The sequence below is a fragment of the Numenius arquata genome, chromosome 31, assembly GCF_964106895.1.
Source record: "Numenius arquata chromosome 31, bNumArq3.hap1.1, whole genome shotgun sequence".
NCBI classification, from domain to species: Eukaryota; Metazoa; Chordata; class Aves; order Charadriiformes; family Scolopacidae; genus Numenius; species Numenius arquata.
The window spans coordinates 1150814-1291807 of NC_133606.1; the positions used below are offsets into that span (position 1 = coordinate 1150814).

The window sequence follows — 140994 nt, forward strand, 5'->3', positions numbered from 1 at the left end:
GTCCATACAGAACCCCACAGGGCCCTACGGAACTTTACCAGCCACTACGGAACTCTACGGGCCCCTACGGAACCCTGCAGAACCCTCCGGAACCTTAAAGGATCCCACAGACTCCTACGGGCACTTACTCAACCCTAGAGGACCCTACGGAACACTGCCAGCCCCTATGAAAGGAACCCTACGGGCCCCTACAGAACACTACTGGCTCCTGCGGTACTCTACAGCCCTCTAGGGATCTACGAAGCTCTACGGAACCCTATGGATCCTTACGGAACAGTACGGGTCCCTTCAGACCTCTGCGGGCGCTTATGGAAACCTACAGGACCCTACGGAACTGTACGAGACTCTACAGGCCCCTAGGGAACACCACAGGCCCCTACGGAACCCTACACAACCCTCCGGAAACATATGGCACCCTACAAGCTCCTACCAACCCCTGCGGGCACTAACACAACCCTACAGGCCCCTACGGAAATCTACGGGTCTCCACGGGCCCCTAGGGAAGCCTACAGATTTTGACGGAACCCTACGAGCCCCTCTGGAACCCTACAGAATACTCCAGGACCTGACAGCACTCTACAAGACCCTTAGCAACACAACGGAACCTCACGAAAACCCTATGGGCTCCTACAGAACACTGCAGGTGCCTACGGAACCCTGCAGACCCCTACGGAACCCTACAGACACCTGCGGGCACTTACAGAACCCTGCAGGCCCCTACAGAACCCTACAGGTCCATACAGAACCCCACAGGGCCCTACGGAACTTTACCAGCCACTACGGAACTCTACGGGCCCCTACGGAACCCTGCAGAACCCTCCGGAACCCTACAGAATCCCACAGACTCCTACAGACTCCTGCGGGCACTTACACAACCCTACAGGCCCCTACGGAACACTGCCAGCCCCTATGGAAGGAACCCTACGGGCCCCTACAGAACACTACTGGCTCCTGCGGTACTCTACAGGCCTCTAGGGAACCTACGAAGCTCTAGGGAGCCCTATGGATCCTTACGGAACAGTACGGGCCCCTTCAGACCTCTGCGGGCGCTTATGGAAACCTACAGGACCCTACGGAACTGTACGGGACTCTACAGGCCCAACGGAACGCTACACAACCCTCCGGAAACTTATGGAACCCTACAAGCTCCTACAAACCCCTGTGGGCACTTACACAACCCTACAGGCCCCTACGGAAATCTATGGGACTCCACGGGCCCCTAGGGAAGCCTACAGATTTCGACAGAACCCTACGAGCCCCTCTGGAACCCTACAGAATACTACAGGACCTGACAGCACTCTACAAGACCCTTAGCAACACAATGGAACCTTACTAAAACCCTATGGGTGCCTACAGAACACTGCAGGTGCCTACGGAACCCTACAGACCCCTACGGAATACTACCAGCCGCTACGGAAACCTATGGCCCCTACGGAACTCTACGGAACCTGACAGAAACACTGTGGGCCCCTACAGGCCCTTGCGGGCACTTACAGAACTCTGCAGGCACCCACGGAACTTTATGGAACCCTACCAGCCCCTACGGAACCCTACGGAACCCTAAAGACCCTTGAAGGCAGTTACGGAACCCTACAGGGCCCTAGGGAACTTTACCAGCCACTATGGAACTCTACGGGCCCTTACGGAACCCTGCAGAACCCTCCGGAACCTTACGGAATCCTACGGACTCCTACAGACTCCTGCGGGAACTTACGGAACCCTACAGGCCCCTACGTACGGCACACTACCAGCCACAAAGGAACACTACGGGACTCTACGGGCCCCTAGGGAAAACCACAGGCCACTATGGAACCCTACGGGCCCCTACAGATCCCTACAGACACCTGCGGGCTCTTACGGAACCCTAAGGGCCCCTACGAAGCACTACCAGCCGCAACGGAACACTATGGAATTCAACGGGCCCCTACACGGCCGTACGGAACACTACTGGCCTCTGTGCTACTCTGCTGGCCCCTACGGACCCTATGGAACACCACGGGCCCCTTCAGTCCTCAGCGGGCACTTATGGAAACACACAGACCCCTACAGAGCTGTACAGAACACTACGGAACCCTACAGGTCCCTACGGAACTGTACGGAATTCTGCAGACCCCTGTGGGCTCTTAGGGAACCCTACAGGCCCCTATGGAACACCAGCAGCCACTACAGAACTCTACGGGCTCCTAGGGAACCCCTACAGATTCCGACAGAACCCGACAGGCCCCTACGGTACTCTACAAGCCCCTTAGCAACACAATGGAACCTTACTAAAAACCCTACGGGCTCCTACAGAACACTGCAGGCTTACACTTACAGAACCCTACAGGTGCCTAAGGAACCCTACCAGCCCCTATGGAACCCTACGGGCCCCTATGGTACTCTACAGGCCCCTACGGAAACCTACAGGGCCCTACGGAATGCTACCAGCCACTACAGAAAGCTATGGGCCCCTACAGAACTCTACGGAACCTGACAGAAACACTACGGGCCCCTACAGGCCCTTGCAGGCACTTACAGAACTCTGCAGGCCCCTACGGAATTCTAAAGGTCCATACAGAACCCCACAGGGCCCTGTGGAACTTTACCAGCCACTACGGAACTCTACGGGCCCCTACGGAACCCTGCAGAACCCTCCAGAACCTTACAGAATCCTACAGACTCCTGCGGGCACTTACACAACCCTACAGGCCCCTACGGAACACTGCCAGCCCCTATGGAAGGAACCCTACGGGGCCCTACAGAACACTACTGGCTCCTGCGGTACTCTACAGGCCTCTAGGGAACCTACGAAGCTCTACGCAACCCTATGGATCCTTACAGAACCGTACGGGCCCCTTCAGACCTCTGCGGGCGCTTATGGAAACCTACAGGACCCTACGGAACTGTACGGGACTCTACAGGCCCAACGGAACGCTACACAACCCTCCGGAAACTTATGGAACCCTACAAGCTCCTACAAACCCCTGTGGGCACTTACACAACCCTACAGGCCCCTACGGAAATCTACGGGACTCCACGGGCCCCTAGGGAAGCCTACAGATTTTGACGGAACCCTACGAGCCCCTCTGGAACCCTACAGAATACTCCAGGACCCGACAGCACTCTACAAGACCCTTAGCAACACAACGGAACCTCACGAAAACCCTATGGGCTCCTACAGAACACTGCAGGTGCCTACGGAAACCTACAGACCCCTACGGAACCCTACAGACACCTGCGGGCACTTACAGAACCCTGCAGGCCCCTACGGAACCCTACAGGTCCATACAGAACCCCACAGGGCCCTACGGAACTTTACCAGCCACTACGGAACTCTACGGGCCCCTACGGAACCCGGCAGAACCCTCCAGAACCTTACAGGATCCCACAGACTCCTACGGGCACTTACTCAACCCTAGAGGAACCTACGGAACACTGCCAGCCCCTATGGAAGGAACCCTACGGGCCCCTACAGAACACTACTGGCTCCTGCGGTACTCTACAGCCCTCTAGGGAACCTACGAAGCTCTACGGAACCCTATGGATCCTTACGGAACAGTACGGGCCCCTTCAGACCTCTGCGGGCGCTTATGGAAACCTACAGGACCCTACGGAACTGTACGAGACTCTACAGGCCCCTAGGGAACACTACAGGCCCCTACGGAACTGTACGAGACTCTACAGGCCCCTAGGGAACACCACAGGCCCCTACGGAACCCTACACAACCCTCCGGAAACATATGGCACCCTACAAGCTCCTACCAACCCCTGCGGGCACTTACACAACCCTACAGGCCCCTACGGAAATCTACGGGTCTCCACGGGCCCCTAGGGAAGCCTACAGATTTCGACGGAACCCTACGAGCCCCTCTGGAACCCTACAGAATACTCCAGGACCCGACAGCACTCTACAAGACCCTTAGCAACACAACGGAACCTCACGAAAACCCTATGGGCTCCTACAGAACACTGCAGGTGCCTACGGAAACCTACAGACCCCTACGGAACCCTACAGACACCTGCGGGCACTTACAGAACCCTGCAGGCCCCTACGGAACCCTACAGGTCCATACAGAACCCCACAGGGCCCTACGGAACTTTACCAGCCACTACGGAACTCTACGGGCCCCTACGGAACCCTGCAGAACCCTCCAGAACCTTACAGGATCCCACAGACTCCTACGGGCACTTACTCAACCCTAGAGGACCCTACGGAACACTGCCAGCCCCTATGGAAGGAACCCTACGGGCCCCTACAGAACACTACTGGCTCCTGCGGTACTCTACAGCCCTCTAGGGAACCTACGAAGCTCTACGGAACCCTATGGATCCTTACGGAACAGTACGGGCCCCTTCAGACCTCTGCGGGCGCTTATGGAAACCTACAGGACCCTACAGAACTGTACGAGACTCTACAGGCCCCTAGGGAACGCTACAGGCCCCTACGGAACTGTACGAGACTCTACAGGCCCCTAGGGAACACCACAGGCCCCTACAGAACCCTACACAACCCCCCGGAAACATATGGCACCCTACAAGCTCCTACCAACCCCTGCGGGCACTTACACAACCCTACAGGCCCCTACGGAAATCTACGGGACTCCACGGGCCCCTAGGGAAGCCTACAGATTTTGACGGAACCCTACGAGCCCCTCTGGAACTCTACAGAATACTCCAGGACCCGACAGCACTCTACAAGACCCTTAGCAACACAACGGAACCTCACGAAAACCCTATGGGCTCCTACAGAACACTGCAGGTGCCTACGGAACCCTACAGACCCCTACAGAATACTACCAGCCGCTACGGAAACCTATGCCACCTACGCAACTCTACGGAACCTGACAGAAACACTGTGGGTCCCTACAGGCCCTTGCGGGCACTTGCAGAACTCTGCAGGAACCCACGGAACTTTATGGAACCCTACCAGCCCCTACGGAAGCCTAAAGACCCTTGCAGGCAGTTACGGAACGGTACAGGGCCCTAGGGAACTTTACCAGCCACTACGGAACTCTACAGGCCCCTACAGAACCCGGCAGAACCCTCCGGAACCTTACAGAATCCCACGGATTCCTACAGACTCCTGCGGGCACTTACTCAACCCCAGAGGACCCTACGAAATACTGCCAGCCCCTATGGAAGGAACCTTACGGGCCCCTACAGAACACTACTGGCTCCTGCGGTACTCTACAGGCCTCTAGGGAACCTACGAAGCTCTAGGGAGCCCTATGGATCCTTACGGAACAGTACGGGTCCCTTCAAACCTCTGCGGGCGCTTATGGAAACCTACAGGCCCCCACGGAACTGTACGAGACTCTACAGGCCCCTAGGGAACACCACAGGCCCCTACGGAACCCTACACAACCCTCTGGAAACATATGACACCCTACAAGCTCCTACCAACCCCTGCGGGCACTTACACAACCCTACAGGCCCCTACGGAAATCTACGGGTCTCCACGGGCCCCTAGGGAAGCCTACAGATTTCGACGGAACCCTACGAGCCCCTCTGGAACCCTACAGAATACTCCAGGACCCGACAGCACTCTACAAGACCCTTAGCAACACAACGGAACCTCACGAAAACCCTATGGGCTCCTACAGAACACTGCAGGTGCCTACGGAACCCTACAGACCCCTACGGAACCCTACAGACACCTGCGGGCACTTACAGAACCCTGCAGGCCCCTACGGAACCCTACAGGTCCATACAGAACCCCACAGGGCCCTACGGAACTTTACCAGCCACTACGGAACTCTACGGGCCCCTACAGAACCCTGCAGAACCCTCCGGAACCTTACAGAATCCCACAGACTCCTACGGGCACTTACTCAACCCTAGAGGACCCTACGGAACACTGCCAGCCCCTATGAAAGGAACCCTACGGGCCCCTACAGAACACTACTGGCTCCTGCGGTACTCTACAGCCCTCTAGGGATCTACGAAGCTCTACGGAACCCTATGGATCCTTACGGAACAGTACGGGTCCCTTCAGACCTCTGCGGGCGCTTATGGAAACCTACAGGACCCTACGGAACTGTACGAGACTCTACAGGCCCCTAGGGAACACCACAGGCCCCTACGGAACCCTACACAACCCTCCGGAAACATATGGCACCCTACAAGCTCCTACCAACCCCTGCGGGCACTTACACAACCCTACAGGCCCCTACGGAAATCTACGGGTCTCCATGGGCCCCTAGGGAAGCCTACAGATTTCGACGGAACCCTACGAGCCCCTCTGGAACCCTACAGAATACTCCAGGACCCGACAGCACTCTACAAGACCCTTAGCAACACAACGGAACCTCACGAAAACCCTATGGGCTCCTACAGAACACTGCAGGTGCCTACGGAAACCTACAGACCCCTACGGAACCCTACAGACACCTGCGGGCACTTACAGAACCCTGCAGGCCCCTACGGAACCCTACAGGTCCATACAGAACCCCACAGGGCCCTACGGAACTTTACCAGCCACTACAGAACTCTACGGGCCCCTACGGAACCCTGCAGAACCCTCCAGAACCTTACAGGATCCCACAGACTCCTACGGGCACTTACTCAACCCTAGAGGAACCTACGGAACACTGCCAGCCCCTATGGAAGGAACCCTACGGGCCCCTACAGAACACTACTGGCTCCTGCGGTACTCTACAGGCCTCTAGGGAACCTACGAAGCTCTACGGAACCCTATGGATCCTTACGGAACAGTACGGGCCCCTTCAGACCTCTGCGGGCGCTTATGGAAACCTACAGGACCCTACGGAACTGTACGAGACTCTACAGGCCCCTAGGGAACACTACAGGCCCCTACGGAACTGTACGAGACTCTACAGGCCCCTAGGGAACACCACAGGCCCCTACGGAACCCTACACAACCCCCCGGAAACATATGGCACCCTACAAGCTCCTACCAACCCCTGCGGGCACTTACACAACCCTACAGGCCCCTACGGAAATCTACGGGACTCCACGGGCCCCTAGGGAAGCCTACAGATTTTGACGGAACCCTACGAGCCCCTCTGGAACTCTACAGAATACTCCAGGACCCGACAGCACTCTACAAGACCCTTAGCAACACAACGGAACCTCACGAAAACCCTATGGGCTCCTACAGAACACTGCAGGTGCCTACGGAACCCTACAGACCCCTACAGAATACTACCAGCCGCTACGGAAACCTATGCCACCTACGCAACTCTACGGAACCTGACAGAAACACTGTGGGTCCCTACAGGCCCTTGCGGGCACTTGCAGAACTCTGCAGGAACCCACGGAACTTTATGGAACCCTACCAGCCCCTACAAAAGCCTAAAGACCCTTGCAGGCAGTTACGGAACGGTACAGGGCCCTAGGGAACTTTACCAGCCACTACGGAACTCTACAGGCCCCTACGGAACCCGGCAGAACCCTCCGGAACCTTACAGAATCCCACAGACTCCTACAGACTCCTGCGGGCACTTACTCAACCCCAGAGGACCCTACGAAATACTGCCAGCCCCTATGGAAGGAACCTTACGGGCCCCTACAGAACACTACTGGCTCCTGCGGTACTCTACAGCCCTCTAGGGAACCTACGAAGCTCTAGGGAGCCCTATGGATCCTTACGGAACAGTACGGGTCCCTTCAAACCTCTGCGGGCGCTTATGGAAACCTACAGGCCCCCACGGAACTGTACGACACTCTACAGGCCCCTAGGGAACACCACAGGCCCCTACGGAACCCTACACAACCCTCTGGAAACATATGACACCCTACAAGCTCCTACCAACCCCTGCGGGCACTTACACAACCCTACAGGCCCCTACGGAAATCTACGGGTCTCCACGGGCCCCTAGGGAAGCCTACAGATTTCGACGGAACCCTACGAGCCCCTCTGGAACCCTACAGAATACTCCAGGACCCGACAGCACTCTACAAGACCCTCAGCAACACAACGGAACCTCACGAAAACCCTATGGGCTCCTACAGAACACTGCAGGTGCCTACGGAACCCTACAGACCCCTACGGAACCCTACAGACACCTGCGGGCACTTACAGAACCCTGCAGGCCCCTACGGAACCCTACAGGTCCATACAGAACCCCACAGGGCCCTACGGAACTTTACCAGCCACTACGGAACTCTACGGGCCCCTACGGAACCCTGCAGAACCCTCCGGAACCTTAAAGGATCCCACAGACTCCTACGGGCACTTACTCAACCCTAGAGGACCCTACGGAACACTGCCAGCCCCTATGAAAGGAACCCTACGGGCCCCTACAGAACACTACTGGCTCCTGCGGTACTCTACAGCCCTCTAGGGATCTACGAAGCTCTACGGAACCCTATGGATCCTTACGGAACAGTACGGGTCCCTTCAGACCTCTGCGGGCGCTTATGGAAACCTACAGGACCCTACGGAACTGTACGAGACTCTACAGGCCCCTAGGGAACACCACAGGCCCCTACGGAACCCTACACAACCCTCCGGAAACATATGGCACCCTACAAGCTCCTACCAACCCCTGCGGGCACTAACACAACCCTACAGGCCCCTACGGAAATCTACGGGTCTCCACGGGCCCCTAGGGAAGCCTACAGATTTTGACGGAACCCTACGAGCCCCTCTGGAACCCTACAGAATACTCCAGGACCTGACAGCACTCTACAAGACCCTTAGCAACACAACGGAACCTCACGAAAACCCTATGGGCTCCTACAGAACACTGCAGGTGCCTACGGAACCCTGCAGACCCCTACGGAACCCTACAGACACCTGCGGGCACTTACAGAACCCTGCAGGCCCCTACAGAACCCTACAGGTCCATACAGAACCCCACAGGGCCCTACGGAACTTTACCAGCCACTACGGAACTCTACGGGCCCCTACGGAACCCTGCAGAACCCTCCGGAACCCTACAGAATCCCACAGACTCCTACAGACTCCTGCGGGCACTTACACAACCCTACAGGCCCCTACGGAACACTGCCAGCCCCTATGGAAGGAACCCTACGGGCCCCTACAGAACACTACTGGCTCCTGCGGTACTCTACAGCCCTCTAGGGAACCTACGAAGCTCTAGGGAGCCCTATGGATCCTTACGGAACAGTACGGGCCCCTTCAGACCTCTGCGGGCGCTTATGGAAACCTACAGGACCCTACGGAACTGTACGGGACTCTACAGGCCCAACGGAACGCTACACAACCCTCCGGAAACTTATGGAACCCTACAAGCTCCTACAAACCCCTGTGGGCACTTACACAACCCTACAGGCCCCTACGGAAATCTATGGGACTCCACGGGCCCCTAGGGAAGCCTACAGATTTCGACAGAACCCTACGAGCCCCTCTGGAACCCTACAGAATACTACAGGACCTGACAGCACTCTACAAGACCCTTAGCAACACAATGGAACCTTACTAAAACCCTATGGGTGCCTACAGAACACTGCAGGTGCCTACGGAACCCTACAGACCCCTACGGAATACTACCAGCCGCTACGGAAACCTATGGCCCCTACGGAACTCTACGGAACCTGACAGAAACACTGTGGGCCCCTACAGGCCCTTGCGGGCACTTACAGAACTCTGCAGGCACCCACGGAACTTTATGGAACCCTACCAGCCCCTACGGAACCCTACGGAATCCTAAAGACCCTTGAAGGCAGTTACGGAACCCTACAGGGCCCTAGGGAACTTTACCAGCCACTATGGAACTCTACGGGCCCTTACGGAACCCTGCAGAACCCTCCGGAACCTTACGGAATCCTACGGACTCCTACAGACTCCTGCGGGAACTTACGGAACCCTACAGGCCCCTACGTACGGCACACTACCAGCCACAAAGGAACACTACGGGACTCTACGGGCCCCTAGGGAAAACCACAGGCCACTATGGAACCCTACGGGCCCCTACAGATCCCTACAGACACCTGCGGGCTCTTACGGAACCCTAAGGGCCCCTACGAAGCACTACCAGCCGCAACGGAACACTATGGAATTCAACGGGCCCCTACACGGCCGTACGGAACACTACTGGCCTCTGTGCTACTCTGCTGGCCCCTACGGACCCTATGGAACACCACGGGCCCCTTCAGTCCTCAGCGGGCACTTATGGAAACACACAGACCCCTACAGAGCTGTACAGAACACTACGGAACCCTACAGGTCCCTACGGAACTGTACGGAATTCTGCAGACCCCTGTGGGCTCTTAGGGAACCCTACAGGCCCCTATGGAACACCAGCAGCCACTACAGAACTCTACGGGCTCCTAGGGAACCCCTACAGATTCCGACAGAACCCGACAGGCCCCTACGGTACTCTACAAGCCCCTTAGCAACACAATGGAACCTTACTAAAAACCCTACGGGCTCCTACAGAACACTGCAGGCTTACACTTACAGAACCCTACAGGTGCCTAAGGAACCCTACCAGCCCCTATGGAACCCTACGGGCCCCTATGGTACTCTACAGGCCCCTACGGAAACCTACAGGCCACTACGGAAAGCTACGGGCCCCTACGGAACGCTACCAGCCACTACGGAAAGCTATGGGCCCCTACGGAACTCTACGGAACCTGACAGAAACACTACGGGCCCCTACAGGCCCTTGCAGGCACTTACAGAACCCTGCAGGCCCCTACGGAATTCTACAGGTCCATACAGAACCCCACAGGGCCCTGTGGAACTTTACCAGCCACTACGGAACTCTACGGGCCCCTACGGAACCCTGCAGAACCCTCCGGAACCCTACAGAATCCCACAGACTCCTACAGACTCCTGCGGGCACTTACACAACCCTACAGGCCCCTACGGAACACTGCCAGCCCCTATGGAAGGAACCCTACGGGCCCCTACAGAACACTACTGGCTCCTGCGGTACTCTACAGGCCTCTAGGGAACCTACGAAGCTCTACGCAACCCTATGGATCCTTACGGAACAGTACGGGCCCCTTCAGACCTCTGCGGGCGCTTATGGAAACCTACAGGACCCTACGGAACTGTACGGGACTCTACAGGCCCAACGGAACGCTACACAACCCTCCGGAAACTTATGGAACCCTACAAGCTCCTACAAACCCCTGTGGGCACTTACACAACCCTACAGGCCCCTACGGAAATCTATGGGACTCCACGGGCCCCTAGGGAAGCCTACAGATTTCGACAGAACCCTACGAGCCCCTCTGGAACTCTACAGAATACTACAGGACCCGACAGCACTCTACAAGACCCTTAGCAACACAATGGAACCTTACTAAAACCCTATGGGTTCCTACAGAACACTGCAGGTGCCTACGGAACCCTACAGACCCCTACGGAATACTACCAGCCGCTACGGAAACCTATGGCCCCTACGGAACTCTACGGAACCTGACAGAAACACTGTGGGCCCCTACAGGCCCTTGCGGGCACTTACAGAACTCTGCAGGCACCCACGGAACTTTATGGAACCCTACCAGCCCCTACGGAACCCTACGGAACCCTAAAGACCCTTGAAGGCAGTTACGGAACCCTACAGGGCCCTAGGGAACTTTACCAGCCACTATGGAACTCTACGGGCCCTTACGGAACCCTGCAGAACCCTCCGGAACCTTACGGAATCCTACGGACTCCTACAGACTCCTGCGGGAACTTACGGAACCCTACAGGCCCCTACGTACGGCACACTACCAGCCACAAAGGAACACTACGGGACTCTACGGGCCCCTAGGGAAAACCACAGGCCACTATGGAACCCTACGGGCCCCTACAGATCCCTACAGACACCTGCGGGCTCTTACGGAACCCTAAGGGCCCCTACGAAGCACTACCAGCCGCAACGGAACACTATGGAATTCAACGGGCCCCTACACGGCCGTACGGAACACTACTGGCCTCTGTGCTACTCTGCTGGCCCCTACGGACCCTATGGAACACCACGGGCCCCTTCAGTCCTCAGCGGGCACTTATGGAAACACACAGACCCCTACAGAGCTGTACAGAACACTACGGAACCCTACAGGTCCCTACGGAACTGTACGGAATTCTGCAGACCCCTGTGGGCTCTTAGGGAACCCTACAGGCCCCTATGGAACACCAGCAGCCACTACAGAACTCTACGGGCTCCTAGGGAACCCCTACAGATTCCGACAGAACCCGACAGGCCCCTACGGTACTCTACAAGCCCCTTAGCAACACAATGGAACCTTACTAAAAACCCTACGGGCTCCTACAGAACACTGCAGGCTTACACTTACAGAACCCTACAGGTGCCTAAGGAACCCTACCAGCCCCTATGGAACCCTACGGGCCCCTATGGTACTCTACAGGCCCCTACGGAAACCTACAGGCCACTACGGAAAGCTACGGGCCCCTACGGAACGCTACCAGCCACTACGGAAAGCTATGGGCCCCTACGGAACTCTACGGAACCTGACAGAAACACTACGGGCCCCTACAGGCCCTTGCAGGCACTTACAGAACCCTGCAGGCCCCTACGGAATTCTACAGGTCCATACAGAACCCCACAGGGCCCTGTGGAACTTTACCAGCCACTACGGAACTCTACGGGCCCCTACGGAACCCTGCAGAACCCTCCGGAACCCTACAGAATCCCACAGACTCCTACAGACTCCTGCGGGCACTTACACAACCCTACAGGCCCCTACGGAACACTGCCAGCCCCTATGGAAGGAACCCTACGGGCCCCTACAGAACACTACTGGCTCCTGCGGTACTCTACAGGCCTCTAGGGAACCTACGAAGCTCTACGCAACCCTATGGATCCTTACGGAACAGTACGGGCCCCTTCAGACCTCTGCGGGCGCTTATGGAAACCTACAGGACCCTACGGAACTGTACGGGACTCTACAGGCCCCTAGGGAACACCACAGGCCCCTACGGAACCCTGCAGAACCCTTCGGAACCTTACAGAATCCCACAGTCTCTTACAGACTCCTGCGGGCACTTAGACAACCCTACAGGCCCCTACGGAACACTGCCAGCCCCTATGGAAGGAACCCTACGGGCCCCTACAGAACACTACTGGCTCCTGCGGTACTCCCAGCCCCAGGAGACAAGATTGCCTCCAGTAGTCTCAAGGCAGGACTTGAGTTCTCAGCAGGCTCCAGTAGGCAAGATGGCCACCAGGAGCACTGGGCCAGGTTTACGGCTCCCAGGAGGTCCCTGGATCTAAGATGGCCCCCAGGCGCTGCAAGCCAGAACTACCACTTCCAGAACACACAGGGAGGCACGTTGGCCACCATTTGCCCTTAGCCAGGACTACCACTCCCAGCAGGCTCCAAGAACTAGAATGGCCGCTAAGTTCTCTGGGCCTAAACTACAGCTCCCAGCAGGCCACAAGAGACAAAATGGATGCCAAAAGACCTGGCTGGAACTACCGCTTGCAGCAGGTCCCAGGAGCCAATATGGCTGCCGTGCACCCTGGGCCAGGACTAAAGCTCCCAGCAGTCCCCGGGCGCCAAGGTGGCTGCCGGGAGGTCCTAGGCTTGGGCTACCACTCCCAGCTGGCCCTGTGAGCCAACATGGCCCATGGAGGACATGGGCTGTGATTACCACTCACAGCAGGTCCCAGGAGCTCCAAAGGCCCCTGGGGGACACTGTCCAAGACTACTGCTCCCAGCAGGCCCTGAGAGTTAAGATGGCCGCCGGGCACCCCAGGCAGGGACTACCGCTCCCTGCAGGCCATGGGAGTCAACATGGCTGCCTGGTCCCCCTGGCTGGGACTAGAGCTTCCAGCAAGCCCCAGGAAACAAGATGGACACCAGAGACCCCAAGCCGGGACTACAGCTCCCAGCCGGCCCTATGAGCCAACATAGCCCACGGGAAACACGGGCTGTGATTACTGCTCCCAGCAGGCCCTATGAGCACCAATGGCTGCTGGGAGCCCCAGGTTGGGACTACTGCTCCCAGCATTACCCCAGAGTCAATATCGCCACCAGGGCTGCAATGGATAACTGAGGAAGATTTGTTGCTGATCAAATCTTAGGATTATCCATTTCTGTTGTACAGAACAACATGTAACAATGTTGTAAGAAAGTCCTGACTTACACAAACTGCAATGCTATCAAAATGTGTCCATGTAAGCGAATGTTTATCTTTGTATTAACCAAATGTATGTAAGAGATGGCACAAGCTAATTATGCCACCACCACCTGCAAAACTCCCCTGAAGCTGGATTGTAATTTATTGTGGCAGTCTTGAGAACTCCCTAACAAGAAGAGACGTCCACTATATTATATTACTAAACCGTATAGGAATGTCCTGTTTTTACAAGATAAGCTTGACCCCAATGTTATCCCTGTTTTAACTTTGTAACTAATCAATCGTGTAGAAGGGGAAGGGTGTAAACTAATTTACAACCAACATTGCCTTGAAACCGCTGTGAAGCAAGACAGACCAGAGGGAGTAAAGATAACGGAAGAAGCAGAGGGGCGTACTGAAGATGTCGAACCCGACCTCTGTGAGGATAAAAAGAGATGTTCAGTTTGCTTGAATTTGCGAGCCTTTGGTGGAGCTGTGACTCCCCGGCCGCCCAGCGCTGTTTTTGCTTTCCTACCTTAATAAATATTTAGTGAATCTATTTCGGACTTAGTCTTTTTTTATTTTAAACTATAACAAGGGCTCTGGGCCAGGATTACCGCTTGCAGCAGGCCCCAGGAGCCAAGATGGCCGCCATCTGCCCCTGGCCAGGATTACGGATCCCAGCTGGCCCCAGCAGCCAAGATGGCTGCTGGAGGCTTCGGGCCATGATTACCTCTCCCAGCAGGCCCCAGGAGCCAACATGGACGCTGGAGGTCCCAGGCTTGGGGCACACAGCGACCATCATGGCTCACGGGGTCTGCTGGTAGATGTAGTAACAGCCCTGGACCCCCCACAGCCATCTTGTCTACCAGAGCAGTAACTACGGCCCAGGGTGCCTGGCGGACATCTTGGCTCCTGGGGCCTGTTTGGAGCAGTAGTCCTGGCCCAGGGCCTATGGCAACCACCTTGGCTCTTGGGGCCTTCTAGGAGCGGTAGTCACTGCCAGAGGCTGCCGGCAGTAGTGGCACACAGGGGCACTAAGTAGCCATCTTGGCTGCTGGGGTCTACTGGGACTGCCACCATGCACCCGGTTCTAGACTATTGCTCCCAGCAGGCCCTGGCAGCAAAGGTGGCCATCATGCGCCCTGAGCCGGGATTACTGCTCCCAGCAGACCCCAGCAGCCAAGATGGCTGCCAGGCTCCCTGGGTCTTCACTACCACTACCAGCAGGCCCTGGGAGCCAAGATGGCCACCAAAGGCCCTGGGCAAGAACTACTACTCCCAGCATGCCCAGGGACCCAAACTGGCTGCTGGCTGCCACTGTCCATGACTACTGCTCCCAGAAGGCCATAGGAGCCAGGATGGCTGCCAAAAGCCCCAAACCGGGACTACAGATCCCAGAAAGCTGCAAGAGCCAAGATGGCTGCCAGGCACCCTGGGTCTGGACTACCTGCTCCCAGAAGGCCCCAGGAGCTAAGATGGCCTCCAGAGGCCCCAGGCAGGAACTACCACTCCCAGCAGGCTGCGAGAGCCAAGATGGCCGCAAGGCGCCCTGGGTCTAGACCCCTGCTCCCAGCAGAACCCAGAAACTAAGATGGCCACCTAGTGACTCGGGCCCCGAGTACCAGTCCCAGCAGGCTCTAGGAGACAAGATGGCCACCATGCATCCTGGTCCAGTACTACCGCTTCCAGCAGGCCAAGGACCCAAAATGGCCACCAACTGCCTCTGGCCATGACTACTGCTCCCAGAAGGCCCCAAGAGCCAACATGGCCACCAAAGGCCTCAGGCTGGGACTACAGATCCCAGGAGAGCTGCTAGAGCCAAGATGGCCACCAGGTGCCCCAGGTCTGGACTACCACTCCCAGCAGGCCCTGGGAACCAAGATGGCCACCAGGTGCCTGATTCAGAGAATGAATGGTTAAAGGTTGTTAGTGTGGATTTAGTACAGCCTGGCAAAGAACAGAGCTCCGAGCCCAGGAGCCCAGCATTCCAAGATAAAGAAATGGCCTTGTGTATAAGATAGCGGGAACAGCCTGCATGCTAAGGAGGAACCTAACTGTCTGGGTAAAGTGTCCATCTGGTCGGGACCAGTTTCGCGGTTTGGGGTCCAGCCAACCCAGCATTCTAGGACAAAGGTAAAGGTACACGGTGAAGAAGACTGCGAGCCTTCCTCCAGAAGACCCCGGCCCACAACCACCAGGCGACAGTACGCATGCGGCAAGGGGAGGAGACTTATGATAATGAGTTCCTAGAAATAATTAGAATAGTAACGCCTTTTCTTAGAATCAATTATAATAACCCAGCCCACATTAATGAATATGTATGCTTTTCATCATAAATAGATGCTTGTTTTACAAACCGGTGTGCAAGTTTGGAGGAGTGATCCCCCTTGCACCCGGCGCCACAATAAACATACCTGCTTTATAACTCTCTGCGAGTTGTAAGGTTTGTTTCCGCGCGTCATGCCCTGGATCTAGACTATTGCTCCCAGCAAACCCCAGCAACCAAGATGGCTGCCCCGCATCCCAATCCAGTATTACCGCTCCCAGCAGGCCCAGGGACCCAAAATGGCCACCAGCTGCCTTTTGCCATAGACTACCACTCCCAGAAGGCCCCGAGAGCCAAGATGGCCACCAACAGTTCTTGGCTAGAACTACTGCTCCCAGCAGGCTGCGAGAGCCAAGATGGCTTCTGTGCACTTGGGTCCAGTACAACCACTCCCAGCAGGCCCAGGGACTCAAAATGGATGCCAGCCATGAATACTGCTCCCAGAAGGCCTCAAGAGCAAAGATGGCCACCAAAGGCCCCAGGCCGGGGCTACGGGTCCCAGCAAGCTGTGAGAGCCAAGACGGCTGCTAGGCGCCCCAGGTCTAGACTACTGCTCCCAGCAGACCCTGGGAGCCAAGATGGCCGGCATGCACCCCTTGCTGGTAGCAAACCAGTACCTCGCTCGTGGACACTGTGACATCACTGGTGGCCATGGGTAGGATGGATGGCCACAGGGACCTCACTGGTAACCACAGGTACCCCCAGGTGGCAGGAGGGACCTCACTTGTGGCCCTTTGAACTTCACTGCTGGCAACATGGACATCACTTTTGGCTTCGTGGACCCACAGGTTGCGGGGGGACATTTGGAGGCCAAAGGGACCTTACTGGTGTCCACGGAGCCTTTGCTGGTGGCCACGGAGACATCACTGTTGGCCACAAGGACCTCACTGTTGGCCACAGGGACCTCGCTGGTGGCTACCAGGACTGACTGGTGGCAACGGGGACCTCACTGGCAGCAAAGGGGACGTTCAGGTGGCCACAGGCACCTCACTGCTTCTACCAGGACCTCACTGGTTGCCACGGGTACCTCACTGGTAGCTACTGGAACCTCGATGGTGCCCACTACGGCCGACTGGTGGCAACAGGACATCACTGGTAGCCACCCTGTCCTCTCAGGTGGCAAAGGGGTCCTCAGTGGTTACCACCAGGACCTCACTGGTGGCCACAGTGATTCACGGGGGGCCACATGGACCTCGCTGTTAGCAACGGGGACCTTGCAGTTGGCCATGGGGACACCACTTGTGGCCATGGGGAAGTCACTGGTGGCCACGGGGACCATGGGTGCCGAGAGGGACCTCGCTTGTGGCGACCAGGACCTCTCTTGTGGCCACGGGGAGATCACTGGTGGTAATGTGGGTGTCCAGGTGGCCACAGGGACCTCATTGGTTGCCACCAGTACTTCACTGCTGGCCACAGGGACCGTGGGTGACCACAGAGACTTCACTAGTGGCCACGGGGGTCTCTCTGGGTCGCAGCAGAGACCTCTCTGGTGGCCCTTGGGATATCACTGGTGTTCACAGGGACCCCCAGGTGGCCACGAGGACCTATAGGTGGCCACAGAGACCTCACTGGTTGCCACAGAGACCTCACTGGTTGCCACGGAAACCTCACTGGTTGCCACGGGGACATCATTGGTGGCCATGGGAACCTCACTGGTGGCCACAGAGACCTCACTGGTGGTCACGGAGGGCACCTCTCTTCTGGCCATTGGGATCGCAATGGATGACACGGGGACCTCGCTTGTGGGCACAGGAACCCACGGCAGGCAACAGGGACCCGCGGGTGGCCACAGGGACCTCACTGGTGGCCATTCGAACCTCACTGGCAGTCACTGGACCATCACTGGTGTTCACAGGGACCCACAGGTGGCCATGGGGACCTCGCTGGTAGATTCGAACACATCAATGGTGACCTTGGTAACTCTTGTGTTGCCACAGGGATCTTATAGGTGACCATGGTAACCTCAGTAGTGGCCACAGGAACTTCATTGGTGGCATCAGGGACATCAATACTTGCTTCAAGGACTCACGGGTTGCCACAGGGAGCTTGTTGGTTACCACAATGACGTCAGTGGTGGCCACGAGGACCTCGCTGGTGGCCACAGGAACCTCACTGGTGGCCATTCGAACCTCACTGGCAGCCACTGGACCTCGATTGTGGCCTCAGGGACATCACAGGTAGCATGGTGACCTCACTGGTAGCCACGGGGATCTCACTGGTGGCCATGAGGACCCCCAGGTAGCCATGGGGACATCACTGTTGCCCACGGGGACCTCGCTGGTGGCATCAGTTGTTACCTCGGGGACTCTCAGATTGCCATAGGGACCTCATTTGTGGCTACCAGGACCTCACTAATGGGCACAGGGGACCTCGCTGGTGGGCATGGGAACCTCACTGGTGGTGACAGGGAACTCACTGGCAGCCACAGGGCATAGAGGACATCAATGGTGGCCTTCAGGACCCCTGGGTTGCCGCAGGGACCTTGTAGTTGACCACGGTGACTTCAGTGGTAGCCACAGGGAATCTGCTGGTGGCATCGGGGACATCAATGGTGGCCTTGTGGACCAACGAGTTTCCACAGGGACCTCACTTGTGGCCACCAGGACCTCACTGGTGGCCACCGTGACTTCACTGGTGGCCACAGGGACCTTGCTGTTGGCCACAGTTGGCCACAGTTACCCACGGGCGGCCACTGAGACCTCACTGGTGGCCACGGGGACCTCGCAGATGCCCATGGTTGCCATAGGGACCCCCAGGTGGCCATGGGGGTCTCACTTGTGGCCCCTGGGATCTCAGCAGTAGCCACAGTGACCTTGCTGGTGGCCACAAGGATATCACTGGTGGCCACAGGGACCCACAGGTGGCCTCAGTGATCATGCTGAGGGAAACTGGGACTTCCGCAGGTGGTCAGGGGATCCTTGCTGGGGGCCATGGACAGATCACTGACGGCAACATGGACCTCACTGTTTGCCACAGGGACCTCACAAGAGGCCACAGGGATCTCATCAGTGGCCACAGGGAGCTCACTGGCAGCCACAGTACATGACTGGTGGCCACAAACCTTTCCAGGCTTTCCTAGTGACTTCATCCTCAGAATCACCTTTTCTTAAATTTCCCCAGGGCTGGGCTCAAAAATAGCAAATGTCTGGAGATTGCCAGCTTCACGTTGGCCCATGGGATTTAGCAGCAGCAGCACATCACACAGTACCCACTCCTCCACCGGTTTTTAACACAAAACCACCCCTGCAACACATTCAGGAAAAGCAGTGACAAAAGTCACAATCTTAGGAAAGAAACATTCCTTTTCCAAACAGCCCTAAAGCTTTCCATCTCCTTAGTTCCACTTCAAATGAAATATTGATAATAAAGTGAAAAGGAAATAGTGAAACAGATACAATATTTACACATATAGATACAAAACCATATCAGGCTCCTAAGGAAATGTATATCAGCCTGCCTGCCACACACACACCCCCCCCCAGCTGTTGGGGAGGCATGTCCCTTTGCGCAGGACTCAGAGTGCACCCCACTTGGGCCTGCCTTCCGCCCTCCACCAGACATCAGGTCACGCACCTCTCCCCCTCCCCCCAGGACTTGGGGGGTGCCTCACTCATGCCTGCCTGCTGCCCTCACTGGCTGTTGGCAAGTGCGTCCCCCCTTGCCGCCTGTGGGACTTTGGGGCCCCCTCCTTGTGCCCTCCTGCCACTCCACCCAGCAACTGGGGGGGACGTCCCTGCTGGCGGGACTCGGGGTGCACCCTGCTCGTGCGTGGGCGCTTCTTCCCCAGCACTGACTGTGTTTATTTTTAAATTTTTTCCAAATTGACAATGAATTTTAAACGTCCTTATTCACCTATTTTACTACCCACACCCCAACACACACCCCCAATACAATTTTTACCAACAGATCAAAGATTTGTGTCTCTCTGCATAATTTGGGCTGGGAAAAAAAAAAAAAAAAAGCAAAAGAAAAAGAAAATTATGTGTGGAGAGCCTTGTGCTGCAGAGCCAGAAGTTGCACTTTTCTGAGACTTTTCTTGGACCTGTGCCAAGGCCTTGCTGCTGACTCAGTAATTAGGGCTCTGAAATTTAAAGACGATTTTTTTAACTGCTCACTGCCCACCACGAAACACTAATTTTACTCATTTTGAAGAGTAACCCAGCAGGCTTTTAGGTGGGACCCGACCCCACTTGGGCTGCAAATCACTGCCCTGTCCCGGAGGGGGCCCAGGCAGTCGCCGTTTTGGGGGATTTCACCCCAAAATATGTCTCGGGGTCAAAATACATTTCCCTGTGGGGATGCCCTTTTTCCTTGTCCCCTCCTTCCCCTGGGACCTGCTGAAACTGAGCCCCTGTGTCCCCAAATCCTTCTGAAGCCTCTGTTCCCTCTGAGTGTTCCCTTTGGGCACCACCACCCCCACGCACACACACCCCCGCTCTTTTGGCTGCCTCCTGTGTGCCCGCCATGTGCCCCCACATCCCTTTGGGATACCCCTCAGGTCCCTTTGGGTATCCTCTGTCTCCTTGTTGGGTGTCCCCCAGCCCCCTTAGTGTTCCCCTTCATGTCCCTTTGGGTACCCCCAGTCCTCTTTGGATACCTCCTCCATGTCCCTCTGGGAGCTTCCAGTATCCCCTCAGCACCTTTTGGAGCCCCCTGGAGCCTTTCCCTTCCCTGACACCCCCCAGGGACAGAAGCCATGGGGTCCCTCACCCCTCATCCCCATCACCATGGGGACAGTGCCTCTGTGTCCCTGCTCCAGTCCCTGGGGTGTCTTCCTCCTTAAGGGCCTCCAGCCAGCACTGGCCCTGTGCCCCGGACCTGATGGGCATCCCCAGCTGTCACTGCAATGGAGGAGACGTGAGTGTCCCCAGGGGTCCCCAGCAACCCCCAACCCCCCACCCCCTCCATCGTGGGCACCACCTGAACCCCACTTTTCCTCCCAGGGTGCCCCCAGTGGAAGCCTACGAAGCGGCTATGGTGCTGAGTGGGGTGGGGGACGCGTTGGGGTACCGGGGGGGCCGCTGGGAATACTGCACCTCAGGATCCCAGATCCATGCCGAACTGGCCGAGCTGGGGGGCCTGGAGGCCATCTCCCTCGAGCCCCCTGAGTGGCCTGTCAGCGATGACACTGTCCTCCACCTCGCCACTGCTGAGGGCCTCGCCACAGGTTGGAGGGGGGGAGGGAGTGGAGTGCTCCATCGCACCCCGCCAGACACAGGGGAGGGTCCCCAGGGGATTGTGAGGGGGTGTTGAGGGTTCCCTTTATACCCATGGGCTGTATGGGGAGGTCCAAAGGGAAGTTTGGGTGTCCCCTTTATGCCTCTGAGCTGCTCGGGGCAGGGGGAAGGGGGTGTCTGAGAGGGTTTAGGGTGTTCCCATTGTACCCCAAACCCAAACTGGAGGGTCACTGGGATGGGCTTTTGGGGGTCCCTGACCAGCCCTGGAGGGACTTTGGGGACATCCTAACCCCTCCCTCCTTTTAGAGGCTCCCTGTTTCCCCAAAAAATAAATTGGAGGGGGTCCCCAGTTCCCCATGGGGGTGGGGGGTGTCCTGTTTTTCCCCACAGTTTGCAGTAATGTGTTCTCTTTCCTGCCATATTGGGTGTGGGGCGGGCACCATATCCCCCTCCCAATTTGTGGGGCCCAAGGGGGGTGGAAATTACCCCTTTCCCACCCAATTTGGGATGCTCAGGAGGAGGATTCCCCATTTCTCCTGAGTTTTGGGATGTTTGTGGATGTTGTCCCACTTCCCTTCCTGTTGGGGGTGGGGGGGGAATCACCCTTCACCTCGAGTTTTGTAGCTCATAGTGGCGGGGTTGTCCCCTTTTTCCTCCACTTTTGGGGTCTGTGGGGTAATGTCCTCTTTGGGTTTGTTTGGGTTGTCTGTGGGGCAGTGCTGGGGATGATTGGGGACAGTGCAATGCAGGAGGCGAGGGGGGGTGGGGGGGAAGGAAGGGGATCAGGTATTCCTCTTCGCCTTAAGTTTTTGGGGGTGCATTTTGGGGGAGGGGGAGGCCTCTCCCTCCCCTCCAATTTGGGTGATCCAGAGGGGTCCTCACTAATCGCCCCTCCCCAGGCCTGGAGGGGGAACCCCTCCTGCAGGAGCTGGCTCACCGCTACGTGGCCGCCATGGGTGACATGGAGGGTCGCAAGCCAGGGCCCACCAGCATCCTGGGTGAGTTGGAGGATCAGGGCATGTCATCCCCTGAGGGGCTGGGGTCGGCCAGGGGGTGTCAGGGGGTCTCACGCCCCCAACCTCCCCTCAGGCACCTCGCAGCTGCGGCCAGGGGAGCCCGAGGGCTATCGCATCCCCTTCAACCCCAGAGGCACCGGCTGTGGGGCCGCTATGCGCAGCCTGGCCATCGGCCTCAGGTGGGGACAGGGACAAGGGGAGGGACAGCGGCGGAAGGACAACATGGGGACACATGAGGAGGGGGGATGGGGACAGGATGGGATGGGGACATGGGGGTACACATGGAGAAGGGGATATGGAGGCATCAGAGCTAGGGGGGAAAGGACAGGGTGCGGATGGGGACATGGGGGGACAAGGAAGGGGATGCAAGGCTTCAGACGTGGGGGGGATGTGGACATGGGGGGACAGGGACAAGGTGAGATGGGGGGACACGGGGATGGGGACACAGGGGGGTCAGGACTTGGGACACTGAGACATGAGGGTGTGAGAACGAGAAGGAAGGGGACACGAGGTGATGGGGTGGTGACAGGGACATGAGGCACGAGGACACAGAGCATGAGGACACAGCAGGGGGAACAGGGATATGGAGGAGATGGGAACATGGGGGGCATGGGAACATGGGGGGGATGGTAGCAAAAGGGGGGAATGGGGACACGTGTGGGAATGGGGACACAGGGAAGGATGGGGACATGGCGGGGGGGATGGGTACACAGCAGGGTGGGGAATTGAAGGGTGATGGGGATATGGAGGGTGGTGGGGAGATGCAGGGGATGGGGACAAGGGGATGGGGAAATGGGGGAGGATGGGGACACTGGGAGATGTTGGAGCTGGAGAGGACAAGGACCAGGGACTGGGGATATGGTGGTGCTGGGGACAGTAGGGGTGGGGGCGTCTGTGGGCATCTGAGCTGAGGGAGTGGGTACAGGGAACAGGGAGCCCTGGGAGACAGAGCACACAAGGGAGCAGGGGACATAGGGGTCACCGGGCAGTTGTGAGGAGGATGGAGGTGGTGGGGCCAGCAGGGACAATGACAGCAGGGCCAAGGGTGGTGGGATGGGGATAGGGACAATACTGGCAACAGAGGGACAGGGGAGGACAAGGACAGAACTGGAACCACCACAGGTACCCACGGGCCTCAGAGTTGCCAGCGCTGATCCGAGTGAGCATCGAGAGCGGGCGCATGACCCACCACCACCCCACCGGTGGGTGCCAGGCAGGGGGGACAGGGGAGGAGGGGATGCTGGAGCCCTGCTGAGACCCCTGTCCCCGTAGGGTACCTCGGGGCGCTGGCCGTGGCCCTCTTTGGGGCGCTGGGGGCTCGGGGGGAGCCCCCGGAACGCTGGGGGGCCGAGCTGCTGCAGGTCCTGCCCCTCGCCTGGGACTACGTGGAAAGCACTGGGGTGGCCGTTGGGGACAACGCTGCTGCCTGGCCCTTCTTCGGGGATGCCTGGCACCGGTGAGGTTCTGGGGGGGGGGGGTGTCACTGGGAGCACTGGGAGGGGTTGGTGGTGTCACTGGTGCCCACAGAGGTCACTGGTGTCACTGGTGCCCACAAAGTTCTCCCCCAGTCCTGGTGGCGCCCCATACTGGTGTCACTGCTCTGCCCCAGTGCCTCAGTGTACCTGTGTCCCCTGCACCACTGTCCCTGGTGTCACTGCTGACCCTGGTGCCCAGTCTGTCTGCAGGGTCACCAGTGTCCCCATGTCCCCACCAATGCTGTCATCCTCAGCTGTCGGAATGCGGCCCGGGGCCACCCCCCACCCCCCTGACCTCAGTCCCTGGTGTCCCTTGGTTTCCCTGCTATTCCTGGTGACCCCACTGCAGCCACTGCCATGATGCTACCAGGTGTCCCAATTGTCCCCAGAGGTACCTGGTGTCACAGAGTCTGCTGGAGAGCCACAGCCCCATGCCCCCCAGTGTCACTGGTTACCCTGTTCTCACTGGTGACACCAGTGACCCCAACATCCTTGGTGAAACCAGCATTCCCATGACTCCAGTATCACCATGTCTCCAGTGTCCCTGCTGACCCCAGTACCCCCAGTGACCTCAATGTCCCCATGTCCTTGCAGGTACCTGGAATCCCGGGGGCTTCTGGAAGGTGGCGGCCCACCCAAGGTGCCACCCCTTCCATCACCGGCTGAGCGGGACGCGGCGTACCTGGGCTGGGCACTGGAGGGGTGGGCAGGGCGCAGTGGTCACGACGCACCCATGGTGGCCCTGGAGGCCCTGCTGGCAGCTGGTGGCTGCTGGGAGGACCTATGTGCCAGGGGGGTGCTGCATGGTGGGGACAGCGACTCCACGGGGACCATCGCCGCAGGGTGCTGGGGGCTGCAGAGGGGGCTGAAGCCTGTTTCCCCCGGGCTGCACCGTGGCCTCGAGTACCGCGGGCGGCTGCGTGACGCTGCCCACCGCCTCCATGCGCTGGCCTGGGGGACATGCTGAGCCTTCCATGCCTCCGGTGTCACCTGCTGTCCTCCTGCTGAGAAAGGCTCTGTGGGTCCTCAGGGTGCAGCAGGGACCTTCATGGGGTGCTGGGGGGCTCAGGAGCATCCTTGAGGGTCAGCAGGAGACCGCAGAACCTCCCCAAGGAGTCCCAGTTACCCTCCTAGTAAAAAAGTGCCCCCCCCAAGTAACTCTGTGTCCAGGTTTGTACCCTGGGTGGGACCCCTTACAGACAAGTCTTCTCCAGGCTGACCAGTTCTGTACCCTCCAAAAAGGTCCCAGCCATGGGGCATCTCAGGGGCCCTTCACTGGACTCTCTCCCAGTCACTCCAGCTCTCTTGTACTGGTGGCCCAAGGCTGATGGCCTCCAAGGTGACAAGCCCCAGGATCATGGGCCTCAGGGTGATGGGCACCCAAGGTGATTGCCCCCTGGATGATGGGCCCCAGGGTCATGGGTCCCAAGGTGATGGGCTCCAGGGTGATGTGCACCAAGGGTCAGTCGCCCCAAGGGTGATGGGCCCCCAGGGTCAACCACACCAAGGGGGAAGTGCCCAAGGAGTGATGGGAACCCACTGAAACACCCCAAGGGTGATGTGCCCCAGCAATAACCACTTCGAAGGGTGATTGTCCCTCAGGATGTTGGCCTTGGGGGTTAAACACCCTGAGGTTGATGGGCCCAAGGTGTTGAACCTACCCTAAGGGTGACAGGCCAAGAAGCGATGATCACCCAGGGTTGGATGGGCGCAAGGGGTGCCAGGCCACTAGTGTTGACCACCCCAAGGCTGATGGACCCAAGGGATGATGGGCCCCCAGCCCAAAGCATCATTTTCGAGGTCAAAAGCCTCATTTTTAAGGTTCAACTCCGGGTTCCTAAAGTGCAAATGCTGATTTTTATAACGGAAGTCTCAAGATTAGGACAAAAAGCTGAATTTTTAAACCAGCAAAGCCTAGTTTTGGGGGTTCAAATAGTTGTATTTAAGCTCCAAAGTCTCCTTTTCAGGGTCCAAAAGCTCATTTTTAGGATACAGCCAGTAGTCTTTGAGGGTTCAAGCCACATCTTGGGTGTCCATACCCTCCTTCTGACCATCCAAAGACCCAATTTTAGGTTGTTTTTAGGGCCAAAATCCTCAATTTGGGGGCCCAAGCCTGGATTTCAGTACCCAGAGCCTTTTTTTAGGACCCACAGTTTTCATTTTCAGGGTGCAAATCCTCATTTTTAATTTCCAAAGACTCATTTTAAGGGCTCAGCACATAATTTTTAAGGCTGGAAGCCAGATTTTGAAGGCCCAAAGCCTCATTTGGAGAGCTGAAAGCCCAATTTCTGGTGTCCAAAACCTCATTTCCTGGCCCAAAATCTCATTTTTAGCGTCCAAAGCCCCATTTTCAGGTAAAAAAAAAAAAAAAAAAAAGCCAAATTTTAAGCATGCAGTCTGCAATTTTGAGAACAAACCCATCATTTGCAGTGTCCAAATCTTCATTTTGTTGGCCAAAATGGGACAGGGGTGTGGAGGGAGGGATGGAGGGAGGAAAGAGAAGGTATATTGACCATACCATGCATAGAAGAAGACTTTCCCTGTCCCCTCCACACCATCTTCACGTGCTCCCACCACCCCCATAACCATGTGATGGAGCAACCAGACTGCCTCCTCCCGGGACAATGCCACCACTCTTGTCACTTCCCCCCAGGTGACAAAATAAGGTCCAACATCCCTTCCCCACCACATCCCCTTTGACCCTTGTGGTTTTCCTGACTCCTTCCTCTTGCATGAGCACTTCCTGCCTGGGGCTGGGTGGAGGGGAGGAGGCACCTAACGGTCACAGCCACTGGTGGTGACAAGGACACTGAGGATCCACCAGCCCCACCAGAGGCTCTGGGAAGGACATTTGAGTCCCCAAGGTACAGGAAGGAAGGCTGCGGTGGGAGTTCCTGGGGGAGGGAGGGCACCTGAAAGATGTGGGGGGAATGACTAGAAGGTCTGGAGGGTGACTGGGAGGTCCAGAGGGCCAACTGGAAGATCTGGGTGGACAACTAGGATGTCTGGGGGAGGTGGAAACTGGGAGGTTTGAGGGGGGAAAATGGGTGGTGTGGTGGCCCACTGGGCGATCTAGGGGGGTAACTGGGAGGTCTGGGAGGGAAAGAGCCAAGAGGGGTAAAGGAAGAAGAGGAGGAGACTTCAGAGAGTGGGAAGAAGGAAGGAGGGGTAGGGGATGGAGGAGAAAGGGAGGAGCCATGGGGAGGGGTGAGATGGGAGTTGGGTTCGAGGGCTGAAGGACAGATGAAAGGAGGGAAGAAAGGATAGATGGACAGATAGATAGAGGTAGGGAAGAAGGGAAGGCTGGACAGAGGGAGACCTGCATTTTCTCCAGAGGATTCTGTGTTCCCCCTCTCCCCACAGCCCCTCCCCACCACTGCCATGATGTCCTCATTCCCTGCCAATGCCTCACTCCCCACCAACACCACCACTGCCCCTGTCCCCGGCGCGGCAGTAGGGCTGACCCTGCTGTCAGTGGCAGTGGTGGTGGGGCTGCCAGGCAATGCCATGGTCCTGTGGAGCTGTGCCATCACCCGCCGGCGCAGTGTCCCTGTCCTCCTCATCTTCCACTTGGCCTTGGCCGACATGGTCACCCTCCTCACCGGTCCCATCTACATCCGGGCCTTGAGCATTGGCCAATGGAACATGGGTTTAGCCGTCTGCCGTGGGTGCAACTACCTCTGCACCGCCGCCATGTATGTCAGCATTTTCCTCATCGCTTTTCTGGGTCTCCATCGGTGCTTGGTGGTCTCCAGGCCGGCGACAACAGTGGTGACAGCAGGTGACCGTGCTGGAAGGTTGGCTCATGGAGCGGCAATTGTGACTTGGTTGGTGGCTTTGGTGTTGGCCACCCCATCCATTCCCTTCCACCAGGTGAAGGACAGGCACTGCAAGCGGCTGCATGGCACAAAGGCTTGGTTGGTGGTCCACAACCTTCTGGAGACCATCTTGGGTTGGGCCCTACCATTGACCACCATAGCTGTCGGCTACGGGCTATTGATCTGCCGGTTACGCCAGACCCGCTTGGCCCGGCGTGGTCACACCTTCCGGCTGGTGGCTGCTGTGGTGGTGGCCTTTGCCGTCGCATGGGGACCTTACCACGTGGCCAGCTTGTTGGAAGTGGCAGCAGTCCTCCAGGGGGATGAGGGGATCTTGGAAGTGGCTGCCAAAGCCACACGGCCACCAGCCACTGCCTTGGCCTTCCTCAGCAGTGCAATGAACCCCCTCCTCTATGCCTGTGCTGGACGGGGGCTGCGCCGCAGCACCACAGGGTCTCTCCTGCCACGGCTCTTGGAGATCTCGGCCATTGCTGGCAGCTCCCGAGGGACCATGGCCAAGGGGACCACGCCAGGGGAAAGGAGCTGGAGGGAAGGGGAGGGGAGAGGGACAACAGGGGGTGAGGGGTTAACAATGATGGAAGAGGAAGGGGGGGAGGGGGAGGGCATGATGGGGAGGGAGGGTGTGGGGAGGGGGGCGGTTGGGCACAGTGGAGACCCCTAAAACTAACCCCTCTCACTGTTCATCTGCCCTCTTCTCTGTTTCTCCATCCCCTCCTCCATCCATGTCTCCATCCCTCCGACCCTCCAGCCCCCTCCAACCCCCCCACCTCATCTATCCCTCCATCCATCTCTCCATCCTTCCATCTATCCATCCCTGCATCCATCCCTCCCTCCATCTCTCCATCTCCCACTCCCTTCAAGCCTCCCTCCATCTCTCTCCCTTGATCCCTCCACCTCTCCATGCATCCATCCATCTCTTCATCCTACCATCTCTCCATCCCTTCCTCCATCTCTCCCTCCATCGATCTCTCCATTCATCCTTTCCTCCCTCCATCCCTCCCTTGCTCCCTCCCATGTTCTCTTGGTGGCCCCACCCACCCTGTCACCCACCACAGAGGGATGGAGGAGAAACACGACAACTTGGGACCCCCTGGGGGTTCTCTGGGATGGTGATGTCACCTGTGTCCCTCTCGCCGGGGGGGGACCCAGGGCGTCCAGGGTGGGAAGGGACAGCAGGGGATTGGGTGATCTCAGGAGGCTGGTTCTGGGGAGACTAGGGGATATTGGGGGGTCTCAGATGGGGCTGGGGGTACCAGGAGCATCACTGGGGTGTCACCAGGGGACCTCCCAGGAGGTCACTGCCACAGTCAGGCTGTCCCCATGGCATCTGGGGGGGGTACCCATGGGGTCCTTGGAGGTATCACCAGAGATGGCCCAGTGGTCACTAGGAGGGATCCCAAAGGGGTCACCAGGGTCTCCTCAGGGTGTCACCATGGGGTCCCAGGGTAACATTGGGGTGGGATGGTGGGACCCACCCCACCTCCTCCCCACTGCAGCCCCTGTTTGAGACACGGGGGGGAAGTGGGGAGGGGCAGGTAGGATGGATTGGCCACCCCCACGTGACATCACACGTGACCTGGTGGTAGGGGAGGGAGGTATTGCCAGGCAACCTCATAGGTGACATCATCAGTGATTACAACACCCAGCCCCCACCTGCTCAGCGGGTGTGGGGAGATGGGGGGTGGACGGTGACAGAGACACCCTAGAGCCTGGAGGGACACATGGAGACACTGGAGGGACATCTTCCAGCTGGTCAGGAGGACCTTGAACACCTTCCACCACAGAGTCTGGGCCCCACCCCAGGCGGGTCAATGCCTGCCCCATATCTTTATCCATGGTCTGGCTGGTGGGACAGCATGTGTGTGTCCCCCCCCACCACTGGTTTGACACTGACACCAAACTGAAAGGAGAAGTTGAGAGCCCAGAGGTTTGAGTGGCTGCCCAGAGGGACCTCACCAGGTGGAAAAACGGGCCCTGAGGTACCTCAGCAGGTTCAACACAGGGAAGTGTCCCAAGACCAAGGGTCACCTGAGGGGGCTGTGAGGACCGAGGGTCACCCAAGGTGGGGCTGTGGGGACCAAGGGTCACCTGAGCAGTCTGGTGGGACTCACACACCACATCCAACCTCAATCCCATGGGTCAACTCTTGTCCTCCAGACCTTGTGAGGCTCCATAACTTGTCACAGACCCCATGGGGCCCCATAACTTATCACAGAACCCATAGGGCCCTCTGTTGCCCCCCATGGCTGAGTCCCCCTGCCCCATAGCCCCCCCATCACACAGAGCCATTTCCCCACAATCACATGATCCCACCCATGGGTCACTGGCCGTGGAGCCAGCGGGGGAACCCTGGTTAATGATTGATCCCCACCTCACTCACTCTCTACCACCTGCCCTGGCTGCCCCACACCAGCGCTGCCATGGGGCCACGTTGGGCGTTGGATCTCCTTGTCCTCCTCCTCCTCCCGCCTCTCTTGGGGGGCAGCACCCAGGACCCTGAGTAGGGACTATGGGGCAGCTATGGGGCTGGGGTGACATATGGGGCTGGAGGGACTATGGGAGCTTCTGGGGCAGCTATGGGGCTGGAAGGGTGGACTATGGGGCTGAGTGTGACTATGAAGCACTTACAGGATTGGGGGGACTGTGAGGAGCTATGGGGCTGGGGAGGTAGGCTATGGGGCAGGGTTCAACTATGGAGCAGGTACAGGACTGGGTGTGACCTTGGGGGCCTCTGGGGCTGCTATGGAACTCGGTGTGACTATGGAGCACTTACAGGGCTGAGGGACTATGGAGGGCTCTGGGGCAGCAATGTGGCTGGGAGAGGCTATGGGGCTGGCTGTGACTACGGCGTACCTATGGGGCTGGGGGGCTGTTAAGGTCCTATGGGGTTTGCAAGGGGCTATGGGGGAGCTATAGGGCCGAGAGGAGCTATGGGGGTTCTACAGGGTGGGGGGAGCTATGAGACAGCTAGGGGTCAGCCATGAGGCAGGGGGGGCATAAAGGCATATGTGGGGTACCTGTGGGGCAGCGGCGGGGGGGGGGGGGGGGGGGGGTCTGAGACACTCCTGGGGTGGAGGGTTCTATGCGTTCTATGAACCTATGGAGGTTCAGTGCAGCAGCTGTGAGCCAGCCTGTGTCTCCCCCAGGCTGGTGCTGGTGGCCCCTCGACTCGTGGCCCTGGGGACCCCTGTGGGGCTGCTGGTGGCAGCCGTGGGGCCGGTGACAGGGACGGTGACGGCCTGGCCCGGGGAGAGTGACCGTGGGCGGGGACCCTGCGCTCCCGTGGTCCGCTTCAACCTTGGGACCCACAACGACTTCAGCCAGATCCTGAACATTGAGGTGTGGGGACCTGGGGGACAGAGGGAAGACAGGGGGAATCAGTATGTCCCCATGTGGCAGGGGACATCGTGGCGGGCATGTGGGGATGGGGACATTCCTGTGGGGCAAGGGGACATGTCGGGGGCAGGGAGCATGTGGGGATGGAGACGTCCCCATGGGGCAGGGGGACATCATGGACCCCCGTGGCCCCCCTTGGCCCCCTGAGCCCCTAACGCTCCCCTGCCTTCAGGTGACCCCGGAGCAGGCCAGGCGCTGTGGGGCGCTGGAGGCTGCCATGGGGCCGACACTGCTGCTGGAGGCCCAAAGCCCCCACTTACCCCCACGGGGGGTGCGTGTGGGGCTGGGGGGACCCCGGGGGGTGCTCCTGCTCCAGACTGACAAACCCCTCTATGCTCCACGGCAGACAGGTGAGACACTCCCCCAGCACCCTAAATCCCCCCAAATCAACCCAAAATTACCCCAAATTGAACAAATCATGCCAAAATTACCCCAAATACATGAAAATCACAAAATCAACAAAATCACCCCAAATTAGCCCCAATTTATCCCAAATACCCTCAAATTACCCCAAATCACACAAAATATTCCCAAATTACCCAAAATCACACCTATTCCCACAAATCACCCTGAAATTGCCCAAATACACCAAAATCACCAGTTACCAAAAACTACCCCAAAATAACCCCAAAATCACCCCAAATCACACCAAATATTCCCAAATCACCCAAAAAAAATCCAATACACCAAAATCATGACAAAATCACTCCAAAATTACCCCCAAAAGTGCCAGAAATAGCCATAAATCACCCTCAAATCATCCCAAATATCCCCAAATTACACCATATACCACCAAATTACCACCAAATTACCACAAATATACTAAAATGACAACAAAGTCACTGAAAATCACAACAAAACCACAAATTATCCCCAAATTGCCACAAATCACTCTAAAATTACCCCAAATCCACCCCAAAATGCCCTAATTAGCTCAAAATCACCCAAAATCTCCCCAAACTTCCCAAAATCTCACAAATCCACACAGAAATCACCACAAATCCACTTGAAATCATCAAAAAGTCTACAAAGGTCTCCCAAACAACCCCAAATTTACCCCAATCACCCAAAATCAAACAAAACTCCCCAAATCCCTCCAAATTACCCCAAAATCACCAAAAATTGCACAAAACTCCCCCAAATCCCAGAAATTCACCCTAAATTCCCCCCCATATTCATTCCAAATCACCCCAAAGCACCCCAAAAGCACCAACAATCATAACAAATTGCCCCATGGATACCTATATGTGCACCTGCCCCATGGATCCCATTCCTCCCCAGTGCGGTTCCGCATCTTCTCCCTGGACCCCGACCTGCACCCGAACGCTGAACCCATTCTGGTCACCATCACGGTGCGGGGCTGGGGGGCTTGGCTGGGGGCGGCCGTATGGGGTTGGGGCAGCCTATGGGGTGGCTTTATGGGTCTGGGGCTATGGTGTAGTCCTATGGGGCTTCAGAGGTCCTATGGGACAAACCTATGGGGTTGGGTTGTCCCTATGGGGGCTGGGGTAACCTACAGAGTGGCCTCATAGGGTTGCCCCTATGGGGCTGGGGCTATGGGGAGAACCTTATGGGGTTGGGGTGCTCCTATGGGAAAGCCATAGGCTTTATGAGGTTGAATCTATGGGGCTGCCCTATAGAGTTGGGCTGTTCGTATGGGGCTGGGGTGACCAATAGGGCAGCCCTATGGGGCTGGACCAAGTACTCCAGGGCCAGGCTGTGGGTGGCCCTCTGGGTGCCATGGGTTGGGCCGTAGGTCGGGGCCCCGCATCACCCCCTGCCCCCTGGCTCCCAGAACCCCCTGGGGGCACAGGTGCGGGAGGGGCAACGGGTGCCCATGGGGCCAGTGCTGAGTGACCAGATGGTGCTGCCCGACATTGCTCCGTGAGTGGGGCTGCTATGGGGCTGGAGGGCTACAGGGTGGTGTGGGGCTATGGGGGCTATGGGATGGTGTGAGGTGATATGAGGACTATGGTGGGGTTGGGGGGCTATGGGGTGGTATGTGGGCTATGGCGTTTTGGGGTAATATGAGGGCTATGTGGCAGTGGGAGGGAGGGGCTGGGGGGGCTATGGGGTGGTATGGGGGCTATGGGGATGGAGGGCTATGGAGTGGTGTGGGGCTATGGTGGCCATGGAGTGGTGTGGGGTGATATGAGGGCTATGAGGATAGGGGGTGGTGTGGGGCGATGGGGGCTATGATGTTGTGTGGGGTGATATGGGGTCTATGGGGGTGAGAGTTGATATGAGGGCTAGGGGGAGGAGGGATGGTATGGGGGCTGTGGGGCCATGGGGCAGTGTGGGATGGTGTGGGGTCTGTGGGACTGGGGCTCTATGGGGTTGTGTGGGGCTGGGGGTTTACACAGGGTCCCACCCCATTGCTGCCCCCCAGGCCAGGGCAGTGGCGGGTCCAGGCCCAGCTCGTCGCCAGCCCTGAGACCCGTGGCTCGGCCACCTTCAGCGTGCGGCCCTATGGTGGGGGAGGGAGCAAGAGGGGAGGGGCGGGGGGGGGGTAGCGGCGGTAGGGGGGCACGGGCGGAGCGGGAGGGTGGGAGGGAGGGGAGGAACCAGTGAAGAGAGGCAGAAGGGACTGAGAACCCTTGGGAGCCCTGGGATGCCCTGCCCCCTCCCGATGCCCTGCCCCCCACCCCATCCCCTCCCAATGCCCCATCTTGGAGCCCCGCCCCCTCCCACTGAGGCCTCGCCCCTCCTCACACCCCACCCCACCCCACCCCTCCTGATGAGGCCTCACCCCTCCTCATACGCCACCCCACCCCGCCCCGCCCCTCCCACTGAGGCCCCGCCCCTCCTGACATCCTGCCCCCTCCCATGACCCTGAGGCCTCACCCTTGATGTGCCCTGAAACCCTGGCCCATGAAGTCCCGGCCATTGAAGCCCCCAACACCCCACCCCTGGCCCTTCCCCTGACACCCACCCCTTATGCCCCTCCCCCTGATGCCCCGCCCCCAGCGCTTCCCAGGTTCTCGGTCCAGGCTGTTCCCAATCATCGATTCCTGCTGCTGGGGCCCGGCCCTGCCCCCACCCTGCGCATGCGCCTTCGTGTGCGGTACTGCCCTGCCCCCACACCCTCACACCCCCTCCAACTGCCCCCAACCCCCGAATTCCCCTTGACCTCTGGGCCACCCCCAAACCTTGGGGACCTTTGGGGACCCCCCTGAACCCCTGACCTTTGCAGGACCCCCCCGGACCCTTACTGACCTTTGGGGTCCCCCACCATATTTTGGGGACCTCCCTGATCTCGAGGTCCCAGTGACCTCTGGGCCAAGGTGTTTGGGTTGTCCCCCCCCAGCCTTTGTCCTGGACCCCCAAATTTCTGTGCCCCCCCGACCCTTGTGGACCCCCCCCTTGGCTCCTGTTAACCTTTGGGGTCCCCACTCCCGATTTCAGGGTCCCCCCTATGTTTTGGAGACCCTCCTGATTTTGAGACCCCCCCTGACTTTGGGGTCCCACAACATTTGCACACACACCCCGATTTAAGGACCCTTCCCCTGATTTAGGGCCCCCCGCTGACCTGTGGCGGGCCCCTCTCTGATTTTGGGACCTCCCCCTGATTTTGAGGTCCCCCCCCAGGTACCTGGATGGGGCAGCGGTGGGGGGCTGGGCGCAGCTGCGTGTGGGGCTGCAGGGGGGCCCCTTCCTTCGGGGGCTGGAGCAGCATTGCAAGGTAAGGCCCCCAAAAACCCTCTGGGACACTCCAAAACCTGTGGGCACCGCAGCCTCCCCCTGAGGGCACCCCAAACCCACCATACCTCTAAGGCCCCTTAGGCGCCCCCAAAACCTCCTTATCCCCTCCCCCAGGTACCCCGAAACCATCCCCAGGCACCCCAAACCCCTCCCAGGAACCCCCAAACCCTCCTGGGAACCCCAAAATCTCCTCTCTCCCCTCGGATCCCCCTCCCCCACCCTTAGAGCACGCCCAAATGCAGTGCACCTCAAACCCCTCCCCAGGGAACCCAAAGCCTCCTTATCTCCCCCCGGGTACCCCAAAACTATCCCCAGGGACCCAAAAACCTCCTGGGGACCCCAAAAACTCTCTTAGGGACCCCTAAAACACACTCTGGGGACCCTAAAGCTCTCCCTGGGGACCCCTAAAACCTCCTGGTGACCCCAAAACCCATTCAGGGAACCACAACCACCACCCCCAGGGACCCCCCAGAGACCCCCAAAAACCCCTGGGGGACCCCAAAACACCCTCTGAGGGACCTCCAAACCTCTTGGAGACCCCAAAACCCACCTAGAGACCCCTCAAAGGCACCTGAGGGAACCTGAAACCCCCCTGGGGACCCCAAAAATTCCCCTGGGGAACCATAATACACCCCAAGGACCCCAAAACCCATTCAGGGACCCCCAAGCCCCCCTTGGGAACCTCAAAACTCTCTATGAGGGACCCCAAAACCTCCCAGGGATGCCAAAAACACACTTAGGGACCCTTAGAACAGATCCAGTGGACACCTAAATAGTCTCTGGCACCCCAAAACCCACCTGGGAACCCCAAAATCCTCTCCTTCCAAAGCCCCCAAAATCCTCCCGGGACCCCAAAAACCCTCTTAGGCAGCCCAAAAACGCACCCAGGGACCCCAAAAGTCCCCCTGGGACCCCACAGAACACCCCAGGGACCCCAAAACCCATTCAGTGACCCCCAAAGTCCCCCCTGCAGACACCAAAAACTCTCCGCCCCTCACGTGGCCCCATGGCCTAGCCACCTGGCTCCACCCTTTCCAGGTAAGGTCAGGGGAGGCAGAGTTCAATGTCACCCTGGAAGCCATTGTCAGCGCCCTGGGCGTGGCCCCGCAGGAGCTGCGGGGGGAGAGGCTGCAGCTGGCAGTCACGGTCATCAATGATGAGGGTAGGGGCAGGGCCTGGGGAAGGGGGTGAGGAAAGGGGGCGGGGCTGGGGAAAGGGATGGGGCGGGGCCGATTGATGAGGGATGGGGCAGACCCTGTGGGGGTGGGTGGGAAGGGGCGGGGCCAGACTGTGGGCACGGCATGGGGTTGGGGGTGGGGTGGGGCAGGGTGGGCAGAGCTTCAGGGTGGGAGGGGCCAGGACTAGGGGAGGGGTGGGCAGGGCTGGGCCAGGGTTGGGGGAGCTCAGTGTGAGGGCGTGGCTTGGGGGGCATGGTGCAGGCAGTTGTGGGCGGGGGTGGTTGTGATGGGCGGGGCTTGGCAGGAAGGGGTGGGCGTGGTCATGGGGAAAGCCTGGCTTGAGGGGAGGTGCCCGTGGAGGGGCGTGGCCAGATGGAGTGTGGCGTGGCCAGGGCAGGACCACAGGGCAGGGAGCCAGGGGGTTGTGTCCTGGAAAGGGCGGGGCCAGGTGTGTCTGTATGTGGCCCCACTCCTTTCTGACGTCATTGGGCATGTCCAGGCGGGGAGGCGGTGCGTCAGGAGGTGGGGGTGAAGCTCGTGGACACACCCTGGGCCCTCGACCTGGGCCTCACCCCCCACTTCTTCGTCCCCGGGGCACCCTTCCTCCTCCGGGTGAGTGGGGGTGGGGCCTGCGAGCCAGGGGAGGGAGGGGGGTGGGGTCTCAGACAGGGCGTGGTACGCTGTGAGGGCAGGGGAGCATGGGGACAGGAGGGCATGAAGGGGCATGGGGGGGGCATGGGAGGGCAAAGGTATGAGGGAGCATGGGGGAACACAGGGGACAGGGGGGGCATGGGGACAGACCCCGGGGCTGGTTGTGGCCTCACACCCGGTTTACCCCCCCTCAAGGGCCGGGTGCTGGATGCCAGTGGGACCGCGGCCCCAGGTGTGCAGGTGCAGGTTGGGGTGCGGGTGACAGGGGCCACCACCCCACCCCCCATCCAGCTGCGGGCAGATCCTCGGGGGGACATTGTTGTCCCCATCAACGTCCCCATCGGGGCCAGCAAGCTGAGCCTGAGCGTGAGTGGGGACACAGGGGGACATGGGGGGGACACTGGGACATGGGGAGCACGTGGGGACATCGGGGCATGAGGGGACATAAGGGGACATGGGGGGACATGGGGAGCACGTGGGGACATGGGGGGACATGGAGGGATATGGGGGGACATGGGGGGACATGAGGACATGGACATGGAGACATGGGAGGCATGTGGAGACATGGAGGGATGTAGGGACATGGGGGGACATGGGGGATATGGGGCGACTGGGGGGACATTGGGGACATGGGGGATATGGGGCGACAGGGGGGGACATGGGGACATGCGCGCTATGGTGTCCCCTCTCCCGGGGGGCAGGTGGAGGCGGGGTCCCCAGGGTCCCACCCGGTGCGGGAGCAGGTGACAGTGACACCGGTGGCCCCAGTCTTGGGGCGGTTCCTGCTGTTGGAGGGCCCAGGGGGGCCCCTGCGCCCTGGAGATCTGCTGCGGCTGCAGCTGCGTGACGTGGGCCCCTCCCCGGCCCCCCACATCTACCACCTGCTGGTGAGATCCCTGGGGACCCACACCCCCTGGGGACCCACACCCCCTGGGGACCCCAACACCCCCCCTGGGACTCCCCGGACCCCCTGGGACTCCTGATGCCCTGGGACCCCTTGAGTACCCCTTGGGGCACCCCTTGGGGCACCCCCAGGACCCCCTGAGGCCCGCCCCGCAACACCCGGGTCTCCCCCCCGGGCCCATCCCATGTCACATGTCCCATGTCCTGTCTATGCCTGGGGCATGTCACATGTTGCGTGGGGGCATAAAGACGTCATATGTCGCATGCAACAGGTGGGCAGTGCATGTTGCATGTCACATGTAGCACACTGCGTGTTGTGTGTGCACATGGGGTGTTGCAAATAATGTCACATGTGCAGTCTGCGTGTTCTGTGCACATCTCACGTCCAGTGGGGATGGTGTGTCATGTGTGGGTGTCACGTGTGGACACTACATGTGTGTGCACATAGTCCCATGTGCATGTCACATGCTCTTTGTCACATGTCATGTGTGTCATGTGCATGTCATGTCCTGTCTACATGTGACATGGGGGTGTTGTATGTTGAGTGTGCACATTTACTGTGTGTCATGTGTCACATGTCATGTGTTGCACGTTGCATGGATGCATCACGTGTGCATATTTCATTGAATGTGCCTCTCATGTGCCATGTGTGTGTTGCGTGTTCATGTGCATGTTGTGGTACATGTTACATGTTGTCCATGCATGTCATGTCCTGCGTGTATGTTGCATGTCATGTTGTGTGTCACATGGGAATAGCATGTCCCATGGGCACATTGCATCTCGCACATCATATGCTGTGTGTTGGGTGTGCATACCATGTCCTGTCTGCACGTTGTGTGTGCTTGTCAGGCATTGCATGTCACATGTGCATGTTGCATGTTGCAGGTCACGTTGCATTTGCATGTTATATGTTTTCCGTGCATTCCATGTCCTGTGTGCATGTTGCATGTTGCATGTTCGGTGTGCATGTTTTGTCCTGTGTGCACATTGCGTGTCACATGTGCATGTTGGGTGTTGCATGTCATGTGTCACATTTCAGGTGTGCATGTTGTCGGTTGTATGTTGTGTCGTGTCTTGCACATACATGTTGGGTGCTGCATGTTCCATGAGCATGCCATGTCCTGTGTGCAGATGCGTGTTGGATGTGCATGTCGTGTTGTGTTGCTTGTTGCATAATGTGTGTTATATGCTGTGTATTGTACGTGTATACTGTGTTGCACATCCCATGAGCATATCATGTCCCATGTGCCCATCACATGTCGTATGTGCATATGGGATGTTGTATGTTGTGTATTGCGTGTCAGGTGTGCATGTTGTGTGTTATGTTGCATCTTGGGGGTGTGAGTTGCATGTTGAGTGTGCATGTTGCATGTTGCATGTTCCATGTTCCATGAGTATGCTGTGTCCTGTGTGCACATTGCATGTTGCATGTGCGTGTCACGTTGCATGTGCCAGGTTGTGTGTTGTACATACATACTGCATGTCACATGTCCTGGGAGCGTGTCACATCCCACCTGCACACTGCATGTGCGTGTGCATGTCATGTCCCATGTCCCCATGTTGTGGTGCAGGCGGTGGCGCGGGGGCGGCTGGTGGCTGCCCAGGCAGTGCATCGGGGGACGGTGACAGAGGTGACACTGCCAGTCACCCCAGCTATGGCCCCGCGGCTCCGCCTGGTGGCCTTCTTCCAGGCTGAGGGGCAGCTGGTGGCCGCCAGCTGGGGAGTGCCCGTGGTGAGCTCCTGCCACAGCCAGGTGCGGCACTGGGGGACTGAGAGCACTGGGGGACTGGGAGAACTGGGGGCAATGGGGATACTCAGGGGACCAGGAGCACTGAGGGGGACTGGGAGCACTGGGAAGGACTGGGGGGGCACTGGGAGGACTGGGAACACTGGATGCACTGGGCAGCCTGGGAGCACTGGGAAGGCACTGGGCACAATGGGGGCATGGGGAGCACTGAGGGGACATGATGGGGGGACACTGGGAGCACTAGGAGCATTGGGAGGGTACTGGGCGCACTGTGAGGGCACTGGGCAGACTGGGGGCACTGGGCGCACTGGGAGGGCACTGGGCAGACTGGATGTGCTGGGAGCACTGAGGGTACTGGCAGACTGGGAGGGCGCTTGGGGGAGCACTGGTGGCACCAGAAGCACTGGGAGGGCACTGGGAGCACAGGTCTGATGGTGCATGGCAGGTGCGGGTGGAGGTGGGGCGGCGGGGGTCCCCCCTGCGCCCCCAGACGCCACTGAAGGTGACGGGGACGGTGACACTGCCGGGGACCCCTGCGGCCACCCTGGCCCTGTCAGCCACCGACGCCGCCCTCCTGGAGCTGGAGCCACGGCACCGCCTGCGCCCTGCCCAGGTCACCCCAAAACTGGGACACCCCAAACCCTCCTGCACCTCCCTCCACCAGGTCACCTCCAAACCAGGGGCACCCCCAAACCAGGGACACCCCCAAATCCTCCTGTGCCCCCTCCAATCACCCCAAAACCAGGACACCCCAAAACTGGGAATACCCCAAACCCACCTGATCCCCGGCCAGATCACCCCAAAGCCAGGACCCCCAAACCTGGAACCCCCCCAAAACCCTGGGTAACCCAAATTCTGGGGACCCCCAAACCTGAGACCCCTCCAAACCTGGGACCCCCCAAATGTGGCAACCCCCTAACGTGGGACCCCCAAAAAACCCTGGGCAGCCCAAATCCTGGAGACCCCCAAACTGGCACCCTCAACCTGGGACTCCCAAACATGAGACCCCCAAATCCAACACCCCAAACCCCAGACACCCCCAAACCTGGGACCCCCCACACCCTGGTGACCCCCAAACAGGGGACCCCCCGAAACCTGGTATCCCCCAAAACGTGGGACCCCTGAAACCCAGCACCCAACATCCTGGGAACCCCAAAACCTAAGACCCCCAAAACCCAGCACCCCCAAACCCAGGACTCACCAAACTTGGCACCCCTCCACAAACCTGAGACGCACACACACACAGGAACCCCAACCCCAGCACCCCTAATCCTGGGCACCTCCAAACCTGGGAGCCCCCAAAACCTGGCACCTCCTTACCTGAGACGTCCCCAAACTTTGGAACCCCCCAAGCCCTGGTACCCCCCAAACCAGGACCATCCAGGCCCGGGGATCCCAAAACCTTGAGACTCCCCCAAACGTCCCTGGGGACCCCCTGGAAGAATCCCCCAAATCCCTGCCTCCCACACACACCCTCTGGGCCCACTCAAATCCCTGGGATCCCCCAAACCACTAACACATACACACACTCCTCGAATTCCCAATGTCATCCCCCAGCTCTGGGGACCCCTTGGGAACACAAGTGGGGTGACCTGACCCCTGATACCTACCCCCCAGGTGGACACAGTTCTGGGGAGGAGCGATTTGGGGTGTGGCCCCGGGGGGGGGCCTGACGCCGAAGGGATGTTCAGGGCAGCCGGGCTGGTGCTAGGGGGGCCCGATCCCCCCCCAGGGCCACGTGAGTAGGGACATGGGGGGACATGAGGGATATGGGGGGACATGGGAGACATGGGAACATGGAGGGACATGGGAGGATATGGGGGGGCATGGGGGACAGGGGTCATGGGGATGTGGGGGGACATAGGGACATGGGGGGACATTGGTGACATGGAGGACATGGAGGACTGGGGGGATATGAGGGGACAGGGAAGACAGGGGACATAGCAATGTGGGGGGATGTGGGAACATGGGGGGACATGGGGATGTGGGGAGACATAAGGACGTGAGGGGACATGAGGAATGGGGGGGGGATGGACATGGGGATGAGGGGTGGCCCTCTGACGCGGGTGTGCCTGTTCCCAGCCCCTGGGTGTCTCTCCACCCCCCATCGCCCCCGTCGCTCCTCAAAGCTGCTGGAGCTGCTGGAGACAGGTGAGTGTCACCGTGTACCCCTGTCCCCCCGCTCCTAGCCCCTCGCCCCCCCCCCTTTCTGGTGGCCCTCATCAGTCACTGTCCTTGTCCTCATCCCTGTCCTTGTGTCTCCCTCATCCCCCTGCTATTGGGCATGGTGTCACCCATGTCCCTGTGGTGTCACCGATGTCCCTAGTCCATGTGTGTGGCATCACCCATGCCCCTGCATGTCCCATGGTGTTACCTGTGTCCCCATAGTGTCCCCATGGTGTCACCTACATCCCCATGCATCCCCATGGTGTCACTCATGTCCCTGTCCATGTCCCTCAGCCCCGTGCATGATGTCACCTGTGTCCCTGCATCTCCCCATGATGTCACCTGTGTCCTCTCTCTGATCCATGTGTGTGGCTCACCTATGTCCCCATAGTATCACCCATGTCTCATGTGTCCCCATACTGTCACCTGTGTCCCCACATGTCCCCACAGTGTCACCCATGTCCCATAGTGTCCCCCATGTCCCCACACTGTGTCCCTGCTGACATGTCCCTGTCCCCAGGTGCCCCTCAGGGGAACAACACGGTGGTGAGGCGCTGCTGCCGGGACGGGGGGGTGACGCTGCCACTGCAGGTGACGTGTTCCCAGCGGGCCCAGCGTGTCCCCGAGGCTGGGGGGTGCCGGGTGGCCTTTCTGCGCTGCTGCCGGCACGCACGTGCCCAGAGACGCCGTGGGGCCGCAGCGGGGGTGGCGCGAGGTGAGTGGGTGGGGGGCAGGGGGGTCATTGGGGGGGCTCATGGGGGAGGTTATAGGTGTGGGCAGTCCATGGAGGGGTCCATGGGGGGAAGGGGAGTGTCCATGGGGGGGTCATTACAGGAGGGGGGGATGGATGGGAGGTCCATGCAGGGGGTGTCTTGGGGGGCTCATGGGGCAGGTGTCATTGGGGAGGGGGTCCATGGCAGGGGGGCATGGTGGGGCATATAGGAGGGGTGTCGTGGATGGGGGGTCATGGGTGAGGGTTCCATGGCGGGGGGTTGGGGGGGGATTGGGGGGAGGTCGTTGTGGGAGCCCATGGGTGGGGGAGTCTCGGGGTGGGGGGGCGAGGAGGGGAGGGTGACCCGGCTGCCTGGGTCTCTGGGGAACACTGGGGGGGGTCATGGGGAAGTCCATGATGGGGTTGTCATTGGAGAGTCCCTGGGAGGGTTCCGGGGGAGGAAGGGTGTCACTGTGGGGTCCCGGGACGGGGGGGTGACCCAGGGGGTGATGGGCTGCCCGGTCCCAGCACTGTTCCCAGAGCTGGAGCAGGAGTGGGAAGAGGAGGATGTCCCCACCCGCAGCTTCTTCCCCGAGAGCTGGATGTGGAGGAGTGTCACTGCCAATGCCACCGCCAGGTGACACCACTGTCACCCTGTCACCCGTGTGCCCACACAGCACTCGTGTCCCCATGTCCCCCCATGTCCCCATGTCCCCATGTCTCCCCATGTCTCCATGTTCCCATGTCTCCACACTCCCCATGTCCCCAATGTCCCCCCATGTCCCCAGTTTCACAGTGCTCCTTCCTGACTCCATCACCACCTGGGAGATTCAGGCCATCGCAGTCATCCCTGGCCACGGTGAGTGTCACCTCAGTGTCCCCACAGTGTCATCTCCCCATGGGGTCTCCATGTCCCCACCCCACCCCACTGACCCCTTGTCCCCAACATCCCTGTCACCCCACCGTGATGTGGCCACTCCATGTGCCCACATATCCTGTGGTGTCCTCAGGTACAAGTGACCCCCAAGGTGATGCCACCATCCCATGTCACCCATGATGTCCCCAAGGAGCAGTGTCCCTGTATCCCCATGGTGTCCCCTGGTCCCCTTGTGTCCCCTCATGTTTCCCCCATCTCTCCCCATGTCCCCTATGTCCCCTCATGTCCCCATGTACCTTTATGTCCCCCATATCCCCCCATGTCTCCCATGTCGCCATGTCCCCCCATGTTTCCCCATATCCCCCCATGTTCCCCCATATCCTCATGTCCCTGAATGTCCCAATGTCCCCATATCCCCCATGTCCCCACCCCATGGTGTGGCACTGGCAGGCCTGTGTGTGGCGGTGGCCCAGCGCGTGACAGTGACCCAAGAGCTCTATGTGGGGCTGCAGCTGCCACCCAGCACCCGCCCCCATGAGCAGCTGCAGCTCCTGCCTCACATTCACAGCAGACTGCCCCATGGTGTCAACGTGAGTCCCCAACCTGATAAGATACTCCCCACCCCATAGATGCTCCCCTGCCCAGTAGATACCTCTGTGCCCCAGAAATTCCTCTACATGCCCCATAGATGCCACTTGCCCCATATATGCCCCCTGTGCCCCATAGATCCCCTCTGTAACCCCATCGCTCTACCCTGCCCCATAGCCACCCCCTGATGCACAGCTACGCCCCTATGCCCCACAGACACTCTTCTGAGCTCCATAGCCACCCTCTGCCCCATAGCCACCCACTGTGCCTCATAGCCACCCCCTGCCGCAAACCAAACCACTGCTTCACAGCCACATCCTGTGCCCCATAGCCATCACTGTGCCCCATAGCCACCCCCTGCCTCATAACCACCCCCTGCCTCATAACCACCCCCTGTGCCCTATAGCCACCCATGCTCCATAACCACCCCTTGTGCCCCATAGCCCTCCCTGCCCCATAGCCCCCCCCGCCTCATGGCTGCCAGGTGACACGGTGGTGGCACAGGTGACGGTGACACTGGCAGTGGCTGAAGGGGTCTGTGCGGGGCTGGACGGGACCCCACAGCGCCTGGAGGTGCCCCCTGGGGGGGCGGTGGCCCTACCCCTCACCCTGGTGGCCCTGCGTCCCGGGGATGTCCCTGTCACCATTACCGCCCGTGGGCCCTGGGGGCTGGGCGACAGCATAACCCGTGTCCTCCATGTCGAGGTGAGACCCCCCCTCACCCCTGTGTGTCTCCCCCAAACTCCTGGGTCCCCCCTGGACACCCAGGACCCCCCAGGATGCCTGGGTCCCCCCTGACACCCTTTTCCTGCAGCCTGAGGGGGAGCTGCACCTGGAGGAGAACAGCTATGTCCTGGACACTGATGGTGAGTCCAGCTGGGGGGACCCAGGCCTCTGGGGGGACCCAAGAGTTTGAGGGGGGACCCAGGCATCCGGGCCTACTGATGCCCCGCCCCCACAGGCAAGGAGGGTCGGACTCTGGAAATCCCCGGGGACATCCCAGCTGGCATTATCCCCGACGGGGAGTTCAGCGTCAGCATCCGTGTCACTGGTGGGTGGGGACATGGGGGACATGGGAGGTGATGGGGAATATTGGGGAACATTAGAGGACATAGGGGGACATGGGAGAGTAATGGGGGACATTGGGGATGTGATGGGGACAGGGACATGGGGATGGGGGATGGTGGGACAGGGGGATGATTGCTGGGGACATGGGATGGGAACATAGTGGGGACATGAGGATGGGCACTGGGGACATGGTGAGGTTACACGGGGAGGACATGGGCGTGGGGACACAGTGGAGACATGGGGATGGGGATATGGTGAGACATGGGGACATGTTGGGGACATGGCGATGGGGACGCAGAGGTGAGGACATGGTGGGGACATGGTGGGACCTGGTGGGGACATGGGGATGAGGAGGTGGGGACGTGGTGGGACATGGGGATGAATGTTGACATGGAGACAGGGACATGACTGGGGACATGGTGGGGACACAGAGACAAGGACTTGGGAATGGGTGCTGGGGACAAGGTGAAGACATGGTGGGGACATGGAGAGGGGACATAATGAGGACACAGGGACAAGGACATGGTGGGGACATGGGGATGAGTGTTGGAACATGGGGACAGGGACATGGTGGGGATATGGGGATGATGGGGATGTAGAGATGGGGACTTGGGGATGGTGGGTGGGGGTGGTGGGGACGTGGTGAGGACAGGGGACAAGGGGAGGGAGATGGGATGGCTACTGGGGACGCAATGGAGACATGAGGGGACAGAGGGATGGGGTGGGGGACATGGGGAGAGGGCAGTGGGGACATTTGGTGTCCAGCACTGACTGTGTCTCTTTCTCTGTCCCTGTGTGTGACCCCATGTCTGTCCCCATGTCCCCATGCCTGTCCCCATGCCCAATTTGTGCCCCCATGTGTGTCCCCATGTCCCCACGCCCCATACCTGTCCCCATGCCCCATGATGTGTGTCCCCATGTCTGTCCCCGTGCCCCATGTGTGTCCCAATGCCTGTTCCCACATGTCCCCATACGTGTCCCCATGCCCCCCCCAAGGCCGGGTGGGGGGCTGGGCGGTGCGGGGGGCGCTGGGGACAGGGGCAATGCTGCTGCGGTCCCCGCGGGGGTGTGGGGAGCAGGCACTGATGGCCCTAGCCCCCCGTGCTGCCGCCCTGCACTACCTGGACCACAGCGGGGGCTGGAGGGCTCTGCCCCCCGATTCCCGCCCCCGTGGCCTGCGTGGCCTCCAGAGAGGTATGGGGTGGGAGGCAGGAGCGGTAAATGGGGGCAATGGGTTCAATGGGGTCAATGGGGCATGGGGGTCTATGGAGGATGGGGGTGTCTACGGGATATGGGGGGCTATGGGACAAGAGGGTTATGGAGTGCAGTGGGGGGCTACGGGATGAGAGGGAGCTGTGGGGTCTGTGGGGGCTATGGGATATGGAGGAGCTATGGGGTGAATGGGGGGAGTATGGAGTGCAATAGGGGCCTATGGGTTGCAATGGGGGGCTATGGAGCATGGGGGGATTATGGGGTGTGGGGGTCTGTGGGGTGCAATGGGGGTTGTGGAAGGTGAGGGGGCTATGGGGTGCAATGGTGAGGCTATGAGGTACGGGGGGCTATGGGGGAGCCATGAGGTATGGGGGGGCTATAGGTGGGGGGGGACTATGGGGTAAGGGGTATGTAGTGCCATGGGGGGCTATGGGGCATGTGGGGGCTATGAGAGGTGAGGGGGGCTGTGGGGTATGGGAGGCTGTGGGGCATGGGGGCACTATGGGGTGTGGGGGCAATGGGGTATGGGGGGAAATGGGATGTGGGGGTTCAGGCCCCACCCTGGCACTGGTGTCCCTGCTGTCCTCACTGTCTCTGTGTCCCACCAGGCTTCGAGCGGGTGCAGAACTTCCGCAAGAGCGATGGGTCCTACAGTGCCTGGCAGCACCGGGGGGGCAGCACCTGGTGAGGGGACAGGGGACATGGGGGGACATGGGGAATGTGGAGGGACATGAGGGGACACTGGGACATGAGAGCCCTGGGGTCGCAGTGGCAGTGGGCTGTCCCCACAGGCTGACGGCGCTGGTGCTGCGGGTGCTGGCCCTGGCCCATCCCTACTTGCCGCTGGCTGCTGGTGGCCCTGGGACATCCCTGCGGTGGCTGCTGGGACAGCAGCGGCCCGATGGCGCCTTCCATGAGAGTGAGCCTGTCCTGCACAGGGAGATGCAGGTGGGGACACAGGGACGGGCCACCTCCGGGGCCACCTCCAGGGTCACCTTCATGGTCATCTCCTGGGACACCTCTAGGCTCACCTCCATGGTCACCTCCCTGAGTTACCTCCTTGTGTAACCTCCCTGGGCCACCTCCAGGTTCACATCCCCAGGTCATGTCCTCAGTCCACCTCCTTGTGTCACCTCCCTGGGTCACCTCCTTGGGTTATGTTCCTGGGCCACCTCCTCGAGTTACCTGTCCATGTCACCTCCCCGTCCTCTGCCACCATGCAATGTCCCCATGCAGTGTCCCCATCCACATCCCTGTGCAATGTCCCCATGAAATGGCCCTGGGCCACCTCTCCATGCCACCTTGCTGTGCCACTGCCTTGTGTCACCTCCCTGGTCCACCTCCCTGTGCAATGTCCCCATGCAACATCCCTGTGACATTTTCACATGATACGTCCATGCAATGTCCCCATGCCACCTCCTCATACCACATCCCCATGCAATGTCCCCTCTGCAACCCCCCATGAGACCCTGTGTCACGCTGTCTGTCACTTGCCATGTCCCCCCCTTTTCACACCCTTCCGGATGTCCCTGTGTCCTCAGGGCAGCGTGGCAGACCCAGGTCCTGAGGCCACTGTGTCCCTGACAGCCTTTGTGGTAGTGGCCCTGCAGGGGGCACGTGTCCTCCTACCACCGGACAGCCCTGACCACTCCCTCCTGGTGTGTCTCCATGTTCCCTCCCTGTGTCCCTTCCTCATGTCCCCTCCTCACATCACCTCCCCATCCCCATCCCCATCCCCATCCCCATGTCCCCTGTCCTCTCTCTGTATCCTCAGTGTCCCTTATCCCCTCCTGTTTGTGTGCCCTCTGGTGTCCCCTCACAGGTCCTCGCTTCCCCCACTGCTGTCCCTGTGTCCCTGTGTCCCACCTCTGGGTGCTGTCTTCTGTCCCCACACTCCTGTCATGTCCCTATGTCCCCATGCCCCCCATGTCCCTATATGTCCCCCATGTCCCCCATGTCTACTATGGTCCCCATGTCCCCCATGTCTACTATGTCCCATGTCCCACCATGTTCCCCCACGTCCCCCATGTCCCTCTATGTCCCCCATGTCTCCCATGTCCCCTATGTTCCCATGTACCCCCATGTCCCTCTATGTCCCACATGACCCCATGCCCCATGCTCCCTGTTCCTTCTCCCTCTGCTGCAGGACGAGGCTCTGTCTCGAGCTGCCACCTTCCTGCGTGGCCACATGGAGACACTGGGGACATTCGGGACGGCCATCACCACCTATGCATTGGCACTGGGGGACACTGGCCCCCCCGGCCCCTCCCCCACCCTGGAGCGCCTGCGCCGCCTGGCCCGGCCTGCCCAGGGTGAGCCCTGGATGCCTGCGTCCCCTGGGGTCACTTGGGGTCACTCTGATGCCTGGGTCCCCCCAGGGTTGCTTGGAGTCACCAGGACACCAGGATCCCTCTGGGGTCACCCTGGGATCACCTGGATGCCCCAATGACACCTGAACACCTGGGTCTCTCCAGGGTCACCCGGAGACCTGGGGACCTGGGTAGGGGTCAGTGACACCCAGATGCCTGGATCCCTGGCTGGGAGGGGTCAATGGCCCCTGGATGCCTGCATCCCTCCAGGATCACCCAGGTGCCTGGGTCCCTCTGGGGTCACCCTGGGGTCACCTGGACTCCTGGGTCCCTGTATGGGGGTCACCTGGGTCCCTCCAGGGTCACCTGGATGCCTGGGTCCCTCTTGGGTCATGCTGGAGTCAGCCGGATGCCTGGGTCCCTGGGCAGGGGTGGGTGTCTCTCAGCCGCTGGTGTCCTCGGGTGGCCCTGACCCACAAAGGGGTGTCCCTACAGATGGCCGGGCGCAGTTCTGGCCAGCCGGTGGCCCGGCAGCCACAGTGGAGGCTACGGGCTATGGGCTGCTGGCGCTGCTGCAGCTCCGCGATGGCGCCGGTGCTGCCCGGGCGGCCCGATGGCTCCGTGAGCAGAGCAACTATGGCGGCGGCTTCCGCTCCACACAGGTCCCGAATGCCTGGGTCCCCTAGAGAGGGGGAGAAGGGGCTGGGGGGGGGGGGATCACCCAGAAGCCTGGGTCCCATATGTGGGAGTCCCCCACATATCTAGGTCTCTCAGATGCCTGGGCCCCCACAGATGCCTGGGTCCCCTAGGGGCGGTGAGGGTCCTGGGAGGGGGGCCCTGGACAGCTGAGTCCCCTGCGGGAGGAGGGGGAGGGGGCTGGAGGAGGCCCTGCATTCATGAATCCCGCATTTCTGGTGGCCCTGGATGCCTGGGTCCCACATTCTTGGTGTCCCCAGATACCTGGGTCCCTTGGATGCCCCAGCCCCCTGGGTCCCCAGCAGTGTGTGTGTATATGTGTTTCCTGGACACCAAGGTCCTTGTGAGTGCGGGTCCCTACGGGTGCCCTGGAGTGTCCCACCCACCTGAATGCCCAGGTCACTGCAGGACACACTGGTGGCCCTGGAGGCGCTGGCCCAGATGTGGCTGCAGTGGGGGGACGCGGCTGGATCCGGCCTCAACCTGGGGCTGTCCTGGCCAGGAGGAGCCCGGGGGACACCTGGGGAGACACAGGTGACACTGGGACCCGGCCTGCAATCGCTGGAGAAGGAGCTCCAGGTGGGGATACTTAGGAGACATGGGGAACACGGAGGACATGGGGACGGGTGGGGACACAGGGACATGGGCGGTGTTGGGCTCCCTCACCCCCTGTTTCCCCCAGGTTCCCCTGGGCAGCCCCATCACGGTGCGGGTGGAGGGACACGGCGAAGGGACCCTGATGGTGAGTGACCTCCCGGCCACCTGGGTCCCCTCTCCTGGACGCCTGGGTCCCTCCTGGATGCCTGGGTCCCCTGCAGGTGCTGCGCCAGTTCCGCCTGATGTCCCCCCTCAACGGCTCCTGCCAGGGGCTGGGCCTGGAGGTGGCCGTCACCGGACCAATCATCTACGAGGGTGAGGCCACGCCCACCACAAGCACCTCCCATATATGCCATGCCCCCAGGCAAGGGGCAGGGCCTATTCCCCCCCCATTAATGCCCACCCCCACAGAGGAGGACTATGAGGACTATGAGGAGGAGGCAGAGCTTGAGGAAGAGGCGGAGCCTGTGAATGGGACAAGGCCTGAGGGGGCGGAGCCAGCTGAAGAGGTGGGGCCTGAAAAGGGGGCGGAGCCTGCTGAGGCCACTGCGCACCTGCTTCCTCGGCATCGGGAGGGGCACAACCCCGCCAGTGACGTTGCCTTCCTGGTCTGCATCTGGTGAGAGGGGGGGCTTCCATCTGGCAGGGGCAGGACTTCCTGCTCTGCCCTTCAATGTGGGTGGGACTTCCAGGGCCTGCTTCCTGTTTCCATGCCTTTCAGGGTGGGACTTCTTGTTCTGCCTGAAAATGGGGATGTGGCTTCCTGTTCTGGCTGGAAATGGGGTCGGGAACTTCCTGTTCTGGTTGTAAATGAGGGCGGGACTTCCTGTTCTGGGTGGAAATGGGAGTGGGACTTCTTGTTCTAATTGTATATGAGGGTTGGACGTCCTGTTATGGCTGGAAATGGGGGCTGAACTTCCTGTTCCTGTTGTAAATGAGGGCAGGATTTCCTGGTCTGTCTGGAAATGGGGGCAGATCTTCCTTTTCTGGATGAAAATGAGGGTGGGACTTCCTGTTCTGCTTGAAAATGGGGCCAGGGTTTCTGCTCACAGTGGGGCAGGGCGGTGTGTGGCTCCACCCCCTGATGGGCATGTCCCAGGCAGGCGGGAGGCGGGGGTGGAGCTGTCGGGGATGGCGGTGGCTGAGATCTCCCTCCTGAGTGGCTTCCGGCCCCACCAGGGCGACCTGGACAAGGTGGAGGGTGGAGGGGAGGGGTGTTGGGGGGCTGCTGGGGGGTCTAGGGGGATGTTAGGGTTCTTGGGGGTGCTGGGGAGTGTCAGGGGATGTTGAAGTGTTGGGTGTTGGGAGATGTTGGGGGTGTTGTGGTGTTGGGAGTTTTGAGGGGTGTTGGGGTGTCGGGGTTGTTAGGGTGTTGGGAGTATTGAGGTGTGTTGGGAGGAGTTGTGGGAGTTGGGTGTTGGGAGGTGTTGGATGTTGGTGTGTTGTGGGGTCAGGGGGTGTTGGGTGCAGGGGGGCACTGGGAGTTGGGGGGTATTGGGGTGTTGGGGGTGTTGGGTGTTAGGGTGACTAGGGGGTGTTGGGCAGTGTTGGGGTGTTGGGTTTTGGAGGGTGTTGAGTTTTGGGGATTTTGGGGGAGTGCTGGGTGTTGGATGTGTTGGGGGATGTTGGACGTACTGGGTGTTGGGGGGTGCTGGGGGGGGGGTCAGGGTGCTGGGGGGGAGGGGCACTGATTTCCCCAGGTCTCCACCAGCTGCGGGACGTGATCGATCGCTGGATCAGCCACTACGAGCTCAGCGGCACCCGGCTGGTCCTTTACCTCGACCAGGTGTGGGGGACGTCACCGCGTCCCCGTGTTCCCCCATGTCCCCGTGTTCCCCCATGTTCCCATGTCCTCCCATGTCCCTTTGTCCCCGCGTCCCCCCCCAGGTCCCCACCCAGCGTCAGTGTCTCAGCTTCGGGGCCACCCAGGAAGTGGCCGTGGGGCAGCTCCAGCCAGCCATGGCGACCATCTATGACTACTATGAGCCAGGTGGGCGTGGACGGTGGGCGTGGTCTCTCTATACAGGATGTGGTCTCTATGTGGGTGTGCCCAATGTGAGTGGGTGTGGCCTGGAGTGGGTGTGGCCTGGGTGGGACCAGAGTCACCCAGTCACCCAGGGATCTGGGGGGGGGGGGGATGGAGCCTGTCTGGGTGTGGGCATGGCCTCGAGAGGGTGTGGCCTCTCTGACTCCACCCCCCCACCCCCATCCCCACCCAGCCCGGCGCTGCACCGTGTTCTACAGCACCCCCCGCAGGAGCAGCGCGATCCCAGCCCTCTGCTCTGGCCAGGCCTGTCTCTGCGCACAAGGTGGGGGGACCCAGGAATTCAGGGGGGGAACCAAGGAGTTCGGGGGGACGCAGGAGTCTGGGGAGGGGGGGGGAACACGACCCAGGAGTTTGGGGAGATGCAGGCATCCAGGGGCATCACCCCCTACCCCTCCCTCCAGGCGCGTGCCCCAAGCTGCGGCGGGAGGGGTCGCTGAGCGCTGACGATCGCCTGGACTTTGCCTGCTACAGCCCCCGCGTCACCTACGGTGACCTCTGACCCCCTGACCCCCAGACCCTTGTGACCCCCTGACCCCAGGATCCCCTTTACCCTTGTGACCCCATGACCCTGTGATACCCATAAACTCCTGACCCCTGACTCCCATGAGCCATTTGACCCCCTGAGCTCCCTGACCCTTTGACCTCTCTGATGCCCTGACCCCTGCGACCTCCTGACCCTGTGGCCCGAAAACCTCTGTGACCTCCTGACCCCACGACCCCTTTGACACCCCAGACACCCTGGCCCCCAACCCCTATGACCCCAGTGACCCCCTGATCCCTGTGACCCTAGTGACCCCTTTGACCCCCTGAGCCCCATGATCCCCAGATTCCTGTGACCCTCATCGCCCTTGACCCCAAACCCCTGACCCCTGCAGCCCCCTGACCTCTGTGACCCCATGACCCCTGTGACCATGTGGCCCCTGTGACCCTTGACCTCTGACCCCAGCACTGCTGGTTCGGACGCTGGACCAAACTGAGGCTGGGCCCTTCCTGGCCTTTGAGCTGGAGATTCTGGAGGTGCTACTGGGAGGTGAGATTGGGTGAACCGGGAGGGACTGGGGGGACTGGGAGGGCAGACTGGGAGGTGAGACTGGGGGGACTGGGAGAGGGAATTGGGGAGACTGGGAGAGACTGGGACGGAGACTGGGACACACTGAAGGCCCACTAGGGGGCACTGTGGGACCATACTGGGGTGACTGGGATGTGCTGGGAGCAGGGCTGGGCCATTCCAGGCAGGGGGGACACCGGGATGTACTGGGCCATACTGGGGTGGCACTGGGGGTACGTTGAGCCATACTGGGGGGCACTAGGATGTACTGGGCCATACTAAGGTGGCATTAGGGAAACACTGAGCCATACTGGGAGAGCCTGAGAGTGAACTGGACTGTACTGGGAAAGCTGGGATGAGGGCTGTGCTGCACTGGGGAGGAGGTTACTGGTTCTTATTGGTGCTTACTGTTTATTACTGGTGCATACTGGTGCATACTAATTCTTACTGGAGCTTACTGCTTCTAAGTGGTTCTTACTGGTGCATACTGATTCTTACTGATTTTTATTGGTTCTTAACGGTGCTTAATAGTGCATCCTGCTTCTAAGAGATTCTTTCCAGTGCATACTGGTGCTTACTAATTCTTACTGGTCCACACTGGTTCTTTTTTGTTTCCCGTTGATTCTTGCTGGTGCATACTGCTTCTTACTGGTATGTACTGGTTCTTACTGGTGCATACTGCTTCTAAATGGTGCACGCTGATTCTTTCTTGCTGGTGCACACTGACTCTTACTGGTGCATACTGGTGCTTACTGCTTCTGAGTGCTGCACACTGGAGCACACTGGTGTATAGTGGGTCTTACTGACGCATAGCAGTGCATAGCGGATGTAAGCGGCTGTGATGGGTGGGCAGTGGCCGTACTGGTGCTGACTGGTCCATTCTGGTAACAGAGGTGGCTGCGGGGGGCCGTGGCCGTGTGCTGTGGCGGGGCAGTTGCCCCCTGAGGCTCCGCCCCCAACGGCGGTACCTGCTCATGGGGGGGGAAGGGACGGCGGCAGGGACCAGCCAGAGGTGAGGGGGGACCCTGTCCCCCAATGTCCCCTGTCCCCGTGTGTCCCTGTGTGACACGTCCCCCCATGTCCCTCCATGTCCCCCCATGTCCCCATATCTCCCCATGAACCCCATGTGCCCATGCCCCCCATGTCCCCTGTCCCCTGTCACCCCATGCCCCCCATGTCCCCTGTCCCATGTCCCTCCATGTCCCCCTTGTCCCCTGTTCCTCCCTGTCTCCCTGTCTCCATGTCCCATGTCATCCCATGTCCTCATATCCCCATGTCCCATGTCCCTCCATGTCCCCCATGTTCGCCCATGTGTCTCATGTCCCCCATGTCCCTGTCTCCTCTGTCCCCTCATCTCCCCATGTCCCCTGTCCCCTGTCCCATGTCCCCTCATGTCCCCTGTCCCCTCCAGCCCCCAGTTCCTGCTGGGTCCCCACTCCTGGCTCGAGGAGGCTCCGCCCCGCCCCCGCTGTGGCCACGCCCCTTCCTGCCCCGCCCTGATGGAGTTCATGGAGACCCTGCGCTCCCGCGGCTGCCCCTTCTGACCCGCCGGGGGCACTGGGGGGGGAGGACTGGGGGGGGGGGGCACTGGGACGGCACCTGGATCCACTGGGAGGTACTGGGAGACACTGGAAGACACTGGGACCACACTGGAAGAGACTAGGAATGTGCTGGGGGCCAACTGGGAGCAACTGGGACCACACTGGAAGCAACTGGGACCATGCTGGAAGAGACTGGAACTATGTTGGGGCAACTGGGACCACACTGGGGCATCTGGGAGTTAATAAAGGAACTGGGACCACGCTGGAAGGAACTGGGACCTTGCTGGGGAAAACTGGGAGTGACAGCATGCAACTGGGATCATGCTGGAGGCGACTGGGTCATACTGGAAGCAACAGGGATCATGCTGAGGGTGACTGGGAGAAACTGGGAGTGTCTAGGAGCACGCTGAGGCCAACTGTGATATACTGGGAATGACTGGGACCACACTGAGGGCAATTAGGATCATACTGAGAGAAACTGGAACCACACTGAAGGCAACTGGGACCACACTTGGGGCAACTGGAACCATACTGAGAGTGACTGGGAGCATGCTGAGGGGAACTGGGATCACAATGGGACCACTCTGGGACAACCACTGGGGCAACTGGGACCACACTGGGGGCAACTGCAAGTGACTAGGATCATACTGGGAGCAACTGGAACTAGGCTGAGGGCAATTGGGATCACACTGCAAGCGACTAGGAGTGACTGGGACAACCCTGAGGGCGGCTGGGAGTGACTGGGGTCACACTGAGAGTAACTGGAACTAGGCTGAGGGCAACTGGGACCACACTGGGGGCAACTGGGGTCATACTGGGAGTGACTGGGAGCATGCTGAGATCATACTGGGAGTGATGGGGATCATCCTTGGGGTAACTGGGAGTGACTGGGATCAGACTGGGATCAACTGGGATCATACCATGACCAACCTGGGGGCAACTGCCAGTGGAGAATATCATACTGGGAGAAACTGGAACTGTGCTGAGGGACACTGGGAACCCGCTGGGGACAACTGGGATATACTGCGAGCGACTGGGAGCATGCTGAGGGTGACTGGGAGTGACTGGGATATAATGGCAGCAACTGGAACTACACTGGGACCATACTGGGAATGACTGGGACCACCCTGGGGGCAACTGGGGGTGGCTGGGATATACTGGGAGCAACTGGAACTAGGCTGAGGGCAAGTGGGACCGTGCTGGGATCAGCTGGGGTCATACTGGGGGTGACTGGGACCAGAATGGGACCATAGTGGGAGCGACTGGTGCCGAGCCACCCCACCGATGAGCGCTGAGCTCAGCGCCCGGTCGCCCGGGTCCCGCCGTAGCCGCGCTGAGGAGGGGGCTATGCAAATGTATGCTAATGAGCCCGCCGCTTCCAGCCCCCGCCCCGGCCAGTCCTCCGGCACCATCGAGTCGCGGCCTCCGCGCGGCGCAGAGCGGCCGCGCGGGCTCCTATTGGCCGGGCGAAGGGGAGGCGGGCAGAAGTGACGTCAGGAGGAGCGCGGCGCGGCGGGCGGTTTGAATCGCGGCGGCGGCGGCAGGTCGGGGGGCCCCGGGCGTGGCGTCACGGGGGCGGGAGGTGGTGTCAGGGACAGGGAGGGTAGGGGGAGTCGGGGGGTGCCCCCCTGACCGCCCCCCACCCCCCCCCGGCCCCGGCCGCCTGGGCCCACTCCAGGCCCACCCGAACGCCTGGGTCCCTTCCAGGCCCGCCCCTCCCCGGACGCCTGGGTGTCCCCACCCCTGCCGCGGTGGGCGTGGCCTCTCCATGCCCCGCCCCAAACCCACCGCCCCCCGGCGCCGAAGGGGCCCCGCCCCGGCCCCGCCCCCCCCATCGCCCCGCCGGACCCACAGTGAGTGGGGGGGGGGGGGGGGGGAGGGGGGGGGGGAACCCCTATGGACGCTCCCGCATCCCACAGACACCCCCGGACCCTATAGACCCCTACACACCCCATAGGTCCCCCGGGACCCTATAAACCCCTCTGCACCCTGTAGAGTCCCCCTGCACCCTATATACCTCCCCTGGATCCTATAGACCCCACCTGGAACCTATAGACCTCCCCCGTACCCTATAGACCCCTCTGCACCATATAGACCCCCCCAGACCCAAAAGATCCCCCCCTGCACCCTATAGACACCCCCACACACACCCTGGACCCTACAGATCCCTCCTGGGCCCCATAGATTTCTCCCTTCCCCCCTCCGGACCCTATAGATCCCCCCCCTCAGGGACATTGGTGCCTCCTCCCATAGATCCCCTCTGGGATCCCTGACCCCAGCCCTGTCCCCCTTGTCTCCTCATGTACCCTTGTCCCCCCGTGTCCCCTTGTCCCCCATGTTGCCGTGTCCCCTGTCCCCAGGACGCCGCCGAGGCTATCGCGCTCTCCAGGAGATCCGGCAGCTCCAGAAAAGCACTCGCCTCCTGCTGCGCCCTGCACCCTTCGCCCGCCTGGTGAGCACCCAGGGGGAGCCCCCCAAACCCCCAGGGGACCCCAAAAATCCCCCCAGGAACCCCCCCAAAACACCAACTGTCCCCCACCACTTCCCCCTCCAAATACCCTGGGGATGCCCCCACTGACCCCCCCAAAACCCCCAGGAGACCCCCAAATCCCCTGGGCCCCCCCAAGGGCCCCTCAAAGTCCCCAGAACTCAAAATCCCCCTAGAATCCCCTGGGATGCCCCACCCCCTCGGGACCCCAAATACCCCCCAGGACCCTCCCAAAACGCCCCTGGGACACCCCCAAATCCACCTGGGACCCCCCAGCACCTTTGGTCATTCCAAAACCCACTTCAGGGTGGGTCCCAGAGGGTGTTGGGGGGGTCCCAGGATGGATTTGGGGTCCTGGGAACCCCCAAACACCTCCCGGGACTTCCAAAATACCCTCTGGAGACTCCCAAAAACACCCCCGGATCCCCCAAACACCCCAAAACACCCCTGGGGGACCCCGAATTAATCCTAGGACCCCCAAAACCACCCCGGGGGACCCCAAAATACACCAGGGGACCCCAACCCTCCCAGGAGACCTCCAAAATCCACCCAGAGACCCCCATAATACCCCTGTGATCCCTTGATCCCCCCCAAAATCTCCTCTGGGCCCCCAGTGCCCCCTGGGACATCCCTGAGACCTCCCAAAATCCACCATGACCCCCCAAATCTCTCCTGGGTCTTCCAAAATGCCCCTCAGTCACTCCCCCAGGGGACCCCTCTGTCCCCACATCCCCAGCACTATCACAGCCCCCCTACGTCCTTGTCCCCCCACCATGATGCATGTCCCCTCCCCCTGTCCTTGTCCCCTCCCCACCCCCTGTGACGCCATGTCCTTGTCCCCACACAATGTCCTTGTGTGTCCCCCCCACCCCCTATGGGGCCTCTCAGGACGTGCTGTTCCCTGTGTCCTCTCCCCCACGGCGGCACTGTCCCCAATCCTGGGGTGACCCTGTTCCCATGGTGGTGTCCCTGTCCCCAGGGTGGTGTCCTCCCACCCCCATGGTGACACTGTTCCCCTGTCCCCATCCCCAGGGTGTCCCCCATGTCCCTATGGCCAGGGTGACCCTGTCCACATGGTGGTGTCCCCATCCCCCAGGGTGACAATCCACGGTGATGTTCCCATGTCACCTTGGGGTGGGATGTCCCTGTGTGTCCCCAGGGTGACACCCCAGGGTGTCCCCATCCCCAGGGTGGTAGTGTCCCCATGTCCCTGTCCCCAGGGTGTCCCCATGCCCAGGATGTCCCTGTGTCCCCATCCCCGAGATGTCCCCAAGGTGATGTCCCCATAGTGGTGTACCCCATGTCCGTGGTGTCGCTTGCCCTGGGGTGGAGTGTGCCTGGGTATCCCCAAGGTGACATCCCAGGGTGGTGTTCCCCATGTCCCCCACTCTTGGAGTGTCCCCATGTCCCCATCCCCAGGGTCTCCCCATGGTTGTGTCCCTGTGGCCCCACACTTGGGGTGTCCAAGTGTCCCTATGTCCCTGTCCCCGGAGTGTCCCTTGTCCTGGGTATCCGCATAGTGGTGTCCCCCATGTCCCTGGTGTCCCTTGTCCTGGCATGGGTGTTCCCATGCCTGGGGTGTCCCCAGGGTGACGGTGTCCCTGTGCCCAGCATGTCCCACGGGTGTCCCCAGAGTGGTGTCCCCCTGTCCCTGGAGTCTCTTTCCCTGGGGTAGGGTGTCCCCAGACTGCCCCCCTGGGTGTGCCCCTGCCCCAGGGTGTCCCCATGCTGTCACCCTGGCTGTCCCTGTGTCCCCAGGTGCGGGAGATCTGTCTCATCTTCACCCGGGGGGTGGACTACCGGTGGCAGCGCATGGCGCTGGTGGCCCTGCAGGAGGTGGGTGCTGGGGGGGGTCCCATGGGTGCTGGGGGGGTTTGGAGGGGTCCATGGGTGTGGAGGTCTCGGGCGGAGGGTCCCATGGGAGATGGGGGCAGTCCAGGAGGATCCAAAGGGTGCTCACGAGGGGGACACCACGAGTGCTTGGGGGGCATCTGGGGGGGTCCCATGCAAGCTGTGGGGTGTCTAGGAGGATCCCATGGGTGCTGGGGGGACTATTTTTGGGTGCTTGGGGGGGCATCTGGGGGGGTCCCATGGGAGCTGTGGGGGGTCTAGGGGTGCTTGGCGGTCTCGGGAGGAGGGTCCCATGGGAGCTGTGAGGGGTCTAGGAGGGTCCCATGGGTGCTCGGGGGGGACACCACGAGTGCTTGGGGGGCATCTGGGGGGGGTCCCATGGGTGCTGAGGGGGGGCTATTTTGGGGGGCATCTGTGGGATTCCCATGGGAGCTGTGAGAGGTCTAGGGGTGCTTGGCAGTCTCGGGAGGAGGGTCCCATGGGAGCTGTGAGGGGTCTAGGAGGGTCCCATGGGTGCTCGGGGGGGGATGCCACGAGTGCTTGGGAGGCATCTGGGGGGGTCCCATGGGAGCTGAGGGGAGTCTAGAAGGGTCCCATGGGTGCTGGGGTGGGCTATTTTGGGGGGCATCTGGGGGCATCCCATTTATGTTGGGAGGGATGTTTCTGCTCCCTCTGGGCTGGCTTTGGGGGGGTTCCCTGCTCCCCAGCGAGGCTGTTTTGGGGTGCAGGGGTGTGTGTCAGATTTTGGGGTGAAAGGAGGGGGTGTCAGATTTTGGGAAAGGTGGGGTGCAGAGCGGTCAGGTGCATTCCATCCTTCTGGGCTGGCTTTGGGGGTGGGGTGGGTCCCTGCTCCCCGGGGGAGGGGGGTTCTTTGCCCCCGGGGGGTGTGTATCAGGTTTTGGGGACCCCCCCGATGTTTTGGGGCACAGGCAGCAGAGGCCTTCTTGGTGCGGCTGCTGGAGGACGCCTACCTCTGCTCGCTGCACGCCCGCCGTGTCACCCTCTTCCCCAAGGACCTGCAGCTGGCCCGCCGCCTGCGAGGGCTGGAGTGGTGGGCCGGCTGAGGGGGACCCCCCCGGCACCCCCCAACACCCTTCCCTGAACCCCCCCCACCCATGGGGACCCCCTTCCGAAGACACCCTCCCCCCCCCAGCACCCCTCATCCTATCGGGGATCCTCCTAGTGGGGATGATATTGACCCCCACCATGGGGACACCCCCCTGGGACTCCCCACCCATGGGACCCCCCACGCCCCCATGAGGTCGTCCCGCCCCGCCATAGGGACCCCCTACCCTGACCCCCACACCCCCATGGGGACCCCCCTTCCTGAGAACCCTCTTCCTAGTGGGCATCATCCACCCCCTAGACCTAACACCCCCCCTCTGGAGACCCCCACCCTGACCCCTCACATGGGGACAGCCCCTTGTGGGGACACCCCCCATGACTTTGCCCCCTGCCTGTGGAGACCCCCACCCTCACCCCCACCACCCCTCAGCCTACTGAGGATCCTCCGTGCGGCAATAGCCCTCCCCCCACCCCCCATGGGGACACCCCCCTGTGACCCTCCCACACACCATGGGGACCCCTTTCCTGAGACACCCCCTGGGACCCCACCCTGTGACACCTCCCCAGCCCCTCATCCTATTGGGGATCCCCCTCCAATGGGGACCCCCTCATTGAGACTCTCCCCATGGGGCCCCCCCCAGGACCCTCACCCTAATGGTAACCCCCCTCTATCGCCCCCCCCCCCCCCCTTGGGAACCACCCTGAGCCCCCTCCCAATGAGGACCCCCCCAAGCACCCCTGTCTTATTGCAGAGCCCCCACCCTATTGGGGATCCGCCAAGAGATCCCCCCCAGGGACCCCCACCCTGTCAGGCCCCCCCCATAATGGGGACACCCCCAGGCACCAACTCCCACCCTTATTGGGCCCCCCACAATGGGTCCCCTCCAGAGATCCCCCCCCACCGCAACCGCCACCCTATTGGGGATTCCCCCCCCCGCGGTGTGACCCCCACCAGTAAATGTCTGTGTGTGTTCCCGGGTGCTGCTGACGTCATGGGGGAGCGGTGCCTCGGGGGGGCGGGGCTTGAGGGGGTGGGGCCTGCCCCCCACCCGCCCCCCCTCCCCACAATATAGGGGCTCCCCCGGGTCTCCCCCTCGGCCCGGGGCGATGGCGCTGGCTCTGCTGCTGCTGCTGTTACTGGTGTTACTGGTGTTACTGGCGGGGGGGATCCGGGGGGGGGCGTTGCACCTGCTCCACCCCCAGGGGGCGCTGCACCTGGCCCGCTTGGCGCGCGGGCACGGGCCCGTCCTGCGCATGCGGCTGGGGGGGCGAGGTGAGTGATGGGAGGGGGGCACCTCGATACCGACCCTCCCCACCCGGGGACCCCAGGCACCGCCCCTCCCCCCGCCCCCCCTTTCCGGGACCCCAAAACTGACACCTCACCTTAACATACAACCCCCGAAACCCCCAAACCTGCCCCTGGGGGCCCCAACCCTCTCTGCCCCCCCCAAGACTCGCAAACCTCCCCCCGATTTAGGGTGTACCCCCTCATTTTGGGGTTCCCCCATTTGTCCCCCCCCCCCATTTGGGGTGGCCCTCTGGTTTGGGTGCCCCCCCATTTGAGGTTCCCCTCCCCTTTGCCCAGCCCTCCCCCCCGTTTAGGTCTCCCCCCAGTTTTGGGGACCTCCCCATTTGCCTCCCCCCGATCTAGGCCCCACCCCCGTTTGGGGTCCCCTCTCTTCTAGGCCCCCCCCCCGATTTGCATGTCCTGCCCCACCTGGTTTGGGGCTCCCCCCGAAATTTTGGGATTCCCCCTATTTTGCTTTTGTGTTTCCCCGTGTCCCCCCCCCGATTTTGATCCCCCCTGTTTTGGGTTCCCCCAGCCCCTCTCCCCCCCCTACTTTGGTGTGTGTCCCCCCAGTGTCGGGGTCCCCTCTCTCCCCAGAGGTGCTGGTGCTGAGCTCGGTGGGGCCCATCCGGGAGGCGCTGGCGCGGCACTGGGGGGACTGGCTGGGGCGGCCCCCCAGTTACCTGGGTACGGGGCGCTATGGGGCGGGGGGGGCTATAGGGGGCAGCTACGGGGCTTGGGGCTCCTTATAGAGCTGGGGGGGGGGGTGTCTATGGAGTGGGGGGGTCTATGGGGCTGGGGATTTCTGTGGGGCGGGGGAGCTACGGGGCGGAGGGGGGGGCGTATGGGGGGTGTCCCTATGGGGTGGAGGGGTTCTATGGGGTTGGCGACGTGGGGGCTGTGGGTCCTGGGAGGCGGTGTGTGTGCTGGAGGGGGTCGCGGGGGGGGGGTCCCAGAGGGGTGACGTGTGTGCCGGGGGGGGGGGGGGGAGGCGGCTACAGCTGCTGAGGAGGGCGGTGGGGGTGACGTGGGTGCGGGGAGATCCCGGGGTGCCCCTGACCCGTGCCGCCCCCTCCAGGGTCGCTGGTGTCGCGGGGGGGCCGGGACCTGGCGCTGGGCGCCCCCTCCCCCGGCTGGCGGCGGCAGCGGGGGGCGGCGCGGGCGGCCCTGGCGCGCGCCGGGGGGGGGGCGGCTGCGGGACCTGCTGCGGCGACAGGCGGGGGCCCTCTGCGCGGTGAGCACCCCGAAATTTCCCCCCCCGCATCCCGAAACCTGCATCCCGAAACTCCCCCGCACCCCAAACCTCCCGCCCGCACGCCGAAATCCACCCCCGCACCCCAAAACCTGCACCCCGAACCCCCCGCACCCTGAAATCCACCCCCGCACCCCAAAACCTGCACACCAAACCCCCCGCACCCCAAAAAAACTCCGTACCACAAAGCCTGCACCCCGAAACCTGCACCCTAACCCCACACACACCCCGAAACACCCCCGCAACCTGCACCCTACCCCCCGCACCCCAAAACCTGCACACTGAACCCCCAAACCCACCCCTGCACCCTGAAATAATCCCCCACATCTCCAAAATACCCCCCCGCACTCCAAACCCTGCACCCCAAGAATAACCCACACACACACTCAGACCCTCACCCCCAAAACACACCCCCCGCACCCAAAACAATGCCCCCTCACACCCCAAAACCTGCACCCCAAAAGGTCCTGCCACACCCCAACCCCCCACCCCAAAAATCACCCCACACCTTGAAATCCACCCTCAGATCCCAAAAATAACCCCCGCACCCAGAAATCACGCCCTACACCCCAACCCCCGCCTTGCACCCCAAAATTCAACCACCACAACCCAACCTTCCCTGCACCCCAAAAACGGCACCCCCTGCACCCCAAACCCTGCACACACACCTGCACCCCAAAATCACTTAGAGCCACCCCAAGATCACCCCAGGGACCCCCAAATTCCCTCTGGGACCCCCCACTGCCCCCCTGGGCACCCCCAAAACTCCCTTAGGTCTCCCCCTATATCCCCCCGGGTCACCCCAACACCTGCTTAGGGCCCTCCAAAGGGCTTGCCAAAACCCTCTTATGGACCCCAGATCCCCCCCAATACCCCCCACAGGCACCCCAAAACCCCCTTATACTCCCTGGGACACCCCAAAACCCTCTTAATGCCCTCCTGTAGCCCTCTGTGACCCCCAAACCCCCTTAGGGATCCCCAGTACCCCCCATGGACACCCCAACCCCCCCCGGGCCCCCTCAGACCCCTTTAGGTACCCACTTGCCCCCCCCAATCCCCTTAGGGACCCCAAACCCCCCCTGGGGACCCCAGTGCCACCTTGGGGACCCTGAAAACCCCCTTAGAGCTCCCCCTATATCCCCCTAGGTCACCCCAAAACCCTTTAAGGACCCCAATAACTCCCTTAGAGCCCCCCAAACCCTCTAGTACCCCCCAATACTATATCCCCCCTAGAACACCTCAAACCCACTTAGGGCCTCCCAATGTGCTTCAAGGGGCTCCCCAAGACCCTGTTAGGGATGCCAGACCGCATTGGGCCTCCCGATACTACCTATGGGCACCCCAAAACCCTCTTGCTTCCCCCCTCCTGTATCCCTCTGCCACCCCGCAAAACCCCTTAGGGAGCCTCTAAAGCTCCCCCCACCTCCCCCAATACCCTCCATGGGCCCCCAAAACCCCCCTAGGGCCCTCCTATATCCCCCTGGGAACTCCTTTTAGGGACCCCAATACCCCCCCCAAACCTAGTTAGGGCCTACCACTGTCCCCCTAGGGATCCCTAAAAACACCCTTAGGGCCTCCCTATATCCCCCTAGGACACCTCAATGCCCCTTAGGGATGCCCAAACCCTCTTAGAGCCCCTCAATACCCCCTCGGGTCCCCCCAACCCCTCCCCTGGACTCCCCAAATTCTCCCTGGAGATGCCCAAAACCCCCTTAGGGCCCCCTAATACCTTCCATGGGAACCCCAAAACCTCCTTAAAGCTCCCCTCTTAATTATCCCCAAACCCTCTAGGTCCCCCAGTACCTCCTTTGACCCCTTGGACCCACAATGCCCCCCTGGGGACCACCAGTACCCCCCTTAGGGCCCCCCCAGTACCCTCTTCAGGTATACCAACACTTCCCTAGGACCCCCCAAAATCCCCTCGGAGCCCCCAGTACCCTCCTTAGGGATCCCCCAAACCTCCTTGGGCCTCCCAGTACCTCCCTGGGGACCCCCACATCCCCCTTAGGGACCCGCCTAGGACATCCCAAAACCCCCTTTAAGGGACCCCAAAGCCCCCTTGGGGTCCCCCATACCCCCTTGGGGACCCAAATGCCCTCTCTTGATCACACCCCCACCCCCAGGAGCTGCGTTCCCACGGGGGAGCCCCCCTGGACCCCTTTGAGGTTTTCGCCTTCCACACTTGCAGCACCATTGGCCGCCTCCTCTTCGGGGAGCTGGTGGGGACCCAGGCGTCCGGGGGGGAACCAGGTGTTCGGGGGGGACCCGGAAGTTCAGGGGGACCCTGGTGTCCAGGGAGGAACCAGGCATTCGGGGGGGGGGGGGACCGAGGCATTCAGGGGGGAACCAGGAGTTCAGGAGGGACCCAGGTGTCCGGGAGGGGATCCAGGGGGACTCAGTTGTCTGGGGGGGAATTCAGGAGTTCAGGGCGGGCAGGAGTTTGGGGAGGACCAGAAGAGGAGACCCAGGCGTGTGGGGCTATGTATAGGGCGGGGGGGGAGGGGGGGGGGAGGGGAGGGGGGAAGATGTTTGGGTTCTGGGGGGGGACCCACACGTTTGGGAGGAGACCCAGGCATCCGGGCCACCCAGATGCCCCCTGAGGAGGAGGTCCGGGACTTCACCCACTGTGTGATGGAGCTGCTGGAGGTGTGGGGCAGGGCCAGCGTCCGGGCCCTCGACCTGCTGCCCATCCTGCGGGTGAGCCCTATGGGGGCTATACAGCCCCAGGCGGGGTGCTATATGGGGCTGGAGGAGTATATGGGGCTGGGGGGGGCACGGTGGGAGGGAGGCAGTTATAGAGTCGATGTGGGGCTGAGAACAGGGTTTCTAGGATCTATGAGGGCCTTGGAGGGGTCTATATTGGGCTGGGGAAGGGCTATATAGCCCTGGGAGGCTGTGTTATAGGGTCTATATGCAGCTGGAGGGGGGGGAGGGGGTTGGGGACAGGGTTTCCAGGATCTATATGGGACTGGGAGGGGGTCCCTATGGGCCTGGGCAGGAGCTATATGGCCCTGGAAGAGTATTATAGGGCCTATATGGGGCTGGGGAGGGGCCTATGGCCCTGGGAGGGGGCATTATAGGGTCTATATGGGACTGGGGAGGGGCTATATGGGGCTAGGGGGTATTTATATGGCCTTGGGGTGGATGTATAAGGGCTGGGGATATAGGGTCTATATGGAGCTGGGTCTATATGGGGTTGGGGGTCGGGGAGGGGCAGTTATGGCGCAGGGGGTCAAGGAGTCTATATGAGCTGGGGGAGTCTATAGGGCTGTGGGGAGAGTCTGTATGGTCTGGGAGGGTGCCCTATAGAGGCTATAGGGGCCAGGTGGAGAGGCAGCTATAGGGTTTATATGGGGCTGAGGGGAGTTATAGGGCACCTATCGGGGAGCTACAGGGAGATCTATAGGGCTGGGGGGTGGTCCCTATGGGGTCCATATGTCACCAGGTCTTGCCCAACCCGGGGCTGCGGGAGCTGCTCCGCCTCGTCCAGCGCCGCGACACCTTCGTGGAGGCCCAGATCCGGCGGCACGAGGTCAGGAGGGACTCAGGTGTTCGGGGGGGACACAGGCATTTGGGGGACCCAGGTGTTTGGGGGGGCCCAGGCGTTCAAGGAGATGCAGGCATTCAGGGAGAACCCAGGCATTCAGGGGGACCCAGGTGTTCAGGGGGTCTCCATGCATTTGGGGGGACCCACATGTTCGGGGCGTACCGAGGTGTTTGGGGGACCCAGTTGTTGGGGAGGGACCCAGGCGTTTGGGGGACCCATGTGTTCAAGGAGGACCCAGGCGTTCAGGGGAGACCAACGCATCTGGGGGGACCCAGGCATTTGGGGGGGACCCAGGTGTTTGGGGGGACCCAGGCATCCAGTAGGGAATGACTCCTGTCCCTGCAGGAGTGCCCATCGCCCCCAGGGGACACGGTGCTGGCGGCGCTGCAGGGAAGGGACCCAGGCGTCCGGGGGGGTCCCCTCAGCCCCCCCCGCCTCCACATGGCCCTGGTCGACCTCTTCATCGGGGGCACCGAGACCACGGCGGCCGCCCTCACCTGGGCCATCGCCTTCCTGCTGCACCGCCCCGAGGTGCTACGCGTGTGTCACCCCCAGGTCCCCACGAATGTTCTCAGGGGGTCTTGTGTCCCCAGTTGTGTCCTCTGTGTCCCCTTTGTCCCCCTCCCCGTGGCCATTACCACCCCCTTGCATTGCCTCAATGTGCCACATGCATGTCACAGCCATGTCCACATCCCCACACATGTCCCTGAGTCCCCATGAGTGTCCCCAGGGGGTCTGGTGTCCCCGGTTGTGTCCTCTGTGTCCCTCTGTCCCCCTCCCCATGGCCATCACCACCCCCCTGCACCACCTTAAGGTGCCACATGCATGTCACATCCATGTCCGTGTCACCACACTTGTCCCTGAGGGGTGTGTCTTTTGTCCCCATGAATGTCCTCACGGTCCCATGTCCCCACCTATGTCCTATATGTCCTTCTTGTCCCCCTCCCTGTGGCCATCACCATCTCCCTGTACCACCTCAAGGTGCCACACGCATGCCACTGCCATGTCTGCATCCCCACGCCTGTCTTCAAGTCCCCAGGGGTGCCCCCAAGGAATCCCATGTCCCTACCCATGTCCTACACGTCTCCCGTGTCCCCCTCCCTGTGTCTATCACCCTCCCCTTGCACCACCCCAAGGTGCCACACACATGCCACAGCCACACACGTGTCACATCCATGATCCATGCAGCTCCTTTGTCCCCCTCGTTGCCACTGGGTCCCCCTCCAGGGTGGGACACCCCCACACATGCGATGCCCCATGACACATGTGTCACCCCATGAGGCAGTGACACGCCTGTGACACATGTGTCCCCAGCTGCAGGCACAGCTGCGGGAGGAGCTATGGCAGGAACTGGGTTCCACTGGGACCCCTGAGCCGGGGGACACCGGACGCCTGCCCCTCCTTCACGCCACCATCACCGAGACCCTGCGCCTCTGCCCCCCTGCCCCACTGGCCCTGCCCCACTGCGCCCTCCGCCACACCAGGTACGGCCAATAGAAACCAGTATGGAACAGTATAGATGAGCGTGTATGAGTATGAACCACCATGACCCACTATGGACCAGTAGGAACCACTGGGCATCAGGTTGCAGCACTGTGCACCCATGTGTTTTGAACCAGTATGGACCAGTTTAGATGAGGATGGACCAGTATAGATGAGCAGGTACTAGTATGAACCACCATAGACCAGTGGGAACCACTGGGGGCATCTGATAGCAGCACTGCACACCAAAATGCATCAGTGTTTTGTACCAGTATAGACCAGTATGAACCAGTTTAGATGAGTATGGACCAGTACAAGCCAGCATAGACAAGCGTGTACTAGTATGAACCAGCATGATCCATTATAGACAGTTATGAACCACTGGGCATCAGGTTGCAGCACTGCACACCAATGTGTATCAGTGTTTTGAACTTGGACCACTATAGACCAGTACAGGCCAGTATGGACTAGAATGAACCACTATAGACCAGCAGAGCATTCTAAGTAGGGCCTCATAGGCTCCAGGAGATCCCAGTGCAGGCCAGGAAGTCCCAGTAGGCCCCAGTATGTCCCAGTAAGACCCAGTAGACTCTTACAGACCCCAGCAGAGTGCAGTAGGCCCCATGAAGTCCCGGTACATCTCAGTAGGCCCCAGCAGTTCCCAGCAGGCCTCAGTAGACACCAGTACATGCCAGTAGGCCCCAGTAGGCTCGGGGTGGTCCCAGTACATCCCAGTAGACCCTGGCAGGCCCCAACAGGACCAAGTAGACTCCAGTAGCCCCAGTAGAGTCCAGCAGGTCCCAATAGGCCCAAGCAGACCTCATCAGGCCTCAGCAGACTCCAGTAGGCCCCAGTGGATCCCAGTAGACCTTGACAGACCTCCATAGCCCCAGTAGGCCCAGGAAATGCCAGCAGAACCCAGTATGTCCCAGGAGGTCCCAGTAGACCGCAGCAAAGCCCACTGGACCCCAGCAGGCCCCAATGGACCCCAGTGGGCCCCAGTAGGTCTCAGTGGGCCCCGGTAGGCACAAGGAGGTCCCAGTAGGCCACAGTAGATCCCAGGAGGTCTCAGTAGGCCCCAGTACATCCCAGTAGGCCCCAGTAGATCTCTGTAAACATCAATAGACCCCAGTAGGCTCAGGGAAGTGGCGGTACATCCCGGTAGACTCTAGAAAATCCCAGGAAGGCCTCAGTAGATCCCAGTAGACCTCAGCAGAGCCCACTAGGCCCCAGCAGATCCCAGTAGGCCCCAGCAGAACCTAGTAGGCCCCAGCAGAGTCCAGTATGGCCCCAGAAGACCCCAGTAGGTCCCAACAGACCTCAGCTAAGCCCCAGCAGAACCCAGTATGGTGCAGTAGGCCCAAACACAGCCCCCAGGAAGTCCCAGCAGGTTCCAGTAGATCCTACCAGGTCCTAGTAGGTCCCACTAGGCCCCAGTAGAGCCCAGCAGGTCCCAGTAGAGCCCCAGTTCTCCCCAGTATGTCCCAGTAACCCCAGCAATGCCTGTCCTCTCAGTATTGGTGGGATCCCAGTGCCGGCTGGCTCCATACTGGTCCCCAACCTGCTGGCAGCCCACAGGGACCCTGACACCTGGGACCACCCCGAGGACTTCCTGCCCGGTACGCCCAGATGCTGGGGTCCCCTCCCAGATGCCTGGGTCCCTTGAACCCCTTGGGGTGGGTCCCTTCCCTGGATTGCTGAGGTCCCCTCAACCCCTTTGGGTGGGTTCCTCCAGACACCTGGGTCCCCTGAACCCCTTGGGGTGGGTGCCCTGCCCAGACCCCTGGGTCCCCTCCTGACCTTCCGGATCCCCTGACCCCTCTGTGGGTGGGTTCCCCTGAAAGCCTGGGTCCCATCCCAGACGCTCAGGTCCCCTGACCCCCTTGTTCCCCCAGAGCGGTTCCTGGCCCCAGGGGCCCCCTCCCGTGCCCTCCTGCCCTTTGGCTGTGGGGCCCGATCCTGCCCGGGGGAGGGGCTGGCACGGGCCGAGCTCTTCGTCTTCCTGGGCTGGATCCTGCGGGAATTCCGGCTGGAGCCTCCCGCAGCAGGGGAGGGGGCACCCGGGCTAGGGGGGTCAGGCGGCACCGTCCTGCGACCCCCGCCCTTCCGCCTCCGGCTGCTGCCCTGCCTGCCCCCTGCCTAAGTGCACCTGGGGGGGGGCTGGTGGAGCACCCCCGCGTTGCAAAGCACCTCTGGGTGCTTTGGGCTTCCTGGCTCCCCAGAGGTTCACCCCTGGGTGCTAGGGGGTGCATCTCTGAGTGCCTGAAGCTGCACCCCTGGATTTGTGCAGATGCACCTGAGTCCCAGGGCTGCACCCCTGGACCTTTTTGCCTGAGGGTGCACCCGTGGGTGCCTGGGTCCTCCCCAGTGCCCAAGTCCTCCTGCTGCTTGCATCTCTGGAAGCCTGGGTGCCCTCCTACCCCCCCGACGCCGGAGTTCTCTGGGGTCGAGGGGGTTCCGGGCAGCTTTTATTTCACTCCCCTCCTCTCCAATAAAAGCTTCGCCTCTGACCTCCCCCCCCCCCCATCAAGTCCCGCCTCCTTCCTGGGTACTGCCCGGACACCCGGGTCCCCTCAGTCACGCTGTGGCCGCAGCTTCATCTCGGTGAAGGGGATGGAGAACTCAAAGCCTTTCCAGGGAAACCAGTTGATGCCCTGGGGAGAGCAAGGGGGAGTCCATCAGACACTATGGATCTCTTATAAATACCCTATAGACCCCTACACATCCCTATAGACCCCTCTAAAGCCCCTATTGAACCCTGCAGAACCCTATAGACCCCCTATAGAATCCTATAGAGCCCCTACAGAACACCACAGAACCCTTCAGAACTCTATAGAACCCATATAGAGCCTTACAGAACCCTACAGAGTGCCTACAGAGCCCTACAGAACCCCTATATGGGCCCTAGAGCTCTGCCCCAGGCCCTATCACCTATATGGGGGCATCTGGGGCTCACCTCTATAGGGTTCTGGGCCCTATGGAGCCGGTAGGGCACATGACCTGCATAGCTCCTTAGAGCCCCTGTCACCCATAGGAGTACCCCCTCTCCCCCCCTTCTTTAGCACCCCTATGGGCCTCATCGGTACCTGCTGCTGGGGACAGTGCCATACGGGCCTTTGCTCTATAGTTCCCCTTTAGGTACTCCCCCCCATAGGACATCCTCCCCCATAACCCCTATAGGACTTCCTATAGTTGCTATAGCCCTGTTAGAGGTCCCCTTGTGACCTCCATGGGACCCTCCATGTCCCCTCTAGACCTCTGTAGAGACCCCAACCCCACTCTGGCCCCACTGTCTCTCTCCACTTGCTCTGTATGGCCCCATATAGGTCCCCCACAGCTCCTCTAGGTCCCACATGGCCTCTATAGATGACTTTATGTCCCCTATACACCCTCTATGCCCCCTTTAGACCCCTTCATGGTCCCCTCTGTCCCCATCAGCACCCTCTAGTCCCCCCTATGGAGTCCTACAAGTCCCCTATGGTGCCTATAGCCCCCCTATGGCCCCTATAGCCCCCCTATGGCCCCTATAGACCTCATTATGCCCATCTTATGTGCCCTATTATGCACACTTTAGCCCCACTAGCCCCCTTTAGTCCCTCTGCTACAGGTCCTGTATAGGTCCCTAGCCCCTATAGCCCCCCTATGGACCCTCCACTATAGGTCCCCTATGGTGCCTACAGCCCTTATTATGTCCCCTATACATTCTAGCCCCATCAGCCCCCTCTAGTCACCCCCTATGGCTCCTGTAGGTCCCCTATAGTGCCTGTAGCCCTACTATGGCCCCTATAGACCCGATTATGGTCCTCTCTGTCCCCCATTAACCGCACTCTGGCCCCATCAGCCCCCTCTAGCAGTGCACCCCCAGAGGTGCCCTACAGGTGCCATCCCCTATAGCGTGCCTGGTGGTGGCGGGGGGTGCCGTAGCGCCCGTTGAGGTTGGCGTAGTGGCAGTTGTGGTACCACCAGGCCCCGGCGTAGGCGACAGCGCAGGGTCGGGGGCGGCCCCGGGGGTCCCGGTCCCGCGTGGAGAAGGGGCTGCCAGCGTGGTAGGAGAGCGCATCCCCTGTGGGATATCCTCATCAGACCCACAGGGACCCCCCCGGAACCCACAGGGGTCTCCCACCCAGGGTCCCCCCCTGTCAGAGCTCGCAGACACTCCCCCCCCCAGGACCTCCCCCCCGGGACTCACAGGGACTCCCCTCCACCAGGAACATTCCCAGAGTCCCCCCCAGTGGTCCGGAGACCCCCAGTCCCCCATGAGGACCCCCCAGGGACTCCCTGAGATGCCCTTCCCCTAGCAATGCTCCACTCCGGGGACATACCCCCATGGTCCACGGACCCCCTCAGGACCTACAGGGACACCCTCCCCCTCAGCAACTCCTCCCAGCAGACCCCCAGGGACACCACACCCCTCCCGGGAACCCCCCAATGTCAATAATCAGGAGACATCCAGCCCCCCCGGCCCCGCCCAGGGATTTACCCCCACCTAAGGACCCTCAAGAACCTTCCCAGTGAACCCCCAGGGACACACACACCCCCTGGAAATGATCTGCAGACCCCAGACACACCACTCCCCCTGGGCCCCCCAGGGAACCCCAGTGCCAAGGGACCCTCAAGACCCCACAAGGGATCCCCCCCCACCAGGGACACCCCACTGTCACCAATGGTACAAAGACCCCCAGACACCGCACCGGAGCCCCCTTCAACACTCACCCTCAAACCCCAGGGACATCCTCCTACCCCCAAGGACCCCCAAGAACCTTCCCAGTGACCCCCCCAGGGCTTCCCCATTGGTCTGGAAACCCCCAGACACACCCCCAGGGCCCCCCAGTGCCACTGGATGTCCAAGACCCCCCCCTAAGGAGTCCCCACCAGGGACTTCCTCCCAATGGTTCGGAGACCCCCAGAATGCCCCAAGGACCCCCCCGCCCCGAGACCCACTCTCAAATCCCCAGCCCTCCCCCCGCCAATGGTCTGGAGACCACCAGACCCACATGCCCCCCCCAGGAAGACCCTCGGACATCCCCCCCTCAGTGAAGCCCCCAGCCAGGGCCCCCCCCAGGCATCCCCTCCATCAGACCCCCAGGGATACCACCACCCCCCTTGGGAGCCCCCCAGTGTCAATGACCTGGAGATCTCCTCAGGGACCCTCCTCAGACCCTCACAGAGACCCTCAGGGATACCCCTCACAGGAATCCCCCCAGAATGGTCCAGAGACCCCCAGACCCCCCTGGGTCCCCCTCCAGGGACCCCCTTGGACTCCCCCCAGGGACCTCCCCGTTGTCTGGAGACCCCCAGACAACCCACCAGGGCCCCCCAAGACCTCCTCAAGGTCCCCTCCCCCCCAGGGACACTCAGGGATCCCCCTAATGGTTGAGACACCCCCAGACTCCCCCCCCCCCAAGGGACCCCTCAGGATTCCCCCCTCAGACTGTCCAGAGACCCCCCCAGTCGTCTGGAGACCCTCAGACATCTCCCCAGCCCCCCCGCCCAGGGCCCAGGGACACACACACCCCCCCCCAGACCCCCATACCACTCCAGTGTTCCAGACAGATAGCCCCAGACCCCCGCCCAGGACCATCCCAGGGACCCCCAAGGCCTTCATAGAACCCCCTTCATGGGCCAAGGGACCCCCAAGGACACCCCCCCAGGACCCCTCCAAGACCACTCAGGACCCCCCAAGACCCCTCCAGAGACCCCCAGGACCCCCCAGGTGCCCCCAAGACCCCTCATGGTGGGTTGCCCGTGGACGACCAAGACTTTTAATGGGCCAAGAGACTCCCAAGAACCCCTCCAGAGACCCCCAGGACCCCTCAAGAGACCCCCAGGACCCCCCAGGTGCCCCCAAGACCCCTCATGGTGGGTCGCCCGTGGACGACCAAGACTTTTAATGGGCCAAGAGACTCCCAAGAACCCCTCCAGAGACCCCCAGGACCCCTCAAGAGTCCCCAGGACTCCTCAGGCCCCCTTCATGACCCAAGAGACCCCCAAGATCCCTCCAGGGACTCCCCAAGATCCCTCCTAGTGTCCTCCCTATGGGCCAAGAGACACCCAAGACCCCTCAAAGACACCCCAGAACACCCTCCCCTGGGACCTCCCAAACCCCCCCCAAGACCCCTCCAGGATGCCCCAGGACCCTCCAAGGCCCTTCCAGGACCATCCAAACCCCATCCAGGACCCCTCAAGATCTCTCCAGAGTCCTCCCAAGACCCCTCAGGAACATTCCAGATCCCCCCCAGAACACCTCAAGACCACTCAGGGACTCCTTTCAAGGCCCAAGAGACTCCCAAGACCCCTCCAGGAGCCCCCAAAACCCCTCTAGGGACCCTGAGGACCCCTCAAGAAACCCCAAGACCCCTCATGGCAGAAGGACCTGTGGACCTCCAAGACCTTTCACTGACCTGGAGTTACAACCAAGACCCCTCAAGAGCCCCCAAGACCCTTCAGGGACTCCTTTCATAGGCCAGCAGACCCCCAAGAACCCTCTGGTCTGGGACCACCAAGATCCCTTCCAGGGTCCTCCCCATGGGCCAAGAGACCCCCAGGACTCCCCCGAGACCACTAAGGACCCCCAGGTGCCTTCCATACCAGCAGTGCCACTGTAGGCGCCAAGGTGGAGACGATAATGGTCCTCAGGGCCGGCAATGGCAAAGTCACGGTAGCGGGCGAAGGCAGCATCCCACGGCGTACGGAGATCCACCCGCAGCTCCGTGGGGGTCCCAGCCGTCAATGCATGCAGCGCCTCGTTCCCTGCGGCCCCCATGCCTGCATCTGGCCACCGCCACCCACCAGATGCCTGGGTACCTCCCTGGTCACCCACCCAAGCCCACCCGGATGCCTGGGTCCTCTCCAAACACCCACCATGATGTCTGTGTCCCCTCCCTGGGTGCCCGAGTCCCTTCCTGGAGAGCCCACCCAAGCCCACCTGGACACCCAGGTCCTCTCCAAAAACCTACCTGGACACCTGGCTGCCCTCCAACACCCACCCTGATGCCTGGGTCCTCCCCTGGGCACCTGAGTCCCTCCCTGGAGCCCACCCAAGCCCATCCAGGAGCCTGAGTCCCCTCCAAAATGCCACTCAGACACCTGAGTCCCTCCCTGGTCACCCACCCAAAAGGCCACCCAGGTGCCTAGGTGCCCTCCAAAGACCCACATCGGATCACCTGGATGCCTGGGTCCCCTCCCTTGAGACCACCCAGACACCTGGTCCCCTATCCTCGATGCCTGGGTCCTCACCAAGCCAGAACTCCCCGGTGACGTTGCCGAAGCCGTGGGCGTAGGCCACCCACCCCCGCCAGAAATCAGTGCTCCCGTCCTGGCGGCGCTGGAACACCTTGGGGGGGTGGGGGTCAGGACAGGGCCCAACACCCCACTGACCCCCCCACTGACCCCATAGAGATCCCCAGACACTCCCAGTGCCCCTCCCAGGCCCCCCACTAACCCCAGTTCCCTCCCCAGACCCCCCCGATGCTCCCCATAGAACACCCAAGAGCCCCCCATTGCACCCCAGAACTCCCCACTGCCCTCCCATAGACACCCCCCTAGACTCCCCCCCCAGTGTCGCCCAGTATCCACCAATGATTCATCCACTGCCCCTCAATAGAACCTTCCCAATCCCCCACTGCCCCCCCCGACCCCCATGTCCCCTCCAGACTTCCCTAGTGCCCCCCACAGAACCCCCCCAGATCACCCAGACCCCCCCACTGACTCCCATTCCTCCCTCAGACCCCCCCAGTGCCCCCTATAGAAGTCCCAGACCCCTCCATTGCCTCCCTTTACCACCCAAGTCCCCCAATAAAACTCCATGTAAGTCCCCAAGTCCCCCTGTAAAACCCCCTATATCCCCCCATTCCCACCCCATAGAAGTCCCCCGGCTTTTCCCAGTGCCTCCCAGTGCCCCTCAGTCCTCCTGTTGCCCTCAAGTCCCCCGTTTCCCTCCATAAAACCCCCTATAAGCCCCTATAGAAGCCCCCCAGCCCCTTCCAGTGCCCCCCAGTTGCCCCACCAGCCAGCCACCGCCATCAGTCTCCATGTCACAGAAGACCCGCAGGGGTCTCCCAGGGTCTCCCCCAAGGAAGATGATGGTCTCGCGTGAAGGCCCCGGCCCATTCAGCTGCTCCTCGGCACAGTCCCGGGGGTGCGGGTGGGGAAGGGGAGCTGGGCGGGGGGCGGGCAGAGGGACACAACAAGGGGTGTGGGGATCCAGGCATCCAGGTGCCCCTCACCCAGGGACCCAGCACCTCCCCCACCACCCAGGGACCCAGGCGTCCGAGTGCCCCCCACCCATGGACCCAGCACCTCCCCCATCACCCAGGGACCCAGGCGTCCAGGTGCCCCCCCACCCAGGGACCCAGGCACCCAGGTGCCCCCCAACCCAGGGACCCAGTTCCCCCCCCGAACCCAGGGACCCAGGCTTCTGGCTCACGGGTGTCAAAGGTGGTCTCCAGGGGAGTGGGAGGGCTGTCCCCACCCCGGCCCCACAGCTGCAGCACATAGCGCCCCGATGGCTCCAGGCCCCACAGCTGATGGGACGTCACCTCAGGGGGCAGCCGCAGTGTCTGAGGGGAGGGACAGGAGGGTATTGGGGTCCCCAAGGAGGTACTGGGGTACCCCCATGGGCTATTAGGCATCCCCCAAGGTCATATTGGGGTGCTCCTAGGGGCTACTAGGGGTCCCACAAGGGATATTTGCATCCCTGAGTAATTATTGGGGTTCCACAAGTCATTATTGGGATCCCCAAAGGTATGTCAGGGTCCTGGGGGGGAATTGGGGTGCCCTAAGGGGGTATCAGGGCACCCACAAGAGATATTGGCATGCATGGGGGGATATTGGGATCCTCTGGGTGTTATTGGGGTCCCCAGGGTTGTTACTGGGTTGCTCAAGGGGATATTGAGGTTCCAGGGGGAGTATTGGGATGTCCTAAGGGGGTATTAGGGCTCCTACAAGGGATACTGGGGCTCACGGGGGAATATTGGGATCCCACAAGGGGTCCTTGTGAGGGGAGGGGAATTGGGTGCCTCCAGGGGGGGTGTTGGAGTCTCCAGGGGGGTTACTGGAGTCCCCAGGGGATATCAGGGTCCCCAGGGCATTATTGCCATAGGGTTTTGGGGTGCTTTGGGGTGGGGGGTGGGTGTCGTTACCTGCTGGGGTCCCCCGGGGGGGCCGTAGATGAGGTCATAGCCATCAGGGGGGACACGGGGGGGTGCCCAGTGTAGCCGGGCACTGCGGGGCCACACGGTCCCCACCCAGAGGGTCCCCGGGGCACCTGCACAGGGGAGGGGTCAGCTGCTGACACACCCCAGCCCGCCAAGGACCCGCCCACCCCCTTGCTCCCCCAATCAGACACACACACCCCAGTCCCACAGAAATCCCCATGGACACCCCCCATGGCCAGACCCCCTGTAGCACCCCAGGGTCCCCCACCCACAGCCCTCAGAGGATGCTCTCCACCAGGGATCCCCCAGCCAGGACTCCAACGCACCATCCCTCCAAACAACCATCCAACCATCAACCGTCGAACAGTCAGCCATCAACCGTCCAACTATCCAATTGTCAGCCATCCAACCATGAACCATCAGTTGTCCAATTGTCCAACCAACCATGCAAGTGTCCAGCATCAACCATCCACCCATCTATCCAACTGTACATCCACCCTTCCAACCCTCCAACTGTCCAACCATCCAACCATCTAACAGTCCATCCATGAAACCCCCAGTCATCCGTCCACCCATCCAACTGTCAACTCAACCACCCAACTGTCAAACCAGCCAATCTCCCTCCATCAATAAAACCACCCGCCCATCTTTCCAACCATCTATCAAACCATCTGTCCTGCCAGCCTTTCATCCATCCAACCAACCTTTCATCCAACCACCCATCCACCCATCCATCCAACCCTCCATTGTCCATCTGTCTGTCCAACTAACCTTCAGTCCATCCATTCATTCAACCAACTAATACATATCCATCCATCCTTTGTCCACACACCCATCAGTCTGTCATTCCATCCCTCCAACCTTCATCTCTCATCCCTCCATCAATCCCACACTTGGTACCAAGAATTTGGTCCAATTTCCCACTGTTCCATGGATCCATCCAGCTAAGGATTCACCCAGTCATCCAAACAGCCAAAATATCAAAGAAGCAACTTCCTTCCTTCCTTCCTTCCTTCCTTCCTTCCTTCCTTCCATCCATCCACCCACCCAACCTTCCATCAATCCATCCACGCAATCCTCCAACCATGCACGCACCCATCCCATCATCCAGACCCTCCTTAGAACCCAAGAGATGTTCCCAGTTCCCACAAGACCTAAAGGACCAGGACGGGCCTTGCCCAAACTCCTGCCACCACCCCAAAACCAGCCCTTAAAGGGGACACAGCAATGGTCCACAGCCCACTCACCTGTGACAGCATCAGTGGAGATGGGGCCCAGATGTTTCCGACCCCACACCCCGTACAGGTTGAACTTGTAGCGCTGGGACGGGGACAGCCCAGGCACGGTCACCGTGCGCAAACCACCGTCCACAGGCAGCACCTGCGGCTGCCCTTGGGCATCCCTGTACTGCACCGTGAAGGAGTCAAAGGTGCCCTCGGCGACGCTCCACTCCAGCTGGACAGACTCAGGGGTGACGTGAGGGGCCATGAGCTCGCCCAGGCGGGGCTGGGAGGGTGAATTCTCCTTTTGTGGAGCTGGGGCTGCAAAAGAGAGGACGCAATGAAGAGCATAAACATCAACCCATCCATCCATCCATCGGTTCAACAACCAACCATTCCTCTAACCATCCGTCAATCAACCCATGCCACCATCCATCCCTCCTCCATCCCTCCATCCAACTGTCTCTCTCCATCCATCCATCATCCTTCCATCCATCCAACCATGTGTCCTTGCATCCAACCAATAAGCCATCCAGCCACCCATATCCCCCCAGTCTCTTCAAACTTCCATGCACCCATCCATCTCTCCATCCCTCCATCCCTCCACCCACCCAACCTTCCATCGATTAATCCACCTATCCATCCACTCAACATTCTTTCTATCCATCCTTCCATCGAATAATCAATCCATCCAACCCAGCCAACCTCCCATCCATCCATCCATCCACCCACCCAACCTCCCATCTATCTATCCACCCAAACTTCCATCCAATAATCCATCCACCCATCCAACCTTCTTTCTATCCATCCACCCAACCTTCCATCCATTAATCCATCCATCCATCCATCCTTCCATCCATCCATCCAACTTTTCATCCATCCATCCTTCCATCCATCCTTCCATCCCTCCATCCAAGCAAACATCTTTCATAAACCTCTCCCTCCATCCCTCCAACTTTGTCTGCTCCATCCAACCCCAGTCAGCATCTGAGAGATGTTCCCATTTCCCACAAGGCCAAAGAGACCATGATGGGCGGAGCCCCAGCTCCTGCCACACTTCAAAACCAGTGCCCAAAGGCAACATAGACCGATCCAGAACACGCCCTCACCTGTAATGGTGTCAAGTGAGATGGGACCCAAACGTTTCTGCCCTGACACACCATACAGGTAGAAATTGTAGCGGTGAGACGGTGACAGCCCAGGCACAGTCACCGTGTGGGACGATCCGTCCACAAGCAGTGACTCAGGCTGCCCTTGGGCATCCCTGTACTGCACCGTGAAGGAGTCAAAGGTGCCCTCGGGGACACTCCACTCCAGCTGGATGGAGTCAGAGGTGATGTGGGAGGCGGTGAGGTTGCCAAGGCGGGGCTGAGATGGTGCCATTTCTTGTTGTGGCACTGGGGCTGTAACAGCGAGATATGCAGGATGTAAACATCCATCCATCCATCCATCCCTCCCTCCCTGCTCCATCCCTCAGTCCATTCACCCTAGCTCTGAAACTGCTAAAATCCCATCCACGTTCCATCCTTTCAGAAATCCCACAAGCTACCCACGCTTCCCCTAATTCAGCCAGCCATCATGCCATCAAGACACCCTTCCATACAACCATCTACTTCTCTCTTCACCCATTCAAGCAATGAAGTGCCCTTCTGTCTCTCCACCCATCCATCCATCCATCCATCCATCCACATCTCTGCCCATGCCTCGGTCCCTCTGTCCATCTGGCCGTCCCTCCAACACTCCACCCTTGCATGCTCCTATCCCTCCCACCATCATCACTCAAGAGACATTCCCAGCGGCAAAAAGGACAAACACACCCAGGACCAAGCTCCTGCCCCACACCAAACCCACTTCCAAAGGGGACAGAGCTGGGCCTCTAACATGACCTCACCTGTGACGGCGTCCGTGGAGATGGGGCCCAGACGTTTCCGACCCCACACCCCGTACAGGTTGAACTTGTAGCGCCGGGACGGGGACAGCCCAGGCACGGTCACCGTGCGCAAACCACCGTCCACGGGCAGCACCTGCGGCTGCCCTTGGGCATCCCTGTACTGCACCGTGAAGGAGTCAAAGGTGCCCTCGGCGACGCTCCACTCCAGCTGGACGGACTCGGGGGTCACCTGGGAGGCCCTGAGCTCGCCCAGGATCGGCTGCGACGGTGGCTCTTCCTCTGGCTCGGCCGCACCTGCAACACAGAGGGCACAATGCAGAGCAGCAACATCTACACCTCCGTCCATCTATCCGTCCATCTATTCATCCACCTTCGTGCACCTCTCTATCGATCCTACCGTCCATCATAGCACCCCTCTCTCCACGGACCCTTCACCATCCAACAGTCCTTCAATCCACACTTCCATTCGACCACCCAACCAACCAGACACTCCTTCATCCCTCCAAACAGCCAGCCAGCCAGCCAGCCTGCCCAACATCCAACCACACAACCACCCACCTACCCATTTGTCCACTCAACTCCATGTCCACACAACCAGCCAATGACTTTATCAGGTCAAAGACACACACACACACTCACAACCTTTCATCCATTCTTCCGCCTCTCCGTCCAGGCAACCAATCAACCAAGCAGCCAGCCAGCCATTCTTCGGTCATCCCACTACACATATAGTATTCCATCCTTCCATCCCCGCACCAATCCCTACATACACCCACTCAACCACCCATCCAAAGCCCATCCATCCACCCAATCCTGCCTCCGTACAACCATTCAGTGAAATTCAGTGAAATCCAAACCGTAAGTGCAGCTCTGAAACTGCTAAAATCCCATCCACATTCCATCCTTTCAGAAATCCCACAAGCTACCCACGCTTCCCCTAATTCAGCCAGCCATCATGCCATCAAGACACCCTTCCATACAACCATCTACTTCTCTCTTCACCCATTCAAGCAATGAAGTGCCCTTCTGTCTCTCCACCCATCCATCCATCCATCCATCCATCCATCCACATCTCTGCCCATGCCTCGGTCCCTCTGTCCATCTGGCCGTCCCTCCAACACTCCACCCTTGCATGCTCCTATCCCTCCCACCATCATCACTCAAGAGACATTCCCAGCGGCAAAAAGGACAAACACACCCAGGACCAAGCTCCTGCCCCACACCAAACCCACTTCCAAAGGGGACAGAGCTGGGCCTCTAACATGACCTCACCTGTGACGGCGTCCGTGGAGATGGGGCCCAGATGTTTCCGACCCCACACCCCGTACAGGTTGAACTTGTAGCGCCGGGACGGGGACAGCCCAGGCACGGTCACCGTGCGCAAACCACCGTCCACGGGCAGCACCTGCGGCTGCCCTTGGGCATCCCTGTACTGCACCGTGAAGGAGTCAAAGGTGCCCTCGGCGACGCTCCACTCCAGCTGGACGGACTCGGGGGTCACCTGGGAGGCCCTGAGCTCGCCCAGGATCGGCTGCGACGGTGGCTCTTCCTCTGGCTCGGCCGCACCTGCAACACAGAGGGCACAATGCAGAGCAGCAACATCTACACCTCCGTCCATCTATCCGTCCGTCTATTCATCCACCTTCGTGCACCTCTCTATCGATCCTACCGTCCATCATAGCACCCCTCTCTCCATGGACCCTTCACCATCCAACAGTCCTTCAATCCACACTTCCATTCGACCACCCAACCAACCAGACACTCCTTCATCCCTCCAAACAGCCAGCCAGCCAGCCAGCCCGCCCAACATCCAACCACACAACCACCCACCTACCCATTTGTCCACTCAACTCCATGTCCACACAACCAGCCAATGACTTTATCAGGTCAAAGACACACACACACACTCACAACCTTTCATCCATTCTTCCGCCTCTCCGTCCAGGCAACCAATCAACCAAGCAGCCAGCCAGCCATTCTTCGGTCATCCCACTACACATATAGTATTCCATCCTTCCATCCCCGCACCAATCCCTACATACACCCACTCAACCACCCATCCAAAGCCCATCCATCCACCCAATCCTGCCTCCGTACAACCATTCAGTGAAATTCAGTGAAATCCAAACCGTAAGTGCAGCTCTGAAACTGCTAAAATCCCATCCACGTTCCATCCTTTCAGAAATCCCACAAGCTACCCACGCTTCCCCTAATTCAGCCAGCCATCATGCCATCAAGACACCCTTCCATACAACCATCTACTTCTCTCTTCACCCATTCAAGCAATGAAGTGCCCTTCTGTCTCTCCACCCATCCATCCATCCATCCATCCACATCTCTGCCCATGCCTCGGTCCCTCTGTCCATCTGGCCGTCCCTCCAACACTCCACCCTTGCATGCTCCTATCCCTCCCACCATCATCACTCAAGAGACATTCCCAGCGGCAAAAAGGACAAACACACCCAGGACCAAGCTCCTGCCCCACACCAAACCCACTTCCAAAGGGGACAGAGCTGGGCCTCTAACATGACCTCACCTGTGACGGCATCCGTGGAGATGGGGCCCAGACGTTTCCGACCCCACACCCCGTACAGGTTGAACTTGTAGCGCCGGGACGGGGACAGCCCAGGCACGGTCACCGTGCGCAAACCACCGTCCACGGGCAGCACCTGCGGCTGCCCTTGGGCATCCCTGTACTGCACCGTGAAGGAGTCAAAGGTGCCCTCGGCGACGCTCCACTCCAGCTGGACGGACTCGGGGGTCACCTGGGAGGCCCTGAGCTCGCCCAGGATCGGCTGCGACGGTGGCTCTTCCTCTGGCTCGGCCGCACCTGCAACACAGAGGGCCCAATGCAGAGCAGCAACATCTACACCTCCGTCCATCTATCCGTCCGTCTATTCATCCACCTTCGTGCACCTCTCTATCGATCCTACCGTCCATCATAGCACCCCTCTCTCCATGGACCCTTCACCATCCAACAGTCCTTCAATCCACACTTCCATTCGACCACCCAACCAACCAGACACTCCTTCATCCCTCCAAACAGCCAGCCAGCCAGCCAGCCCGCCCAACATCCAACCACACAACCACCCACCTACCCATTTGTCCACTCAACTCCATGTCCACACAACCAGCCAATGACTTTATCAGGTCAAAGACACACACACACACTCACAACCTTTCATCCATTCTTCCGCCTCTCCGTCCAGGCAACCAATCAACCAAGCAGCCAGCCAGCCATTCTTCGGTCATCCCACTACACATATAGTATTCCATCCTTCCATCCCCGCACCAATCCCTACATACACCCACTCAACCACCCATCCAAAGCCCATCCATCCACCCAATCCTGCCTCCGTACAACCATTCAGTGAAATTCAGTGAAATCCAAACCGTAAGTCCAGCTCTGAAACTGCTAAAATCCCATCCACGTTCCATCCTTTCAGAAATCCCACAAGCTACCCACGCTTCCCCTAATTCAGCCAGCCATCATGCCATCAAGACACCCTTCCATACAACCATCTACTTCTCTCTTCACCCATTCAAGCAATGAAGTGCCCTTCTGTCTCTCCACCTATCCATCCATCCATCCATCCATCCACATCTCTGCCCATGCCTCGGTCCCTCTGTCCATCTGTCCATCCCTCCAACACTCCACCCTTGCATGCTCCTATCCCTCCCACCATCATCACTCAAGAGACATTCCCAGCGGCAAAAAGGACAAACACACCCAGGACCAAGCTCCTGCCCCACACCAAACCCACTTCCAAAGGGAACAGAGCTGGGCCTCTAACATGACCTCACCTGTGACAGCATCCGTGGAGATGGGGCCCAGACGTTTCCGACCCCACACCCCGTACAGGTTGAACTTGTAGCGCCGGGACGGGGACAGCCCAGGCACGGTCACCGTGCGCAAACCACCGTCCACGGGCAGCACCTGCGGCTGCCCTTGGGCGTCCCTGTACTGCACCGTGAAGGAGTCAAAGGTGCCCTCGGCGACGCTCCACTCCAGCTGGACGGACTCGGGGGTCACCTGGGAGGCCCTGAGCTCGCCCAGGATCGGCTGCGACGGTGGCTCTTCCTCTGGCTCGGCCGCACCTGCAACACAGAGGGCCCAATGCAGAGCAGCAACATCTACACCTCCGTCCATCTATCCGTCCATCTATTCATCCACCTTCGTGCACCTCTCTATCGATCCTACCGTCCATCATAGCACCCCTCTCTCCACGGACCCTTCACCATCCAACAGTCCTTCAATCCACACTTCCATTCGACCACCCAACCAACCAGACACTCCTTCATCCCTCCAAACAGCCAGCCAGCCAGCCAGCCCGCCCAACATCCAACCACACAACCACCCACCTACCCATTTGTCCACTCAACTCCATGTCCACACAACCAGCCAATGACTTTATCAGGTCTAAGACACACACACACACTCACAACCTTTCATCCATTCTTCCGCCTCTCCGTCCAGGCAACCAATCAACCAAGCAGCCAGCCAGCCATTCTTCGGTCATCCCACTACACATATAGTATTCCATCCTTCCATCCCCGCACCAATCCCTACATACACCCACTCAACCACCCATCCAAAGCCCATCCATCCACCCAATCCTGCCTCCGTACAACCATTCAGTGAAATTCAGTGAAATCCAAACCGTAAGTGCAGCTCTGAAACTGCTAAAATCCCATCCACATTCCATCCTTTCAGAAATCCCACAAGCTACCCACGCTTCCCCTAATTCAGCCAGCCATCATGCCATCAAGACACCCTTCCATACAACCATCTACTTCTCTCTTCACCCATTCAAGCAATGAAGTGCCCTTCTGTCTCTCCACCCATCCATCCATCCATCCATCCATATCTCTGCCCATGCCTCGGTCCCTCTGTCCATCTGGCCGTCCCTCCAACACTCCACCCTTGCATGCTCCTATCCCTCCCACCATCATCACTCAAGAGACATTCCCAGCGGCAAAAAGGACAAACACACCCAGGACCAAGCTCCTGCCCCACACCAAACCCACTTCCAAAGGGGACAGAGCTGGGCCTCTAACATGACCTCACCTGTGACGGCGTCCGTGGAGATGGGGCCCAGACGTTTCCGACCCCACACCCCGTACAGGTTGAACTTGTAGCGCCGGGACGGGGACAGCCCAGGCACGGTCACCGTGCGCAAACCACCGTCCACGGGCAGCACCTGCGGCTGCCCTTGGGCATCCCTGTACTGCACCGTGAAGGAGTCAAAGGTGCCCTCGGCGACGCTCCACTCCAGCTGGACGGACTCGGGGGTCACCTGGGAGGCCCTGAGCTCGCCCAGGATCGGCTGCGACGGTGGCTCTTCCTCTGGCTCGGCCGCACCTGCAACACAGAGGGCACAATGCAGAGCAGCAACATCTACACCTCCGTCCATCTATCCGTCCATCTATTCATCCACCTTCGTGCACCTCTCTATCGATCCTACCGTCCATCATAGCACCCCTCTCTCCACGGACCCTTCACCATCCAACAGTCCTTCAATCCACACTTCCATTCGACCACCCAACCAACCAGACACTCCTTCATCCCTCCAAACAGCCAGCCAGCCAGCCAGCCCGCCCAACATCCAACCACACAACCACCCACCTACCCATTTGTCCACTCAACTCCATGTCCACACAACCAGCCAATGACTTTATCAGGTCAAAGACACACACACACACTCACAACCTTTCATCCATTCTTCCGCCTCTCCGTCCAGGCAACCAATCAACCAAGCAGCCAGCCAGCCATTCTTCGGTCATCCCACTACACATATAGTATTCCATCCTTCCATCCCCGCACCAATCCCTACATACACCCACTCAACCACCCATCCAAAGCCCATCCATCCACCCAATCCTGCCTCCGTACAACCATTCAGTGAAATTCAGTGAAATCCAAACCGTAAGTCCAGCTCTGAAACTGCTAAAATCCCATCCACGTTCCATCCTTTCAGAAATCCCACAAGCTACCCACGCTTCCCCTAATTCAGCCAGCCATCATGCCATCAAGACACCCTTCCATACAACCATCTACTTCTCTCTTCACCCATTCAAGCAATGAAGTGCCCTTCTGTCTCTCCACCCATCCATCCATCCATCCATCCATCCACATCTCTGCCCATGCCTCGGTCCCTCTGTCCATCTGTCCATCCCTCCAACACTCCACCCTTGCATGCTCCTATCCCTCCCACCATCATCACTCAAGAGACATTCCCAGCGGCAAAAAGGACAAACACACCCAGGACCAAGCTCCTGCCCCACACCAAACCCACTTCCAAAGGGAACAGAGCTGGGCCTCTAACATGACCTCACCTGTGACGGCGTCCGTGGAGATGGGGCCCAGACGTTTCCGACCCCACACCCCGTACAGGTTGAACTTGTAGCGCCGGGACGGGGACAGCCCAGGCACGGTCACCGTGCGCAAACCACCGTCCACGGGCAGCACCTGTGGCTGCCCTTGGGCGTCCCTGTACTGCACCGTGAAGGAGTCAAAGGTGCCCTCGGCGACGCTCCACTCCAGCTGGACGGACTCGGGGGTCACCTGGGAGGCCCTGAGCTCGCCCAGGATCGGCTGCGACGGTGGCTCTTCCTCTGGCTCGGCCGCACCTGCAACACAGAGGGCACAATGCAGAGCAGCAACATCTACACCTCCGTCCATCTATCCGTCCATCTATTCATCCACCTTCGTGCACCTCTCTATCGATCCTACCGTCCATCATAGCACCCCTCTCTCCACGGACCCTTCACCATCCAACAGTCCTTCAATCCACACTTCCATTCGACCACCCAACCAACCAGACACTCCTTCATCCCTCCAAACAGCCAGCCAGCCAGCCAGCCCGCCCAACATCCAACCACACAACCACCCACCTACCCATTTGTCCACTCAACTCCATGTCCACACAACCAGCCAATGACTTTATCAGGTCAAAGACACACACACACACACACACACACACACACACACAACCTTTCATCCATTCTTCCGCCTCTCCATCCAGGCAACCAATCAACCAAGCAGCCAGCCAGCCATTCTTCGGTCATCCCACTACACATATAGTATTCCATCCTTCCATCCCCGCACCAATCCCTACATACACCCACTCAACCACCCATCCAAAGCCCATCCATCCACCCAATCCTGCCTCCGTACAACCATTCAGTGAAATTCAGTGAAATCCAAACCGTAAGTGCAGCTCTGAAACTGCTAAAATCCCATCCACGTTCCATCCTTTCAGAAATCCCACAAGCTACCCACGCTTCCCCTAATTCAGCCAGCCATCATGCCATCAAGACACCCTTCCATACAACCATCTACTTCTCTCTTCACCCATTCAAGCAATGAAGTGCCCTTCTGTCTCTCCACCCATCCATCCATCCATCCATCCACATCTCTGCCCATGCCTCGGTCCCTCTGTCCATCTGTCCATCCCTCCAACACTCCACCCTTGCATGCTCCTATCCCTCCCACCATCATCACTCAAGAGACATTCCCAGCGGCAAAAAGGACAAACACACCCAGGACCAAGCTCCTGCCCCACACCAAACCCACTTCCAAAGGGGACAGAGCTGGGCCTCTAACATGACCTCACCTGTGACGGCGTCCGTGGAGATGGGGCCCAGACGTTTCCGACCCCACACCCCGTACAGGTTGAACTTGTAGCGCCGGGACGGGGACAGCCCAGGCACGGTCACCGTGCGCAAACCACCGTCCACGGGCAGCACCTGCGGCTGCCCTTGGGCATCCCTGTACTGCACCGTGAAGGAGTCAAAGGTGCCCTCGGCGACGCTCCACTCCAGCTGGACGGACTCGGGGGTCACCTGGGAGGCCCTGAGCTCGCCCAGGATCGGCTGCGACGGTGGCTCTTCCTCTGGCTCGGCCGCACCTGCAACACAGAGGGCCCAATGCAGAGCAGCAACATCTACACCTCCGTCCATCTATCCGTCCGTCTATTCATCCAACTTCGTGCACCTCTCTATCGATCCTACCGTCCATCATAGCACCCCTCTCTCCACGGACCCTTCACCATCCAACAGTCCTTCAATCCACACTTCCATTCGACCACCCAACCAACCAGACACTCCTTCATCCCTCCAAACAGCCAGCCAGCCAGCCAGCCCGCCCAACATCCAACCACACAACCACCCACCTACCCATTTGTCCACTCAACTCCATGTCCACACAACCAGCCAATGACTTTATCAGGTCAAAGACACACACACACACTCACAACCTTTCATCCATTCTTCCGCCTCTCCGTCCAGGCAACCAATCAACCAAGCAGCCAGCCAGCCATTCTTCGGTCATCCCACTACACATATAGTATTCCATCCTTCCATCCCCGCACCAATCCCTACATACACCCACTCAACCACCCATCCAAAGCCCATCCATCCACCCAATCCTGCCTCCGTACAACCATTCAGTGAAATTCAGTGAAATCCAAACCGTAAGTCCAGCTCTGAAACTGCTAAAATCCCATCCACGTTCCATCCTTTCAGAAATCCCACAAGCTACCCACGCTTCCCCTAATTCAGCCAGCCATCATGCCATCAAGACACCCTTCCATACAACCATCTACTTCTCTCTTCACCCATTCAAGCAATGAAGTGCCCTTCTGTCTCTCCACCCATCCATCCATCCATCCATCCATATCTCTGCCCATGCCTCGGTCCCTCTGTCCATCTGGCCGTCCCTCCAACACTCCACCCTTGCATGCTCCTATCCCTCCCACCATCATCACTCAAGAGACATTCCCAGCGGCAAAAAGGACAAACACACCCAGGACCAAGCTCCTGCCCCACACCAAACCCACTTCCAAAGGGGACAGAGCTGGGCCTCTAACATGACCTCACCTGTGACGGCGTCCGTGGAGATGGGGCCCAGACGTTTCCGACCCCACACCCCGTACAGGTTGAACTTGTAGCGCCGGGACGGGGACAGCCCAGGCACGGTCACCGTGCGCAAACCACCGTCCACGGGCAGCACCTGCGGCTGCCCTTGGGCATCCCTGTACTGCACCGTGAAGGAGTCAAAGGTGCCCTCGGCGACACTCCACTCCAGCTGGACGGACTCGGGGGTCACCTGGGAGGCCCTGAGCTCGCCCAGGATCGGCTGCGACGGTGGCTCTTCCTCTGGCTCGGCCGCACCTGCAACACAGAGGGCCCAATGCAGAGCAGCAACATCTACACCTCCGTCCATCTATCCGTCCGTCTATTCATCCAACTTCGTGCACCTCTCTATCGATCCTACCGTCCATCATAGCACCCCTCTCTCCACGGACCCTTCACCATCCAACAGTCCTTCAATCCACACTTCCATTCGACCACCCAACCAACCAGACACTCCTTCATCCCTCCAAACAGCCAGCCAGCCAGCCAGCCCGCCCAACATCCAACCACACAACCACCCACCTACCCATTTGTCCACTCAACTCCATGTCCACACAACCAGCCAATGACTTTATCAGGTCAAAGACACACACACACACTCACAACCTTTCATCCATTCTTCCGCCTCTCCGTCCAGGCAACCAATCAACCAAGCAGCCAGCCAGCCATTCTTCGGTCATCCCACTACACATATAGTATTCCATCCTTCCATCCCCGCACCAATCCCTACATACACCCACTCAACCACCCATCCAAAGCCCATCCATCCACCCAATCCTGCCTCCGTACAACCATTCAGTGAAATTCAGTGAAATCCAAACCGTAAGTGCAGCTCTGAAACTGCTAAAATCCCATCCACATTCCATCCTTTCAGAAATCCCACAAGCTACCCACGCTTCCCCTAATTCAGCCAGCCATCATGCCATCAAGACACCCTTCCATACAACCATCTACTTCTCTCTTCACCCATTCAAGCAATGAAGTGCCCTTCTGTCTCTCCACCCATCCATCCATCCATCCATCCATATCTCTGCCCATGCCTCGGTCCCTCTGTCCATCTGTCCATCCCTCCAACACTCCACCCTTGCATGCTCCTATCCCTCCCACCATCATCACTCAAGAGACATTCCCAGCGGCAAAAAGGACAAACACACCCAGGACCAAGCTCCTGCCCCACACCAAACCCACTTCCAAAGGGGACAGAGCTGGGCCTCTAACATGACCTCACCTGTGACGGCGTCCGTGGAGATGGGGCCCAGACGTTTCCGACCCCACACCCCGTACAGGTTGAACTTGTAGCGCCGGGACGGGGACAGCCCAGGCACGGTCACCGTGCGCAAACCACCGTCCACGGGCAGCACCTGCGGCTGCCCTTGGGCATCCCTGTACTGCACCGTGAAGGAGTCAAAGGTGCCCTCGGCGACGCTCCACTCCAGCTGGACGGACTCGGGGGTCACCTGGGAGGCCCTGAGCTCGCCCAGGATCGGCTGCGACGGTGGCTCTTCCTCTGGCTCGGCCGCACCTGCAACACAGAGGGCACAATGCAGAGCAGCAACATCTACACCTCCGTCCATCTATCCGTCCATCTATTCATCCAACTTCGTGCACCTCTCTATCGATCCTACCGTCCATCATAGCACCCCTCTCTCCACGGACCCTTCACCATCCAACAGTCCTTCAATCCACACTTCCATTCGACCACCCAACCAACCAGACACTCCTTCATCCCTCCAAACAGCCAGCCAGCCAGCCAGCCCGCCCAACATCCAACCACACAACCACCCACCTACCCATTTGTCCACTCAACTCCATGTCCACACAACCAGCCAATGACTTTATCAGGTCAAAGACACACACACACACTCACAACCTTTCATCCATTCTTCCGCCTCTCCGTCCAGGCAACCAATCAACCAAGCAGCCAGCCAGCCATTCTTCGGTCATCCCACTACACATATAGTATTCCATCCTTCCATCCCCGCACCAATCCCTACATACACCCACTCAACCACCCATCCAAAGCCCATCCATCCACCCAATCCTGCCTCCGTACAACCATTCAGTGAAATTCAGTGAAATCCAAACCGTAAGTCCAGCTCTGAAACTGCTAAAATCCCATCCACGTTCCATCCTTTCAGAAATCCCACAAGCTACCCACGCTTCCCCTAATTCAGCCAGCCATCATGCCATCAAGACACCCTTCCATACAACCATCTACTTCTCTCTTCACCCATTCAAGCAATGAAGTGCCCTTCTGTCTCTCCACCCATCCATCCATCCATCCATCCATATCTCTGCCCATGCCTCGGTCCCTCTGTCCATCTGGCCGTCCCTCCAACACTCCACCCTTGCATGCTCCTATCCCTCCCACCATCATCACTCAAGAGACATTCCCAGCGGCAAAAAGGACAAACACACCCAGGACCAAGCTCCTGCCCCACACCAAACCCACTTCCAAAGGGGACAGAGCTGGGCCTCTAACATGACCTCACCTGTGACGGCGTCCGTGGAGATGGGGCCCAGACGTTTCCGACCCCACACCCCGTACAGGTTGAACTTGTAGCGCCGGGACGGGGACAGCCCAGGCACGGTCACCGTGCGCAAACCACCGTCCACGGGCAGCACCTGCGGCTGCCCTTGGGCATCCCTGTACTGCACCGTGAAGGAGTCAAAGGTGCCCTCGGCGACGCTCCACTCCAGCTGGACGGACTCGGGGGTCACCTGGGAGGCCCTGAGCTCGCCCAGGATCGGCTGCGACGGTGGCTCTTCCTCTGGCTCGGCCGCACCTGCAACACAGAGGGCCCAATGCAGAGCAGCAACATCTACACCTCCGTCCATCTATCCGTCCGTCTATTCATCCAACTTCGTGCACCTCTCTATCGATCCTACCGTCCATCATAGCACCCCTCTCTCCACGGACCCTTCACCATCCAACAGTCCTTCAATCCACACTTCCATTCGACCACCCAACCAACCAGACACTCCTTCATCCCTCCAAACAGCCAGCCAGCCAGCCAGCCCGCCCAACATCCAACCACACAACCACCCACCTACCCATTTGTCCACTCAACTCCATGTCCACACAACCAGCCAATGACTTTATCAGGTCTAAGACACACACACACACTCACAACCTTTCATCCATTCTTCCGCCTCTCCGTCCAGGCAACCAATCAACCAAGCAGCCAGCCAGCCATTCTTCGGTCATCCCACTACACATATAGTATTCCATCCTTCCATCCCCGCACCAATCCCTACATACACCCACTCAACCACCCATCCAAAGCCCATCCATCCACCCAATCCTGCCTCCGTACAACCATTCAGTGAAATTCAGTGAAATCCAAACCGTAAGTGCAGCTCTGAAACTGCTAAAATCCCATCCACATTCCATCCTTTCAGAAATCCCACAAGCTACCCACGCTTCCCCTAATTCAGCCAGCCATCATGCCATCAAGACACCCTTCCATACAACCATCTACTTCTCTCTTCACCCATTCAAGCAATGAAGTGCCCTTCTGTCTCTCCACCCATCCATCCATCCATCCATCCATATCTCTGCCCATGCCTCGGTCCCTCTGTCCATCTGGCCGTCCCTCCAACACTCCACCCTTGCATGCTCCTATCCCTCCCACCATCATCACTCAAGAGACATTCCCAGCGGCAAAAAGGACAAACACACCCAGGACCAAGCTCCTGCCCCACACCAAACCCACTTCCAAAGGGGACAGAGCTGGGCCTCTAACATGACCTCACCTGTGACGGCGTCCGTGGAGATGGGGCCCAGACGTTTCCGACCCCACACCCCGTACAGGTTGAACTTGTAGCGCCGGGACGGGGACAGCCCAGGCACGGTCACCGTGCGCAAACCACCGTCCACGGGCAGCACCTGCGGCTGCCCTTGGGCGTCCCTGTACTGCACCGTGAAGGAGTCAAAGGTGCCCTCGGCGACGCTCCACTCCAGCTGGACGGACTCGGGGGTCACCTGGGAGGCCCTGAGCTCGCCCAGGATCGGCTGCGACGGTGGCTCTTCCTCTGGCTCGGCCGCACCTGCAACACAGAGGGCCCAATGCAGAGCAGCAACATCTACACCTCCGTCCATCTATCCGTCCATCTATTCATCCACCTTCGTGCACCTCTCTATCGATCCTACCGTCCATCATAGCACCCCTCTCTCCACGGACCCTTCACCATCCAACAGTCCTTCAATCCACACTTCCATTTGACCACCCAACCAACCAGACACTCCTTCATCCCTCCAAACAGCCAGCCAGCCAGCCAGCCCGCCCAACATCCAACCACACAACCACCCACCTACCCATTTGTCCACTCAACTCCATGTCCACACAACCAGCCAATGACTTTATCAGGTCAAAGACACACACACACACACACACACACACACACACACAACCTTTCATCCATTCTTCCGCCTCTCCATCCAGGCAACCAATCAACCAAGCAGCCAGCCAGCCATTCTTCGGTCATCCCACTACACATATAGTATTCCATCCTTCCATCCCCGCACCAATCCCTACATACACCCACTCAACCACCCATCCAAAGCCCATCCATCCACCCAATCCTGCCTCCGTACAACCATTCAGTGAAATTCAGTGAAATCCAAACCGTAAGTGCAGCTCTGAAACTGCTAAAATCCCATCCACGTTCCATCCTTTCAGAAATCCCACAAGCTACCCACGCTTCCCCTAATTCAGCCAGCCATCATGCCATCAAGACACCCTTCCATACAACCATCTACTTCTCTCTTCACCCATTCAAGCAATGAAGTGCCCTTCTGTCTCTCCACCCATCCATCCATCCATCCATCCATCCACATCTCTGCCCATGCCTCGGTCCCTCTGTCCATCTGTCCATCCCTCCAACACTCCACCCTTGCATGCTCCTATCCCTCCCACCATCATCACTCAAGAGACATTCCCAGCGGCAAAAAGGACAAACACACCCAGGACCAAGCTCCTGCCCCACACCAAACCCACTTCCAAAGGGAACAGAGCTGGGCCTCTAACATGACCTCACCTGTGACGGCGTCCGTGGAGATGGGGCCCAGACGTTTCCGACCCCACACCCCGTACAGGTTGAACTTGTAGCGCCGGGACGGGGACAGCCCAGGCACGGTCACCGTGCGCAAACCACCGTCCACGGGCAGCACCTGTGGCTGCCCTTGGGCGTCCCTGTACTGCACCGTGAAGGAGTCAAAGGTGCCCTCGGCGACGCTCCACTCCAGCTGGACGGACTCGGGGGTCACCTGGGAGGCCCTGAGCTCGCCCAGGATCGGCTGCGACGGTGGCTCTTCCTCTGGCTCGGCCGCACCTGCAACACAGAGGGCACAATGCAGAGCAGCAACATCTACACCTCCGTCCATCTATCCGTCCATCTATTCATCCACCTTCGTGCACCTCTCTATCGATCCTACCGTCCATCATAGCACCCCTCTCTCCACGGACCCTTCACCATCCAACAGTCCTTCAATCCACACTTCCATTCGACCACCCAACCAACCAGACACTCCTTCATCCCTCCAAACAGCCAGCCAGCCAGCCAGCCCGCCCAACATCCAACCACACAACCACCCACCTACCCATTTGTCCACTCAACTCCATGTCCACACAACCAGCCAATGACTTTATCAGGTCAAAGACACACACACACACACACACACACACACACACACACAACCTTTCATCCATTCTTCCGCCTCTCCATCCAGGCAACCAATCAACCAAGCAGCCAGCCAGCCATTCTTCGGTCATCCCACTACACATATAGTATTCCATCCTTCCATCCCCGCACCAATCCCTACATACACCCACTCAACCACCCATCCAAAGCCCATCCATCCACCCAATCCTGCCTCCGTACAACCATTCAGTGAAATTCAGTGAAATCCAAACCGTAAGTGCAGCTCTGAAACTGCTAAAATCCCATCCACGTTCCATCCTTTCAGAAATCCCACAAGCTACCCACGCTTCCCCTAATTCAGCCAGCCATCATGCCATCAAGACACCCTTCCATACAACCATCTACTTCTCTCTTCACCCATTCAAGCAATGAAGTGCCCTTCTGTCTCTCCACCCATCCATCCATCCATCCATCCACATCTCTGCCCATGCCTCGGTCCCTCTGTCCATCTGTCCATCCCTCCAACACTCCACCCTTGCATGCTCCTATCCCTCCCACCATCATCACTCAAGAGACATTCCCAGCGGCAAAAAGGACAAACACACCCAGGACCAAGCTCCTGCCCCACACCAAACCCACTTCCAAAGGGAACAGAGCTGGGCCTCTAACATGACCTCACCTGTGACAGCATCCGTGGAGATGGGGCCCAGACGTTTCCGACCCCACACCCCGTACAGGTTGAACTTGTAGCGCCGGGACGGGGACAGCCCAGGCACGGTCACCGTGCGCAAACCACCGTCCACGGGCAGCACCTGCGGCTGCCCTTGGGCGTCCCTGTACTGCACCGTGAAGGAGTCAAAGGTGCCCTCGGCGACGCTCCACTCCAGCTGGACGGACTCGGGGGTCACCTGGGAGGCCCTGAGCTCGTCCAGGATCGGCTGCGACGGTGGCTCTTCCTCTGGCTCGGCCGCACCTGCAACACAGAGGGCACAATGCAGAGCAGCAACATCTACACCTCCGTCCATCTATCCGTCCATCTATTCATCCACCTTCGTGCACCTCTCTATCGATCCTACCGTCCATCATAGCACCCCTCTCTCCACGGACCCTTCACCATCCAACAGTCCTTCAATCCACACTTCCATTTGACCACCCAACCAACCAGACACTCCTTCATCCCTCCAAACAGCCAGCCAGCCAGCCAGCCCGCCCAACATCCAACCACACAACCACCCACCTACCCATTTGTCCACTCAACTCCATGTCCACACAACCAGCCAATGACTTTATCAGGTCAAAGACACACACACACACACACACACACACACACACACACAACCTTTCATCCATTCTTCCGCCTCTCCATCCAGGCAACCAATCAACCAAGCAGCCAGCCAGCCATTCTTCGGTCATCCCACTACACATATAGTATTCCATCCTTCCATCCCCGCACCAATCCCTACATACACCCACTCAACCACCCATCCAAAGCCCATCCATCCACCCAATCCTGCCTCCGTACAACCATTCAGTGAAATTCAGTGAAATCCAAACCGTAAGTGCAGCTCTGAAACTGCTAAAATCCCATCCACGTTCCATCCTTTCAGAAATCCCACAAGCTACCCACGCTTCCCCTAATTCAGCCAGCCATCATGCCATCAAGACACCCTTCCATACAACCATCTACTTCTCTCTTCACCCATTCAAGCAATGAAGTGCCCTTCTGTCTCTCCACCCATCCATCCATCCATCCATCCACATCTCTGCCCATGCCTCGGTCCCTCTGTCCATCTGGCTGTCCCTCCAACACTCCACCCTTGCATGCTCCTATCCCTCCCACCATCATCACTCAAGAGACATTCCCAGCGGCAAAAAGGACAAACACACCCAGGACCAAGCTCCTGCCCCACACCAAACCCACTTCCAAAGGGGACAGAGCTGGGCCTCTAACATGACCTCACCTGTGACGGCATCCGTGGAGATGGGGCCCAGACGTTTCCGACCCCACACCCCGTACAGGTTGAACTTGTAGCGCCGGGACGGGGACAGCCCAGGCACGGTCACCGTGCGCAAACCACCGTCCACGGGCAGCACCTGCGGCTGCCCTTGGGCATCCCTGTACTGCACCGTGAAGGAGTCAAAGGTGCCCTCGGCGACGCTCCACTCCAGCTGGACGGACTCGGGGGTCACCTGGGAGGCCCTGAGCTCGCCCAGGATCGGCTGCGACGGTGGCTCTTCCTCTGGCTCGGCCGCACCTGCAACACAGAGGGCCCAATGCAGAGCAGCAACATCTACACCTCCGTCCATCTATCCGTCCATCTATTCATCCACCTTCGTGCACCTCTCTATCGATCCTACCGTCCATCATAGCACCCCTCTCTCCACGGACCCTTCACCATCCAACAGTCCTTCAATCCACACTTCCATTCGACCACCCAACCAACCAGACACTCCTTCATCCCTCCAAACAGCCAGCCAGCCAGCCAGCCCGCCCAACATCCAACCACACAACCACCCACCTACCCATTTGTCCACTCAACTCCATGTCCACACAACCAGCCAATGACTTTATCAGGTCAAAGACACACACACACACTCACAACCTTTCATCCATTCTTCCGCCTCTCCGTCCAGGCAACCAATCAACCAAGCAGCCAGCCAGCCATTCTTCGGTCATCCCACTACACATATAGTATTCCATCCTTCCATCCCCGCACCAATCCCTACATACACCCACTCAACCACCCATCCAAAGCCCATCCATCCACCCAATCCTGCCTCCGTACAACCATTCAGTGAAATTCAGTGAAATCCAAACCGTAAGTCCAGCTCTGAAACTGCTAAAATCCCATCCACGTTCCATCCTTTCAGAAATCCCACAAGCTACCCACGCTTCCCCTAATTCAGCCAGCCATCATGCCATCAAGACACCCTTCCATACAACCATCTACTTCTCTCTTCACCCATTCAAGCAATGAAGTGCCCTTCTGTCTCTCCACCTATCCATCCATCCATCCATCCATCCACATCTCTGCCCATGCCTCGGTCCCTCTGTCCATCTGGCCGCCCCTCCAACACTCCACCCTTGCATGCTCCTATCCCTCCCACCATCATCACTCAAGAGACATTCCCAGCGGCAAAAAGGACAAACACACCCAGGACCAAGCTCCTGCCCCACACCAAACCCACTTCCAAAGGGGACAGAGCTGGGCCTCTAACATGACCTCACCTGTGACGGCGTCCGTGGAGATGGGGCCCAGACGTTTCTGACCCCACACCCCGTACAGGTTGAACTTGTAGCGCCGGGACGGGGACAGCCCAGGCACGGTCACCGTGCGCAAACCACCGTCCACGGGCAGCACCTGCGGCTGCCCTTGGGCATCCCTGTACTGCACCGTGAAGGAGTCAAAGGTGCCCTCGGCGACGCTCCACTCCAGCTGGACGGACTCGGGGGTCACCTGGGAGGCCCTGAGCTCGTCCAGGATCGGCTGCGACGGTGGCTCTTCCTCTGGCTCGGCCGCACCTGCAACACAGAGGGCACAATGCAGAGCAGCAACATCTACACCTCCGTCCATCTATCCGTCCGTCTATTCATCCACCTTCGTGCACCTCTCTATCGATCCTACCGTCCATCATAGCACCCCTCTCTCCACGGACCCTTCACCATCCAACAGTGAAGTCCTTCAATCCACACTTCCATTCGACCACCCAAACAACCAGACACTCCTTCATCCCTCCAAACAGCCAGCCAGCCAGCCAGCCCGCCCAACATCCAACCACACAACCACCCACCTACCCATTTGTCCACTCAACTCCATGTCCACACAACCAGCCAATGACTTTATCAGGTCAAAGACACACACACACACTCACAACCTTTCATCCATTCTTCCGCCTCTCCGTCCAGGCAACCAATCAACCAAGCAGCCAGCCAGCCATTCTTCGGTCATCCCACTACACATATAGTATTCCATCCTTCCATCCCCGCACCAATCCCTACATACACCCACTCAACCACCCATCCAAAGCCCATCCATCCACCCAATCCTGCCTCCGTACAACCATTCAGTGAAATTCAGTGAAATCCAAACCGTAAGTCCAGCTCTGAAACTGCTAAAATCCCATCCACGTTCCATCCTTTCAGAAATCCCACAAGCTACCCACGCTTCCCCTAATTCAGCCAGCCATCATGCCATCAAGACACCCTTCCATACAACCATCTACTTCTCTCTTCACCCATTCAAGCAATGAAGTGCCCTTCTGTCTCTCCACCCATCCATCCATCCATCCATCCACATCTCTGCCCATGCCTCGGTCCCTCTGTCCATCTGTCCATCCCTCCAACACTCCACCCTTGCATGCTCCTATCCCTCCCACCATCATCACTCAAGAGACATTCCCAGCGGCAAAAAGGACAAACACACCCAGGACCAAGCTCCTGCCCCACACCAAACCCACTTCCAAAGGGAACAGAGCTGGGCCTCTAACATGACCTCACCTGTGACAGCATCCGTGGAGATGGGGCCCAGACGTTTCCGACCCCACACCCCGTACAGGTTGAACTTGTAGCGCCGGGACGGGGACAGCCCAGGCACGGTCACCGTGCGCAAACCACCGTCCACGGGCAGCACCTGCGGCTGCCCTTGGGCATCCCTGTACTGCACCATGAAGGAGTCAAAGGTGCCCTCGGCGACGCTCCACTCCAGCTGGACGGACTCGGGGGTCACCTGGGAGGCCCTGAGCTCGCCCAGGATCGGCTGCGACGGTGGCTCTTCCTCTGGCTCGGCCGCACCTGCAACACAGAGGGCACAATGCAGAGCAGCAACATCTACACCTCCGTCCATCTATCCGTCCATCTATTCATCCACCTTCGTGCACCTCTCTATCGATCCTACCGTCCATCATAGCACCCCTCTCTCCACGGACCCTTCACCATCCAACAGTCCTTCAATCCACACTTCCATTCGACCACCCAACCAACCAGACACTCCTTCATCCCTCCAAACAGCCAGCCAGCCAGCCAGCCCGCCCAACATCCAACCACACAACCACCCACCTACCCATTTGTCCACTCAACTCCATGTCCACACAACCAGCCAATGACTTTATCAGGTCAAAGACACACACACACACACACACACACACACACACACACAACCTTTCATCCATTCTTCCGCCTCTCCGTCCAGGCAACCAATCAACCAAGCAGCCAGCCAGCCATTCTTCGGTCATCCCACTACACATATAGTATTCCATCCTTCCATCCCTGCACCAATCCCTACATACACCCACTCAACCACCCATCCAAAGCCCATCCATCCACCCAATCCTGCCTCCGTACAACCATTCAGTGAAATTCAGTGAAATCCAAACCGTAAGTCCAGCTCTGAAACTGCTAAAATCCCATCCACGTTCCATCCTTTCAGAAATCCCACAAGCTACCCACGCTTCCCCTAATTCAGCCAGCCATCATGCCATCAAGACACCCTTCCATACAACCATCTACTTCTCTCTTCACCCATTCAAGCAATGAAGTGCCCTTCTGTCTCTCCACCCATCCATCCATCCATCCATCCACATCTCTGCCCATGCCTCGGTCCCTCTGTCCATCTGTCCATCCCTCCAACACTCCACCCTTGCATGCTCCTATCCCTCCCACCATCATCACTCAAGAGACATTCCCAGCGGCAAAAAGGACAAACACACCCAGGACCAAGCTCCTGCCCCACACCAAACCCACTTCCAAAGGGAACAGAGCTGGGCCTCTAACATGACCTCACCTGTGACAGCGTCCGTGGAGATGGGGCCCAGACGTTTCCGACCCCACACCCCGTACAGGTTGAACTTGTAGCGCCGGGACGGGGACAGCCCAGGCACGGTCACCGTGCGCAAACCACCGTCCACGGGCAGCACCTGCGGCTGCCCTTGGGCGTCCCTGTACTGCACCGTGAAGGAGTCAAAGGTGCCCTCGGCGACGCTCCACTCCAGCTGGACGGACTCGGGGGTCACCTTGGAGGCCCTGAGCTCGCCCAGGATCGGCTGCGACGGTGGCTCTTCCTCTGGCTCGGCCGCACCTGCAACACAGAGGGCACAATGCAGAGCAGCAACATCTACACCTCCGTCCATCTATCCGTCCATCTATTCATCCACCTTCGTGCACCTCTCTATCGATCCTACCGTCCATCATAGCACCCCTCTCTCCACGGACCCTTCACCATCCAACAGTCCTTCAATCCACACTTCCATTCGACCACCCAACCAACCAGACACTCCTTCATCCCTCCAAACAGCCAGCCAGCCAGCCAGCCCGCCCAACATCCAACCACACAACCACCCACCTACCCATTTGTCCACTCAACTCCATGTCCACACAACCAGCCAATGACTTTATCAGGTCAAAGACACACACACACACACACACACACAACCTTTCATCCATTCTTCCGCCTCTCCGTCCAGGCAACCAATCAACCAAGCAGCCAGCCAGCCATTCTTCGGTCATCCCACTACACATATAGTATTCCATCCTTCCATCCCTGCACCAATCCCTACATACACCCACTCAACCACCCATCCAAAGCCCATCCATCCACCCAATCCTGCCTCCGTACAACCATTCAGTGAAATTCAGTGAAATCCAAACCGTAAGTCCAGCTCTGAAACTGCTAAAATCCCATCCACATTCCATCCTTTCAGAAATCCCACAAGCTACCCACGCTTCCCCTAATTCAGCCAGCCATCATGCCATCAAGACACCCTTCCATACAACCATCTACTTCTCTCTTCACCCATTCAAGCAATGAAGTGCCCTTCTGTCTCTCCACCCATCCATCCATCCATCCATCCACATCTCTGCCCATGCCTCGGTCCCTCTGTCCATCTGGCCGTCCCTCCAACACTCCACCCTTGCATGCTCCTATCCCTCCCACCATCATCACTCAAGAGACATTCCCAGCGGCAAAAAGGACAAACACACCCAGGACCAAGCTCCTGCCCCACACCAAACCCACTTCCAAAGGGGACAGAGCTGGGCCTCTAACATGACCTCACCTGTGACGGCGTCCGTGGAGATGGGGCCCAGACGTTTCCGACCCCACACCCCGTACAGGTTGAACTTGTAGCGCCGGGACGGGGACAGCCCAGGCACGGTCACCGTGCGCAAACCACCGTCCACGGGCAGCACCTGCGGCTGCCCTTGGGCATCCCTGTACTGCACCGTGAAGGAGTCAAAGGTGCCCTCGGCGACGCTCCACTCCAGCTGGACGGACTCGGGGGTCACCTGGGAGGCCCTGAGCTTGCCCAGGATCGGCTGTGATGGTGTTTTCTCCTCCTTTGGCTCAGCCGGAGCTGCAACAGGGACACCGTATTGGAAGGCAGTCTCAGGACAGACAGACATACATCTATCCATCCATATTTACATATAATCTACACACCCACCCATCCCTCAACTCACACAATCATACACCCTTCCATCCACTTCCCTTTTCTCCAGCTCCTTGTCCCCCCATCCACTCATCCAGCCAATTACCCCTTTGTCTGGAAGTTCAGGCAGCCAGCCTGCCATAAATCTGTCCTTACATCCTTCCAACCATCTGTGTGTCTTCCCAACCACCCGGGCTTCCTTTCATCCCATCATCCATCATCTTTTCATGACCTTTCCTTTTCACAGCAGTTCATGGAGCCATTAATGGTGGAAGCAAGGATATGTATACTGGGAGGAATCCAGAGAAACTGTCTGGGTGGCCATTAACCAGATTAGGCAAGCTAAAGCCCAGATAGAATTAAATGTGGCCAGAGACATCAAGGTCAAGAAGAAAGACTTCTCTAAGGGTTTCAGGGATAAAGGCAAGACTAGGGAAGACATGGGCCCTCTCCAGAAGGAAATGGGAGACCTGGTCACCTAGGATATGGAGAAGGCTGAGTTACTGAATAACTTTTTCGCCTTCATCTTTACCGGCAACAGCTCTAACCACATCGCCCAAGTTGCAGAAGGCAAAAACAGGGGCTATGAGAATTAAGAACTGCCCACTGTAGGAGATCAGGTTCAAGACCATCTGAGGAACCTGAAGGCACATAAGTCCATGGGACCTGATGAAATCCTTCCATAGGTCCTGAGGGAGCTGGTGGATGAAGTTGCTAATCCACTTTCCATTATATTTGGGAAGTTGTGGCAGTCTGGTGAAGTTCCCACTGACCGGAAAAGGGGAAACTTAACTCCCATTTTCAAAAAGGGAAAAAAGGAAGACCCAGGGAACTACAGGCTGGTCAGTCTCACCTATGGAGCAGATCCTCCTGGAAACTCTGCCAAGGCACAGCTTAAAACAGGAGGTGATTTGTGACAGCCAATAGGGCTTCACCAAGGGCAAGTCATGCCTGACAAATTTGGTGGCCTTTTACGATATTGCCACAGCCTTGGTAGACAAGGGCAGAGAAACAGACATCATCTACCTGGACTTATGCAAAGCATTCTTCACTGTCCCACATGACATCCTGGTCTCTAAACAGGAGACACATGGATTTGACGGACAGACCACTCAATGGATCAGGAACTGGGTGGGTGGCTGCACTCAAAGGGTTGTGGTCAACGGCTCAATGTCCAAGTGGAAGCCAATGATGAGTGGTGTTTCTCAGGGGTCAGTACTGGGACCAGTGCTGTTAAACATCTTTGTTGGAGACATGGACAGTGGGATAGAGTGCACCCTCAGCAAATTTGCCAACACCACCAAGCTGTGTGGCGTGGTTGACATGCTGGAGGGAAGGGATGCCATCCAGAGGGACCTGGACAGGCTACAGAGGTGAGACCAGGCCAGCCTCATGAACTTCAGCCAGGCCAAGTGCAAGGTCCTGCCCCTGGGTCATGGCAATCCCAGGCACAAATCCAGGCTGGGCAGATAATGGCTGGAGAGCAGCCCTGAGGTGAAGGACTTGGGGATGTTGCTGGATGAGAAGCTGAACGTGAGCCAGCAGCATGCATACACAATGCAGAAATCCCCCGCATCCCGGGCTGCATCAACAGAAGCATGGCCAGCAGGGCAAGGGAGGTGATTCTGCCCCTCTACTCCGCTCTGAGGAGACATCCACCCCCCTCCCCCAAATGCTGCCTCCAGCTCTGTGGCCATCAACAGCAGAAGGACATGGACCTGTTGGAGCTGGGCCAGAGGAGGCCACAGAGATTCTCCAAAGGCTGGAGCCCCTCTGATGTGAGGACAGGCTGAGAGAGTTGGGGGGGTTCAGCCTGGAGAAGAGAAGGCTCCAGAGAGACCTGAGAGCCCCTTCCAGTCCCTCAAGGGGCTCCAGGAAAGCTGGGGAGGGACCAGGGATCAAGGAGGGGAGCGATGGGATGAGGGGGAAAAGTTTTATGCTGCAAGAGGGGAGATTTAAATGAGCTCTCAGGAAGAAATTCTTTGCTGTGAGGGTGGTGATACACTGGCCCAGGTTGCCCACAGAAGCTGTGGCTGCCCCATCCCTGGAGGGGTTCAAGGCCAGGTTGCATGGGGCTTGGAGCAACCTGGTCTGGTGGGAGGTGCCCCTGCCCATTGCAAGGGGATTGGAACTCAGGGATGTTTAAGGTCCCTTCCAACCCAAACAATTCTATGATTCTGTGATTCTCTGACTCTTCTCCCTCACATCAGTTCATGGAACCATGAACCCAACTATCCAAGCAGGCAACCATCCAACCCTTCATTCATTAAACAGTCTCATTATCCATCTACCACCCATGCTTCCATCCACCCATGCCTCCATCCATTCATCTATCCACTTGTCAATCAGTCCACACAACCATTTTTCCAGCCATCCAGCCATCCATCTTGGAAACATCATGTAGAATAGGTGAGGTGCCTGAGGCCTGGAGGAAAACCAATGTCATGTCAGTCTTCAAAAATGTCAAGAAGGAGGACCTGGGAAACTACAGCCAGTCAGCCTCACCTCCATCCCTGGAAAGGTGATGGAACGGCTCATCCTGGATGTCATCTCTAAGCATGAGGAGGAAGAGAAGGTTATCAGGAGTGGTCAGCATGGATTCACCAAGGGGAAATCCAGCTTGACCAATCTGATAGTCTTCCATGATGGCACGACTGGTTGGCTGGATGAGGAGAGAGCAGTGGACATTGTCTACCTCAACTGGGCCCAGTCCTGTTCAACATATTCATCAATGACCTGGATAAAGGGACAGAGTGTACCCTCGACAAGTTTTCTGGTGACACCATAAAGTATTTGCTGTGCTGCCACCCAGGGAGACCTGGACAGGCTGGAGAGCTGGGCAGAGAGGAACCTGACGAACTTCAACCAGGGCAGGTGCAGGGTGCTGCACCTGGGGAGGAATAACCCCCCGCAACATTACAGGTTGGGGGCTGACCTGATGGAGAGCAACTCTGAGGAGTGGGAGTCCTGGTGGACAACAGGATGACCATGAGCCAGCAATGTGCCCTTGTGGCCAAGAAGGCCAATGGCATCCTGCGATACATCAGGAAGAGTGTGACCAGCAGGTCGAGGGAGGTCATCCTCCTCCTCTACTCTGCCCTGGGGAGGCCCCATCTGGAGCACTGGGACCAGTTCTGGGCTTCCCTGTTCAAGAAGGACAGGGAACTGCTGGACAGGGTAAAGCAAAGGGCTATGAAGATGATGAGGGGCCTGGAGCATCTCTCTGATGAGGAAAGGCTGAGGGACTCGAGTCTTTTTAGTCTGGAGAAGAGAAGACTGAGGGGGGATCTGATCAACGCCTATAAATACTTAAAGGGTGGGTGTCAGGAGGATGGGGCTGGTCTTTTTTCAGTGGTGCCCAGTGACAGGACAAGAGGGAACGGGCACAAACTAGAACATAGGAAGTTCCATCTAAACAGGGGGAGGAACTTCTTTACTTTGAGGGTGGCAGAGCCCTGGAACAGGCTGCCCAGAGAGGTGGTGGAGTCTCCTTCTCCAGAGACATTCAGACCCCACCTGGGCACGTTCCTGTGGGACCTGCTCTGAGTGGACCTGCTCTGGCAGGGGATTGGACTGGATGATCTCCAAAGGTTCCTTCCAACCCCATATTGTTCTGTGATTCTATGAAAGGCTGACAGCCCTGTGGCTGTTCAGCCTGGAGAAAAGAAGACTGAGAGGGGATCTCATTGATGCTGATCAATATCTAAAAGGTGGGTGTCAAGAGGTGGAGCCCAGTGGTGCTTCTCAGTGGTGCCCGGTGACAAGACAAGGGGCAATGGGCACAAACTGGAACAGGGGAAATTCCATCTCAACATGAGAAAAAAAACATCTTTCCTTTGGGGGTGGCAGAGCCCTGGAACAGGCTGTCCAGAGAGGGTGCGGAGTATCCAGCCTGCTCTGGGTGACCCTGCTTTGGCAGGGGCTTGGACTGGGTGATCTCCGGAAGTCCCTTCCAACCCCCACCATTCTGTGATTCTGTGATTCTGTGATCTAATCCCAAGCATCGACCTATCCATCCAATCCCAACCATCCATCCATCCATCCGTCCACCCATCCAATCCCAACCATCCACCCCACCTACCCGCTCATCCAATCACCCACCCTTCCATAAAAACAGCTCTCCATCCCTCTGACCCTCCATGCACCCACGCCCACCCCCAAATCAAGGGCCAGATGCTCTTCCCATTTCCCTCAAAGTCAAAGGACCAGCCAAGGCTCCTGACTTGCTCCAAACCCAGCACCTGCAGAAGACAAACCTAGAGCCCCCTCACCTGTGACAGCATCAGTGGAAATAAGACCAATTCGTTTCCGACCCCACACCCCGTACAGGTTGAACTTGTAGCGCCAGGACGGTGACAGCCCAGGCACGGTCACCATGCGCGAACCGCCATCAACTGCAAGTGCCTGAGGTTGGCCTTGGGCATCCCTGTACTGCACCGTGAAGGAGTCAAAGGTGCCCTCAAGGACGCTCCACTCCAGCTGGATGGAGCCAGGCGTGACATGGGTGACCATGAGCCCACCCAGGCGGGGCCGAGGTGGTGATTCCTCCGATGGCATGGCTGGCACTGCAATGGAGATGACAGAGCAGAACATGAAGATCCACCCATCCATGAAACCTTCTGCTGAACGATCTGTCCATTCATCCACCTTTGGAATCATGCAACCACCCAATGGGTGATTCCAACCACCCAACCATCCATCCATCCTCCCTTTGATCCAGCTGGGTGTTGGATCCACTCATCCATCCACTTGTCTGTTCATTCTCTTATTTGTCTGTTGTTTCATCCATCAGTCCATTTATCAGTCTGTCCACTCATTTGTCCATTCAAGCCTCCAGGATTCCATCCAATCACTGACCTGGTTTTCCATTCAGTTCTTACATCAATCTTTGAATCCACCCATCCATCCACCTACCTACCTATCCAACCTTCCAGCCATCGAACCATCGTCCATCCATCCTTCCATCCATCCATCCACCTATCCATCCAACCATCCAATCACCACCCACCCATCTACCTCTCCAAACTTCTACACAACCATCCATGTATCCAACCATCCATGTATCCAACCATCCATCCATCTTTCCATCCAACCATCCACCCACCCAACATCCACCCATCCATCCTTCCATCCAACTTTCCACCCATCATCCACCCATCTTTCCATCCACCAAACCACCACCCACCCACCCATCCTTCCACCCACCCACCTTCTGACCTTCCAGCCATCAAAACATCCAACCATCCTTCCACCCAACCTTCCCTCCACCCAACCACCATGTATCCATCCTTCATCCTTCCATCCATCCATCCACCCACACCCAACTTGTCTACCAAGACCAGGTTGGCCTGAACACCTGAGTCCCATTGCTGCCATGGACCACTTGATGGTACCTGCTTTCGCTACAGCACCTTGGGGCTCCGTCAACTCCATCTCATACATGTGTTCCCAGTCCACCGGGGGCTCATCAGTGCCACCTACCCCTGTACCCAAAAGAGGAGTGGGTGGTTATAGGATGTTCCCCCGCAATGTTGTCCCCATCTCCATCCCCATCACCCACCTGCTGTCACCAGGAATGTGTAGGACTTGGAGACGAGCCCCCGCACTACGCCGTGCACCTCCACACGGTACATTGCCCCTGGCACCAGCCCTGGCACCCGGGCCACCGCCGTGTCCCCTGGCACCTGTAGCTCCCCCTTGGCCCCCTCTGGCTCTTCCAGGAGCCGATAACGGATCACCACAGTCTCTGCATGGCCCTGCAGCCCATCCAGGTCCACCAGAGCCTCACCGGCGGCTCCTGGCATCAACTGGGGCTTGGGATGGGGGATCTGGCGGAGGAGCTGCTGACGCAATGGCGCCGGGCTGCGGCGCAGAAGGTAAGAGAGGATGGCACGGGCCACTGCTGGCACCGTTTGATTGCCCCGGAGGGGGAAGTTCGTAGCCCGGAGGTGGCTTTCCAAGCGCTGCAGCAAGGAGCCATTGTAAGAGGAGAGCCTGGCCCCCAGGTCATGCAGGGATGGGCCACCTGGGAGCACAGGGGACAGTGGAGCTGCTGGGAACACCGGGGACCATGGAGATGAAGATGACACGGGGGACCGTGGAGATGCCGGTGATCTTGGGGACACTGGGGATGCTGGTGCCTCTGAGGACCTTGGGGACACTGGGGACCCCCAAGATACTGGGGATGCTGGAAACTTTGGAGATGCTGGGGACCCCAAAGACCCTGGTGACCCCAAGGATGCATCCGGTGACCGTGGTGATGCTGGTGATCCCAGGGACTCTGGTGACCCCGGGGACCTTGGGGATGCCGGAGACCCTTGGAATGATGGTGATGCTGGGGACACTGGTGACGCCGGGGACCCCAGGGAACGCTGAGGGGACCCTGGGGACACCCCATGGGTGGGCAGAGTCTGGGAAAGCACTGTGAGAGCAAAGGGGAGCAGGGTCATCAACCTGTCCCCAAAAGTCACCGTCTGCCAGAGACTGGGGACCCATGGGGGGGACACAGAGAAGGATAGACATGGGAAGGGACAGACGGACGCATAGGGACTGAAGACATCCAGGCTCATGGGAACAGGCTAAGACAGGTCAATTGACAGTGACAGACTGGGGACATCCAGACCAAGGCAACAGAGGGACGCATGGGGAAGCACCAGGAGGTGTGGGGACACATGGACCCATGGGGACAGCTGATCCCATGGGGACATGTGGACCCACGGGGACAGACACAGATAGGCGGGCCCAAGGGGACACATGGACCCACAGGGACAGATCAGTGACACACAGGCCCACCAGGACAGACGCATGTGGACCCACAGAGCCATGGGGACACGTGGACACATGGGGACAGACAGAGGCTGCAGGCACCATCCCTGTCCCCATGCCCATCCCAGCCCCTGTCCCCGTCCCCATCCCCATGGCTGTGACATTCCCCTCCCTGACCCATCCCTCTGCCATCCCCATGCTCGTCATCATCCTGTCCCTGTCCCAACATCTGTGCTGTCCTCATGCTTGCATCATCCCTGTCCCCATGCCTGTCACTGTGCTGTCCCTATCCCTATGCCATCCCCATTCCTATGCTGTCCTCACCCATCTATTGTCCCCATCACCAGCCCCATGCTGTCCTTGTCACCATACCTGTGCCCATGCTGACCCCATCCTCGTGCCATCCCCATGCCCATGCTGTCCCTGTCCCTGTGCCTACACCATCTCCATGGCTGTCCCCATCACTGCACTAATGCTATCCATGTCTCCAGGCTTTCCCTATCCCCATGCTACCCCTGTCCCTAAGCCATCCCCATTGCTGTCCTCACACCCATGACTATGCCATCACCATCCCCAACCCCATCCCTGTGCTCTTCCTGTCCCCATCCCTGTGCCATCCCCATTGACGTACTCATGCTATCCCCACCCTCATCCCCCTGCTCATGCCACCCCGTCCCCATGCCACCATTGTCCCCAGCCCTGTCATCCCTGTCCACATGCCCATGCCATCCCTGTCCCCATGTCCATGCCAACCCCATCCCTATCCCCATGCTGTCCCCACGTCCATGACCATGCCACCACTGTCCCTGTCCCCATCCCTGTGCCATCTCCTTAACATCCCCATGCTGTCCCCGTCCCCATCCCCACCACTGTGTCCATGTCATCCCGGTCCCTTTGCCCATGACTATGCCATCCCCATCCCTGTCCTCATCCCTGTGTCATCCCCATCCACATGTCCATGCAATCCCTGTCCCCATGCCCATGCTGTTGTTGTCCCTGCCCCAATGCTGTCCCCATGCCCATGTCATCCCTAGCCCTGTTCCCATGCCCATACCCATTGCCATCCCCATGTTGTCCCCACCCCTGTGCCTGTCCACTCATGGTCCCCACACTGAGCTGGTGACACATACGGGTGCGGACACGCAGGGTGCCAGGCGCCCCAAGGTGCTTCTCCCGCTGGGCCTGGATGAAGAGCTCGAAGGTGTGTCCGGGTGCCAGCCCTGTCACCTCGAAGGTCACGGCAGAGCCAGGTAGCTCATGGGTGGTCATTGCCGCCGGCTCATCCTGAGGACAAGGAACATGCCAGGGACACGCTGGGGGCACCACGGTGGGATCTGGCCCTGAGTCAGGCAGCAGGCAGGTGGTCACAGCCAAGAGCTTCTCCCAGGGCTGGGGGACACGTTTGGGACACACTGGGAATGCACTGGGGACAGCTACGGAGGGACACACAGGGGACAGTGTCATGAGGACACCTCCTCATCCCTGAGCCAGGCAGAAGGCAGGTGGTTGCAGCCAATGGCTTGTCCTTGGGCTGGTGGACACACTCGGGACATATTGGGGACACCACGTTGGGGACATGGCTTGGTCCCTGAGTAGGGCTGCAGGCAGGTGGCTGCGGACAAGTGGCTGATACTGGGGACAGGGGACATGTTGGGGACACTGAGGACACCATGCTGAGGACACATCCTTGTCCCCACGCCACGTAGCAAGAGGGTGACCAAAACTGCTGGCTCATCCTGCAGACAAGGGACACACTGGGGACACCATAAGGGGGAACACATCCCTAAGACAGGCGGCAGATACGTGACACCCCCACAGCTGATCCTGGGGACGAGGGACACACCAAGGAGATGTCCCCATCCCTGAGTTAGGCAGCAGGAGGTGGCCTGACTACTGGCTTGCTCCAGGGACAACAGGCACATTGGAGACGTGTTGGGTACACCATAAGGACACCCTTAATGTGTCCCCCAGCAGCAGGTGGCCATGGATGCCACCTCATCCTGGGGATGAAGGTCATGTTGGGGCCACTGCAGCGCTGGAGACCTGTCCCCACCCCTGTCCCCGTTCCCAGCTCACCAAGGGAATGAGGGCCACCTGGTAGCCATCCACTGGTATGGGGGGGCGGGGCCAGGTCACACGGAAGGACGTCTGGTTGCGAGTGGCCAAACGCAGTGCCACCGAGGGGATCTCTGTGGGGACACAGTCCAATCAGCAGGCGTCACCACAGGGATACTTTGGGACACCATAGGATGGAGCACCTATGGGATGGGGACACCCTGGGGACACCACAGGTTGGGAAACCCATGGGATGGGGACACCCTGGGGACATCATGGGTTAGGAAACCCTTGAGACACCATGAGGACATCATAGGATGGGGACACACAGGATGGGGACGTCATGGGGACATGGAGGGGACACCCAAGGAACAAGGCCACCCAAGCCATGAGGATACCAGGTCACAGGACACCCACAGGACAAGGACACCACAGGGACACTGAGGGCCAAGGCACTGGGAGAACTGAGAGAGCACTGGAGGACACCAGGGGACACTGGGGGAAATACCAAGGTGGCATCAGGGTCCACCATGGTGGGGCGGAGGGGGACATGATGACAGGGACAGGCAGGGAGGCACTGGGAGCACTGAGATGGGGACACTGGGGGACACTGGGAGTGGTGGAGAGCACTAGGGAAGCACTGGGGACACTTGGGGACGTTCAGGGACATACTGAGATGGCATCAGGACACACTATAGATGGGGAGAGAGGTGGAGGAGCACGAGGGAACTCAGGGACCCTTGGGGACACTCCACAAGGGCCTGCCACAGGAGGGAGTGAAGTAGGGGGACACTAGAAGCACTGGGATGGGACACCTGGGGAAACTCAGGGACCCTTGGGGACACCTGGGGACTTCCCAAGATGGCATTAGGACTCACTATGACCAGGGAAGGAGGTGGGGGCGGAGCACTGGGAGCACTAGAATGGGGACACTGGAGGAGCACTCCGGAACCACAGGACCCTTGGGGACAGTTGGAGACACTGGGGGAGCACTGGGGACACTTGGGGATACTCATGGACCCTTGGGGACACTCCACAGGTGCATCAGGGCCTGCCACGGGGGGGGATGGGACACTGGGAGCACTGGGATGGGGACACTGGGACCCCTGGGGAAACTGAGGGACTCTTGGGGACACCTGGGGACCTACCAAGGCTCACTACGACCCGGGAGAGAGGTGGAGGGGCACTCGGAACCCACAGAGACCCTTGAGGACAGCTGGGGAGCACTTAGGGACCCTTGGGGATACTCGGGGACTCACCAAGGGTGCAGCGGGGCCTGCCATGGCTGGGGGAGAAAGGGGGGGGGACACTGGGAGCACTGGGATGGGGACATTGGGAACCTCTGGGGACACTCTGAGACACCTGGGGACAGGTGGGGATGTACCGACCTGGCACCAGAGCCCACTGCGGAAGGACAGGGGAGGGAGGGGGGAGGGCACTGGGAGCACCGGGATGGGGACACTGGGGGAGCACTGGGGACCCTTGGGGAGACTCGGGGACACTTGGGGACAGGTGGGGACATACCAAGGCTGCAGCTGGGCCCGCCACGACCGGGGGGACAGGCGGGGGTGGCACAGTGGGGGCCAGTGAAGCCGGGGAAGCAGCGGCAGCGTCCCCCGTGACACCGTCCCTGGTCGCTGCAGCCGAGGGGACAAGGGGGGGTGACGGGGGAGGGGGCGGGAGGAGGAGGGGCGGGGGAGGAGGGGCAGCCGCAGTCCTCCCCAGCGGGGGGGGCACAAAGCTCCCGAGCCAGTGTACGTCCTGTGGGGACAGGGGTGACATGGGCGTGACACTGCTCCCTATAGGGCACCCCCATGTCCCCCCCGTATCCCAAATTCCCCCCATGACTTCCCATGACCCTCCAAATGCCTTATGTCCCAATGTCCCCATGTCCCCCCATATCATCCCCACGTCACCCTGCATTTCCCCCTAATGTCCTCATGACCCCCCCAAAGGCCCCATGTCCCCCACATCCCCCCATGACCTCCCCATGTCGCCATGACCCTCATGTCCCCTGGTCCCCTCCACAGGTCCCCCACATCCCCCGTGACCCTCATGTCCCCCCACATGTCCCCCAATGTCCCCCCGTGTCCCCTTATATTCCCTTTGTCCCTATCTCCCCCCAAGTCCCCCCACGTCCCCATGTCCCCCATATGCCCCCTGTCCCCACCCTGCCCCCCATGTCTCCATGACCCACATGTCCCCCAATGTCCCCCCAACCTTCATGTCCCCTACATGTCCTAATGTCACCTCATGTTCCTCCATGTCCCCCCACATCTCCCACATGTCCCCTCATGCCCCCCCACATGCCCCGTGTCACCACAACCTCCATGTCCCCCTACATGTCCTTTATCCCCCCACATCCCTATGTCCCAATGTCCCCCACATCTCCCCATGACCCCAGGTCTCCCACATCTCCCCCATGTCCCCCCATCCCCCCACATACCGGTGCCAGCCTGGGGTCCCTGGCTGTCCCCACACTGTCCCTGCAGTGCCCGCACTTGTCCCTCCAGCTCCCGCAGGCGCCCCAGGATGGCCACCAGCGCTGCTGCCCCACAGGGGGGATCCGGGGGGGACCCAGGGGGTGTCCCTGTCCCCCCTCGCAGCGCCAGTGCCAGCAGCAGCAGGGGCAGCCCCATGGTCATGGTCCTGCAGGGAGGGGATGGATGGCACCTGTGGGAACACCTGTGGGGACACACAGACATCCATGAGGGATACCCAGGGGACACCCATGGGGTACACTGACAGCATGAAGGGGAACACAGGGGACACATGGACACCCGTAGGGGACACATGGACATCATGGGGGACACCCAGACACTGGGGGGACACACAGGGGGGACACGGACACCCACAGGGGACATCAATGGGGACACATGGGGACAACCAGGGGACAAATAGACATCATGGGGGACACCTGTACACCTGTGGGGGACACACAGGGATACCGTAAGTGACAAAGACATCATGGGGGACATCCAAGGGACACATGGACATCATGAAGGGGCACCCAGGGGACACAGGGACACCTGTGGGGGACACAAACACCCAGGGGAAATATAGACATTTTGGGAGACACCCAGACATCAGTGGGGGACACACAGACACCACAGGGGACATCCACATGGACACACAGACACCCGGGGGACAGAGGGACACTCAGGGACACACAGTGGATATTGGGATATCGCACCCATGGCAACACTCAGACATCATGAAGGGGCACCCAGGTGACACAGGGACACCCATAGGGGACACAGGGACAACCGTGGGGGACACTCTAGGGACATATGGACACCACTGGGGGAACACCCGGACACTCGCCCAGAGGGACACCCAGGGGACACAGTGTGAAGGGGCACACAGGGGACATCAAGGGGACACATGGGCACACATGGGGACACCCAGGGAACACACAGACATCATGGGGGACACACAGGGGACACATGGACACTGTGACCCACAGCACCCACCCACCACCCTTGTGTGGCCCTAGCACCAGTGCGCCCAGTAACCTCCCCAGTAACCCCCCAGTTCTCACTAACTGCAGTAGCTTTATCCCCCCCCAGTAACACCAGTAACCCCAGCAACAACTCCAGTAGCTCCAGTAACTCCAGTAGCACCAGCAACCCCAGTAACTCCAGTCACCCTCCCCAGTCTCCAGTCATTCCAGTAGCAACCAGCAACACCAGTAACCCCAGAGACACCAGCAACCCCAGAGACACCAGCAACAACTGCAGTAACACCAGTAACACCCGTCACCTTCAGCATGTGCAACTCCAATAACACCAGTAACAGCAACAACCCCAGCTACAGCAACGCCAGTGACTCCAGTAACACGTCACTTCCAGCTCCAGCAGCAACCCCAGCAACACCAGTGACCCCAGTAACACCAATGACTCCTGTCACCTCCAGTAACACCAGTAACCGCAGCAACAATGACAACATCAACACCAACTACTCCATGAACTCCAGTAACCCCAGTAACACCAGCAAAAACACCAGTAACCCCAGTAACACCAGCAACAGCAACACCAATAATGCCAGCAACTACAGTCACCTCCAGTAACACCAGTAACCCCAGCAACACCAGCAACTCCAGTAACACGACTCCAGCCATTCCAGTCCCTTCCAGCTCCAGCAGCCACCCCAGTAACTCCAGCGTGACACCACCAGTAACAACAGCAGTTCCAGTCACCTCCAGTAACACCAGTAAGTCCAGTCACACCAGTAAGTCCAGCAACTCCAGTCACTTCCAGTAACACCAGCAGCTCCAGCAACTCCAGTAACAGCAACAGCAGTGACTTCAGCAACACCACCAGTAACACCAGTAAGCCCAGTCACCTCCAGTAGCACTAGTAACACCGGCAATCCCAGACACTCCCAGCAGCTCCAGTAACACCAGTAATTCCAGCAACAGCAGCAGCTCCAGTACCTCCAGCAGCACCAGTAATCCCAGTGACACCAGTGACTCCACTACGTCCAGCAACACCAGTGATACCAGTAACCCCAGTAAGCCCAGTCACCTCCAGTAGCACTAGTAACACCGGCAATCCCAGACACTCCCAGCAGCTCCAGTAACACCAGTAATTCCAGCAACAGCAGCAGCTCCAGTACCTCCAGCAGCACCAGTAATCCCAGTGACACCAGTGACTCCACTACGTCCAGCAACACCAGTGATACCAGTAACCCCAGTAAGCCCAGTCACCTCCAGTAGCACTAGTAACACCAGCAATCCCAGACACTCCCAGCAGCTCCAGTAACACCAGTAATTCCAGCAACAGCAGCAGCTCCAGTACCTCCAGCAGCACCAGTAATCCCAGTGACACCAGTGACTCCACTACGTCCAGCAACACCAGTGATACCAGTAACCCCAGTAAGCCCAGCAACACTGGTGATACCAGCAACTCCATTAACCCCAGCGACACCAGTACATCCAGTGACATCAGCAACTTCAGTATGTCCAGTGACACCAGTACGCCCAGCAACTCCAGTACAACCAGCAACTCCAGTAACACCAGTGACCCCAGTACGTCCAGCAACACCAGTGATACCAGTAACCTGCAACACCAGCAACTCCGGTACGTCCAGTGACACCAGTTACACCAGTAGGTCCAGCAACACCAGTATACCCAGTATCCCTTGTACCTCCCGTCCCCGCTCGTCCCAGCGGCTCCGCTGCGGGGCAGGGGGGGAGGGGCTGGGGGCGTGGACAGGGGCGTGGCCACCTCCCCCGCACCTGCCCCCCCAGCCCCCCCCGCCCAGGGGACCCAGGCGTCCGGGCGGGGACCCAGGCGCTCGGGCTCCCCCCTGCGTGTTTATGGGCTGGCGGTCGCCGTGGCAACTAAACATCTGGGCGGGAGCAGCCAGATGTGGGGTCTGGCTGCCACAGCGGGGGCCACTCCCAGTGACACCAGCAACACCAGTAACACAGCACAGCCCACCCCAGGGCTCCCAGTAACACTAGTAATAAAGTACAGCCTGTCCCAATGCTCCCAGTAACACCAGTAAGACAGCACAGCCTGCCCCAGGGCTCCCAGAAACCACGGTGCCACCTGTCTCAGGGCTCCCAGTAACCCCAGTAATATCAGTAACACAGCCACATCTCACCCCAGTGCTCCCAGTAACACGAGTAACACAGCGCAGGACACCCCCGGGCCCCCAGGAACCCAGTATGGCCTGTCCCAGTGATCCCAGTAACATCAGTACCCACGGTGCCACCTGCCCCAGGGCTCCCAGTAACATAGCATGAACCATCCCAGTGCCACAAGTAACACCAGTAACGTAGTACAGCCCACCCCGGGGCTCCCAGTGCTCCCAGTAACCCCAGCAACACAGTACAGCCTATCCCAGGGCTCCAAATAACCCCACTACCACACTCCCACCTGCCCCAGGGCTCCCAGTACTTCCAGCAACCATGGTGACACCTGCCCCAGGCCTCCCAATAACCACTGTCCAACCTGCCCCAGGGCTCCCAGTGCTCCCAGTAACCACAGTGCCATGTGCCCCAGGGCTCCCAGTAAGACCAGTAACCCCAGTGACACAGCACAGCATGCCCCAGGGCTTCCAGTGCTCCCAGTAACGCAGCACAATCTGCCCCAGGGCACCCAGTAACTCCAGTAACCACATTGCCACGTTCCCCAGTGCTCCCAGTAACCCCAGTAACTGAGCACAGCCTGCCCCAGGGCTCCCAGTCACCGAGGCCAGCTTGGTGCTCTGGGCCAAGTCCCGGGTGGGGCCGGGTGGGGGGGCTGTGACTCAGCCTGGCCGGGGCCCCCCCCTTCCCTCCCCCCAATGTCCTGCAGCAGCAGCAGCAACAACAACAACAACGCGGGGGGGGGGGCCGACTCGCCCGGACGCCTGGGTCCACTCTGGGGGGGGGGGGGGGGTGTCGGGGGTCACCCGGACGCCTGGGTCCCCTAAAAACAGTGGGGGGGGTGGGGTGGGGTGTGACTTGGGGGACCTGGACGCCTGGGCTCCCTAAAGGGGGGTGGGGGTGGGGGCACGTGGGTTCGCCACGAGGCCTGGCAGGGTCAGGCAGGGGGTGGGGGCCCGGACGCCTGGGTCTCCTGGGGTGGGGGGGGCCCGGATGCCTGGGTTCCTTGGCCGGGGCGGGAGGTTTGTTCATCCCCCCCGGGATGGGCAGGGCCGGCACGTGTGGGGCAGGGGCACGAGTGGGGCACGAGTGGGGCTAGGGGGATCACAGTGGGGGGGACACGAGTGGAGCTGGGGGGGGCCACGTGTGGGGCGGGGGGGCACATGTGGGGTTGGGGGCCACATGAGTGGGTCTGTGGGGCACATATGGGGTCACGGGGCACGTGTAGGGCTGGGGGGTGTGTGTCACAGTCACCTGTGGGGCAGGGACGGTCCACGCAACACAGGTGGGGCTGGGGGAGCAGAAGTGGGGCTGGGGGGTGTTGCTCTGGGGCACATATGGGACATGTGTGGGGCTGGGAAATGTGTGGGGCAGAGGCTGCGTGGGGGGAGCCGGCTCTGGTCCAGCCCCACGGCTGTTCTGGCCAAGGAATTTTCTCGGCATGAGGTAATGAGGCGGGGGGGGGAGGGTGGGGGGACCCAGGCGTCTGGGGGGGGGGGCTGAGAAAGGGGGGGTGAGGGAGGGAGGGTCACAGGACCCCACCCCCACGCCATGGTGCCCCACAGAGCCCCACAGCTCTGGTCCCACTGCACAAGCTCTGCTCTGGGGACCCCATGCCCCCCCCACCCCCACCTGTCCCTCCTTGTCCCCATCCCCACACCCCACCCCCACTGTGTCGGACCCCCAACCCCCATCCCTGCCCCGCCTCACGTACCCAAGTGGCACCTGGTGGCAATCACGGTCACCCTCACACAGCGCTCCCCCATCACAGCTTCCACCGTCCCTTGTCACAGCTCTTGGTGTTCCCATCCATGTCCCCCATGTCCCCATCCCATCTCTTGGTGTCCCCATGCCATGTCTTGTGTCCCCATCCCTGCCCCTGGTGTCCACATCCCATCTCTCAGTGCCCCATCCATGGCCTCAGTGTCCCCATCCCTTTTCCTGGTGTCCCCATCCAGCCCCCAGTGTCCCCAGCCTGGCTTCCAGTGTCCCCCTGCCCCATACTTATCCCCAGTGTCCCCATCCCTTGGTGTCCCCATCCCGGCATCTGTCCCCATCCCGATTCTTGATTGTCCACATCCCATCTCTCAGTGTCCCCATCGCCAGCTCCTAACTGTCCCTCACCCTCCTTCCCCGTGTCCCCATCCCCTGTTGTCCCCCTCGCCCTCCATCTGCAGCAGATGCCAGTAGCGGCTGCCGGGGTGCAGGAGCTCCCTGGGGGACCTCAGCTCGTGCAGTCATCCCCCCTCCAGCACGGCCACCTGCTGCACCCGCACGGCCAGGGCCACCTTCCCTGACACCAACAGCACCGCACGTCCAGCCCTGCTGGCTCCAAAGATCTCCTCCTCCACCTGCGGCAGGTGTCATCATCAGTGGGGACCCCCAGGTGTGGGGACACAGGGGACATGGGGCCCAAGGGGACATGGAGAGTGAGGATCCAGGGGACACAGGGAGCTGAGACACAGGGGGAATGGGGCCCAAGGACCAAGGGGATGTTGGGACCAAGGGGACATGGGGAGTTGAAACCTAAGGGACACGGGGAGAGGGACCAAGGGGACATGGGGACCAAGGACCAAGGGAATATGGGGAGTAGGGACCCAGAGGACATGAGGAGTGTGCATTCAGGGGACATGAGGACCAAGGGAACATGGAGAGTAGGGACCTAGGGGACATGGGGAGCGCGGACCAAAGGGATCAGGGTCCCACGAGACATGGGGACCAAGGAAACACGGGGAGCAGGGACCCAGGGGACCCCTGTAGGACAAGGGGTCTGCTGGGAGAGGGACTTCAGGAACACTGAGACTGGTGACCAAGGGAGCACAGGGACCAGGGACTCAGGGGACACTGGAAAAAGGACCAAGGTGGATCCCCCCGAGGACCAGAGATTTGCTGGGAGAGGGACCCAGGGAACAGCAGGATTGGGGACCAAAAGGGTGTGGAGACCAGGGATCCAGGTGACATCAGGGGAGGGGGACATGGGGCGTTGACACCCAAGGGACATGAGGAGGAGGTACCCAGGGGGACCCCATCACCCAGGGCAAGCGGCCTGCTGGGAGAGGGACCCAGGGGCCATGGTGACCAGAGACCAAGGGGACACTAAAAGTGGAGACCACAGGAGCCAGAGACCCAGGGGACACTGAGACTGGGGACCAAGCAGACCCCCAGGGACCAGGGTGCTACTGGAACAGGGACCCGAGGGGACACGGGTGTCACCTCCCACCTGCAGCTGCCTCTCAACATCCAGGGCGCTGGTGGGCTCATCGAGGACAAGGACACAGGGGTTCTTCACCAGGGCACAAGCGATGGCCACCCCCTGCCACTGTCCCCCGGAGAGCTGCCCCCCCCCCAGCTCGCCCCGATATTCAAAAAAGGAAAAAAAGATGACCCAGGGAATTATAGGCCGGTCAGTCTCACCTCTGTGCCTGGCAAGATCATGGAGCAGATCCTCCTGGAATCTCTGCTAAGGCACAGGTTAAAACAGGAGGTGATTGGAGACAGTCAGCATGGCTTCACCAAGGGCAAATCATGCCTGACAAATTTGGTGGCCTTTTACAATACTGCCACAGACTTGGTGGACAAGGGCAGAGCAACAGACGTCATCTACCTGGACTTATGCAAAGTGTTTGACACTGTCCCGCACGACATCCTGATCTCAAAATTGGAAAGTTATGGGTTCGATGGATGGACCAGACCACTCAATGGATCAGGAACTGGTTGAATGGCCGCACTCAAAGGGTTGTGGTCAACGGCTCAATGCCCAAGTGCCAGCCAGTGACGAGTGGTGTTCCTCAGGGGTCGGTCTGGGACCAGTGCTGTTCAACATCTTTGTCGGTGACATGGACAGTGGGATAGAGTGCACCCTCAGCAAGTTTGCTGATGACACCAAGCTCGGTGGCGCAGTTGACACGCTGGAGGGAGGGGATGCCATCCAGAGGGACCTGGACAGGCTTGAGAGATGGGCCTATGCAAATCGCATGAAGTTCAATCAGGCCAAGTACAGGGTCCTGCACCTGGGACGTGTCAATCCCAGGAACAAATACAAGTTGGGTGGAGAATGGCTGGAGAGCAGCCCTGAGGAGAAGGACTTGGGAGTCCTCGTGGATGAGAAGCTCAACATGAGCCGGCAGTGTGCACTGGCAGCCCAGAAAGCCAACCGCATCCTGGGCTGCATCAAGAGAAGTGTGGCCAGCGGGTCACAGGAGGTGATTCTACCCCTCTACTCTGCACTCGTGAGACCCCACCTGGAATACTGTGTGCAGCTTTGGAGTCTTCAACACAGGAAGGACATGGACCTGTTGGAACAGGTCCAGCGAAGGGCCACGAAGATCATCAGAGGAACGGAGCATCTCCCCTATGAAGACAGGCTGAGAGAGCTGGGGTTGTTCATCCTGGAGAAGAGAAGGCTCCGAGGAGACCTCATAGCAGCCTTCCAATATCTGAAGGGAGCCTACGGGAGAGCCGGAGAGAGACTCTTTGTCAGGAAGTGTAGTGACAGGACAAGGGGTAATGGTTCTAAATTGGAAGAGGGGAGATTTAGATTAGATACCAGAAAGAAATTCTTTCCTGTGAGGGTGGTGAAGCACTGGAACAGGTTGCCCAGGGAAATTGTGGTTGTTCCATCCCTGGAAGTGTTTAAGGCCAGGCTGGATGGGGCTTTGAGCAACCTGCTCTAGTGGGAGGTGTCCCTGCCCATGGCAGGGGGGTTGGAACTGGATCATCTTTAAGGTCCCTTCCAAATCTAACCATTCTATGATTCTATGATTCTACCTCTGTGTGAGATGGGGGTCGGGGTGGGGACACGGGGACAGCCAGAGGGGCGACGCCTCCTACCTGTGTCATAGCCCTGGGGCAGGCGGGTGATGAAGGCATGGGCACCCGCCCGGCGGGCTGCCACTGTCACCTGTGCCCGGCTCCAGCTCCCTGGCCCGTAGGCAATGTTGGCGTGGAGTGAGCGGGAGAAGAGCACCGGCTCCTGGGGAACGGCAGCCACCTGCGACAGAGAGGATGGCTGGGGGCACTTTGGGGACATGGCAGGGGATGTGGCGGGGGATGTGGCAAGGATATGATGGGGTTGGCTGGGGTCACTGCTGGGGATGCACTGGGGACAGCTGGCGACATGGCAGGGATGCGCTGGGGACATGGTGGGGGACACGGCAGGAGACATGGTGGGAGAAGAGATGGAGGCATGGTAGGGACATGGCATGGACATGGTAGGGACATCTGGAGACTCAGTGGGGAAATCTGGTGACATAGGGTGGTGGCTGGGCCATGGTGGGGACGGCTGGTGTGATGGGGGTGAGGGTGACAGTGGGGACTTGTTCAGAACGGCTGGTGACATGGGCGGGGGGGTGGGGACTCCTTGGGGATGGATGATGACATGGGGGTCACGGTGGGGACGTGGTGGGGATGGCTGGTGACACGGGGGGAGTGGTGTGTCCTGTTGGGGACATTGTGTGACCGGGGCAGAGGTGGCACCTGGCAGCGCAGGTAGGGGTGCTGGTAGGCAGGGAGGGGGTGACCATCCAGCAGCACCCGCCCAGCCCCCGGTGGACACAGGACCAGGACCAGGGACACCAGGGTGCTCTTCCCCGCCCCCGGGGGGGCCACCACTGCCAGCACCTCTCCGGGGCGCAGCTCCAGGGACATGCCCTGACGGGACAGAGGTGACACCCGCGTGCCCCCTCTCCTGGTGTCCCTGGCCCCCCTCATACCTTCCTCTCTATATTCCCTCCACATCCCCATGTCCCTCCACCATGTCCCCGTGCCTTCCCCACCATGTCCACCAGCCATGGCCCCACCATGGCCCCTGACCATGTCTGTGTCCCCATGTCCTTCCCAACATGTCCCTGTGTCTCCCCCCACCATGTCCCCACAGCCTCCCCACAACATCCATGTCCCCATGCCCTCCTCACCACGTCCATGTGTCCCCGACCATGTCCCCTCACTCTTCCCACCACATCCATGTCCCCACTCCCTCCCCACCACATCAATGTCCCCAGGTCCACATGCCATGTCCCCACCACGTCCTATCTCCCACCATGTCCCTGCACCCTCCCCACCACCTCTGGGTCCCCCTGCCATGTCTGCACACCCTCCTCACCACGTCCTTGTCCCTACGCCCTTTCCACCGTGTCCCTGTGTCCCTCCACCATGTCCTGCTGGGACCTTGCTCCAGCACAAGCTCTCCAGGGGAAGAGCCTCTTCAGGCACCCACCTGCTCCAGCGTGGTGTCCTCCATGGGCTGCAGCTGGAACATGGGAAGTTCCATTCAAATATGAGGAAAAACTTCTTTAGGGTGAGGGTGACAGAGCCCTGGAACAGGCTGCCCAGGGAGGTCGTGGAGTCCCCTTCTCTGGAGATTTTCAAGACCTGCCTTGATGCAGTCCTGAGTGATGTGCTCTGGGCAGCCCTGCTTTAGCAGGGGAGTTGGACTAGATGGTCTCTAGAGGTCTCTTCCAACTCTGACAACTCTGTGATTCCGTGATTCCATGATCTGCTCCCCCATAGACCTCCATGGGCTGCAGGGAGACACCCTGCCTCGCCATGGTCTTCACCATGGGCTGCAGGTGGATATCACTGAGTACTTGTGACAAGAAGTCGCCTTCCATGAGCTTCAGGGATCTCCCAGCCCTGCTCATCACAGCAGTAGGGCATTCCCAGCTGATGTTGGGGGCGTTGAAGTCTCCCATAAGGACAAGGGCGACTGTTGCAGAGATTTCTCCTGATAGCCTATGGAATAACTCATGAGTGCTGTCATCCTGGCTGGGTGATGGGTGGTGGACACCCACTGCGTCATCTGCTTTGTCTTCCATCCTCTAATCCCCACCCAGAGGCTATTGACCACGTCATCCTGAACTGTAAGGGCTGTGTGGCCAAACCTCTCCCTTCCATCCCTCACCAGAACTCCTGAAGAGCTGGTGGCCCTCCATCCTTCCATTCCCATCCTGGGTCTCCTTCCACTAACCCAGGACACCATGATGTCCAATGCCAATCATGGCTAACCCTCCTGAAGAGCTGGTGGCCCCTCCATCTCGCCACTCCTGTCCTGGGACTCCTTTCACTAACCCATGGCACCATGATGATCAACACCAACACAAACTATTATTAATCACAATTAAAACCTTGCAAGATGACTGTTTTGCATCATTCCTTTCTATTGAGCCAACGTCCCTGGCTTCAGCCTTGCTGTAATTAGCGGAGCCTTTGCTTCTTGTTGTAGGATCACGGTGAGTAAAAGAGAGGCTGCATGGTCCCGGTTGGTGGTTGGGATTAAACCACAACACGAAGGAGCAGGATGATGTTTACAAGGGACACCAGGAACGAGGACAGCAGGAGCAGGATGACCAGTTCGTGGTTTGGGCTGGGCTAGCCAATGACAAGACAACAGATGCTCTCCCCCACCTCTCACTCCAAGGAGAGGAAGAAGAAAGATAAAGAGATTTATGAGTTTAGGAAAAAAACTAAGCTACTTTAATGAAATAAGATAAAAAGGAAATAATGAAATAGGTACAATATTTACAAATATATATACAAAACCGTATCAAGCTCCCAGGGAGATGTCACCAGCAGGCACTGGGGAAGTTCCAGACTGGTCCCAGTGATGAATGGGAACTGGATTCTGGAACACTCTGATGGGGATCAAAGGCAGGCGAGTAGACAGGGTCTTCTGCAGATGTCAGTCATTGAAGAAAGAGAGCCATTGAAGCAGAGCCATTGAAGAGGAGCCAACCTGACCCCTTTGATCCCTCAACTTCTATTCATAGCGTGGCAGATGGGATGGAATCATGTCAGAAATCATGTCTGAGTAATCCGATAGCTGGCTACGATGGCATGCCTGGATGGATAGATGAGGGGAGGGCGGTGGATGTTGTCTGCCTTGACTTCAGCAAGGCTTTCAACACTGTCTCCCACAGCATCTTGGTAAGCTTAGGAAGTGTGGGTTAGATGAACGGACATGTGTGAGCTGATGCAGGCAGGACGCAGGAACAACCACAAAAACACAGATTAAATGCAAAGAACAAATTTAACCTCAATACCTCATGGATCAGGGAATCTCTGAAGCAGCACCCGAGCAAAGGTAGGCAAGCAGGGGATGCAGGCACCGTGGAGAGAGAGAGTCCTCATTAGCAAGAGTCCTTGTTAGCAAGGGAGTAAGAGAGCAAGAGACCTCATGCTTGCTGTTCTGGTCTGTATTTCAAGGATACCGGCAGGCAGAGTTTTCTGCTGTGCTTTGATCTCTTCAACAGCAGGGCAGGAATCTCAGGCACATTGGATAAGGTGCCCCTGAGTCCATCCCAGGCTGACGTTATGCAAATGAAGGTGTTGAGCACACAAAACTAAACAACAATTAGTGTGACAGATGTGTTTTCCAGCCCCCCACCTGTGAGTCACTTGAGCGTGTCTACAGTCCTCCTCGCCGATCTTCCGTTACTTTCCCACAGACAGTAGGGTGGATTGAAAACTGGCTGAAAGATAGAGCTCAGAGGGTAGTGATTAGTGGCACAGAGTCTAGTTGGAGGTCTGTAACCAGTGGTGTTCCCCAGGGGTCAGTAATGGGTCCAGTCCTCTTCAATATATTCATCAATGACCTGGATGAGGGGACAGAGTGTACCCTCGACAAGTTTTCTGATGATACAAAACTGGGAGGGGTGGCTGACACACCAGAAGGCTGTGCCACCGTACAGCGAGACCTGGACAGGCTGGAGAGCTGGGCAGAGAGGAACCTGATGAAATTCAACCAGGGGAAGTGTAGGGTGCTGCACCTGGGGAGGAATAACCCCCCCACACCAGTACAGGTTGGGGGCTGACCTGATGGAGAGCAGCTCTGAGGAAAAAGACCTGGGAGTCCTGGTGGACAACAGGATGACCATGAGCCAGCAATGTGCCCTTGTGGCCAAGAAGGCCAATGGCATCCTGGGATGCATCAGGAAGAACATGACCAGCAGGTCAAGGGAGGTCATCCTCCTCCTCTACTCTGCCCTGGGGAGGCCCCATCTGGAGCACTGGGACCAGTTCTGGGCTCCCCTGTTCAAGAAGGACAGGGAACTGCTGGAGAGGGTACAGCAGAGGGCTACAAAGATGATGAGGGGCCTGGAGGATCCCTCTTATGAGGAAAGGCTGAGGGACTTGGGTCTTTTTAGTCTGGAGAAGAGAAGACTGAGGGGGGATCTGATCAACGCCTATGAATACTTAAGGAGTGGGTGTCAGGAGGATGGGGCTGGTCTTTTTTCAGTGGTGTCCAGTGACAGGACAAGAGGGAACGGGCACAAACTGGAACACAGGAAGTTCCATCTAAACATGAGGAGGAACTTCTTTACTTTGAGGGTGGCAGAGCCCTGGAACAGGCTGCCCAGAGAGGTGGTGGAGTCTCCTTCTCCGGGGACATTCAGACCCCACCTGGGCACGTTCCTGTGGGACCTGCTCTGGGTGGAACTGCTCTGGCAGGGGGTTGGACTGGATGATCTCCAGAGGACCCTTCTGACCCCATATCTTTCTGTGATTCTGTGAATACCCTATTGGTCAGTTTGGGTCAGTTTGTCCGCTCCTTCCCACAGGTTTGACCCCCCCCAGAGTAAACAACCAAGTCAGCTGATCCTGGTTGCCACAGCAACGAGTGTAAGCAAGAGCCTCTCACTGAGCAGAAAGTTATCTCTGCTCCACCCCAAGGAACATTGGGAATGAGGGACCGGAGGAGCAAGATGACCAGTACGAGGGACTCCGGGAAGGAAGGACAGCGGGAACAGGATCACCAGTATGAGGGACACCAGGAAGAAGGGACAACAGGAGCAGGGTAGCTGGTTGGAGAGACACCAGGAAGGACGGACAGCAGGAGCAGGATGACTGGTACAAGGAACACCAGAATGAGAGAGATCAGGAGCAGGATGACCAGTTCGGGGGACACAAGGAAGGAGGGAACACAGGAGCAGGATGACTGGTACAAGGGACACCGGGAAGTTGGGACACTGCGTGCGAAACCCTCCCTGGGGGTGCAGTGCAGCACGGGTCACCCATGTCCTTGGCAGATAAGACGCCAGAGTCCTGGGGTGCCCCATGGGGAGGGGACAAGACTGGGGCCGGGGGCGGCCCAGGGGTGGCCCCAGGTTGGGGGGGGCCACAGGCACAGGAGGTGCTGGGAGGTCTTGGGCACTGAGCACGGGGCTGCCCCAGGGGGGTCCTGGGCCAAGTGTCCTGTGGGGTTGGGTGGTCCGAGGAGGTATGGGGGGTTAGCTTTCTTAGGTGTTATGGGGTTTTTGGAGGGTGCACATTCCAAACTGCAGTCACCTACAGGTCTTTGTCTCAGCCTCGGATAGACTGCTCCCCAAGGTCCGGCCACTCAAACAGAAGATGGAGAATCCCCCTCCTTGGCCTACAGATGACCATGTCAGCTACGAGGGGCCTGCTCAACCCAACAGTGACTGTGGACGCACCTCACGTGCCACCTGGTAGAGGTCTGTCTGCATGACCATAGGGAGGACACGAGGAAGTGGGACAGTGCAGGTACCTCAGTCCTGGAAGGCCATGTACAAGAATTGTGTGGAAAACCAGTGGCTAACAAGGGACCACCCAGGAAGATCGCCACTCTGGGTGCTGTCCAGCCATTCCCCAGGCCCTGCAGCTGGGCTGAGGACACGTGTCCTCCTCCTGATCCTGATCCAGACTGATCCAGGCTGTTTAGACCCCAGTATGTCCACGTGGGGTCAAACCTCACGCCCAGCACTGTAGAAGGACCGTGCCAGACCACAGTAGGATGGTACCTGTGACTTGTCCTTGTGACGTGGGCTGGGCAAGAGGGACATGGGCTCCTCTGAGGGTAAAAAGCTTCTGGTTTGCAATGACAGGAGTCAGTAATGAATGCTCTGATCAGGTCTATAAGCCCCACATTCAAAAAGGGAAAAAAGGAAGGCCCGGGGAAATACAGGCCGGTCAGTCTCACCTCTGTGCCCAGCAAGATCATGGAGCAGATCCTCCTGGAATCTCTGCCATGGCATAGGGAAAAACAAGAGGTGATTTGTGACAGCCAATAGGGCTTCACCAAGGGCAAGTCATGCCTGCCAAATTTGGTGGCTTTCTACAATATTGCCACAGTCTTGGTAGACAACGGCAGAGCAACAGACATCGTCTACCTGGACTTATGCAAAGTGTTTTTCACTGTCCCACATGACATCTGGTCTCTAATCTGGGGACACATGGATTTGATGGATGGACAACTCGGTGGATCAGGAACTGGCTGGGTGGCCACACTCAAAGGGTTGTGGTCAACAGCTCAATGTCCAAGTGGAAGCCAGTGATGAGTGGTGTTACAATCACAGAATCACATGGGGTTGGAAGGGACCTCTGGAGATCATCTACCCCAACCCCCCTGCCAAAGCAGGTCCACCTAGAGCAGGTTGCACAGGAACATATCCAGGTGGGTTTTGAATGTCTCCAGAGAAGGAGACTCCACCACCTCCCTGGGCAACCCCCATGTTCCTCGGGGGTCAGTACTGGGACCAGTGCTGTTCAACATCTTTGTTGGAGACAAGGACAGTGGGATAGAGTGCACCCTCAGCAAATTTGCCAACACCACCAAGCTGTGTGGCGTGGTTGACATGCTGGAGGGAAGGGATGCCATCCAGAGGGACCTGGACAGGCTGGAGAGGTGAGACCAGGCCAGCCTCATGAACTTCAGCCAGGCCAAGTACAAGGTCTTGCCCCTGGGTCATGGCAATCCCAGGCACAAACCCAGGCTGGGTGGAGAATGGCTGGAGAGCAGCCCTGAGGAGAAGGACTTGGGGATGTTGCTGGATGAGAATCTCAACATGAGCCAGCAAGGTAGGCTGGCAGCCCAGAAAGCCCCCCACATCCTGGGCTGCATCAAAAGAAGTGTCCACTCTGTTCTTGTGAGACCCTACCTGGAGTCCTTTGTCCAGCTCTGGAGTCCTCAGCACAGGAAGGACATGGACCTGTTGGAACGGGTTCAGCAGAGGCCCATGAAAATGATCAGAGGGCTGGAGCACCTCTCCTATGAAGACAGGCTGAGAGAGTTGGGATTGTTCAGCCTGGAGAAGAGAAGGCTCCGGGGATACCTTATAACAGCCTTCCAGTACCTAAAGGGGGCCTACAGGAGAGATGGGGAGGGACTCTTTGTCAGGGAGCAGAGCGATAGGACGAGGGGTAATGGTTTTAAATTGAAAGAGAGGAGATTTAGATGAGATCTCAGGAAGAAATTCTTTGCTGGGAGGGTGGTGAGACACTGGAACAGGTTGCCCAGAGAAGCTGTGGAGGTCCCATCCCTGGAAGTGTTTAAGGCCAGGCTGGATGGGGCTTTGAGCAACCTGGTCTGGTGAGAGGTGTCCCTGCCCATTGCAAGGGGGGTTTGGTACTCTGTGATGTTTAAGGTCCCTTCCAACTCTAACCATTCTATTATTCTATGACTAGTGGTCTTGTCCCCGGCCAGGCAGAGGAAAGGGCCAAATGCATTCGATGGCCTGGAACATCAGTCCCATGCAAATAGGAAGCCCTGGCGGACATTGGTGCACAGTGACCCCTAACGGCATCGGGATACATAGGGACAGGACACATTTCTGGAGTGACGGGGGGGATCCCAGTTGGCATGTTGGGAGCTGAGGTGAGGGGAGCCCAACGGGAACTGGGTGGGAGAAGTGACTGGTCCGGAGGCACCGTGTGTCCCTGGCATTGACTTGAAAGTCGGACGCATCACGAAAGTGAAGAACTTCCAGGATCCGAGGAGGGACACCAGGAGCGGGAGTGTCTGGCACGAGGGACCCCGGGAGTGGGATGTGCGGCCCCGGGGACTCCGGGAAGGAGGGACGACAGGAGCAGGATGGCCGGTACGGGGGGCGCAGGTGGGAGGGACAGCAGGAACGAGGGACACGGGGTGACCCCGGGCTGGGGGGACACTAGCGGAGCATTGGGCTGGGGGGTCCCGGGGGTCTCCTGTACCCTCCCACCCCCCGCGCTGTCTCCGGCGCTTTCGGTTTCGCTTCCAACCTGCGAAGCCGGGATCTGCCCGGCGCCCGGTGACGTCCGAGGCGACTCGGGCTGCCATTGGCGGGCGGTGGGTGGTGGCGCCAATCGCGGGGCGGGGCGGGGCTGGGCTGGTGGATCCAGAGCGGGCGCGGGGCCGGAGCGGAGCAGCGCGATGGGGTCGGGCGGTGGGGCTGGGGCTGGGGCTGGGGGTCTTCGGCGGGGCGGCGGGCGGTGAGTGGGGACCCGGGACCCTCTTTCCCGAACACCGGGATCCCCACTCCCACCCTGTCTCCCCTTGATCCCCGGACACCGGTGCCCCATTTCCGTGCCCTGGGGTCCCCTTACCACCCCTTCTAGCCCCCCCATCGTTTGCCACTGGGAACCTTCCCGTGCACTGGAACCCCTTCGACTCCCCTTTCCGACCACCCCGGCCTCCCTTGCGGGATCTGTGACCGCTCCCCCGGGGATCTCCCCTTGACCCGCCCTTTCCTTGACACTGGTGACCCCGTGGCCTTCCCTTCCCGGGAACCATGCCCCCCCTCCCGGACACAACTGGCTTCCCTGTATCTCCCCACCAGTCACATCCCTCCTGGTGCTGCCCCCCACACCCCAATCTGCTCCCCTGGCACCCCTACCCAGCCTCGCTATCCATCTCTGCAACCCTTGGCCACCTTCACCCCTGTCCCAAATCAACCCCGCTGCCTGCCACCCCTCGCTGCCCTCCTTGTTCCTGCAGGGCCCCACTCCTTGCACTACTTTAATGTTGTGGTGTTGGAACCCAGCCCTGGCGTGCCTGAGTTTGTGGAAGTGGGGTACCTGGATGGGACCCTCATCTCACGCTACAACAGTGAGATGGGGAGGACAATGCCTCAAGTGGACTGGATGGTGGCCAACCTGGACCAGCAGTACTGGGACACCCAGACCCAGAACAGAACAGTCACCAGGTTGCCCGTGTGGACCTGGAGACAGTGCGGAGCTGCTACAACCAGAGCGGGAGTGAGTGTGGGCTGGCTGGGGCTCCGTGGGCTGGGATGGGACTCAATATCCCCCATCCCAAGGGGGTTACAGCTGCCCTGCCCCACACCCACAGTGCTTAGGATCCCCTATCCCAGAGCCAGGGGGGTCTTCTGGCCTCCCCATTGTAGCTCCTCACATCCCCATGGCAGCCATGACTCTCAGACCCAGAAATGCTCCCAGCATCTTGCCCTCCCCATGGTGCTCAGGGCCCCCACCCCAGATCCAGAGGGTCTCGATCCCATCTCTTTGCCCTCCTCATGGCATTCAGGATGCCATCCAAGCCCCTCGCTGTCCCAAGGAGCCATGGGGCTAGGTGCCAACCCAGCCATGCCATGGGTGCAGGGGGTCTGCATCACAGCTTTAGGTGACACCCCAAGTGCTGTGGGCCCTGGGCAGGACAGGGGGGCAGCCCTGGGGCTGGTGCCTGATGCCCCCAGAGCTCACACAGGGCTGGGTTGGGGGGTGCTGCCGGGGAGTCTGTGCCCCAGTGATGTCTCAGGGCTGCAGCAGTCTCTCAGCCCTGGCTCCCTGGTTGTGTTCCAGGGGCTCACACGCTGCAGCACATGTACGGCTGTGACCTCCTGGAGGATGGTAGCACCAGGGGGTATTGGCAGTACGCCTACGACGGGAGGGACTTCATTGCCTTTGACATGGACACGATGACATTCACCGCGGAAGCGGTGGCACAAATCACCAAGAGGAAGTGGGAGGAGGACGGGACTGAAGCCAAGAGGCGCAAGCACTGTCTTGAGATTTCCTCTATCGAGTGGCTGAGGAAATACGTGAGCTACGGGCAGGCCGTGCTGGAGAGGAAAGGTGAGGGGGAGATGAGGACCGTGGGGACCGGCCAGCGTGGGTGCGTGTGCCGGCCCTCACTGCCACCCCCTCCCCAGAGCGCCCCACGGTGCGAGTGTCGGGGAAAGAGGCCCACGGCATCCTGACCTTGCACTGCCGCGCTTATGGCTTCTACCCGCGGCCCATCACCGTCAGCTGGCTGAAGGATGGGGAGGTCAGGGACCAGGAGACGGAGTGGGGCAGCATCACACCCAACAGTGACGGCACCTACTACACCTGGGCCTCCATCGAGGCCCGCCCGGGGGAGAAGGACAAGTACCGGTGCCGCGTGGAGCACGCCAGCCTGCTTGAGCCCGAACTCTACGCGTGGGGTGAGCCTGGTGGCCTTGGGCACGGGGAGGGGAGGGCTGGGGTGGTTCCCCTTCCCCTGCTCACAGCGCTGCTCCCCCCCAGAGACGGAGTCCAACCTGTTGGCCATCGTGCTGGGGGTGGCCATTGCTGTCCTGGCTGTTGCTGCCATCTGTGGATTTGCCGTATGGAAGCAGAAGTCGGGTAAAGCAGTGGGGCTGGTGAGGCAGAGGGGTGCAGGGTGAAGGCAGGGCCTGGGGGGCCAGGAGGGGCTGTGGGCAAAAGCCACTGTGCTCTGGGAAGCCCCCTGAGGCTGTCGGCGAAGCCTGGTGGGTGCTGATGTCTCTTTCTCTCTGCAGGGAAGAAGAAGAAGGGCTACAGCGTGGCATCAAGTGACTACCAGGGGCAGATCCGGCTCCCGCTGCTGCCTGGTGCTGGGGTGGTCTCATGGCTCTGGTTTCTGGCTGCTGCTGGCATTTCCCAGCCCTGCTCTGTCCTCCCAGTGTCCCTGGAGTGGGGACATATGGAAGAGGTCGTGTCTCTCCTTGGTGCTCATGGTGCTCCTATCCTCCTCTCCCTGTGGACACAGCGTGGCTGTGGCCCCTGGCCGGCTCCTGGCACGTGCACTGTGCCCGTAGCGAGCCCGGGGCTGGCAGCTCACGGCTGTTTCTCTCTCGCAGGCATGGATGGGGGCTCTGACTCCTCGGCCAGAGGTATGGCGTGGGGATGGACGGGGCGGCCCCAGCTCTCCCTGCTCCCCCGTGGGACCCGCAGCAACCCCAGGCTGCGGGAGGGGGGCACCGAGACCCCCCTGAGCAGAGGGCTAGGGTGAGGGAGGTGGCCCTGTGTGACACTGTCCCTGCAGGGATCACTGCCTGACGGCTGTCGGAGGAGCAGGCGCGTGGCTGGATGCGGCCCCTGCCCTCTCAGCAGCTGGAGGCAGAGAGGAGCTGGGGGGGGCGCGGGAGATGCTGGCAGAGAGAGCTTGTCCCACTGCCCCCCCAGCCCCACTGTGGTGGTTCCAGCCAGGATGAGGTTAATTGTCACAAGGAACTGGTATTGGACACAGCCAGGTTGACCCAAACTGGCCAAAGGGGTGTTGGATACCATGTGACGTCATGCTCAGTATAGAGCTGGGGGAACTAGCCGGCGTGGGGGGCAGGAATCGCTGCTTGGGATCGTGCTGGGCTTCAGGGTCTGGTGGGTGACCAGTTTTCCATTAATCGTGTTTTGTACGTTCCTTTATCAGTGTTACTGTTTTCCTCTTTCCTTCACTGTTCTCTGAAACTGCCTTTATCTCAGCGTTTTTCTCTCAGTTTTGCCTTTTTCTTCCAATTCTCCCCCCACCTGGCTGCTCTCCCAGCCTCGGGTCCAGGGCTGGACTGGTTTGGGCTGGGATAGAGGTGATTTTCTTGCTCACAGCCCAGCATGGTGCAGTGTTCAGGATTTGTGACCACAAGGGCGTTGGTGACAGCGATGGATCTCAACAGCCTTGGCAGAGCTCAAGGTCTTCTCTGTTTCTCACTCAGCCCCTGGTGACCAAGTGGGGGTTGTGCAAGATGTTGAGAGGGGACACAACCAGGAATGACCCAAACTCACAGGGGATGCTCCAGGCCGTATCATAGAATCATCTGGGTTGGAAGGGACTTTGAAGATCATTGAGTCCAACCATCAACCCAACACTGCCCAAACCACCACTGAACCGTGTCCCTCAGCACCGCGTCTGCCCGGCTTTTAGATCCCTCCAAGGGTGGCGACTCCACCACTGCCCTGGGCAGCCTGTTACAGTGTTTGACAACTCTTTCGTGTCGTACTCAAGGACAAAAAGGGAAAAGAGGAGGTTGAGGGGGACTGGCTGGCTTTTCTTTAGGACATGGCTGGGCATCCTTGTCCCTGTGGTAGAGGTGGTGAGCTCTGAGGCCACGCAGATGGGAGCTGAGAAGAAGCTCTCCTGATACATCGGGACACAAATGGGCACAGAAGATTTCTTGCTTGGAGGCCACACACACGACCACTGAGAGGAAGGTCTCCTGCCCTGAGGCTGCGGAGACGGGACCTGAGACAAACATCTTCTGGTTTGAGTAGGTCACTGCGACAGAACCAAGGGATCAACTCTGAAGTAAAGTAGCTGCTCCTGCAGTCAAGCAGACACCGTGGAAGCAGAGGTTGACTCGGTCAATAAGAGAAGCAGCAGCTCCTCCTGAGAGGGGGCAGAGGCAGAAACAACCCGGTCCCTATCCCTGACTGGGCTGCAAGATATGGGAATGTCCTGGGTTGAGAGATACAGGACTAACTTTTCTTCTAATGCTGGGGAAAATTACACTTTTAGAAGACTCTAGTGTCTGAATTTGTGAAAATATTTACTTTATAGCCAGCCAGGCTCTGTGGGATTCAAGGTTTTAGTGGTTTTGAGCCTTGCCAGGTGCAGGGACAAGGAGGAGCAAGGCCTGGGCGTTTGACCCAGGCTGGCCAACAGGAGTATTTCATGCCATGAACGTCACACGCAATATAAATTAGAAAAGTTTGCTGCGTAGCGGGCTCTCTCCCTGATGGCGGCGGGTCACAGAATCACAGAATCACAGAATCACAGAGGTTGGAAGGGACCTTTTAAGATCATCTAGTCCAACCAATAACCAGACAACTCCTTGCCCCGGTTGTCCAGACAACTCCTTGCCCCGGTGCCAGAGCCCTGAGGCCTTCCCTTCCTCCTGAAGCCATTGTGCTCCCAGTGTCCACCATTTGCTGTCCCTGCTGGGAGTGCACAGCTCCCTACTGATATAGATGGCCGAGTATAATTTCTGTATATCTTATATCAGTATTGGGATTAATACTGGTTCTTTAGTATTATTGTTAATTATTTAGTCTTAGTCTATTAAATCTATTTATACTTCAACCCTTGTGTTTCTTTGTGTTCCCCGATTCCCCCTTCCGGGTGGGGAGGGGTCATCGGGTGATAGAATAATTGTCTAACAACAATAGATTGTTATGGGTTCTCTCAAACCATAACAGGGAAACGGTTTCATCCATCAGCCAGGTGAAGGCGTGTGCTCCCTGGTTGCTCCTGTGCTGGGATGGAGGGACTAACAGGCTGGAACTAGAAGGTTGGTAGGCCCAGCAGCTGGGGACTGTGGGATTGATGGATGGGGAGAGGGGCAGCCACCAGCCTCTGGAGGTGGCCCTTCTTGAGTGCGAAGGCAAAGTGTCCTCTCAAGGAAGATCTTGTAACCCAGTGAGTTAAGTGGTCTACCAGGGAGGCAGGTATCTGGTACCTGAGGGCATTCATGGTGGTCTACATTGAGCTGGACAATAACTGGGCTCCCGGAGGTCTGGATGGCACCCAGCTCACACAGTCTGTCTGGCAGATGTTTGTATGGGGCACCAGCTGGACAGAGGAATGGGACAAATGGATTCTATGGCCTGGCTCCATGTGTCCCTGGCAGTGACCTGAAGGAGGACACTTCGAGGAAGTGAAGATACTTCAGTGATCCAAAGAGGCACTGGTGGGCTGCTGTAGATACAGAGATGTAACACAGAGCAGTATGCCCTGGTGGCCAAGAGCATCCTGGCCCGTATCAAGAACATTTTGCCAGCAGGACTAGGGATGTGATCACCCCCCCTGTATTCAGCACTGGTGAGGCTCCACCTCGAATCCTGTGTTCAGTTCTGGGACCCTCGCTACAAGAGAGACATTGAGGTGCTGGATGGTGACACAAACCCTTCCCTAGGCAGCCTGTTCTGGTGCTTGACATCCCTTTCCATGAAGTTCTTCCTAATATCCAATCTAAACCTCCCCTGGTGCTACTTGAGGCTGTTTCCTCTCATCCTATCTCAGCTTGAAGGCTTGAGATAACAACGGATCTGACCAGAGCATGTTAAAAAAAAATTGGTTTATGTATTTATTATATTAATTAAATAGTCGCTGGTGACTACGTTGCTTTTTTTGTTAGCACCTGACTCTGCTTTGTAAATTCTTACATGCTCTATGCGCTCCCCGCGATGCCATTTATCAGCTCTGGGAGAGGGATCAGGATTATCATTTTGCTGTCTCGTGTAATATCGATGTATGATACGACAGCATCACTGACAGTTCAGGTGGTTTTGTTGGGGTGGTTATGTGGCACTGCTGTCCTCGAGTGCCATCTTTCAGCATTTATGAACAATGGCACCCAATCTGTGGTGGGAACCGGGGGGATACTTTCCCCGGCTCTTTCACCTCCCCTTTCTCCTTTGGGCTGGTGCAACAGCTCTTGAGAATTCTTGAGAATTTTTAATATCCTTAATGTTCCAGCATAGTGTTCCTGTTGCTGTGTCTCCTGAATGTGTTTTGGATCTTGTTTAGGGTTCAACACCTATTTGAGCACCCAGAGATGTGCCCCGAGGCTGGATTGTCATGGGTGGCATAGCATGTGGGAGAATATGGGCAGGTATCTAGAGAACTTCTCCCCTCCAGCGGTTTGGGACTTCACCCCCGAACAACTACAGGACCCTGATAAAGCGATAGAATATTTGAACAGAAAATGTTGTGGCTGTTCTGGAGAGGCACAGCTCACCGCACAGTGCTGGGCCCTGGCAGTATCTACCAAACATGGCTTGATATTGTGCAGCACCCTCAGGGGAGAGAGAGGGAAATCAGACTGACAGGAACTGCGGCTACTACAACCCCTGTGGCAGGTGCTGCGGCTACTGCAACATGACTTCATTAAGGGTAAGTGGCCAATGCCCTGTGGGGGGTGGCTACTGGGATGGTCGCAGAGGTAACCCCCTCTGGGCTGGACCTCCCTGCCTGGGTAGAGTCCATCATGTAGATGTCCACAAGCCATGTCTCTGGAGAATATCAACACAAGTAGATGGTTTTAGGTGGCTATAGACCTGGACCAGGAACGTTGTCAGGAGCTGTCACACCTCGGTGGCCCATGGGATAGCGGGGTAGAGCCACCATATATGGGTGGGCTTGTGACGGTGGGGTGGACCTGACGCCTGCAGCCATCGCACAGGTCCTTCATCAACGTGAGCGATGTGCTGGAATCGAGTGAAGCTTCTCAGGTATAAAGGATGGTGGCGAGGGGGAGAATGGCAGATTAATGATATCACACCGAGGTCAGCGCCAAGCGCTTCCCATGGCAGCGGTGACAACCAGACCATAAGCACGTGCCTTTGGCACCTGAGACCCCGTAGCCAGACCAGGCAGCCCTCTCCAGCCCCCATGACCCAACTAGCTCCTCTCTGATGCAATTATGCTTTATTTCTGTCCCAACGGGTGCACAGGGGCCCCCTGGCCACCCCATTGTCCCCATCCCCACCCGCCCATCCCTGCACCTTCCCACCTCAGCTCTGGGGTCCTCCAACACATCCTGGGTACAATGAGAAGGATTTATTTCAAACTCTGTGTTTCATGGCCAGTCTTGTTGGTCACCAGCCCCACTGGCCCCCATGGTCACCATAACGCAGCAGGGACATGGCCGTGTTCCTGGCCTGGTACCTGCACTTGCCAGTCACAGCTCTCACGGTCCCTTGTCACAGCTTTTGGTGTCCCGATCCCATCTCTCAGTGTCCCCAGCTGTGTTCTCACTGTCCCCATCCTGGCTCCTGGTGTCACCATCCCTTGGTGCACCCATCGCCAGCTCCTAACTGTCCCTCACCCTCCTTCCCCGTGTCCCCATCCCCTGTTGTCCCCCCCTGTCCTCCACCCTGCAGCAGGTGCCAGTAGCGGCTGCCGGGGTGCAGGAGCTCCCTGGGGGATCCCAGCTCGTGCAGTCGTCCCCCCTCCAGCACGGCCACCCGCTGCGCCCGCATGGCCAGGGCCACCTTCCCTGACACCAACAGCACCGCACGTCCAGCCCTGCTGGCTCCAAAGATCTCCTCCTCCACCTGCGGTGGGTGGCATCATCAGTGGGGACCCCCAGGTGTGGGGACACAGGGGACATGGGGCCCAAGGGGACATGGAGAGTGAGGATCCAGGGGACACAGGGAGCTGAGACACGGGGGGAATGGGGCCCAAGGACCAAGGGGATGTTGGGACCAAGGGGACATGGGGAGTTGAGACACAGCGGACATGAAGAGCAGGGTCCCAGGGACATGGGGACCAGGGACCAAGGGGACACAGGGACTGGGGACCAAGGGGATATGGCGGGCAGGGACATAGAGTACATGGGGACCAAGGACCAAGCAGATGTGGGGACCAAGGGGACAAAGGGGGCAGAGGCATAGGGGCCATGGGGAGCCAAGACATGGGGGACACAGGGACCAGGGATCCAGGTGATGTGGTGAGTTGAGACCAAGGGGACATGGGGAGCAGGGACCAAGGGGCATGGGGACCAAGGCCCAAGGGTCCCTGGAGAAGGGACCAAGGTGACACAGGGATTGTGGACCAAAGGGATGATAGAACAAGGAGATCCAGGGGGAAGACCAGGGTGCTACTGGACAGGGAGCCTGAGGGGACACGGGCGTCACCTCCTACCTGCAGCTGGCTCTCAGCGTCCAGGGCGCTGGTGGGCTCATCGAGGACAAGGACACGGGGGTTCCTCACCAGGGCACGAGCGATAGCCACTCCCTGCCGCTGTCCCCCGGAGAGCTGCCCCCCCAGCTCGCCTACCTCTGTGCGAGATGGGGGTCAGGGTGGGGACACAAGGACACGGGGACAGCCAGAGGGGGGACGCCTCCTACCTGTGTCATAGCCCTGGGGCAGGCGGGTGATGAAGGCATGGGCACCCGCCCGGCGGGCTGCCACTGTCACCTGTGCCCGGCTCCAGCTCCCTGGCCCGTAGGCAATGTTGGCGTGGAGTGAGCGGGAGAAGAGCACCGGCTCCTGGGGAACGGCAGCCACCTGCGACAGAGAGGATGGCTGGGGGCACTTTGGGGACATGGCAGGGGATGTGGCGGGGGATGTGGCAAGGATATGATGGGGTTGGCTGGGGTCACTGCTGGGGATGCACTGGGGACAGCTGGCGACATGGCAGGGATGCGCTGGGGACATGGTGGGGATGGTGGGGGACACGGCAGGAGACATGGTGGGAGAAGAGATGGAGGCATGGTAGGGACATGGCATGGACATGGTAGGGACATCTGGAGACTCAGTGGGGAAATCTGGTGACATAGGGTGGTGGCTGGGCCATGGTGGGGACGGCTGGTGTGATGGGGGCGAGGGTGATGGTGGGGACTTGTTCAGAACAGCTGGTGACATGGGAGTGGTGACTCGTTGGGGATGGCTGGTGACATTGGGGTCACTGTGGGGACATGGTGGGGACATGGTGCTGTCATGGGGGCAAGGGTGACAGTGGGGACTTGTTCAGAACGGCTGGTGACATGGGCGGGGGGTGGGGACTCGTTGGGGATGGCTGATGACATGGGGGTCACGGTGGGGACGTAGTGGGGATGGCTGGTGACACGGGGGGGGGGGGGGGGGGGTGTCCTGTTGGGGACATTGTGTGACCGGGGCAGAGGTGGCACCTGGCAGCGCAGGTAGGGGTGCTGGTAGGCAGGGAGGGGGTGACCATCCAGCAGCACCCGCCCAGCCCCCGGTGGACGCAGGCCCAGGACCAGGGACACCAGGGTGCTCTTCCCTGCCCCCGGGGGGGCCACCACTGCCAGCACCTCTCCGGGGCGCAGCTCCAGGGACACACCCTGTGGAGGACACAGAGGTGACTCACCTGCACCCCCTCCCTCAATGTCCTCAGCCCTCCCTGACATGTCCCCATGTCCCCATGCCTTCCCCACCATGTACACCTGGCATGTTTTCACCATGGCCCCATGGCCCCCCCACCGTATCCATGTCCATATGCCCTTCCCACCATGTCCCCATCTCCCCCTGCCATGTCCCACCACGTCCCCACACTCTCACCACCTCTGGGTCCCCATGTCATGTCCCCGCACCCTCCCCACTACATCCATGCCCCTATGCCCTCCCCTCTGTCTCCCCATGTCCACCTGCCGTGTCTCCACCATGTCCCCACACCCTCTCGAGCATCTCTGTGTCCCCACACCCTCTCCCACTGTGTCTTCCCATCACATCCCCGCGTCCCCTGCCCTTTTCCTGTGCCCACCTTGAGGATGGGCTCTTGGTGCTCGGGGTACGAGAACCAGACATCCTCAAGCTGGAGGTGGCCCTGCAGGACATCCGGCACCAGTGTCCCTGCAGGTGCCACCTCCTGGTCCAGGAACTCAAAGATCTTCTCTGAGGAGCCCACGGCTTTGGTCATGTTGGGGTAGTAGCGCAGCAGCACCTGGGGACACAGTAGGGACATGGCTGGGAGGGTGCAGGGACTAAGGAATGGGCATGGGGACACAGGGGACAGGGACAAGGATCCATCCAGGAGGAGGACATGGGGACATCAGGAATGGGCATGGGAACATGGCCGGGAGGGTGTGGGGGCTGGGGAACGGGCATGGGGAAATGGGGATACGGGACTGGGACAAGGATGCATCTAGGAGGACAAAGGGAAAGGGCATGGGGACACGGCCGGCAGTGTGCAGGGCCACGAAGGACACAGGGACATGGTGGGAGGACATTGGATGGCACAGAGACACAGTGGGACCAGCATGGGGATATGGCAAGGGGACACAGGCACATGGCAGAGATGACACGAAGAGATGGGCAACGGGGACACAGGGACATGGCAGGAAGGGTGTGGGGACATGGGTGGCCATGGGCACACACTGGGACTGGCATGGGGACACGGGTGGCAATGGGGACACACTTGGACTGGAACAGGGACACAATGGGAAGGGTGCAGGGACACGGGGAATGGGCCTGGGGACACAGTGGGGAGGATGCTGGGCACACGGTGTCCCCTCAGGTTCACCTCCACAGCCTCAGTGAACTGCATCTGGTAGATGAGGAAGGTGACAAGGTCCCCAGTGGTGATGGTCCCCGTGGCCACCAGCTGTCCCCCGTAGCAGAGGAGCCCCAACTTCAGTGCCAGTGCCGAGAACTGGAGACACATCAGTCACCGCTGGGGGGGTCCTCATCACCCTCCCCACTGCGGCCATCTCTTTGCAGGGACACCGAGGTCCCAGCCTTGCTTTGCCACCTCCCCTGTGTCATCATGTTCCCCCCATGTCCCAAAGATGTCACATCCCCCATGTCACCACGCCCCTGTACCCCAGAGCCCCATGTCCCTGTGTCCCCTAACCCCTGCATCATCATGTCCCCCAGCTGCGTGCCACATCGTCCCTGTGTCCCCCAGCCCCGTGCCACCATGTCCCTATGTCCCCTGGCCCCCATGCCAACACATCCCTTAGCCACGTACCACTGCACCCATGTTCCCCAGCCCCATGCCACCATGTTCCCATGTCCCCATGCCACCAAATCCCCATATTCCCTATCCCCATGCCACCATGTCTCCATGTATCCCAGTCCCATGCCATGCCTTCCCCATGTCCCCCAGCCCCTATGCCACCAAATCCCCAAGTTCCCATGCTACTGTGTCCACATCCCCTGTCTCTATGCCACCACATCTCCATGTCCCCCAGCCTCATGCCGTCACTTCACCATGTCCCCTTTCCCAGGCCACTGTGTCCCCATGTCCCCTCATGCCCACACCACCACATCCCCAGCCCCATGCCACTGCATCATCATGTCCCATTGCCCCCATGCCATCATGTCCCCCATCCCAATGCCACCATATCCCCATGTCCTGCAGACCCATGCCATCACATGCCCGTGTCACCTAGCCCCATGCCACTGCTGCATCTCTACGTCCCCAGCCTCATGCCACCACATCCCCATGTCTCTTGTCCCCATGCCACTGCATCACCATGTATCCTGTCCTCATGCCACATTATCCCAATGACCCACAGTCCCCACAGCATCACATCCCCCAGCCCCTGTGCCACCCCATCCCCACATCCCCCTGTCCCCATGCCACTGTGTCCCCTGTCCCCATACCCCGCTGGCCCAGAGGGTGGCGGCGTAGGTGAGCGCATCCTTCCCCTCCAGCTGGTAGACACGGCACAGGTGCTGGTGGTACCG

General features: G+C 59.3%; 8 protein-coding genes across 9 annotated transcripts in view; 6 read left to right on the top strand and 2 right to left on the bottom strand.

Moving 5' to 3' along the window:
* The first annotated feature begins 21145 nt into the window (after nt 1-21145).
* On the top strand, nt 21146-25140 carry LOC141476409 (ADP-ribosylhydrolase ARH1-like). Of its 2 annotated transcripts, XM_074165086.1 has the most exons (7): nt 21146-21173; nt 21260-21483; nt 22393-22491; nt 22583-22688; nt 23632-23711; nt 23782-23965; nt 24579-25140. In XM_074165086.1, the coding sequence occupies exons 1-7, from the start codon at nt 21163-21165 to the stop codon at nt 24949-24951; spliced, it is 1077 nt and encodes a 358-aa protein (XP_074021187.1). In that variant the 5' UTR covers nt 21146-21162; the 3' UTR covers nt 24952-25140. The 2 variants fall into 2 exon arrangements, with proteins under 2 accessions (XP_074021187.1, XP_074021188.1); XM_074165087.1 differs by lacking the exons at nt 22583-22688; nt 23632-23711.
* A 2228-nt stretch (nt 25141-27368) lies between these two features.
* LOC141476400 (leukotriene B4 receptor 1-like) lies at nt 27369-28484 on the top strand. Its single transcript, XM_074165077.1, has one exon. It carries the CDS (start codon nt 27369-27371, stop codon nt 28482-28484), a length of 1116 nt encoding a protein of 371 aa, XP_074021178.1.
* A 1759-nt stretch (nt 28485-30243) lies between these two features.
* LOC141476402 (complement C4-B-like) lies at nt 30244-54527 on the top strand. Its single transcript, XM_074165078.1, has 41 exons — nt 30244-30323; nt 30970-31162; nt 31392-31569; nt 32501-32571; nt 33015-33103; nt 33609-33691; nt 34187-34283; nt 34808-34901; nt 35960-36083; nt 36599-36711; nt 36946-37116; nt 37452-37637; nt 39225-39407; nt 39847-40014; nt 41019-41139; nt 41484-41552; nt 42088-42282; nt 42808-42916; nt 43068-43138; nt 43607-43746; nt 44249-44449; nt 44559-44610; nt 44706-44795; nt 45809-46006; nt 46633-46708; nt 46816-46972; nt 47566-47682; nt 48171-48336; nt 48829-48995; nt 49438-49608; nt 49712-49771; nt 49848-49941; nt 50038-50245; nt 50730-50820; nt 51338-51412; nt 51514-51616; nt 51846-51935; nt 52075-52161; nt 52620-52703; nt 53613-53733; nt 54133-54527. The coding sequence occupies exons 1-41, from the start codon at nt 30244-30246 to the stop codon at nt 54263-54265; spliced, it is 5076 nt and encodes a 1691-aa protein (XP_074021179.1). The 3' UTR covers nt 54266-54527.
* A 1503-nt stretch (nt 54528-56030) lies between these two features.
* Nucleotides 56031-59665, top strand: CENPA (centromere protein A). The gene is made up of 4 exons (XM_074165079.1): nt 56031-56115; nt 56623-56714; nt 58509-58586; nt 59531-59665. The coding sequence occupies exons 1-4, from the start codon at nt 56031-56033 to the stop codon at nt 59663-59665; spliced, it is 390 nt and encodes a 129-aa protein (XP_074021180.1).
* A 1108-nt stretch (nt 59666-60773) lies between these two features.
* On the top strand, nt 60774-69738 carry LOC141476404 (steroid 21-hydroxylase-like). Its single transcript, XM_074165080.1, is given in 11 exon segments — nt 60774-60939; nt 61552-61641; nt 62033-62133; nt 62135-62188; nt 64330-64425; nt 64796-64903; nt 65652-65738; nt 66099-66284; nt 67068-67237; nt 68751-68854; nt 69131-69738. Coding segments are annotated over 11 exon segments (1410 nt in total). The 3' UTR covers nt 69379-69738.
* A 70-nt stretch (nt 69739-69808) lies between these two features.
* On the bottom strand, nt 69809-112947 carry TNXB (tenascin XB). The gene is made up of 34 exons (XM_074165088.1): nt 112749-112947; nt 111827-112063; nt 110324-110436; nt 109378-109531; nt 107043-107903; nt 106876-106965; nt 105754-106041; nt 101106-101407; nt 99841-100123; nt 98559-98852; nt 97285-97583; nt 96022-96304; nt 94740-95033; nt 93453-93751; nt 92174-92456; nt 90910-91203; nt 89646-89939; nt 88377-88675; nt 87118-87400; nt 85838-86131; nt 84565-84863; nt 83301-83588; nt 82038-82320; nt 80774-81067; nt 79502-79795; nt 78720-79013; nt 77638-77931; nt 76376-76500; nt 75580-75793; nt 75241-75395; nt 74472-74568; nt 73824-73985; nt 71135-71298; nt 69809-69889 (listed from the first exon to the last, which is right to left on the bottom strand). Exons 1-34 carry the CDS (start codon nt 112945-112947, stop codon nt 69809-69811), a joined length of 8787 nt encoding a protein of 2928 aa, XP_074021189.1.
* A 15543-nt stretch (nt 112948-128490) lies between these two features.
* On the top strand, nt 128491-131906 carry LOC141476405 (class I histocompatibility antigen, F10 alpha chain-like). The gene is given in 10 exon segments (XM_074165082.1): nt 128491-128505; nt 128897-129098; nt 129604-129792; nt 129795-129863; nt 130428-130700; nt 130778-131050; nt 131133-131231; nt 131387-131419; nt 131708-131740; nt 131893-131906. Coding segments are annotated over 10 exon segments (1200 nt in total).
* A 4478-nt stretch (nt 131907-136384) lies between these two features.
* TAP1 (transporter 1, ATP binding cassette subfamily B member) overlaps nt 136385-140994 on the bottom strand; it is a 6465-nt gene continuing 1855 nt past the window's right edge. The window contains exons 4-10 of the mRNA XM_074165071.1: nt 140911-140994; nt 139826-139954; nt 139067-139246; nt 138474-138647; nt 137691-137850; nt 137485-137621; nt 136385-136895 (exon numbers count right to left, since the gene is read on the bottom strand). The exon at nt 140911-140994 is cut by the window's right edge and continues 114 nt beyond it. Of these exons, the coding sequence (XP_074021172.1) occupies nt 136620-136895; nt 137485-137621; nt 137691-137850; nt 138474-138647; nt 139067-139246; nt 139826-139954; nt 140911-140994 (1140 nt within the window). The 3' untranslated portion in view covers nt 136385-136619. The remainder of the gene's footprint in view (nt 136896-137484; nt 137622-137690; nt 137851-138473; nt 138648-139066; nt 139247-139825; nt 139955-140910) is intronic.

Excerpts from the sequence above, each read along its gene's own strand:
- CENPA (XM_074165079.1), top strand. The coding sequence starts at position 56,031 with ATGCCCCGCCCCAAACCCACCGCCCCCCGGCGCCGAAGGGGCCCCGCC. Across the intron at positions 56,116-56,622 it reads ATCGCCCCGCCGGACCCACA|GACGCCGCCGAGGCTATCGC; the intron begins GTGAGTGGGGGG and ends CCCTGTCCCCAG. Across the intron at positions 56,715-58,508 it reads CTGCACCCTTCGCCCGCCTG|GTGCGGGAGATCTGTCTCAT; the intron begins GTGAGCACCCAG and ends CTGTGTCCCCAG.
- LOC141476409 (XM_074165086.1), top strand. Across the intron at positions 23,712-23,781 it reads GACCCACCACCACCCCACCG|GGTACCTCGGGGCGCTGGCC; the intron begins GTGGGTGCCAGG and ends CTGTCCCCGTAG. Across the intron at positions 23,966-24,578 it reads TTCGGGGATGCCTGGCACCG|GTACCTGGAATCCCGGGGGC; the intron begins GTGAGGTTCTGG and ends ATGTCCTTGCAG.
- TNXB (XM_074165088.1), bottom strand. The coding sequence starts at position 112,947 with ATGACCATGGGGCTGCCCCTGCTGCTGCTGGCACTGGCGCTGCGAGGG. Across the intron at positions 106,966-107,042 it reads CACATTCCTGGTGACAGCAG|GGGTAGGTGGCACTGATGAG; the intron begins GTGGGTGATGGG and ends TTTTGGGTACAG. Across the intron at positions 95,034-96,021 it reads CTCCACGGATGCCGTCACAG|GTGCGGCCGAGCCAGAGGAA; the intron begins GTGAGGTCATGT and ends TCTGTGTTGCAG.
- LOC141476402 (XM_074165078.1), top strand. The coding sequence starts at position 30,244 with ATGGGGCCACGTTGGGCGTTGGATCTCCTTGTCCTCCTCCTCCTCCCG. Across the intron at positions 33,692-34,186 it reads CTTCAGCGTGCGGCCCTATG|CGCTTCCCAGGTTCTCGGTC; the intron begins GTGGGGGAGGGA and ends CCCCGCCCCCAG. Across the intron at positions 48,337-48,828 it reads CCTGGCCCGGCCTGCCCAGG|ATGGCCGGGCGCAGTTCTGG; the intron begins GTGAGCCCTGGA and ends GTGTCCCTACAG.
- LOC141476400 (XM_074165077.1), top strand. The coding sequence starts at position 27,369 with ATGTCCTCATTCCCTGCCAATGCCTCACTCCCCACCAACACCACCACT.